At 36.7% G+C, this 116,516-nt stretch overlaps 7 protein-coding genes across 9 annotated transcripts; 6 read left to right on the top strand and 1 right to left on the bottom strand.

The window, feature by feature from the left end:
• Window positions 1–14,397: 14,397 nt before the first annotated feature.
• Window positions 14,398–17,097, top strand: LOC127182343 (tumor necrosis factor receptor superfamily member 11B-like). Its single transcript, XM_051137610.1, has 4 exons — window positions 14,398–14,554; window positions 14,696–15,089; window positions 16,163–16,348; window positions 16,462–17,097. Exons 1-4 carry the CDS (start codon window positions 14,552–14,554, stop codon window positions 16,746–16,748), a joined length of 870 nt encoding a protein of 289 aa, XP_050993567.1. The 5' UTR covers window positions 14,398–14,551; the 3' UTR covers window positions 16,749–17,097.
• Window positions 17,098–43,385: 26,288 nt separating this feature from the next.
• LOC127182334 (F-actin-uncapping protein LRRC16A) lies at window positions 43,386–67,767 on the top strand. The gene is made up of 37 exons (XM_051137597.1): window positions 43,386–43,601; window positions 45,361–45,458; window positions 49,113–49,163; window positions 49,605–49,664; window positions 51,350–51,471; window positions 51,594–51,691; window positions 51,779–51,849; window positions 51,935–52,008; window positions 52,089–52,164; window positions 52,254–52,342; window positions 52,443–52,537; window positions 54,038–54,124; window positions 54,261–54,349; window positions 54,494–54,571; window positions 54,665–54,741; window positions 54,859–54,963; window positions 55,180–55,249; window positions 55,341–55,422; window positions 55,504–55,603; window positions 55,719–55,773; window positions 55,857–56,029; window positions 56,113–56,181; window positions 56,266–56,359; window positions 58,136–58,234; window positions 58,403–58,531; window positions 58,688–58,834; window positions 59,332–59,507; window positions 61,487–61,574; window positions 61,671–61,793; window positions 62,558–62,624; window positions 62,695–62,945; window positions 63,703–63,812; window positions 63,883–64,216; window positions 65,999–66,047; window positions 66,139–66,345; window positions 66,442–66,588; window positions 67,038–67,767. Exons 1-37 carry the CDS (start codon window positions 43,562–43,564, stop codon window positions 67,208–67,210), a joined length of 4,053 nt encoding a protein of 1,350 aa, XP_050993554.1. The 5' UTR covers window positions 43,386–43,561; the 3' UTR covers window positions 67,211–67,767.
• Window positions 67,768–71,214: 3,447 nt separating this feature from the next.
• On the top strand, window positions 71,215–81,495 carry LOC127181457 (secretagogin). The gene is made up of 11 exons (XM_051136216.1): window positions 71,215–71,382; window positions 71,454–71,521; window positions 74,612–74,704; window positions 74,815–74,904; window positions 74,985–75,041; window positions 75,128–75,205; window positions 78,723–78,778; window positions 79,058–79,103; window positions 79,341–79,400; window positions 80,352–80,420; window positions 80,508–81,495. Exons 1-11 carry the CDS (start codon window positions 71,316–71,318, stop codon window positions 80,634–80,636), a joined length of 813 nt encoding a protein of 270 aa, XP_050992173.1. The 5' UTR covers window positions 71,215–71,315; the 3' UTR covers window positions 80,637–81,495.
• A 527-nt stretch (window positions 81,496–82,022) lies between these two features.
• On the top strand, window positions 82,023–87,198 carry tatdn1 (TatD DNase domain containing 1). Its single transcript, XM_051135999.1, has 12 exons — window positions 82,023–82,130; window positions 82,324–82,389; window positions 84,074–84,123; window positions 84,193–84,256; window positions 84,794–84,937; window positions 85,817–85,859; window positions 85,941–86,026; window positions 86,113–86,153; window positions 86,416–86,492; window positions 86,570–86,640; window positions 86,805–86,931; window positions 87,019–87,198. The coding sequence occupies exons 1-12, from the start codon at window positions 82,049–82,051 to the stop codon at window positions 87,122–87,124; spliced, it is 957 nt and encodes a 318-aa protein (XP_050991956.1). The 5' UTR covers window positions 82,023–82,048; the 3' UTR covers window positions 87,125–87,198.
• Window positions 87,199–88,500: 1,302 nt separating this feature from the next.
• Window positions 88,501–93,836, top strand: rnf139 (ring finger protein 139). The gene is made up of 2 exons (XM_051137576.1): window positions 88,501–88,767; window positions 91,341–93,836. Exons 1-2 carry the CDS (start codon window positions 88,605–88,607, stop codon window positions 93,182–93,184), a joined length of 2,007 nt encoding a protein of 668 aa, XP_050993533.1. The 5' UTR covers window positions 88,501–88,604; the 3' UTR covers window positions 93,185–93,836.
• Window positions 93,837–96,311: 2,475 nt separating this feature from the next.
• Window positions 96,312–107,050, top strand: tmem65 (transmembrane protein 65). The gene is made up of 7 exons (XM_051137444.1): window positions 96,312–96,868; window positions 99,219–99,263; window positions 99,339–99,406; window positions 99,660–99,714; window positions 100,608–100,650; window positions 100,725–100,830; window positions 103,281–107,050. Exons 1-7 carry the CDS (start codon window positions 96,619–96,621, stop codon window positions 103,395–103,397), a joined length of 684 nt encoding a protein of 227 aa, XP_050993401.1. The 5' UTR covers window positions 96,312–96,618; the 3' UTR covers window positions 103,398–107,050.
• Window positions 107,051–107,338: 288 nt separating this feature from the next.
• Window positions 107,339–115,610, bottom strand: zbtb22a (zinc finger and BTB domain containing 22a). Of its 3 annotated transcripts, XM_051137440.1 has the most exons (4): window positions 115,149–115,608; window positions 114,499–114,706; window positions 110,678–111,314; window positions 107,339–110,564 (listed from the first exon to the last, which is right to left on the bottom strand). In XM_051137440.1, the coding sequence occupies exons 2-4, from the start codon at window positions 114,703–114,705 to the stop codon at window positions 109,915–109,917; spliced, it is 1,494 nt and encodes a 497-aa protein (XP_050993397.1). In that variant the 5' UTR covers window position 114,706; window positions 115,149–115,608; the 3' UTR covers window positions 107,339–109,914. The 3 variants fall into 3 exon arrangements, with proteins under 3 accessions (XP_050993397.1, XP_050993398.1, XP_050993399.1); XM_051137441.1 differs by having other exon boundaries at window positions 114,499–115,610; XM_051137442.1 differs by lacking the exons at window positions 114,499–114,706; window positions 115,149–115,608 and adding an exon at window positions 113,869–114,467 and having other exon boundaries at window positions 110,678–112,165.
• Between the last annotated feature and the right edge of the window lie 906 nt (window positions 115,611–116,516).

The raw sequence follows: 116,516 nt of genomic DNA, 5'->3' as shown, positions 1-116,516 counted from the left end.
ACCAAATTGTTGTGGCAAAATAAAATCGACTCTCACCAAAGTAAGAGACAAACTCAGTCAAATGTCTTTTATAATTTATTCTTTGCAAAGAAGGTCAGACAGTCATACAGAAACACAGGTTACTGCAGAGTGCGACCAAGAAGGGAGGGCTCACTCCAATTTATATCTCTTCCCTAGCCTTCAAGGTTACATCTCCTAACTGGTAACTTTCCACATGTAATAAGAGTCAGACAAATACATTCTGCTACATCATACTCCCAAGATTCAAATCTTTATATTTAGGGCCCTAACACCCTTCTCTTATGTCATTCTTATAGCAGGTTTAAAAAAAAAAGCAGACCCTTACACAATATTCCATAAGCACATAGATGAGTAAAATGAATTTTTCTTTCTTCCAACCATACAAACACAGTCTTAGAGCCAATCGGCTGCTTCTTAATCACCGGAAAGTATCTTGACACCAAGGATATTAGATTATGGTCCGATTTCCCCAGTGGTGGAAGCGAATGTGCACTGTAGCTCTCCTTAGCGTTTGTATAAAGTAAGTCAATAATTTTACCCTCCTTCATAGGACAAGTCACCATTTGCTTAAAAGGGGGCAGGGTAGCAGAGAGTGAACTGTGATTAAAATCTCCATTAATTATAAACAACAAATCGGGAAAAGAGCATTGCATATCATGGGTTACCCTCAAAAATTGTTTCCGTGGCCAACTTTCCATTGCCGGATGGAGGAATATAAACCACTTGTACAATTACATGAGAAAATTCTCTCGGCAAATAATACAGTCGGCAACTCACCACAAGCAGTTCGATATTCTGGTCGCAAACAGTCTCTTTCACCGTAACATGGCCAGGATGGCACCACTATTCATTCACATAGAGGCACAAACAAACTCCAGCTGGTCCAAAATGCAGCAGCTAGAGTTCTTACTAAAACCGGAAAGTATGATCATATTAGCCAGTTCTGTCTACACTGCACTGGCTCCCTATTAAACATTGTATAGATTTTGAAATCTTGCTAATTACTTATAAAGCCCTGAATGGTTTAGCTCCTCAGTACCTGAGTGAGCTCTTATCACATTATAGTCCCTCACGTCCGCTGCGTTCTCAAAACTCTGGTAATTTGATAATACCTAGAATATCAAAATCAACCGCGGGCAGCAGATCATTTCCTTATCTAGCGCCCAAACTCTGGAACAATCTACCCAACGCTGTTCGGGACGCAGACACACTCTGTCAGTTTAAATCTAGATTAAAGACCCATCTCTTTAACCTTGCTTACACATAACACATCAACATATCTCTGTAATTCAAATCTGTTAAAGGATTGTTGGCTGCATTAATTAGGTCAACCAGAACCGGGAACACTTCCCATAACACCCGATGAACTCAGTGCATCGTCAGAAGAATCGCATCTACGCTAATATTAGTCTGTTTCTGTCTTATTCCGAGGTCACCTTAACCACCAGATCCAGTCCGTATCCAGATCAGATGGTCACTGCAGTCCCCCGGATCCAGTCCGTACCCAGCCCAGACGGTGGATCAGCACCTAGAGACGACCTCTACAGCCCTGAATGTCAGCGAAGACACATCGACTAGATGAGCCCCAGAGACGGATCCACAGTGAAGACCTCGTCACCTAGACGGCTGTCGGCACAGGACCACGGGACCTGGCGAGTCCTCTGTGTCTGGCCAGAGGAGAACTGGCCCCCCGACTGAGCCTGGTTTCTCCCAAGGTTTTTTTCTCCATTTGTCACCGATGGAGTTTTGGTTCCTTGCCGCTGTCGCCTCTGGCTTGCTTAGTTGGGGGCACTTTTTCTTCAAACAATATTGTATACTATTTGAACTGAACTGAGCTGGATGATGACATCACTGAATTCATTGATGAACTGCCTTTACCTGAAAATTGAGTGTTTACTGTTGCCCTTTTGCATTATTGATACACTATTTCCTATTTAATACTGTACAGCCACTTACAATTCTGTATTGTTAAAAGTGGTATATAAATAAAGGTGACTTGACTTGACAAACCAGCTCCTAATTTTTTGCCGTTCTGAATCTCTGTCCAGTCTGCATAGTGAGAATCCGTCCATTTTCACAAGAGAATCTGTTATCCTATCCGACAACCAAGTCTCTGTGAAACACAGTAGACTGCACTGCCGATAAAGGCGATTGTACTGCAAAAGAGCAGACAATTCATCCACTTTATTAACCAAGGAGCTTGGGTTTATACCTCCGCCGACTGTTCCTAATCCAAACTCCTCCTCTGCGACCTCTCTTCCTGATCTTGAACTTGATCTCTGCCAAATTAGCGTCGGGAACAAATCCATGCGAAGCTGAAGGCCGCAACTCCAGGAGCTCCTGTCGGCTGTAAGTAATGAAAAGCGGGCATGGTCTGGGTTCACTTTCAGCCTGCAGGCCCAGTGTTTGGGTAACCTTCCAAACAACTAATCCCCAGAGCCAAAATAGGCACATTAAAGTATGAATATTAAATGCCGCCATATCAATGTCATGGATCCGATCATTTAAAAAAAACAAAAATAAACCTAAAACATAAAACATGAAGCACACTCAAACACAGGTGGCCGAGTTGCCAGCAAAGGGACAGCGCCTCTTCACATGCACATACTTGGCAGCATCCATTTTCCCTTCAATTCTGACCAATCTCCCAGTCCCAGCTGTAGAGAAACACCCCCACAACACAGTGCTGCCACCAGCATGCTTCGGTATAGTGTGGTTTGGGTGCTGTGCTGTATTTGCTTTTCACCAAACATAGCGCTTGGAGTAATCAGACCATAGCACCTTTTGCCAGATTTGCCACTCTTCCAAATGTGTTTTTGCAAAGCGCAAACAATAAAGGCTTCTTTCGTGCCACTCTGCCATACAGGCCAGCTTTGTGTAAAGCTTGTGAGATAGTTGTCACATGAACCAGCCATAAAAACCTTGTAAGCCCTTCAAAGTTGCTATTGATGTCCTCATGGCTCTTTCATCCACTTTGGATGGACGGCCTGGTCTAGGCAATGTGCTGGTGGTGCCATACACATTCCACCTCTTAATGATGCTCTGAACGGTACTCCGAGGGTACCCGGAGGTCTTTTGAAAGCACTTTCCCAACCATAGTGAATTCTTTGCCGTACCATGCAATACTAACAGTCGAGTCTTCAAGAAATGGCTCATTTTATTCTGAAGTAATCAACACCACTACAATTGGCAATTAGTCTGGTGTTTAATCTGGAAGTTAATTGCTTGCAACTGAGCAAGTTTATAATGGTATCCTCCAAGGGGCTCATCACTTTACCAAACCAGGCATTTCACTAATTAACCCTCTGGTGCTCCTTATTTGGAAGTCACACTTGTGGTCTTCATGGTCCACAAGTGTCCGGACACCTAAAATTTAGCATATTTTTGTTTCATAATATTTTTTATTTTGTATTTTGAGAGAATTTCATGGTATTAATTCATATTTATGCAATAATTATGATCATTTTTCCCATCGAAAATAGTTGAAAAAAAAAAATGTTTTTCAAATATTTTCTAGTACTTTCCAATTATGACAGTATTTCATGTTAAAACAGAGACAATGCCTTTAAAATCCAATTTTTAAAGCCAGATTAGTACCATCTGGTTGGAGTAAAATAAGAAAAACATCTGTAATTCCATGATTTAACCCATTATTTTATTGTTTTTAGACATAAATACTTATTTTGATTGAGTTGTGGGTTTGGATACATATTTAGACATTTCCAAAGACAACTTTTTGTAAAGGTTCAGTCAAACCTGAACACAGAGAAAGCCTTTTTTTTTACTAAAAAGATTAAAATTCTATCAAAATGTAACAATAATGAACAGGAATGTTTTATCAGAGCTTAATCATTCTGGGTCTGATCTGATTTCAGCCTCTTCTTTCAGTTTTCGGACTCGTTATGACTATATGGTTATAACCATACCAATTCATTTGAATGTGTATGTGTATGTGTGGATGTGTCTGTTTTGCACTCTTGATGTTTTAGAGTGTAACCCCTTCATTGCTGTGTACTTTTTCTGCATTGTACACACAAAAATGTGCTGAATTTTTGTGCTTTTGTCAATTTCCCATTCATTTCCTATGGTTGGTCATTTCTGACCGAAATTTTTTTTTTACGACCACTTAGCCTGCTCAAATCAAGCCCTCACTTTTTTTGTGTGTTCATATTCCAAGTCTCCAAGTTTCGTACCATTCCAATGGTTAAAATTGAAATTGTTCGGTCAAAAGTGACTGAAGAGCACCAGAGGGTTAAATTATATTTTTAATGATATTTTAACTTTAATGATGAGGGTTATATTGTGCATGCAGCTCAAAAATGTAGACTTAATTTATTCTATTTTCCAGGGTGTAAAGTGGCAAAAGGTTAAGCTATTTTTCACAGGGTAGGATGATTTTCTGTAGGCACTGTGTATACTAATATATAGTGTTTTTTGTGTTTAGCGTCGTATATTTGATGCATCAGGCTTTTATGGCTCATATAGTCTGTGAATATGGTGGAAAAAACAGCTCAATTTAATTCTGAGACTAAATATGCTATTTTGTTTCTATAAAGAAAAACTGATGCTTGCAATGTAAATCAGTGAGCAGCTGGGCATATTTCTAGAAGAACTGGATATGCTGCTGTCCTCATTCCCAGACTTCAACTTGCTCTGAGCTCATTTGTTTTTCAACAGAACAGGTACCTATAAATGATCTAACTCACTTGATCACATCTTTCCACGCCATTGTATCACAGATAACATCTCGGTCGTACGTCTCAGGTCATTTCATTATCGCTTTTAACTACTTTCCGTCGCAGCACCAACCCCTCTGCTAGTTTCATTTAGACAAAACCTTGGATCTCTTTCTTCCTTTTGACTTTCTTTGGTGGTATTGTTTTTTTTTTCACCCACACCCACTCCTTTCTCAGATGTGAATTGTGCCACAGATATGCTATTTTCCACTCTATCTGTCTAGACAATGTTTATATTCACTCCAACCCCTTGTTAACAGATGTCCTTGGGAGCACCGGACTAAACTCAGGGCAGCGGAGAGAAAAAAGATTCATGGAGAAGTGAGTAAAGCCAAGCTGCTTCAGTACAATAAGTGTTTATCTGAAAATATTACTGCGGTTATTCAGACGTTTACTTGCATAAAAATCAGTCAAAATTTGACAAGGTTGACATTTGTACTCTCGGTAATTCAGTCGCTCCTGATGTTTGTTAGCATTTCTGTATTTCTGTCCAGCTGAATCATCTGAGTGGGTTAGTTTCATTAGTTTGTGTTTGACTGTGATGTAAACACTGCCGCCCACCCAAAGGATTCCCTCCTCCGCCCTTCTAGTTTCTCTTTTCTCCGTAGTAGCACGCTAAACTCAGGAGATTTTCCACGTGTAACGCCTCGAGATTTGTTTGTGTTTGAGGAATCCCCTCAAATGGGAAATGACCCATCTATGACTCACTGTTTTCATATAGCAGTTGTCTAACAGCTCTTGCTCTGTCACTGAGTTTGAATGTTGGGTGATTCAGTTCATCTGAATGCATGGCGATGAATCCGATAAAATAAGTTATGAATGTGTGAGACGCCGCTGGCTGACAGTCAACGACAGAAATAAGTGGAAATGTGTAGACGCTTCAGTGAAAGTATGAGCGTGTCATTCGATAAGCAAGTCGAATCATATACTCAGTATAGAAAAACAGGTCATCATTTACTGCCACTCATGCCTTTTTCCACTGTGGATTAAAAAAAAGGTCTGTCTCACAACTTGACCTTTGTTTTTGTGGGTCTGAGGAAGAAAATAGAACTGCGAGATATAAACTCAGAGCTCTGACATTTTTTTTCTGCTTACATTTTGTTGATCCACTTTAGACCCTCTGATGACTGTAAGTGACTTTGCAACTATTAGTACTAGAATGATAGCACTGTTGAGTGTTTCTCACGATTCTGACTCTTTCCTTTGAATTTTCAGTTTATATTTTGCAATTCTGTACAGGTTATGTGTCACATTTCAGAATTTTTCCTCATATTTCAGAGTTTAGATTTGACAATTATCTTCCTGCGACCTGGGGAAAAAACGTAGTAAAACATTTTTTTTTTTCACGTCATCACATTGTTTAGAGCAGGGGTGCCCAACCCTGTTCCTGGAGATCAACCTTGCTGCAGAGTTTAGTTCCAACCCTGATCAAACACACCTGTCTGTAAATATCCAGTGCTCCTTCAGATCCTAACTATTTGGTTCAGGTGTGTTTTTTCAGGGTTGGAGCTGAACTCTGCAGGAAGGTCGATCTCCAGGACCAGGGTTGAACACCCCAGGTTTAGAACATTAAAAAAAAAAAATTGTGTAAAAAATTAAATGATATTTAATTCATAAGTTATGCTATGTCCTTGGTAGAGGACATCAGAACTCAATTTAAAAAATAAATGAAAAAACATAAATGAACATGCATAGGCAAAAACAATTGATTCACCAATACATTTTTAGTTTTCAGGATTTTTTTTTTTTTACCAAATTTTGTATAAAGATGAGTCTCAACTATGTTATAACAGAATGATTTTATATACCATTTTTCCTTACGCAAAATGTGTGTAAAATGGCCATAAACAGGTTTTCTCATTTTCTATAAACAAAATCTGGGTCATTCTGTGTCAAATTAACCAGTGGTCCCCAGCTAAAAGTTTTGATTTTGGTAATATTTGTTCTGAAGAAAGATAGACATGCATAGTGATGAAAGCTAAAATATTAAATGTCATTGATGAATATTTACTGAGTAATCCACTATTTTGTAGAGGAAGGTCCAAACAGCATTTTTCACCTTTGATTCAGAGTAAAATTACAGGGGGGTAAAAATGACTTCGAAAGATGGCAGCATCATCATCTTATTTTTACACAAAGATTCTATTAGTTCTCTTAGTAAAATCTGTTGACTTTATCAGTCTTTGTTGCATTATGTGCCAATGGTGACTATTCAAAAATGAGGAAACAGCACTTTTCAAGTTTTTCTCCAAAGTTTGCATGTCTGTAACTCAAGAAATATTACAGATATCTTAATGTTGGGTCTTAACAAACTTTCCTTTTGGCATCTTTATTTGTAATGCCATGTGAGATTCGATTCCAGAGATAATGGAATTTCAATATGGCTCCAGGAGAAAATCAATAAACTGTACACATTTTGAGTGGTTAAAAAACAAATATGATACTTCCTTTCTATTAAAGAGGAATGTCTGAAGAACAAATAATGTTGAAACTAGAGATGTATCTTGTTTCTTTCTGTCAAGACAACTGCATTGAACACACCAGTCCGAGTGCCATAAATATTCCTTTTCCAAGGTTCGTGTGCCTATAACTCAAGAAGGAATAAAGATATTGCAATGTGATTTCAGATTCTAGTTGTTAAGAAACTTTGCTTTTGAACTCTTCATTTTCAAGGTCCTACATCATTCAGTCCCAGAGATATGAGGATCTCAATGAGGCTCCATGTCCAGATTGCTGAATGTTGCTCATTTTCAGTGGTCGAAAACTAAATGTTGGTCACTCTGTATACAGCTGATACTTATTTTATTTAAAGAAAAATGTCTGAAAATAATAAATAAGACTGAAATAAGAATTCTATCTTGTTCCCCTTTATTAAAACAATTGTATAGAACATAGCTGTCTGAACGCTAAAAGTGCACTTAATTGGTCAAGTTGAGGCACATTACCTTGCTCTCTGTAGTCTATTCATAAGATTCTATATTTGAATCAGTTTTAGGTGTATTTGGAAGAAGGGATTTTGTTCATTTTAACAGCTTCTGAAGCTACCAAGAGTTTTATCATGCAGTATTGTAACATGTTTGACCTCATAGGGAAGTGTGGTTGCTTTTGTCCAATGTTTGTCCAACGCAATGTTTCAAAATGCATTCATTTTATTGTTATAAAATATGAAGCATAGTCAGCATAGTCATAGATCAAGTAGTAGCTGCTGCTAAAGAGCACATTTGGCAGAATCACTGATAGTACCTCAAACATTTAATGTCTCTCACAATTGAAATAATTAACACTGGGTAATTCTGAACCCTATTCATCTATATATAGATGGGAACATTTCACACTGTTCATACTTTACCTAGAGTTAACAATTAATCCTGGTCATTCATAATCTGCTGAGTCACACTGTACAGTCCTAATCCCTGGGTTCCTGTAATTTTTTTGCATATTTGCATTGTAAACCGTAATGACTAACAAGTCAAGTCAAGTCACCTTTATTTATACACCGCCTTTAACAATACAGAATTGTGACAAGGCGGCTGTACAGTGTTTAATAGGAAATAGTACATCAACAATGCAAAAGGGCAACAATAAACATTCAATTTTTTATGTAAAGGTAGTTAATCAAATAAAATAAAATACAATATCGTGTGAAGAGAAAGTGTCCCCAACTAAGCAAGCCAGAGGCAACAGCGGCAAGGAACCAAAGCTCCATCTGTGACAAATGGAGAAAAAAAAACCTTGGGAGAAACCAGGCTCAGTCGGGGGGGCCAGTTCTCCTCTGGCCAGACGCAGAGGACTCACCAGGTCCCGTGGTCCTGTGCCGACAGCCGTCTAGGTGACGAGGTCTTCACTGGGGATCCGTCTCTGGGGCTCATCTAGTTGATGTGGTCTCCGCTGACATTCAGGGCTGTAGAGGTCGTCTCTAGGTGCTGATCCACCATCTGGGCTGGGTTTGGACTGGATCCGGGGGACTGCAGTGACCATCTGATCTGGATACGGACTGGATCTGGTGGTTAAGGTGACCTCGGAATAAGAAAGAAACAGACTAATATTAGCGTAGATGCCATTCTTCTGATGATGCACGGAGTACATCGGGTGTTATGGGAAGTGTTCCCAGTTCCGGTTGACCTAATTAGTGCAGCCTAACAATCCTTTAACGGATTTGAAAGAATATGTTGATGTGTTATGTGTAAGCAAGGTTAAAGAGATGGGTCTTTAATCTAGATTTAAACTGACAGAGTGTGTCTGTGTCCCAAACAGTGTTGGGTAGATTGTTCCAGAGTTTGGGCGCTAAATAAGAAAATGATCTGCCGCCCGTGGTTGATTTTGATATTCTAGGTATTATCAAATTGCCAGAGTTTTGAGAACGCAGCGGACGTGAGGGACTATAATGCGATAAGAGCTCACTCAGGTACTGAGGAGCTAAACCATTCAGGGCTTTATAAGTAATTAGCAAGATTTTAAAATCTATACAATGTTTAATAGGGAGCCAGTGCAGTGTAGACAGAACCGGGCTAATATGATCATACTTTTTGGTTCTAGTAAGAACTCTAGCTGCTGCATTTTGGACCAGCTGGAGTTTGTTTATTAAGTGAGCAGAACAACCACCCAATAAAGCATTACAGTAATCTAACCTTGAGGTCATAAACGCATGAATTAATGTTTCAACATTTGACATTGAGAGCATAGGTCGTAGTTTAGATATATTTTTGAGATGGAAAAATGCAGTTTTGCAAATACTAGAGATGTAGTTTTCAAAGGAAAGATTGCCATCAAATAGCACACCTAGGTTCCTAACTGATGACGAAGAATTGACAGAACAGCCATCAAGTATTAGACAGTGTTTTAGGTTATTACACGCTGAGGTTTTAGGTCCAATAATTAACACCTCCGTTTTTTTCAGAATTTAGCAGTAAGAAATTACTTGTCATCCAATTTTTTAACTCAACTACACAATCCGTTAGTTTTTCAAATTGGTATGTTTCGCATTGAGTTGAATTTACAGTTTTAGTCATCTGGAGAATACACGAGACTAGATAATGATCAGAGATATCATCACTTTGCTGCAGAATCTCAACGGCATTGACATCAATTCCATGTGACAGTATTAAGTCTAGAGTATGATTTCGACAATGAGTGGGACCTGACACGTGTTGTCTAACTCCAATAGAATTTAAAATGCCTGTAAATGCTGCTGCCAGTGCATCGTTTTCATTATCAACATGGATGTTAAAGTCACCTACTATTAAGATCTTATCTGTAGCCAACACCAGCTCAGATGTAAAATCAGCGAATTCTTTAAGAAAATCTGTATGGTGCCCTGGTGGCCTGTATACAGTAACAAGTACAAACGTCATGAGGGATTTATCATTAACACTTGTTACATGTTACATGAAGCACCATTACTTCAAACGAGTTATACTTGAAGCCCGCTCTCTGAGAAACACTGAAAATATTGCTATAAATTGTAGAAACACCTCCCCCTTTACCTTTTAGACGTGGCTCATGTTTATAACAGTAATCATGAGGAGTAGACTCGTTTAAGATAATGTAATCATCTGATTTTAGCCAGGTTTCTGTCAAACATAGCACATCTAGGTTATGATCAATGATCATATCATTTACAAAAAGCGCTTTTGTAGAGAGGGACCTGATATTCAATAGGCCAAGTTTTATCATTTGTTTCTCTGCATTATGTACATTTTTTTATTTGTTGAACGTTGATTAGACTGTTACTCTTAAATTGGTTTGGACGTCTTTTGTATTGTCTAGCTCGGGGAACAGACACAGTCTCTATAGCATGATATCTAGGTGAAAGGGTCTCTATGTGCTGAGAATTAACTGATTTTGGTGACGTGAGGCGGCTAGCAGACGGTCGGATTAGCCAGTCTGTCTGCTTCCTGACCTGGGCCCCAGTTAGTCAAGTGCAAACTCTAAGATTTTATGCCATATTACTAGAGAGAAGAGCAGCACCACCCCTGGAGGGATGAAGACCATCTCTTTTCAACAGGTCAGGTCTGCCCCAAAAACTTGTCCAATTGTCTATGAAACCTATGTTATTCTGCGGGCACCACTTAGACATCCAGCCATTTAGTGACGACAGTCTGCTATGTATCTCATCACCATGATACGCAGGGAGGGGGCCAGAGCAAATTACAGTGTCTGACATCATACTTGCAAGTTCACACACCTCTTTAACATTATTTTTAGTGATCTCCGACTGGCGAAGTCGAACATCATTTGTGCCGACGTGAATAACGATCTTACCTCTGTCGCTCCAGCTCCGCCTTGGCCCTCCGGATCCTCTGTGTCGCCCTGAATCTTCGGCTCTCTGTCTCCGCCTCGGACTCCACCTCCACCTGCTCTGCCGCTGTTGGTCAGCCCCCTGGAGTCGTCAGCCCTTCCTCCACCTTGTTAAGTTATTATTGGTTAATCACCCACACCTGTCTTTGTATGGTTAGCACTCCTTTATAAGTTGGATTCCGTTCATTGTTTGTTGTTGGACCTTAATGTTATGTTGGTGTGTGTGTTCCCCTGGCCTACCTGTCTGGATATACCATTTGTGGAGTTTATTAAAGACTTTTTGTTATATCTAGTCTTAGTTCGTCTCATTCCCACACAACCGTGACAGATGTAGGGCCTTGAAAATTAAGATTCTAAAAGAAAAGAATATTTATGGCACTCAGACTGGTTTGTTCAATGCAGTTGTCTTGACGGAAAGAAACAAGATACATTTCTATTTTCAACATTATGTTCTTCAGACATTCCTCTTTAAAAGAAAAGAAGTATCATATTTTTTTCAAGCTGACACACATTTGGTTTTTGACCACTAATAATGTGGAAATTGTAACAATTTACTCCTGGAGCCATATTGAAATTCCATTATTTCTGGAACTGAACCATACAGGGCCTTAAAAATGAAGATGCCAAAAGGAAAAGTTTGTTAAGACCCAATATCTAAGAGGGCATTAAAATATCTTTAACACTTCTTCAGTTACAGACATGCAAACTTTGGAGAAAAACTTGAAAAGTGCTGTTTCTCCATTTGTGAATGGTCACCATAGGCACATAATGCAACAAAGACTGATCAAGTCAACAGATTTTACTAATAGAACTGCTAGAAACGCTGCCATTTTGCTGAAGTCATTTTTACCCCCGTAACTTGACTCTGAAGCTAAGGTGAAGGCCATTTTGACCTCCCTCTACAAAATAGTGGATTACTCTAAAAATATTCATCCATGACATTTAATATTTTAGCTTTCATCACTATACGTCTATCTTTCTTAAGGAAAAAAAATAGCAAAATCAAAAATTTGAGCCGATTTGACACCAATGAACCATCTAATTTGCATATTAATGTGTTTTTGGGGCAACACGTAATAAAAAACATGTTAGTGGAATAATGGGAGTAATAATTGACAATATTTTCATAATAGTACATAATATTTCATAGGAATATTGAAATATAATTTCTTTGCCTATTCATTTGTTGTGTCTCCCAAAATGCGTAATAAACATACTTTCAGTCCCGGTGTCCTCATATGAGGACATGTATGAAATCAACATCCTGTTTCGTAATAGAAAGTCATATTTTGATGTACAAAATATCATATTTCCATGAGTGTCACTAAATTAATATTACACATTTTTGAAGACCAAGGAGAGGAAGTGTTCATGGTGAAACATCCAAAAAACATTTAGTAGAGTTTATGTCTTGCAATTCTGAATTGTTCCTCATAATTCAGAGTTTATATTTCACAGTCAAGTTTTTTTCTTCCTAATTCTGAGTTTGTATTGCAATTCAGATTTTTCTTAATTTATATCTCACAATGCAAAATTTCCCTTTAAATTCTGACTTTATATCTCACAACTGTTTTTTTTTTTTTTTTTTTTTTTTTTTGTCTTCTGAATTGTGAGTACAAATACGTCAGAACTGTGAGAGAAAAGGTTGATTGCCATTTGTTTTCTTTATTATGTAGTGGAAACTGGCTTCCAACCCTTATGACTTTCTGTTTTACCTTTTGAGATTTGGAAGACTGCGTAGTTCCCACTGACTTTCATTGTATGGAGGAAAAATACACACTGCAAGTCACTGTGGCTTTTGTGTTCCACTGAAGAAAGCAAATGACATAATTTGTGGATGAACTATGACTATTTAAGGTCAGGTGTGTTTCCATCAGCTGCTTTATCTCTGTATTAACATATCGGCCTGCAGGCGGCACTAGAGCTCTTAACTAGTAGTTACTACTATAGTCACAAATCTAGTGTGTTCTTACTGACAAAAATAGATAGAAATAAATCACAGTGAATGACCAGGGATCAAGTTCCTGCACAATATTCTAATAAATATTCTCTGTCCTATAAGTCAAACACACATTATTTATATCCATATTTTATTTTTATTGTAAGAGTGACCACTTATAACTAAGCTGTGCTGTTTTCTGCACTTTTTTTTCAGTTTAGTTAACAGTTGGCATTTTTGCTGTTTATGTTCACTACATATTTAGCAGAAACGATATGAAAACTGACTGAAGATAAAGAAATTTCAGTTGTAAGACTTTTGTAGTCATGCATCATGATGTCGTTTCCTATTATTTAAAACAATGGGGGCATAAAATACTCTTACATGTTAGTCATCTATTATTTAAAAAAAAGAAAAGCTGAAACCAGCTTGTGCTGGTCTTGCCTGGTTTAAGCTGGTGGTCAAAACCTCTCTAAAATCAGCTTGCTATACCATCCATAACTAGACAGAAGGCCAGCTAAAACCAGCTTAGTCTGCTCTGGCCAATGATAGTGTTTGTGACCCAAATCATGTGCTGAAAAAAAGAAAAACCAACTGAAACCAGACTGTGCGGAGTGATGGACTTTTTTAGATCTGATGGTTTTAGAGAGGTTTTGACCACTTCTTTCAGCTGACTAACCAACTAAAACCAGCTAAGACCAGTCAACCAGCACATTATTAAATACATGACACAGACATTAAGATAAAATTATGATTGTTTATTAATGGGAACAACACATATAGAAACAGCGTAACAATAAACACCATCTACAACAACAAACTGACATCAAACACAATAATAATAAACGCAACTAATGTAACTCTTGAGCGTTAAATCTGATGGCATTGATACAGTCAGACTATTTTTTTTCCTTGCGTAACGGTGTTTTTATTATATTATATATACACACTAATACGTGTGTGTTTTTAGCAGGGAATTATCTAAAGATTTAATCAAGTTAAACTAAAACACTTATTTATGCATCAAGAGTCACATGAAAAAACAACTCCACTAACAGAATCGTGTTTCTTCTATATTGTGAAATGATGTTGTTTTGTTTTGAGTTTGTAAAGATCTGGTGATGCGCTAATGATTGTGAAAAAACACCGTTACGCAAGAAAAAAAAAGTCTGACCATATCAATGGCATCAGATTTAACGCCCAAGAGTTAAATTAGTTGCGCTTATAAAAACTTGTGCTCTGATTTATCATCCTTCTTTTTATTATTATAATTATTATTATTGCGTTTGATGTCAGCTTGGTGTTGTAGATTGTGACGCTGTTACTATGTGTTGTGTTGTTACCGTCGGGAGTGAAAAGGGTCTCTCTCTAGTCTCGGTTCCTGTCTGTAGGGGTTTCATCTGTTTTCTGGTCCCGCAGGTGGAATGACTCATTTTTCCTGCTCTAGTTTTACTGTTAAATGACATTTGTCATGAGCTGGATTGATCCGTGGGCGGGTCTGTGAGGATATAAAAGCGCACACCACGAGCATCAATGAAGCCCGACAGCAGCGCCAAAGATGGTGAGTGACCAATCGCGTCATCATTCAGAGTGATGCTTGTTGAAATACTCCTAACTTTATTTTAATATCTTAATAGCTTAATGTCATGTATGTGTGTGTATATATATATATATAATCTTCATTGCGCTTTCGTTTCTCTAGTTTCTCTTATGCTCAGTATGCTTTTTGCTGGTGTCCGCTCTCTCTGGAGCCAATGGTGAGGAAGAGTACACTTACTGGCGCACGGATCCGGTCACCAGACAACAGCTGCTGTGTAATCGGTGTCCCCCGGGATCACGCCTGCGCGCGCACTGCACGCGCTCCAGCCAGACGGAATGCGCCCCGTGCGGTGCGGGTCTGTTCACGGAGTTCTGGAACTACATCCCGGACTGTCTGCGCTGCGACACCTGCTCCGACCATCAGACCATGAGAGTCGTTCGGCCGTGTAACGGATCCGTCAACACACTCTGCGAATGCAAGGCGGGATTCTACTGGGATGAGCACTTCTGCAGGAGACACAGCACCTGCAAACCGGGTCACGGAGTCAAAGCTTCCGGTAACCTGCCTATATAATAATAATACGTTTTATTTATATATACATATAATATATACAAGTGTACACAGATAGTATACAACTTATGAAAAGCCTAAAATAAGTTACAAAACAATCATAGATACGCGTGTCTTTTAATTAAAAGCTAATATCCTAATAATAATCTTACCTTAATCATCTTTCCTTCATCAATAACTCAGTTTTATCTTAATATCATATAAATGTAATTATTTAGATTACTTTTAAATTAGAATTCAACTAATAACTCACACATAATATCACACATTTAATGATTTAATACGAACTGTTAAAGATAAAGATATTATTTAGATAAGTTTAATACATTTAAAGTTGCATTACATTTCATAACTCACAGTGTCATCTTTATGAAACTTTTTTGAGCAAAGTTCTGATAAAAAAAAAAAAAAAAAAAAAAAAATAGTTCTGATATTAATAAATATGAGCCTGGAGTACAAACTAGTCTTTAGTATCATGGGTATGTTTGTGGCAATAGCCAAAAATACATAGTACAGGTCAAAATGATTTTTCTTTTATGCCAAAAATCATTTTCACCTTTTTGTAAATTTCCTACCATAAATATTTCAAAATGTAATTTGTGATTAGTAATATGCATTACTAAGTTCATTTGGACAACTTTAAAGGTGATTTTCTCAATATTTAGACTTTTTTGCACCAAATATTGTCCTATCCTAATAAACCATACATCAATGAAAAGCTTATTTATTCAGCTTTCAGATGATGTATAAATCTCAGTTTGAAAAAATATACCCTTATGACTGTTTTTTGTGGTCATGAGTCACAAATGTTCAGAACAAGTCATAGTATTAATATTCAGTCGAGCTATTCTTCTCCGTGTGAGTTCACAACGTCACTGTAGTTTGTTTACGGTTGCTAGGCAACAGCTGATACTCACACCTGTTATCAAGTATCATGTAAGTTCATCATTAAAAGCTTAGTGGTGTTTCGCCACACAGCTGGTGTTTTGTTGCCTCTTGCCTCCGCTGGCTTTATTCAGTGATTCATGTGATGACGGGTGATTGATTGTGTGTATGCAGGGACGCCGCACAAAGACACGGTGTGTGAGCTCTGCGCAGACGGACACTTCGCAGATGTTACTCAAGAAAACACAACGTGCGTTACTCACAGCGCCTGCGAGGACCATAAACTGCTGCTGCTGCCGGGATCCAGGTGGCATGACAGTGTGTGTGCAACATGTGACCATCACGATCACACACCGAAAGGTACACTGACACACACATTCACAATCAGACTTGCACTCCAGTCGTCTTTAATAAATGATTTTTACAGTGTGAAATGATGGAGAATTCATCCTCAGCCGCTGTTCTTCTTCCAGGTTGGGAGGATTTATTCAAGCCGGTTCTGTCTGGTCTGCACGTTCAGTTTGGGATTCCCATCGAGCGTATGCAGAAGTTAGTGAACCGGCGTCTGCGCAGGGGGAGCGGCAGGAGGAACGGCAAGCGAGCCGCGCCGCAGCATCTCCAGCGGAACGACGGGACGTCTGAGGAGGAACTGCTGAACCTGCCGTCCATCCTGGAGGAAACGCACCAGAGTCTCCTCGCAGACAGAATCGCACGCAAAATCCTGCGATTCCAGCAGCACTGCAGAAGCAGAGAGTTGTAACCGTGCGACAGACGAAGGTTGTTCACGCTGCACTGAAACACTCACTGCGATTTGATTTTGATACTGTCTCACCTGCTTTATAAAGTCTAGAAGTGCATCAGATTTTGTCCTGACCCTTAAAGCTTCCAGCGAAGGGTGCTGGATGTGTGACGCTCAGATTGTACTCATGCACTTTACAGTCTGTCCTGTCAATAAATTTCACATGCTGTGTTGCACTGGACTCCACTGTTTTGTAAATAATGCAGATGATTTTTGTGTTGTATTGGTTTTGCATTGAAAATGCTGTTCCCTATTTATTGACTAAACTGTGTGTCAGACTACAAAACAGCTCATTAAACGGTGAAACGAGCTTCTGACGGTCTCTAGGGTTTTTCTTTGATTAACCTGAAATGTGTCTGCTCGTGTGTTCTAGGCAAGATAAGAGTGATATAATATTATGCATGACAACTGTCTGCATAATCGACTTCTGTTTTAAGTTGATTGGTTATAGTGTTTACAGGCTAGTGTTTTAATCATTAACGTATGCCTCACCTTACATGACAACTACATTAAAATTCACCTAAAAAGGCTGAGAAAGCCTCGCCTGAAAGTGAAGCAGTTAGAAAAGCTTGAAGTATAAATGTTTACATAGATTAGATTAGACAGACGTTGCCTAATCTAGCACATTGCAAGAATGACTTAATGTGGTGTTACCCAGAAAGCAGAAGTACATCTGCAAGATGTCTGTTAAAGATCGCTTGATCTGGAAATCATGTGCTGTGTACAAACATCTAACAGACATCTTTCAGATGTCAGTCTTACGTACATTCTAAATCATAAACATCATAAAGACATTTTCGTAACACCTGTTTGACATCCTAAATGTCCTACAGACGTCTTGCAGATGTCAAATAGACGTCTCCGTGATGTATGTGTGCTTTCAGGGTAGCATGTTGGTAGCACTTTTTCAGCATGATTAACATGTTTTTATCATATTTTTGGCACAATTAGCATGTTGTTAACGTGTTACTAACACGGTTAGCATGTCGCTAGTATGCGTCTACCATAATTACCTGCTAGCACGTTTCTTTAATGTTTCTAGAATGATTAGCACATTGCTAATGTGTTTCTAACATAATTATCATGTTGTTAGTATCGTTTTAGCATGTTGCTAGCCTATTTCTAACATAATTAGCATGTTGCTAATTAAGATGTTAGCAATATTAACATGCTGCTAACATGTTTTTGGCATGATTAGCATGTTGTTAACATTATTAGCATGTTAGCATCTTTTTAACATGGTTAACATGTTGTTAGCATGTTGCTTGCATGTTTTTGGTGTAATTAACATGTTGTTGACATGTTTCGAACATGAATACCATGTTGCTAATATACTGTAAAATGATTAGCATCTTGCTAACATGTTTTAAACATAATCAGCGCATTGTTAGCATGTTGCTAACGTGATTAGCATGTTGTAATGTTGTTAGCATGTGTCTAACACGTTGTTAACATGATTTGTGTATAATTAGCATGTTGTTAGAATGTTTTAAACATGATTAGAATGTTTCTAACATGCCATGTTTTTAACATGTTTCTAGCATGATTAGCACTGGTAGCAGGTTTGGTAACACTTTAGAATACAGTTCCTTCATTAGTGAATAACTACACAGGAATAAATGACTAATGCACTATTAACATTCTAGTAACTACTATTAACTAACAAGAAACTCTGATTAATGAATCAGTAAGTAATAGTGCTCAGTTGAAAGTAGTAGTTCACTATTAGCTAATCAGTAACTACTAGTTTTTCATCGCTCCCAAAGAACTACTATATACAGATTAATAATTAATGTGAATGATGCAAAATGTATCATTAATTCTAAAGTAAAGATCATGGTAACCCACTAGTAATGACTCAAGTATCACCAAATACTTCAGAAGGAATTACTAATTATTTGGATCCGTCTTCTAAAGTGAAGATCATGACAAATTCTTAGTAATGACTTAGTAATAATATCACTGTAATATCATTACTTAGTAATGAAGCCACTGTAAACTATTGAGTTATATGTAAGGTTTTGAACAGTAATGACTCAGGTGTTACTACATACTTCTAAAGGAATTACTAATTATTTGGATCCGTATTCTAAAGCAAAGATCATGGTAACCCAGTAGTAACGACTCAAGTGTTACCAAAGCCATCGGAAGTATGACTGTCCAGAACCTTACAAAAACCTCAATAGTTTTTAATGACTTTAGTCATTACTAAGAAGTTGTCATGATCTTCACTTTAGAATATGGATCCAAATAATTAGTAATTCCTTCTGAAGTATTTGGTAATACCGTAGTCATTACTAGTGGGTTACCATGATCTTCTCTTTAGAATGAATTATACATTTTGCATTATTTACATTAATTATGAACATGTATATAGTAGTTCTTCGTAGTTCTCTGGGAGATATGAAAAAAATAGTAGTTAGAGATTAGCTAATAGTCAACTACCACGTTCAGCTGAGCTCTATTACTTACTGATTTGTTAATCTTTGTTTCTTGTTAGTTAATAGTAGTTACTAGAATGTAAATAGTGCATTAGTCATTTGTTCCTGTGTAGTTATTCATTAATGACGGAACCGTATTCGAAAGCGTTACCGCATGTTTCTATCATGATTAGCATGATGCTAGCAGGTTTTTAGCATGATTAGCATGTTCAGAGATTTGGTGCATCCCAAATGGCGTGCTTATACACTATTCTATAACGTTTTCTAGTATAAATAGCGTAAGTAGTGTGTTCACACTGAAAATTCCAAAAATAAGAAAGTGCACTTTAAATACCCAAATGATGCACTTAACAGACACTTAATTTACTCAACTGTCGCAGCTTTACTTACGTAGCAAAGGCGGAGGGGCTTTTAGACTCAGGCTGTTTATGAATGACAAAATAACCTTATATAATGCATACACTACATGGTTGAGTGCATAGTGCTTAAGTGCATAGTGTGACATTTGGGATGCAGTTATGTTTTTAGCATATTTTTGGCACAATTAGCATGTTGTTAATGTGTCACTAACATGATAAGCATGTTGCTATCATGATTCTAGCATAATTAACATGTTGCTAGCATATTTCTAACATAATTAGGCTGCGACATGGAGACCGGGGGTAGCGGTAAGCCAGGAAAAGCCTGCGGTTCATCTTCTCAACCTTCTTCTGGCTATGTTTCAGTGACAATGGCGTTGATCAATGTGACATCTCTTTCAAACAAGTCTTTTTGAATGTTTTTTTCTGATTTGGATTTTCTATACGGAGACTTGCCTCATCATTGGGGATATGGCTCCTTTTTCTGAACTTTCCTCTCCAGACTGTCGCTTTTTTAGCTCCCCAAAGTCAGTTGGACAGGGTGGGGACCTTGCTGTTATTTTTAAAAATAAGTTTGAATGCAAACTTCTAAATCAGGGGTGCTCAACCCTGGTCCTGGAGATCGACCTTCCTGCAGAGTTCGGCTCTAACCCTGACCAAACACACCTGAACCAGCTAATTAGGATCTGAAGGAGCACTTGATAATTACAGACAGGTGTATTTGATCAGGGCTGGAACTAAACTCTGCAGGAAGGTCGATCTCCAGGAACAGGGCTGGGCACCCCTGTTCTACATCTACTAAGGCTTACTCTACATTTGCTCTGATAATGTTTTAATTTTGGGAGACTTTAATATTCACGTGTGTTGTCCTTCCAGACCCTTGGTTAAAGAGTTTAATCATCTTTTAGAGTCATTTGGTCTGTCACAGTGTGTTGTAGGCCCTACACATGAATGTGGTCATACCCTCGATTTAGTGTTAACATTTGGATTTTCTGTCGGTAGTGTGCAAATTGTTATTTTCTGACCACAAGACTGTTTTGTTTAACCCTATTTTTCGTATAATGGTCAAGCTACTGATGGTTCTGTTGCTGTTGAATCTCTTCCTCGACTACTAGTAGTTTTTCAGCTGCTTTTGGTGTTCTTCCATTGGAGTCTCTTTTTTCTGATATGGGACCTGAGGAGTTGGCTATCCTATTTAACTCTTCATGTTCTGATATTCTGTATTCTGTTGCTCCTTTGAAAATTAGGAAGAAAAAAGTCAAGTCCCAACCCTGGTTGAACACCAATCTTAGGGCTCTTAGGCAAGAGTGTAGGAGGCTGAGCATAAATGGCTCCAAGATAAATGACAACTTTCGTATGAATTTTTCAGCGATTGTTTGACAAAGTTTTAAAGATCAGTTAAATTAGCTAGATCAAACTATTTCAAAGAACTGTCATAATTCAGAAATACTTCAACCTGTTGTGCCACCTTCAATTTCTTTTCCTGTGGATACATGTGAAACATTTTTGCAATTCTTTATTGGTAAGGCAGTTGGAATTTGCTCTCAGTTTCTATCTGTAACTAATGATCCTGCAATTTTTGTTGCCTCTTCTTAAGAAAATAAGCCTTGATGCCTCAGATATGAATAATTTTTATCCTATTGCGAAACTATCTCAAAGATAATAGAGAAGGTCGTATTTGTACAGCTGAATGCTTCTTTAGTTAGTAATAATATGTTTAATAGATTTCAGTCAGGCTTCACGGCTGGTTGCAGTACAGAATCTGCTTTGTTGAGGGTTTCAAATGATATTTGTTTAGATGTAGATTGGGGTAGTCTGGATGTTGTTCTTCTCTTGCTGGATCTCAGTGCTGCCTTCGATACGGTCGATCATGATATCCTCACTGATCGTCTCAAAGACCAAGTGGGTCTCCAGGGTTTAGCCCTGGATTGGTTTTCCATTTCAGTCAGTTTGGGAAACTGCTCTTCTTCCGTTGTGCCGTTCACATGTGGGGTTCCTCAGGGCTCGATTTTGGGACCTGTTTTGTTTTCCCTTTATTTGCTTCCATTAGGAAAGATTTTTGATAAGCACGGTATAAATTACCATCTGTATGCTGATGACTCTCAAATTTATTTTAAAATAAAATAGGGGGAACAATCTTCTCTTAAGTCTTTGTATAATTGCTTGGCTGATGTGAAGTGTTGGTTGCCAAATAAATGCTTTTGTTAAAAATAGTTTTATTTAATCTTAGACTTATAGTCAAGATGAAACCTATCCTCTCTTTCATTGATTTGGAGAAGGTTGTTCAATCCTTTGTCTCTTCCCGTTTGGATTATTGCAACGCTTCGTACCTGGGTGTGAGTCAGAACTCAGATGCTAGGCTTTTAACTGGCAGTGTTGGGCAAGATACTTGGAAAAGGTAGTGAGATAAGCTAACAGTTACTCTTCATTAAATGAAGCTTCACTACACTAAAGCTACAGCCCTGAGAAATGTAGCAAGCTAAGCTACAGCAACATGACAAACGTAGTTTACTACATCTAAGCTACTCTTAAAAAATATCAATTTTAGACGGGCATAATAGTTCACTTTAATAGTTCACCTTAGTTGTTTGTTCAACAACTGTTCCAAACCAATTTGGCAACAAAAATCAGTATCATGTACAGGGCTGGTTTTACCTCATATTGTAACATAGGCAAAATGTTTGCTGTCGGCCGGAAACCTCCTACTGGTAGTTGGTGCTGTGGCTTTATTGTATACAGATACATTTATATAAATGGTAACACTTCACAAGAAGGTTCGTTAGTTAACATTAGTTAACATAAACTAAGAATTCACAATAGTTCTGCAGCATTTATTAATGTTAATTTCAACACTTGCAAATACAAATGTGACCTTGACCGTTGTAACTATGGCAACATCCGCCCCGAGACTACGTCGCGAACACCGCCTCAACGGCACAAAACGCTTGCACTACCAGAGAAGGCGGCAGCCACGCGGCAATTTCACCGCTCTCCACGTCCCGTGTGAAAGGGCCTTAAGACACTCTTCTCCGCTCCTCAAATACAAAAATACATTAGCCTTTATAAATATAGTGTTTCCTGAGTAAAGAAAATGCTATACTTATTCAATCAACAGTTCTATATTTACCTTCAGACTGCAAACAAGCTGAGACGCTCCAAAATCCACGCCAGACTTAGGAGGAATAATGAGGTTTGACTGACAGTTTGAGGAGCCAATGGAGTTACGAGGTTTAGCGGCCGTGGCGTCACTTTTTCTGATCCAGGATCAGTGATACTTAGCAGTTATATTTCAGTTTAAAATGCTTTGGATAATGTAGCTTTTGTTGACACTACCGCGCTACTTGGTCAAAAACAGAGCTTCTCTACGGAAATCAGCGACCTTACTGAAAAATGTAGTTAAACTGGTAGTGTCACTACTTGTAGCAACGCTGCTGCCCATCACTGCTAACTGGTAGCAAAAAAAGAGACTATATTACTCCTGTGTTGATTTCATTACATTGGTTACCAGTTGGTTAGTGGAGCAAGACCATGTTTAATTTGTGGTTACTATGGTTTAACTATACCTACCATGTTTTTTTGTTGTTTTCTTTGTAGTTAAACCATGGTTAATTTTCGTAAGGGATAGCATGTTCAAAGATTGTCTTATTATTGGGAGATGAGAGGGTCTTATTACTTACTATTGGTGGAAGTGTAACAGTCAACTTAGATCACATGTGGCTTAATAACAATTGCATTACAGCCTTGACCAAAATTGTGCGACACTCAATCGCCATTTACGGATACCAGGAATGAATGAGAAGTGCCTTCCCACCTGTCACAAATTATCAGTCACTTCTCTTGTAAAACTGCATTTTTTCTGGTGTAAACTCTAAAAACACTTCAATCCAAAAGTATTGTTTAAAGTAAAACATGTTGAGGATCAGCCAATAGGCTGTTGATTCGTTAAATGATGAGCTGTTTCCTCTAAAAAGCTGTTTATACAGCGTAGTGGAGCGTGTCTTTCATTGGCATTAGCCGTTATGCTTTTTTGGCTAAAGGTTGGAAGCTTGCCTACTGGCTTTGGCATGTCTTAGTACACGTTTTAGTACATAATTCAGCATGTTGTCTTAGGATAGTCATTACAGCTTTTCTCAGTGGCTTTGGTTCTCAAAACTACTTGAACCTCCACACCATCTAGTCGCTTGAGCACAGCATAAAGCAATTTCGCATTCTAGTGAACAAAATGCCAATGATGCTTCTGTTGGTTGATGCATTTATGTACAGCTGTCCACTGTTTCCTACAATATCGGTTGCTTATATCATGTTGTTTACAGTATACGATACTGAACTGTAGTACTGTACACTTACTGTATTGCTTCACGTAACGTGGTCCACTTGCATTTTGCATTAAACAGTACACATACACAGACACAGATAGACAGATATGTACGTTGACGTCTCAGTTTCATGAATGCATTCAAATATTGTACTTCCCGTGTCTTCACATGCAAACCGCCTGTTACTCGTCTTTCATGTGAATGCGTCTCATTTGCTTGTGGTTGTGATTAACGTGCAGCTTCAATGTTTTGTGTCGAGTTCCTGATCAGGAAGCGTCTGGCGCATGTGGAAACTCTCGAGTGGCACGTGATGTTCTCCGGCATACGTAATGGGATTGTCTGTCAGCGATGTGACGTGCTGAAGCAGGTATGGCGCTTCCACATTCTATAAATCATACACACACTCTCGCAGGGTAGCGTGGAAACCCTCCAGCTAGAGGAAACTAAAGAAAGAAGCGTTGGAAGAGAAAGTTTCCCCTCGAATAGGGGAACAGAAACCAGGTCTTCTGTTTTTCGCATCGGCAGAAACACAAATCAAAAGTCATGCGTAATCCTGAAAGCGGCTCTTCGTTTTCACTCTTAGAAATCAACGCTCTTTACTGACATTGGTGATTTCATGAAGAACCTTTAACATTCATGGAAGCTGACTTTTTTTCTGTGAAGTCTGAATTTATGTCTCACAATTCTGATTTTTGTCCTCATTCTGAAGTTTACATCCCGTAATTCTGACTTTTTTTTCCCCATAACTGAGTTCATATCTCACAGTTCTTTTTTCTCATAATTACGAGTTTTTATCTTGGAATTCTGAATATCAGAATTCTGAGTTCATATCAGCGGTGGGATTTAGGTTTAGCCCACATCTAGTTAGTCTGGGGACATTTATGTCAGCTATATGATCTTTTTAATTTAGTTGTTCTCAGTCTTCATCATTTTGAAATCATAACACATTTTAATGAACACAGTCAAATCTGCACCTAAAACGAGGCTAAATTTGTCTTATGTATGTATTTTATAAGTTAGTACGTATTTGGTGTAAACAGCTTTCCTTACTTATTTTAGTTCAAACATGCTGGAGTAAAGCTCATAGAATGTGCCGTGTTTCTCAAAGGATTTTGTCATACTATCCTTGGTCCTTTAAAGGCAGTAGTTTGTTTTGGGGTTTTTTTTTAATTACTTTTTTAAGATTGATGCGACCCATATATAGGTATGGGACACTGTAAAAAAAAAAAAAAAACATTGTTGAGTCAACTTAAAATAATCTGTTACCCCACTGCCTTAAAATTTTAAGTTCAGTCAACTGAAAAAAAAAAAGTTTAGTCAACTTGAAATGTTAAGTTTTACTAAGTGACAACTTAGATAGTGGAGTTAATTCAACAATTTTAAGGCAGCCGGGTAACAAACAGCTTTTAATTTTAGTCCACTCAAATATCTAAGTTGTCACTTAGTACAACTTAACATTTTAAGTTGACTAAACTTATTTGAGATGACTGAATTTAAAATTTTAAAGGAGCCGGGTAACAAATTATTTTAAGTTGACTCAACAAACTGTGCTTTTTTGTTTTTTTACAGTGTATTGTTTACATTTTATCAATTACCAGTACCAATAATGCTTATCGATACCCAGAGCTGGGTAGATTACTTACGAATTGTAATCTGTTACTGATTCCAAATTACAAATGACAAAAATTGTAGTCAGTAATGTAATCCATTACATTACACATTTTAGGTAATATAATTAGACTACTTTTAGATTACTTTTGACCTAACTCATTTATCACATTGATTTAAATAGGATAATCTTGTACAATAATGATGTAAAAATACAAAGAGTGAGAAAATATATTCCTTTCAATCTAATTGATTACATCTAGGTTTTCCAAACTGGGGTTCGTAAAGGAACTGTAGGGGGTTTGTGAGTTTATTGAAAGGCTGTGGAGTAATTAAATCATAAAAATGTTAAAGTCATTTAAAAATAATCCAAATAATACCCTTACTAAAAAAGATGAAATATTTTATGTTAATCTGCAAGCCATATGAGTCAATTTAAAATAATTTGTTATCCTGCTGCCTTAAAATTAAAAAAAAAAAAAAAAAAAAAAAAAAAAAACGTTTAGTCAACTTGAAATGTTAAGTTTTACTAAGTGACAAATATTTGAGTTGATGCAACTTACAATTTTATAGCACAACACAGCTTTTAAGTTTAACAACCAATTTTTTTCACTTAGTACAACTTAACACTTCAAGTTGACTAAACTCAATTGAGTTGACTGAATTCAAAATTTTAAGGCAGCAGGGTAACAAACTATTTTAAGTTGACTCAACAAATTGTGTTTTTTGTTTTTTATGTTTTTTACAGTAAATGTCAGAGAAGTTACGATGCTCAAAGGTCAATGCAAAGATAGATATTAAAGGTTGACATTGTTGATATTGATTAATAATGTATTGCTTTTGTGTGAACAATATGTAATCATGTACTCAATAAAAAAAAGTAACTGTAGCACGAGTATTTTAAAATGTAACTTACTTTAATTACAAGTACTTCATTTTTGGAATCTGATTACGTAATCCAGATTACATTAGTCATTACCCAGCTCTGTCGATACCGATACTCTGTATCAATGCTGTTATCATTAATACTGCTCTCTATAATTTGGTGCAAAAAGACACAATGTGAAAAGATGTTGAAAATCTGAAAAGTACTAGTACTGCAGTTTACAAATGCCTCTAAGCAAACAGAAAACAAAGCACATTTTTACAATTAAAAAGTCCTTCCAAAAAAGAGAAAGAGAGATTTCCTTACTATGTCACAGCACAACATATCTGAACAGCATGTGCATAGGCGGCGTCATGCTCTTATTATTTTTGAGGAGGCATGAGGGAAGGGAGGAGGCCTCGTTTTGCTTGTCATGTTTCCTTTTCTTAAAATATGTTACGTATTTCATGAAATGTCTCAATTCTCAAATATGTGTAAGCAACTTCATTTTGCACCCTTATAGATCATGTTAGAGTATTTATTACCTATGCATAGACACTGTCTAAAAAATATTTAAAAAATATTATTCGGCTTTTGTAGGAACTGCATTCAAAATCCACTTGGCTTAAAAGCCTGCTTTGCATGCGCGTGACGCCCCCACGGGAAACGGAGGCGTCAATCTGGGAGGAGCAGTATTTTGGCTGCGCCCCCACCTGGTCTAGTGCCCACGTAGGCCTGTGAGTTAATCTGCCCCTTACTAGTACAGGCTAAAGATTTATTTTATAATGAATGTAACCTTCACTTAAAGCTGAGGCATGGGAGCTTCGGCTGGAGCTGGGAGGTATTGCTTGAGGCAGATGGCATGTTTAATTGGTAAATGTTTCATTTCAGTGGGTAGAAATCGCATTTGGACCATCTCTCCCTCATCGGGCCCTTGGAATGGTCCTAACCTTCTCCCTGTGTAGGATCCTAAATTTATATGCATCTTGCGATCTCAGTAAGTTCTGTTAAACTCGATGAATCTCTGTACACTGCAGAGTGAATCTCTTACTGACATTGTAAATATGCCTTGTTTGTTAAGGCCGTGTGAAAAAGCGAGGCACAAAATGATTGACTGCCTTCTGCCAATTCACGCCTGAATGCAGGGTGGTGCTGACCAACAACGCATTTTTCCTCATATAAGTATTACATATCTGGCTTACTTAATATACAGCATTAAATTATGACAAATCAAGTCTGGTTCTACACCACAGATATAAACTCAAGTTTATATCTCACAATTCTAATGTGTTTTTTTGATGATTTCTGAGTTTATATCTCACAATTCTGACTTTTTTTCCTCAGAAGTCTGAGTTTAAATCGTAATTCGGACAGGTTTTTTAAATGAATTCTGAGGTTATATCTTATTCTGACTTTCTAAAAATGATTTCTGAGTTTATATCTCACAATTCTGACTTTTTTTTTATGATTTCTGAGTTTATATCTTATTCTGACTTTTTAAAAATGATTTCTGAGTTTATATCTCACAATTCTGACCTTTTTTTCCTCAGAAGTCTGAGTTTATGTCTTGTAATTCTGACAGTTTTTTTTTAATGATTTTTGAGTTTGTATCTCATAATTCTGATGTTCTTTTATGATTTCTGAGTTTATATCTTATTCTGACTTTTTTAATGATTTCTGAGTTTCTATCTCGCAATTTTGGTGGGGTTTTATTTATTTTTTATTTTTTTTTGCGATTTCTGAGTTTATATCTCACAATTCTGACCTTTTTTTTTCCTCATAAGTCTGAGTTTATATTGTAATTCTAACAGGGTTTTTTTAATGCTTTTTGAGTTTATATCTCACAATCCAGATTTTTATTTATTTATGATTCCTGAGTTTATATGTCACAATTCAAATTTTTTTTCCTAAGAATTCTGACTTTTTTTCTTGCAATTCTGACTTTTCACATACCTTAATTCCAAGTTTATATCTCACTTTTGAAGCCTTTATTTTAAGAGTGAACATTTGACTGCATGTCCTGGGTGGTTTTACAGAGGGAAATGCTATTTTCAGACTCACTCAGGGGACTCGATAGGGGGCTTCCTGTAACACGGTGACCTGTTCATCATTAACTAATTGTGGTCAACAATTCTGTCTGCTTATTTGGTTAGAAAATGTTTTGCGTCAGCGACAGTCTATGTCTGCTTTTACTCAAATACGAAGAGCTGATATTTGTGTTCCTTTCTGTGAAAGAGCCGGCTGTGTGTTTGTTTGCATACGGTTATTTTTGGAGCTTTTTTCATTTACTCTTTGTTTGCAAAACAAACACGCTAATGTGCGCAAAGATGGAGTACACTGTGAACCGCTCGTACACAAACAGGGTATGAACGTGACACTGCAACATTATGAAAATAAAACAGTGACTCATCTGAAGTTCAGCCCAAAATGAAAATGAGCTCACCCTCAGACCATCCAAGATTAGTCGAGTTCGTTTCTTTATCACTTTGGAGAAATGCAGCATTGCGTCACATGCTCTGCTGTAAATGAATGCCGTCAGAACAGCTGATAAAAACATCACAGTAATTCACAAGGAATCCACACCACTCCAGTCTATCAGTTCACTTCCTCTACTGGAGTGAATTGCTTTCTCCAACTTGAAGTACATTTTTAGCAAGTTTTCTTTTGGGTGAACTGTTCCTTTGGAGAAAATAAATAAATAAATAAATCAGGATAAGATGAATAATAAACATTTGTAGACAATCGCCTTTGATCTGTGTTTAAGAAAGTGTTTCTTTTCCATCTAATTTAAATCCTAATTTGAAGAAATGCTATTTCTCTTTATTTCAGTGTGTAACTTGCTGTATTTGTAATTATTTCTCAATTTTACTAGCAATTTCTAAGTTATTTCTTTCAGTGTTGTTAAGGTTGTATAACTCATATAAGCATTTTGCACACTCTCAGAAAAGGCTGCAAAAGCTGTCGGTGGGGCGGTGTTTATATGCACCATTTAGATGCTAATATGTACTCTACTGGTATTATTATGTAAGTTTAAGGTACTAATATGCATCTTTTAGAAGTAAGTAGAGTTAAAAAAGAGCATCTTTTGGAAAGGTTCTGCCCCAGTGAGTATAAATGCATGATCATTTTCTTCTGTTGTTCTGTTTGTTTTTGTAGTTTGGTGCTGAACTCTGTGTGTTCACGACAGGTTCTGAGAGATTCACTCATGGATGTTTGTTATAGGTACGTGTTAATGCTCTGTGTTCATGCTGGTGCAGTGGTTTATAATTTAGTGATGATGGTGGTTACACAGAAAATAACACATGCGTTCGGACACGTGGGTGTCTGAGACTCCGGCTGAGCTGCAAATCCACATGTGTCCTGCTTCTGCAGCATCGATGAGGTGACTTCTGTAGAACACTGGGCTGTTCCTCAAGGTTTGACAGGATGAGATAAAGACTACATAAAAAAAGTTTGTCAAGACGAACAGTGAAGTTGTCTTGAGAAAGACTAACCAGATAGTTTAAAAAAGTTTTAAAAAGTTGTAAAAGATTTTAAAAGTAATTTTAAAACTTAAACCCTGGTGAAAAACCAGCATATGCTGGTAGCTATGTTTTGATGCTGGTTTAAGCTGGTCCTTGACCAGCAACATGACCAGCATGGACCAGCATAAACCAGCTAAAGACCAGCTTAAACCAGCATCAAAACATACCTAACCAGCATCCCAGTATGGAAACATAGCGACCAGCACATGCTGTTTTTTTCACCAGGGAACCTTGAGGGTTTTAAAGGCAATACAGTCCGTCTGTCAGATAGATAGATACTAGTCACTAGCATGTTGTTAGCATGATTAACAAATTATTAGCATGTTTCTAGCATAAATCTAGCACGATTGGCATGTCACTAGCATGTTTTAACATGATTAGCATGTTGTTAGCACGTTTCTAACTTGATTAGCAAGTTACTAACATGTTGTTAGGATGTCTCTAGCATAATTAGCATGTTTTAGTAGTTTTTATCATGTTGCTAACATGAATAGCATGTTGCTAGCATGGTTAACAAGTTATTAGCATGTTGTTAGCATGTTTTAGCAGTTTTTATCATGTTTTTAACATGATTAGCATGTTGTTAGCATGATTAACAAGTTATTAGCATGTTGTTAGCATGTTCTAGCATGATTAACATGTTGTTAGCACGTTTCTAACATGATTAGCAAGCTACTAACATGTTGTTAGGATGTCTCTAGCATAATTAGCATGTTGTTAGCATGTTTTAGTAGTTTTTATCATGTTGCTAACATGATTAGCATGTTGCTAGCATGATTAGCAAGTTATTAGCATGTTGTTAGCATGTTCTAGCATGATTAACATGTTGTTAGCACGTTTCTAACTTGATTAGCAAGTTACTAACATGTTGTTAGGATGTCTCTAGCATAATTAGCATGTTTTAGCATGTTTTAGTAGTTTTTATCATGTTGCTAACATGATTAGCATGTTGCTAGCATGGTTAACAAGTTATTAGCATGTTGTTAGCATGTTCTAGCATGATTAGTATGTTGTTAGCACGTTTCTAACTTGATTAGCAAGTTACTAATATGTTGTTAGGATGTCTCTAGCATAATTATCATGTTGTTAACATGTTTTAGCAGTTTTTATCATGTTGTTAACATGATTATCATGTTGCTAGCATGATTAGCAAGTTATTAGCATGTTGTTAGCATGTTCTAGCATGATTAACATGTTGTTAGCACGTATTCTAACTTGATTAGCAAGCTACTAACATGTTGTTAGGATGTTTCTAACATAATTAGCATGTTGTTAGCATGTTTTAGTAGTTTTTATCATGTTGCTAACATGATTAGCATGTTGCTAGCATGGTTAGCAAGTTATTAGCATGTTGTTAGCATGTTCTAGCATAATTAGCATGTTGTTAACATGTTTTAGCAGTTTTTATCATGTTGTTAACATGATTAGCATGTTGCTAGCATGATTAGCAAGTTATTAGCATGTTGTTAGCATGTTCTAGCATGATTAGCATGTTGTTAGTATGTTTCTAGCATGATTAGCAAGTTACTAACATGTTGTTGGCATGATTTGCATGTCGTCAGCATGTTTTAGCATGATTCGCATGTAGCTAGCATGTTTCTTGCAAGATTAGCATGTTACTAACGTGTTTTTAACATGACTAGCATGTTGCTAGCATGTGTTAATGTGATTGGCATGTTGTTAGCAAGATTGGTATATTGCTAACATGTTTTAGCATGTTTCTAGCATGATTAGCAGGTCGCTAGCATATTGTTAGCATGTTTTAGCATGATTAGCATGTTGCTAGCATGTTGTTAGCGTGTTTCTAGCATCATTGGCAAGCTACTAGCATGTTGCTAGTATGAATAGCATGTTGTTAGCATTTTTCTGTCATAAGCATGTCATCAGCATGTTTTGCACGTTGCTAGCCTGTTTTAAGCATGAAGTTACTCGCATGTTGTTACCATGTATCTAGCATGATTAGCATGTCGCTAGCATGTGTTAATGTGATTGGCATGTTAGCAAGATTGGCATTTTGCTAACATGTTTTAGCATGTTTCTAGCATGATTAGCGTGTCACTAGCATATTGTTAGAACGTTTTAGCATTGTTGGCATGTTGCTAGCATGTTTAGAAATATTAGATGAGTTTGAATGGATTAGAAATACAGTACAGAAGGGAAGGTGACTGAGTCTCAAAGGATTCTGGGAGTTTTTACAGTTGGAGTTTGAATAGTGTTGCTCATTTGAACATTCCATCAATGTAAGTCTATGGGATTTTTCCCAGTTTTAATAGTCATTTTTAGGAAAACAATGAGTCAGAACAGTTAGAAAAGATACAGCACACCCGGCCAGATCAGTCTGAAGAGTTAAAGCTCTAGGAGGAGTTAGAGTTGACCAGTTTAGTAAGAAGAAGAATAAGTTTAAATAGCATTTCAGTAAGTTAACAATAACTTAACAGTAACTTAATAATAGTATTTGTTGTTGTTGTTAATCATAACAATAATAACTGTAATAATAATAATAATAATATCATACTTTCAGCATCATTGTTCAAACTGTTTACATTTACATTTATTCATTTCTGAGACACTTTTGTTGAAAATGACTTCACCTTCATGAAAAATGATAAATACAAAGTTATTAAATTGATTAAATGCAATTTAATAACTGTTGATTAAAAAGCATGCATACATAAAACATACAGGCCTAGAAATGGTTTGAAAAACATATGTAGAGTTTGACAACAGCGTTCAGTCAAATGCTGGTGGAGATGATTGTTTTTCCATCTACACTGATCGTAGCATTTCTTCATGTAGCTGATGCTGTGCTCTGCAGTGACTTATGTGAGCTGATGTTCAGCGCTGCAGCGTCCTCTGCTGGACACGCTCGTGCACTTCAGTGTACAATCACACTTTGATAAGAGGAGTTTAACATTCAAACCCAGTCAAGTGTTTCTACACTTTTTTTCTGAATGAAATCCAAGCTTACAGTTACGAACAAGCCTCTCTGAGTAACACAAATGCAAAAATTTTCTCAAGAAATAAGTTCTAGGAACATTTGTAAGAAGTGCAATTCCTGAAAAATTCGTAAGAAGTTCTGGAATATTTTCTTAAGAACATCTTTTGTCTTTTCTTTTTTCAGAAGAAGGTGACAGTCTTGATCTGATTAAACAAAGTTGTGCAGGTACCCGCTAATACGCTATGTAACGGGTGGAAAATAATACCAGCAGCACAGCCGTCATTTCATGGTCTGGGTTAACTACAGTCCCGCTATGAGTCTAGGAATTTCCTTAAAAATTTCATTTAGGAACTTTAGCCTATCCCTGTTTTGTTTTTGTTTTTAAGTTGGTGGCCTGACTTTTCTCCTGCTTTGTAATTATAATATCTCAAAGATCTCTGTCAAACTTTTTAATTTCCATAAGCAGATGCTCTTGGCCTGGTCCCTCATGTACAAACACAACTTCTCTCCGCACAGATATTACTTAAGGAATAATAAGGATATTTTCTACAACAACAAATATCTTTTCTTTGACAAATGGTTCAAAAACAACCTTCTTTTAGTTGTACAGGACTTATAACTATTCATTTTTCTTAACAAAACATAATATTCCTGTATGTGCTGATGAATATGTGATTGTTTTCAATGTCATTCCCTCTGGTGTGTTTTTTCTATTGCAAGTTACTACATTTTCATGGTCATTTGTTTACACACTGAATTCAACTGACGCAGTGTTTGAAGGTGTTTGCTTTTCTGTAGATCAGCCAAAAAATACCTGTAAAATCAAAGCTCTCTTCCAGAGGGAGATAACAACCATTCCTTACGTAATACCACACTGAAATAATATTGTAGAGAGTGTTGCAATTGGGAGAAAGTATGGTCCTTCAGAAATTTCTGAATAACGCAAAAGAAATAACATTTAAATGAACTCACAAATGTTACCCTGCTAAAGCTTTTCTTAAGAAATACAAAACAGACATTGAAGTGAATTGCTATTTTTGTCATGTTTGACTGTTCGGGGGAGAATGTGGGAAAATATTATATACATTTTTTTTTCTGCTAGCTAAATTTTACATGCACAGACAAAAATTGACTGACTCTAAACCTCTCTTTTCTCGGTTCAAAGTTGATTTATATAGAAATTATCCAAGGTTCTGTTATTTTTAAAGCAATGAGGACTGTAGGCCTATCGCTGTATTCTTCGTTTGTGTCTTTGTAAGCTGTTCCTTTATTTCTTCCTTATTTTTAGTTCCTTTTTTTTGTTACCCTGACAACACCTTTGTATCTGTGATTACTTATGTTTGTACTGTATGTAGGTCTATAATTGTACAAACAACAAAAAGCGCTATGATTCGCGAACCTGCTTTAAACTTCGGATCTAAATCATTCAAATGATTCGCGAATCACGCTTTGGTTCCAGCTGAAGTGAACTGCAGTTTTGTGATTCTTCTGAAGAAGACTTCATTCATTTGTTTTGGCAATGTTCCCACACAGAGAAATTTTGGTCAGATTTTTTGGTGTTTATCCAATCTTATTTTGTAAGTGACTTCTCATTTTGTTTTAAATAAAAAAAATAAAAAAATAAAACTCATTATATCAGGAAATCAGGAATAATGAATCCAATAAATCAAGGGGGACTGGATTTTTTAGATTTTGCTACCTTAAACAACACTTTTAAAATTAACTGGCTTAAGAATTTTCTTAAAAATCCCTCTTCCCTTTGGAATATTATCCCCAATTATATTTTCTCTAAAGTTGGTGGCCTGAATTTTCTTTTACTCTGTAATTATAATGTCTCAAAAATCCCTATCAGACTTTCTAATTTCCATAAGCAGATGCTCTTGGCCTGGTCCCTCATATACAAACACAACTTCTCTCCGCACAAATATTACTTATGGAACAATAAGGATTTTCTTTACAAGAGTAAATCACTTTTCTTCAAGGATTGGTTTGAAAACAACCTTCTTTTAGTCGGACAGCTTTTTAACTCACAAGGCAGACTTTATAATTATTCAGATTTTTTACAGAAATATAATATTCCTGTATGTGCTGATGAATATGCGATTGTTTTCATTGCCGTTCCCTCTGGTGTGTCTTTTCTGTTGCAAGGTTCTACATTTCCATGGCCGTGTTCTTACTCTCTGAATTTAACTGACACAATGATTGGAAGTGTTTGCTTTTCTGCAGATCGTCGGAAAAATAACTATAAAATCAGAGCTCTCTTCCAGGCTGAGATAACAACAATTCCCTACGTAATACTGTATTGGTATAATATTATGGAGAATATACCTTGGGAGAAAGTATGGACCTTGCCTCATAAGTATCTGCTTACCAATAAAGTAAAAGAAATGACATTTAAGCTGATTCACAAATGTTACCCGACTGAAGTCTTTCTTTGGTCGGATTTATTGGTGTTTATTCAATCTTATTTTGTAAGTGACTTCTCATTTTGTTTTAAAGATGCTTTGTTTGGATTATTTGAATATTCTAAGGAGAATACAGGAAAATATTACATAATTAATTTATGTTTTCTGTTAGCTAAATTTCACATTCATAAACAAAAGTTTAATGGCTCTAAACCTCTTTTTTTTGTTCAAAGTGGACTTGGATAAGTATGTGGAAACTATCCAAAGTTCTGCTAATTTGAAAGCTATGAAAACTGTATCTCTGTATTCATCCTTTGTATCATCTTAAGATGTAATATTATTATTCTGTTTTTTTTTTTGTTGCAACAAGTCTGTATATTCTTGTTTTTTTTTTGTTTTTTGTTTTTTTTTTATTAATTTTATTTTGTCTGTAATTGTACTGTCTTGATGTTGTGGATATCTGTAATGTTTAATTTAAAAAAAATGGGTTCCAGCCTGAATCAAACAATTCGCAAACCCTGCCGCTTTAAAGTTCGGATCTAAATAAAATGATTCGCGATTCGCGCTTTTGTTCCTTTCTGAATAAAACGATTCGCGAATCCGCTTTAAAGTTCGGATCCAAATAAAATGATTCGCGATTCGCGCTTTTGTTCTTTTCTGAATAAAACGATTCGCGAATCTGCTTTAAAGTTCGGATCTAAATAAAATGATTCGCGATTCGCGCTTTTGTTCCTTTCTGAATAAAACGATTCGCGAATCCGCTTTAAAGTTCGGATCTAGATAAAATGATTCACGATCCGGGCTATGGTTCCGGTCTGAATGGAAAGATTCGCGAATCCGCTTTAAAGTTCGGATCTAAATAAAACGATTCGCGATTCGTGCTTTGGTTCCGGTCTGAATGGAAAGATTCGCGAATCCGCTTTAAAGTTCGGATCTAAATAAAACGATTCGCGATTCGTGCTTTGGTTCCGGTCTGAATCAAACGATTCGCGAACCCGCTTTAAAGTTCGGATCTGAATCAAAAGATTTGCGAACCCGCTTAAAAGTTCCCATCTCAAATGATTCGCGATTCGTGCTTTGGTTCCGGTCTGAATCAAACGATTCGCGAATCCGCTTTAAAGTTCGGATCTAAATAAAATGATTCGCGATTCGTGCTTTGGTTCCGGTCTGAATCAAACGATTCGCGAACCCGCTTTAAAGTTCGGATCTGAATCAAAAGATTTGCGAACCCGCTTAAAAGTTCCCATCTCAAATGATTCGCGATTCGTGCTTTGGTTCCGGTCTGAATCAAACGATTCGCGAACCCGCTTTAAAGTTCGGATCTGAATCAAAAGATTTGCGAACCCGCTTAAAAGTTCCCATCTCAAATGATTCGCGATTCGTGCTTTGGTTCCGGTCTGAATCAAACGATTCGCGAATCCGCTTTAAAGTTCGGATCTAGATAAAATGATTCACGATCCGCGCTCTGGTTCCGGTCTGAATGGAACGATTCGCGAATCCGCTTTAAAGTTCGGATCTGAATCAAAAGATTTGCGAACCCGCTTAAAAGTTCCCATCTCAAATGATTCGCGATTCGTGCTTTGGTTCCGGTCTGAATCAAACGATTCGCGAATCCGCTTTAAAGTTCGGATCTAAATAAAATGATTCGCGATTCGTGCTTTGGTTCCGGTCTGAATCAAACGATTCGCGAACCCGCTTTAAAGTTCGGATCTGAATCAAAAGATTTGCGAACCCGCTTAAAAGTTCCCATCTCAAATGATTCGCGATTCGTGCTTTGGTTCCGGTCTGAATCAAACGATTCGCGAACCCGCTTTAAAGTTCGGATCTGAATCAAAAGATTTGCGAACCCGCTTAAAAGTTCCCATCTCAAATGATTCGCGATTCGTGCTTTGGTTCCGGTCTGAATCAAACGATTCGCGAATCCGCTTTAAAGTTCGGATCTAAATAAAATGATTCGCGATTCGTGCTTTGGTTCCGGTCTGAATCAAACGATTCGCGAACCCGCTTTAAAGTTCGGATCTGAATCAAAAGATTTGCGAACCCGCTTAAAAGTTCCCATTTCAAATGATTCACGATTCACGCATTGGTTCCTATCTGAATGAAACGATTCGCGAATCCGCTTTAAAGTTCGGATCTGAATAAAATGATTCACGATTCGTGCTTTGGTTCCGGTCTGAATCAAACGATTCTCGAACCCGCTTTAAAGTTCGGATCTGAATCAAAAGATTTTGCGAACCCGCTTAAAAGTTCCCATCTCAAATGATTCGCGATTCGTGCTTTGGTTCCGGTCTGAATCAAACGATTCGCGAATCCGCTTTAAAGTTCGGATGTAAATAAAATGATTCGCGATTCGTGCTTTGGTTCCGGTCTGAATCAAACGATTCGCGAATCCGCTTTAAAGTTCGGATCTGAATCAAAAGATTTGCGAACCGGCTTTAAAGTTCCGATCTAAATCAAATTATTCGCGATTCACGCTTTGGTTAAACAGAACAAAGAGCTTTGACAAAGATTAATCTATATTAATTTATACAGTGCACACACATTCAGAAGAATTGGACAAATTGAGGAGGAGTTTCAACATCTGGAAAAGCGGTTGGAAATGGGCAGCAATGCTGTAAAAAATACAACAACATTTCTTTAGTAGAGCTCTCATCTTTGACAAAGTTAATCATTTATTTTAACTATTATATTGAATTTATGACTCAACTTGTTACAGAGAAAGCATGAGCTAATTGAACAGAGTATCTTTGTCATTGTACAAGTACAATAAGATTTAGTTTAAAACTTCCAAATAAATACTAACGCTCAAAAAGACAAATTATTTAAAATGGCAGTATAAAATTTGCAATTATAAAAAGTTTGCATCAGTATTAAAATAGTGCAAATAGCTCAGATGTGCAATGCAGCATTAAAACCTAACCGGTCCAATCAGAAAACATGGAGTAATAAAAACGAGGGATGAATTTATTATTCCATGTAAATTTAAGGTTAATGTGTGTACTGGGTTACATTTTAGTTACAGCAGCATCACTGTGTTGTTATGAAACCAGTTGTGCCAGACAATTTTGGACACTTTTACACTGACGCATATAATACTACCTGCCTGACATTGGCATGTGTTATTCAGGTGTGAAAGTTGTGCAGAACTGAAGGAAGAAACCTCAAAGACAGTGCCAGAAGGATGCTGGAAAGGTAAAATCAAACACTGTGGTGTCAATACTTAATAAGTTACAGCGCAAATCAGAAATGTAAAAAATACTTCCTTTACTGGTCATTTTGAAATGTCTGTATTATATTTTAGGGTTTTAAAAAATTCCCTCATGTCCAAATACAACATTAAGGGGGTGATCTGCTGTAGAAGGAGGCATTTGAAAAGACTGCACTGTTGTCATTAGAGGCATCAATATACAACACACAGCATTTACCAGAGAGCTTCTCTCTTTTTTTACACACTAAATGGTGATGCACAATATATACCGATCATATATATAATCAATATATACTCTCTGTCGCAATCAGTGAAATTAAAGTAAAAAATTGTGTCAAAAAAGATGCAGTGATGACCAACTTCCCGGCAGCAGCAGAGTTGTACTTGAGGAATGCAGTTGGGAAGCATTTTATACAAGAAAAAAAAAAACAATAATTAATAATTTTCTTTTGAGTTCACTGTTGGTTTTTTATTTGTTAAAATAAGTAAACCAACAAAATGATTAATCTTTTTTTTTTACGCTGTCATTTATCTGCAATGTTTTTGTTAACTGTGATAACATGCTCTTGATTCATATTATTTATTTCTTATTTATTTCTTTTAATTATCTCAAGGTATTTAAAATATTTGTTATTAAGTTGTTAAATTCCATATTTTTATCATAATATTTAAGTGTAATGTATTTATAATATTTTACTTTGTTATTAATTCTTTTGCATTTGTATCATTTTGTATTGTCTTAAGTTGTTAATGTTATTTTTCTTAATAAAAGCTGTATATGTAGTTTGTTTGGATGGATTGTCATTTTGTTGTGCTTTAGATCTATATATGTAGTTGTTCAGTAGTGGTCTAACTGATGTCTAGTCTATTCTTGGGCTATGGTTAGACGTCTATTAAATTTTCACTGACAGCCCAAATTTTGCTTTGCTTTAGCCTAGACATCAGGGCTGTGTTTGAAAGGCTAATAGATGTCCCAAAATTGCTTGCTGGGTCTTTTCGCATCTTTAGCCATGTTTACACGGCAGTCAGTACTACTACTGGTTTAGCTCGCTAGTTTGATGACATTAACTGAAATAAACGAAACAAGTATGATGTTTACAAATAAATAACAAAATACATGTTAGATGTAAACATTGTACATTATGATGGAGTTTGTAGCTTAATTCACTATATTTGAAATAGTTTGAGCTGCAGTTCAGTTGCTGACAGTTGAATAGGAAATCAGCTGAAAGCATCCAGTCATCTCGCACTATTCAAGACAATCTGACATTTATCAGTATATATCTGTGATAAATATTTGAAAAATGATTGTCTGATTATTGTCTATACAGTCAATGTAAAAACAGCAAATGGACAGCAGACAGGTGAAATGTGTTGAGTTGATGCATTAAGAATGATTCAGTTGTGTGATGTTTTGTTGATCTGGTGTTGGTCAGATGTTCAGTGCTGTCTGTTGATTCTCTCTTCTTCTCTGCAGGATCTGCGCATGGATTTTTAGACGCTGATTGGTGGGTTCAGGGCATCGACTGGGAAACAGTCGGGAGCTTCTTTAAAATAATACACTTCAAGGTAAAGCATAGATACATATTCTCGCTTTTCAGTGAAAATTCACCTTTTTGGGATTAAATAGGTCACCTACGATATCCGTGTAGATCTGATAAGAAAGTGTTTGGGGTTATTTTTTCCACACAGCAGACAGAGACGCAAACTTGAGCGAGTTTGATTGTGTACACACTTTCAGATGCTCCTGTGTGTTTCAAATTAAAGCAGAAATTCTTAAATTCATGAAGTCATTGCATTAATGTTGAAAAAAAAATATCTTGCTTTTCAAAATAAATGTCTAAACATTCCTAAAATTACTGGAGATGCAAAAAGGAGATATGAAGATCTGATTTCCTGAGAAACTGAACAAAATGAAGTGAGATTATGTTTAAAACAAGAACAAATATCTGTCAGAGAGGAATGAAAGCTTGTTTTCAATTTGAACTAAGTTGATTTTTCGGACTCCACTGGTTCTTGTTTTAATCATAAACTCATTTTGATAAGTTTCTCAGAAAATAAGACTTCATATCTTCTGTCATTTTGCTAGTTAAATGTACCTGCAGAGCGGCTGTGGTGTGAGTGTCCTGTGTACCTAGGGAGTGCCTGCTTATGATTTATGGAAATCAGGGTTAGAACAATTAAAGAAGAAGTTCACTTCCAGAACAACAATTCACAAATAATGTACTCACCCCTTGTCATCCAAGATGTTCATGTCTTTCTGTCTTCAGTCGTAAAGAAATTATGTTTTTTGAGAAACATTTCAGGATTTTTCTCCATATAATGGACTTCATTGGTGCCCCAATTTTGAACTTCCAAAATGTAGTTTAAATGCGGCTTCAAAGGCTCTAAACGATCCCAGGTGAGAAAGAAGGGTCTTATCTAGCGAAACAATCGGTCATTTTTTTCGGAAAATAAAAATGTGTCTACTTTTTAGGCACAAGCTGGTGTAGCTTGCGCGTCCATGATGCTACGAATTGAATCACGGATAGAAAGGTCATGCCGAACTACAGACCCAGTGTTTACAAAGTGAACGCGCAAAGACTAACGGCGAAGAAAGTGCAAGTAAGTCAAACAATGTTACAAACAAGAAGGTACAATGTGTCGGACGATTCTGAAGTTGTAGGAGAAAAATAAGATGGAGTTTTTCACCATACTCTACCTATTTTAGCCAGAGTACACAGACGATGAACCTAGACCTGATTCGTAGTAGTGATTCAGACCTTTGCGTCTCATTCAGCAAAATGAGAAAAAAATTTTTTCGAGTCATTTCTTTCATTTTAGCAAAATCAGCGTCACGTGACAGCCCCATAAGATGAATGAATGACTCAAAAACCCCGAAGAATAGAAACAGGTGAACTAATTCCAGTACAGAACCTAATAGGAACGAATCACTCCCTGAGATGACTCGTTTTTCGTAAGTCACATTAAAGATTCGTTCAAAATGAACGAATTGTTCAAGAACGACCCGTGGACGTGCATCCCAGAACCTGTGCTACACAAGCTTTTGAGCTTAAAAAGTATACAAATTTTTATTTTTTGAAAAAAATGATTGTTTCGCTAGATAAGACCCTTCTTCTTCGGCTGGGATCGTTTAGAGCCTTTGAAACTGCATTTAAACTACATTTTGGAAGTTCAAAATCAGGGCACCAATGAAGTCCATGCAGTGGTTTTTAATTAATCTGTAAAAATAATATCCCCTTTTTCAAATCGAGCCGTTCTCAGATGCCTTTCGTTGTGGTGTCACATGACAGAGGCCACACCCACCATAGTTGATTGACATGAGCGTTTCTTAACTCAGATCAGCTGTAACAGTCCGACCTCTTTTGTTTTGATGCCGGAGCAAGGATGTAAGTCAGACAAGAATATCTCCGATTGAGCAATTGAGGTGTTGTGTTGCTGGATGTAATAATGAACATAGTGGTCGTCATTTACTCCCGACATCTGAGCTGCTGAAGATGCAGTAGATTACATTTGTTTGTGAAGGTAATGCACCTCCCGATCTACATATATCCGTCTATGTTCACGCAAATCATTCGTGATCCAGCTTCACTTACAGCAGAAGTGAGTGTAAGGGTTTTTTAATGAATCTTTGCGATCGTCTTTCCTTATAACGTGCTAGATAGCAAGTTTAGCAGCTAAACGCGGCTAAAGTAAACAGGCTCGTCACTCCACAGAGAGAAGAGAGGGGCGGGGCGAGCAGAGCTCATTTGCATTTAAAGCAGCCTCAACCAGAATGAGATGATTTTTGCAGAGCTGATTTTGTCAAGGTAAAAAGGGTGTTATTTTACAAAACCATTGAGAATTTTTAATCAAAGTATATTAGAGACCCTTTTCATTAAGACCCTAAAGAATCATATCAACTTGTGGAAAATGGGCATCCAATGACCCCTTGAACTAAAACCTTTTAAAAAATGTTACTTTAAATAAAATTAAAAAAAAGTTTTTTGTTTTGTTTTTTTAGCTAGGCAAAGTTTCTCATTTTTATTTAGTTTAATTTACTAAAATAACTAAAACTGAAATAACATCAATACAAAAATGTAGACAAAACCCTAAAAACCGTATTAAGCCGCCACGGACCCTCAGGACACACATCTGCGACTGGTTCTGGGACTGAAGCTGTGAATGGGCAGCATGAAAGGCAGCACAACCACAGCGACGACCACAACAACGACTACGACAAGCGCACTTCCACCTACTACCACAGCAACATCACCCACAGACGCCGGCGTCTTGTGGTTTGAACTGGACAATGAGACCAGTCAGGATTATAACTTTGAGTCTAGAATACATAAAACAGATTCTGACTGAATCAGAAAGGATTGTACGGAAATGTGCTTTCTTTCTGTTTTAAATATGTTTTCCAGCTAGCTAAATTTCACATACATAAACAAAAATCTAAATCTAAAGCTCTAAGTCTCTTATGTTTATTCAAAGTTGATGTAGACAAGTATATGGGAACTATTCGAAGTTCTGTTCATCCTAATGCAGTGAAAACCTTTTGTTAATTGTGTTTAGTGCATCTTTTGTAATTTTGTGGTGGGTTAAGTTACTGTAAATAGCCTCTAACAAGGTGAACCTTAATAGGAACCTTATAGGAAAGCATTCTTAGAACATGTTTTGTTATCTGTGATGTTGATTAATGACAGGCAGCCTCTTTGTATCTTATTTCATTCATCAAGCTACTTAACACCTTGTTGTAATACAATTTTTTTATTATTTACTATTGTTATATACTATATTTTTTCGACTTATTTTGTATATAATGCGTTGGCAGCAGGCTTTATGTAAACAACACAAAGATGATGCATTAAAGTGTTTTAATGGAAATGTAATAGAAACCCAGACACAGGCACACAGAGGCCGGTAGAGGTGAGTAGGGTGGGATCTGCCGCTCTCGCGGGAGGGATCGACTCTCGTCTGTTCCGCTTCATTCCTCCCGCTGCACTGAGTGTCACGGATCTCTAACTAGTTGTGTGTTTGTGTGACCAGCGGAATGAAGCGCAGCTCATGAGGAATCCGCTCGCTTCACAAGTTCTTCTGGAGTTCTCCATCCGGTCCGACAGTGAAGATGAGCGGAGAAGATTCAGACGTTCCTCAGGATCTGCTGGGTAAGAAACTTCAGCCTCTGAACACACACACACACACACACACACACACACATCAGCACGATTACATGTGAGACGCTGTGAGTCGCTGAAACTTGTGTTTGTGATCACTTCCTCAGAAATCATAACAAGTTTTGTTTTCAACGCTCGAATGATTTCAATAAACAGACACTTTATTACCGTTAAAGTATGTTAGTTGTGGGCGGGGCCAGTTCAAACCCCGCCCACACCTGAGAGCGTCTTGTCTTCACCTGAAGCGAACAGCGCGACGCGACAAAATAGATAAAGTCTGTAATAAGTAATTTGCAGTGGATTCGGCGCGACGCGACGGTAAAAAGACGCCCTTCTGTTTCTCATATATAAGGCAACAAAATAAAGGCATATAAAATATTGTGAGGCAATAAAAAAGAAGTGAAAAAAAGAAGTGAAAGTTACAGAGAACAAATAACAAAGAGCCTATGAATATATGTGACCCTGGACCACCAAACCATCATTAGGGTCAATGTTCTGAAATCTGAAGGCTGGATAAATATGGAAACCATATGGTTTGTTAGGACGATATCTGGCTGAAATACAACAGTTTGAGAATCTGGAATCTGAGGGTGCAAAAAAGTCAAAATACGGAGAAAATCACCTTTAAAGTTGTTCAAATGAAGTTCTTAGCAATGCATATTACTAATCAGAAATTACGTTTTGATATATTTGCGGTAGGAAATTTACAAAAATATTTTCATAGAACATGATCTTTACTTAATATCCTAATGATTTTTGGCATAAAGGGAAAATCGATCATTTTGACCCATCCGATGTATTTTTGGCTATTGCTACAAATACACCCGTGATACTTAAGACTGGTTTTGTGCTCCAAGGTCACTTATGTGTATCAAATGGATAATATATATACATGCAAATATTATATATAATTTTGTACATTTTAAAATATATGTATTTAGCATTTGATGTATATATTCATAGGCTCTATATATACATATATAAACAACATAAATAAATAATTAAGAATCTGGTTTTAATCTCTAGTAAGCCATTCCATCCACATTTGGTTAAAGCTGAATATATTTTGAGTTTCAAAAATATATTTCATTGAGCGTTACTGTTTACTATATATTTATTTTACATTTAAAACACATTTTGGCAAATTCTTTAAATATACAGTATATATTTTTGCTGTGGATTCAGAAGTTTTGCTTTACCCATAGATGTGGTATGAGCTTCTCAAACAAACATCAGTTTCAGCCGAAAATAAACACAGTGAATGAACACCATCATGTTTTATGGTGACAGGCCTCATTAGAAGTTGTCATTTATTTATGAGGAGATGATTACTTAATCTCAGATGTTTCTTCCAAAGATTTTAATAAAACTAGACCAAAATGAGTCACTAGCTGTCATCCAGTAAGAGTTTAGAGCTACAAAATGAATCTGATCATCTGATGAGAACTGTTTGAGTACATATTTAGATCTCAGACTTGATTGGTGTGTTGAGATCTCTAAATGAGACGCGTGTCAGATTACTTGGGTTGTTTTCTCAGGAGAAACATCTGAGGAGAAGCATTTGCTGTTTAGGGGAAACAACTGAGATCTCGTTAATCAATGTTCCTTCATATGATCATCTGATTCATGTGATTTGATCAATTTTGCCTCCCTTTGAATGGAATCATGAGAAGATCCAGCACTTCTCTGAATTGATCATGTTGGAAAATAATATTTCAGAGAGATTCTGTGTGTGTGTGTGTGTGTGTAGAGAGCGTTCAGGATGCTGTCGGGCAGCAGGTGAAGCTGTGTTTCCTTAAGAAGGTGAACCTGGAGGTCAAAGGTGACAAAGTGGAGAGCAGAATCCTGGTGAGTTAAATGACACTCAACGTAATATTAAAAGGAATAGTTCAGCCAAAAATGAAAATGTGCTAAAAATGTGCTTACCTTTAGGCCATCCAAGATAAGGGTTTTGTAGAAATGTGTCATTCCATCACTGTCTCACCAATGGATCCTCTGCAGTGAATGGGTGCCATCAGAATGAGAGTCCAAACAGCTGATAAAAACATCACAGTAATCCACAAGTAATCCACACCACTCCAGTCCATCAGTTCACATCTTGAGAAGACAAAAGCTGAAACAAATCAATCATTAAGACATTTTTAACTAAAATACATTGAGTTCATAATCCATAATAACACTTCCTCCAGTGAAAAAGTGGTCTGGTGTGAATCAGGAAAGAAATCTGCACAGATTAATCAGTATTTTCAAGCCAAAACAGCTCTAAACAAATATGTGGCTGGATTTTGATGTGAGATGGACTTTTTCACTGGACGAAGTGTTATTATGGATTATTGACTCACTGGTATTTTAGTTAAAATGTCTTGATGGATTTGTTTCAGCTTTTATCTTCTCAAGATGTGAACTGAAGGACTGGAGTGGTGTGGATTACTTGTGGATTATTGTGATGTTTTTATCAGCTGTTTGGACTCTCATTCTGACGGCACCCATTCACTGCAGAGGATCCATTGGTGAGACACTGATGCGATGCTACACTTCTCCAAATCTGTTTTCATAAACAAATTTTCTTGTTTTTTTTACCTATTCTGATCAATACTAAAAGCAGACTTCATTTCTTTCATGCGAGGTATCATTTTGTTTTTGTTTCTTCTGTTTTTTGTGTGTTGGTCGTGTTTTAGTGTGTCAGACAGACAGATTGAGGAGGGTTTGCAGCTCATGTGTTTTTGTTGTGAGGTTTTGTCTTCATACAGTGAGTTGCAGGGAGTGTCTGAGAAGTTCCTCATTGTAAAGTTCAGCTGTGGTATTTACACATACTTACCCTCATTTTCCTGTCCTGACATGACAGAGTTCTGCTCCTCTAGGCATGAAAACACACACACACACACTATTTGCATTCCAGATAATTTCACAAGATTTTGCAAGAAACTCACATCTTTTAGTCATGAAGTTTGTGTCTTATTTCTTGAGCCCAACTCACTATAGCTCATTAGTTTCTAAATGAATGTGCAGCAGGACGGTTTACCTGGTTACAGTCAGGCTACACTAACTCTAGTTAATATTCAGCTGGAAAAAAAGAATCTGTGTGGGTTTTGTTGCTGATTACAGCGATACATAATTACAGCATTGATTCAGATTTGCATGCTGTTATAAAATGCTGAAGAAAGCACCCTAGTGAACACACATGACTTTTTAAAGCTTAACTGTTTTTTTTTCTTGAGCACATGTTCTGTGCAATAACAATACAGCATGCATAAACGTTTAGTAGGCAGAACAAAGAGAATAATAATAATATAATTTTATTATTATTATAAAACCCCAAAAATAGTTTTTTATTTATAAAATGATTAAGGTTATTATTTAAACACGGTGTCACACTGACATCATAATGTGTGTCTGAATACATCATAATGATTTTTTAAAAATACCTTGATTTAGTTATATGTTAATTACTTAATTATAGCTGTGATTTAAATGGTAAATATAACATTTTCATAAAAACATTAAACTTTTGATAAAGAAAAAAATAATCTTTTAAATACTAAACTAAAACCAGCCAGTAGGTGTCAGCAAATCTTAACAAGTGAGTCATTGAATCATTTACTCAGTCGATTCAAAGCGATTGATTCATTCAAACAAGTGACTCAGTCGAGGATTGTAAAACGTGACTTCTCCTCGACGTTGCTCTGATTGGCTGATAATCATGTTCATGTGACGCCTTTCAATCCCCGTGATTTTTAATGTTCATGAGCTCTTTGCAATTCGACCTAAATGAGTTGAGCTGTTAAAGATGAGAGGACTAATAACACAGCAAACAATTAATGCACTGAAATGTCAGCACATTCTGTCACATCTGAGAAAACAGACTTTATGTGAGACACCATGCTTGGCTTTAATTAGTTTGTTAATATTAAAAATCAAGTATTATAGTGTTAATGGCTTGTTGACAGTGTTTGATTCAAATTCTGTTTTTCTCATTATAAAATGTTGATCAAAATATTACAGTAATATAACATTTTAAACACTTTGCCTACTAGATTAACAACAATTTTACACAAAATTGGATTAAAATATAAAATAACTGTATTCCTGTGATCAGTGTTGGGGTAAGTTACTTTTAAAAGTAATGCATTACAATATTGAGTTACTCTCTTATGTTACTTAGTTACTTTTTATGGAAAGTAATGCGTTATTTCAATCAATAAATGGGGGGAAAAGTAACTGCCATTACTTATTTGAAAAAAGTAACTCAGATATTTTCCTGTCAGTTAAAAAGTAATGCGTTACTTTACTAGTTACTTGGAAAAAGTAATAATATTACGTAACTTGCATTACTTGTAATGCGTTACCCCCAACACTGCCCACAGTGATAAATGATTAACACTTTCTGAATTGAGCATGCAGTCTAATAAGGTCATGTGATAGCGTAGCATACTAATGTTTGAAGTGTGCATCGCTGGACAATTTATTCTGTTTTACCTACAGTACTTGTGAGATTTTGTTTCAGTTCTCTATTTTTTCTTGTTTATCTCACAATTAAGTTTTTTTTGCAATTCTGAAAAAAAAATGTCAGAATTGTGAGATGAAAAGGTTGCAAAAATATATATTTTTTAAATCCATGGCAGAAAAATATGTCAAAATAGTGTGTGGAAAAAAGTCAGATATGTGAGATGTAAATCTGTGATCATGGTTTTGTAATGTGAAATTGCAAGATATAAATATGCCATTCTGAAAAAAGTATAGTAACCTTTTTTGTTATTTATACTGTGACCAAGAAAAAACAAAAACACAAAATTGATAAATATTACTATTTTATTCTGTGGGAGAAATAAGCTATTATTTTAAAAATGTTTTACTAAAGGAGAAGTCCACTTCCAGAACAAATTTACAAATAATGTACTCACCCCCTTGTCATCCAAGATGTTCATGTCTTTCTGTCTTCAGTCGTGAAGAAATTATGGTTTTTGAGGAAAACATTTCAGGATTTTTCTCCATATAATGGACTGATATGGTGCCCCGAGTTCGAACTTCCAAAATGTAGTTTAAATGCAGCTTCGAACGATCCCAGCCGAGGAAGAAGGGTCTTACCTAGCGAAACAATCTGTCATTTTCTAAACAAATTAGAATTTGTATACTTTTTAACCTCAAATGTTCATCTTGTCTAGCTCTGCGTGAACTCTGTGTCATCCGGGTCAGTACAGTTAAGGTATGTTGACAAACTCCCGTCTTGTTTTCTCCTCTAACTTCAAAATCGTCCTACATCGCTGCAGAAGTACCGACCCAGTGTTTACGAAGTGAACATGCAAAGAAGATCAAACACCCTTTACACAAAAAAGGTATTTCAGCGATGTAGGATGATTTTGAAGAAAAAATATAAAAAATATAATTTCTTTATGACTGAAGAATAAAAGGCATGAACATCTTGGATGACAAGGAGGTGAGTACATTATATGTAATTTCTTGTTCAGGAAGAAATGCTCTAATTGTTCTCTGTTCTCTCCACAGGCTCTGGCTCCTCATCGAGTTTTTCTTCTGAGTACACGAGTCCCTGCTAAAGTGAGTTTGTGTGTGTGTGTGTGTGTGTGTGTGTGTGTACTAGTAATCCAGTAATACCAGTAAATTTTGTCCTTGTGGGGACATTTTTTGGTCCCCATGAGAAAGCAAGCTTATAAATCATACAGAATGAAGAAAATACAGTTTGTACAGTATAAAAACCATTACGCCTATGAAATGAACCCTTAATGATAGGAATACCTGTGTGTGTGTGTGTGTGTGTGTGTGTGTGTGTGTGTGTGTGTTTATCTTCTCTGTGGATCTGCACACGTTCAGGCCTGTAGATTCACTCAGTCTGTAGCAGTAATTTCTGTGTGTTTCTTCTGTATTTGAATGTTTGCATGTGTGATATTATGTTTTTTGTTTAGTGGTGCTGTTTGTTCAGGATCTGTAGTCTTTCAGTCTGTCATCTGTAGTTTCATCATATGTTTGTTTGTCCTTCAGGTGGATCAGTCCTTCAGCATCTTTGACATTCAGAGCATCAGCAGCGTCAGACAGAAACAGGTGAACATCAACTATCACAATCAGAACAGCCTTAATGACATGTTCACTTACATAACCAAAAACTAAACAACATGTGCACAATAATGAAAAAAAAACAGTACAAACTGTAAAGTTATGAAATATTATTACAGCTTCAAAGAGCTGTTTTCTGTGAATCTATTTTAAAATGTAATTGATTTCTGTAGATTTTCAGCATCATTACTCCAGTCTGTCACATGATCCTTCAGAAATCATTCTAATATACTCAACAAACATTTCTGATCATTAGCAATGTTAAAAACAGTTGTGCTGCACAATATTTTTGTGGATGTTAATTATTGTGTCTTTTAGCCCCAACAACGGGCGCTTTTTACCCCTAAAACCATACTTTTACATATTCTTTCGTAATTTAAAAACCGTTGCTTTAATTATCTTTAGCAAAACTGAAAATCATTAAGAAGACCTTTGTCTCAAGATATGTATTCAAGAATTTTAGCGATTCTCATTTGCTACTTAAATCTACAACATTTTTTAAAAAAAAACATTAAATATTAGATCAAGTAAGCACAGATTTGTCATGCATCAGCCAAACTTGCACGTGTATGTTGAAAAGCGGATGTTTTGGAAAGTGCTACACCATGTTTTTCTGCCATCTAGTGGTTTAGAGGAAAATAATATCAAAAGTGCTCTTAGCCCGTTGTACCCAGAGGTTGCGTTAACCGGAAATTGTCTGTCACTGAATTTTTTTTTATCAGTGACAGAAAAATCTGAAGGCCGTCCGTCATTTTGACAGATTACACTGAGGGTGATCAATTGTAAACCTGTAGCTGTAATTCCCACCCCTGTCCAGTTGGTGGCGAGTGCACTCCAGTCTGGCAGCAGAGCACGAGATCCAGAACAAAAACGAAACTGTCACAAATGTTTTCTTATGCGTTTTATTACACACAGGCGAGCACACAGAAGCTACAGTGATCTGCCACATTGAAGAGCCACAAAATAGTATTTATTGCTTGAATTTCCTAATGAAATGGACAGAATTAGAACTTTGTTTTATATCAAAAGTAACACAAAGTCTAACCTATTGCTATTTATTGGAAGGAAGACGCACTACAGTTCATTTATCAACTGACAGACCAACAGCATAGACCAAAAGATCAATTTTGATTTGATAATCAATACTGGTTAATATAATATATATATATATATATATATATATATATTTTTTTTTTTTAAATATATATAAAAAATATGTTTGTTTACCCAGCCCTAGCGTATTTTTTTTGTTTTTAAACATTGCGCTGTTGCCCTGTAGGTTCATGATTAAAAATGAAAATGTGAACAAAAATAAAAGCAATTAAATGTCTTATTCTAATTAAAATATGAAAATTAAAATGACGGGTAATAATAGAATATGATGGAATTTTTACGACCCAGTCTGTCAAAATGACGGACAATGTTAAAGTCTAGCGCAGCCTCTGATTCTACCCTACATTAAAGTGATCAAAAGTGACAGTAAAGACATTTATAATGTTACTGAATGTTTCCTATTCCATATAAATGCTGTTCTTCTGAACTTTCTGTTTCTCTGAACTAGTGTTATGTCATTCTGGATTCAGATGTAGTGCTTATAATGCTGTGATGGATGTCTGTCACCCTCTGCTGCTCATATTGTGCTATAACATATGTTTGTGTGTGTGTGTGTGTAGTTGCTGTTGGAATATGATAGAGGGCAGCTGTCTTTGAGACTCTCCTCTGATCAGGAAGCTGATGATTTTATTGCACAAATAGGAACAAACATTCAAGAGATTTGTCCAGGACTCGACCCGCTGTAAGACACACGTCCCCCCCTCTACACACACACACACACACACACACACACACACACACACAGTGACTCCATACATGCATATGTGTGTGTGTTTATTTCAAGTGTTTGTTTGTGTGTTTCAGGAGGGTGATAAAGAAGCTTGTATTAAAGCCAGTGGAGAGAGTCATAAGTTTACAGACACTCTGGGAAAATCACACTCCGGCAGAAGCAGGACCATGTGGTACACAAACACACACACGCACGCATGCACGCATACATGCATACACATAAACATACAAAAACACTCTCACATTCTACGTGTGTGCAGGTGGTTTCTCGCGTCTCTACTGGTGTGTGTGCGATCAGATGAACGTCCCGTACAGAGACGAGGTGCAGTGGGTCAGTACTATTCCGTTCTATTCTGTCCATCTCATCTTGTCTGTGTTTCAGTGTGTGTCTCACGGCTCTGTCTTTGTCTCTGAAGGACGTGGACACCATATATCTGTCCCAGGACACGCGGGAGCTTTGCCTGCAGGATTTCATACACCTGGACAACAGGTAACACACACACATCCTGTGACGCACCTGCTGTTACACATTGAGCAAACATTCACGGTGTGTTTGGTTGTTGTGTTCAGGGATCTGCTGGCCATCACTGCTGCTCTGGAGCTCAACCAGTGGTTCATCAAACTCTCCATCAAGGACTTTAAACTGGTGATTGTGTGTCTGTGAGAATATGAAATGCTGCTGGAGGATGTGCTCGTACACTCATGATGTGTGTGTGTGTGTGTGTGTGTGTTTAGACTGCAGATCTGTGCGATCAGATACTGAGAGTTGTGTCTCGATCCACCAAACTAGAGGAACTGGCGCTGGACAACACTGGACTCAAGAGGTTAACACACACACACACACACACACACACTGAGTATATTCACATGCATGTGTCCTGTTTTTCACAAATGTCTGTTTTACTCTGTATTTGACCATTTCAGTGATTTTGCTCAGAAGTTTGCTGCTGCGTTGAGTCAGAATCAAAACTCAGCGTTACACACTATCAGTCTGACTAACAACTGCCTCGAAGATAAAGGTACAACACACAAACACACAGACACACAAACATACACGTGACCCTGGAGCAGTCATAAGTGTTCGTTTTGTGAAACTGAGAGATTTATACATCATCTGAAAGCTGAATAAATAAGCTTCCCACTGATGTATGGTTTGTTAGGACAATATTTGGCTGAGATACAACTATTTGAAAATCTGGAATCTGAGGGTGCAAAAAAATCTAAAATTAAGAAAATCGCCTTCGAAGTTGTCTAAATGAAGTTCTTAGCAATGCATATTACTAATCAAAAATTAAGTTTTGATATATTTACGGTAGGAAATTTACAAAATATCTTCATGGAACATGGAACTTAATATCCTAATGATTTTTGGCAAAAAAACGAAAATTGATCATTTTGACCCATACAGTGTATTTTTGGCTATTGCTACAAATATACCTGTAATACATAAGGTCCAGGGTCACATTTACCAGGGCTGAGAGATGTGGGGAAAAATCTAGTTATAATTTTACTGACAATAAATGCAGAAAAAATGTGCTTGCACTTGAGATGTAATAGCCCACATTCACACTGAACTCATTCAATATAACTAAAAGTTATAATTATTAATTAAAAGTTAAAAGTACAATAAAAATATTAATAATTTTATTATACAGTACAGGTGTTGTATGTTAAACCCAGGGATAGCATAGTTAAAACCATAAATGCATTTTCATTACTTGAAATCACTGTTATTTTAGTGTTACTAAATACTTATCTTTACAGTTTTATTATTTTTTTTCTATATTACTATTTAGATATAATTTATATTTGTTTTCAGGTTAGTAATTTTAGTGCCTAAACAGAAGATTTAATTTCAATTAACAAAAATGTTTTAATAATTGCAAAGATGATGACTTAAAATACACTAAACTACACTACAACTGAAAGAGAAAATAAGATACTAAAAAGAACCAGCTCCCAAAGCAACATTTTTCATTTTATTTCATTTTTTATTTTCATTTTTATGACTTGATGTACTTAAATAACAAAAGCTAAAACTGAAATAAAAGTATAAAAAGCTATATTAAAAATAAGCAAATAATAATAATTAAAATGAATACTGAAAACATAAAAAAATAAAAACTAATTCAAAATATCTTTAAAACTGTAGTAGAATGATACTAAAATAACATCAGAAAACTTTTATTTTGGCAGAAAAAGCTTTTGGGTCAATCCATTTCAAATGGTCCAAAACTTTTAATGTTACTTTACAATCTTGAATGTTTCTGATGTTTTTGAGTGATTACATCAGTGTTTTACTTTTAGTATTACTTTTTGTTTGTTTGTTTTTTTTTCAAGTGGCCATCTGTGTCATGTCACAACAAAGATGGTTATATGGACATTTCTGGATCTCTAGAGCACATGACTGACACTGACCACAGAAATTCCATACACATGATTTATACAGATCTAGAGCTGTAAGAATTTAAGACCGCTCTGACTCTGTGTGTGTGTGTGTGTGTGTGTGTGATTGACAGGTGCTGTGGTTCTGAGCTCTGCGCTGTCTAAACTCACACCTGGACTGAAACAGCTGGATCTGTCCAAAAACTCACTGTCAGCTAAAGGTGATCAAACAATCCATGCACATGTGCATTAAGTGTGTTTTGAAGGATGCATCAAGTTAATATACATAATTTTAATGCAAAATATTAATTTATGATTTGTATTTTCATGAGATTATTAGTATTTGTGTGTTTTCAGGTGTGAATGTTCTGGCTCAGTGTTTCTGTTCCACATCACTCACACACCTGAACCTGTCTGGAAACACACTCAAAGGAGACGACATGCCTGTACGTACACACACACGCACACATTCGCTCCCTCCATTTCTGATAATCCTTTAATGAAACTGAGTAAACTGAACCTTTCCTGTAGTTCAGTGTGCTGTGTGAATTTGTGTGGGTTTGTGTTAAGTTTTGTTGATGTGTTTGTAGCACCTGTGGAATTTCCTGTCTCAGTCCAACCGACTGCACACACTTGACCTGTCCAACAGCGAATGTTCCCTCGACCTGGTTAGACACAGACACACACACAAACACACACACACACACACACAAAACATTTTGTGTATTATACTGCAAACTGCTGACAGACAGTGTCTTCAGGTGTGTTCATCACTGCTGCGCGGTTCCCTCAAACACCTGACCGTTCTCAACCTGTCCAGAAGTGTCTTCAATTACAAGTACAACCCACACACGCACACGCACACTGTCACTCTGTCACACACACATGCTCAAATACACAGATGTTGACTTTTCTGCTGGATCCAGCTGTCTCAATCTGATATTCTGTGCTGCAGGAAAGGGAAAGAGTTTCCATCCTCCTTCAAGCAGTTCTTCAGCAGCGCTTTGTCTCTCCAAAACATCTGTCTGTCTGGAACCAAACTACCTGCTGAAGCACTCAAGTGAGTCTCCATCTGTCCATCCAGACTCATGATCATGATCTTCTGATGTTCTGCTCCTTTTCTTCTGGTGTCCCGATGATGTTCTGCTTCTTCTGATATCCTGCTCCTGTTTTGTTGATGTTCTTCTCCCATTCTCTTGATGTTCTGTTCTATTTATGTTGTCCTGATGTTCTTCTGTTTTTCTCCTGATGTTCTTCTACTGTTTAATGTCTTCAGAGCTCTGCTTCTGGGTCTGGCCTGTAACACTAACCTGCGAGATGTTTCTCTGGACATCAGCAGCTGTGAGGTACCACACTGAACCTTCTGCTGTGTCAGGTTGCTCTGCTCAGGTTGGAGTCTGTTGTGTGTTCCTCACACGTTCTTGTTGTTGTTTTTAGTTGCGCTCAGCAGGCTCTCAGATTCTGGAAGGCTGTATTGCAGAGATCCCGAACATCACCAGCCTGGACATATCAGACAATGGTTAATACACACACATACACACGCACAGAGGTGACATCTGCTGTTGTGTCGGTTCAGGACGATTGTGTTTTTGTGTTTTAGGCCTGGACTCGGATCTGTCCACGCTGCTTGTGTGGCTCAGGAAGAACCGCTCCATCAAACACTTGTCCATTGGCAGGAACTTCAGCAACATCAAAACCAAGTGAGACTCTGCAGCTTTAATTCAGTTTGGAATCATTCTAATGTGCCGATTCGCTGCTCAAGAAACATTTCTGATGGAGGATACAGTCTGAATGTGTTTGTGTGTTTTTCTGCAGGAATCTTGGGCAGGTTCTGGTTTCTCTGGTCCACATGATTCAGGAAGAGGATTCTGTGAGTCTGTAGATCTGTCATTTTTGAGATGCTTTGCTCAAGTTTCAGTCGTTTAACTCGTGTGTGTGTGTGTGTGTGTGTAGCCACTGGCGTCTCTGTCTCTGGCGGACTCACGTATCAAGGCGGATCTATCATTGGTGCTGAATGCACTTGGAGGGAACAGCAGTCTGACCCATCTGGACATCAGCGGGAACAGCATGGGTGACTTTGGGGCGAAGATGCTGGCCAAAGCTCTGCAGATCAACACCAAACTCAGGTGCCGCACACACCGACCACAGGAATGTCTGATATGCAGTAATGTACACAAATATACAGCAATTCAGTATGTGTGTGTTTCAGGACATTGATCTGGGACCGTAACAGTGTCAGTGCTCAGGGCCTGCAGGACGTGGCTGCTGCTCTAGAGAAGTGTGTTTGAGCTCTTCTTTAGCTTCAGATTCTGTGTGTGTCTGATCATCAGATTCACTGATGTTTGTCGATCATTGTCTGCAGGAATTACACCATCAGATTCATGCCGGTTCCCATCATAGATGCAGCGCAGGCTCTGAAGAACAATCCGGAGAAAACTGAAGATGCCCTGATGAAGGTCACACAGCACAAACATATGAAGAGTTCAGATGCAAAACCAGCTAAAAGCCATCTCGGTCAAAAATGAGATAATGACACTGAGTGAATGCTCCCGACACATAGTATACGTCCATCAAATACTTTTACTTCAAACTCGCTAGATTCCAGCCTCAGCCCAATCAGAAGTACCGGTACTTACATAGAAACTTACACAAAGTAGCCAGAAAGAAATGCTAATTTTAAAAAAATACGTCAGATGGATTTAGAGGCTTTTGCATCTGAACTCTTCATACACGAACATGCTCTAAACCTACAACAACAGGCTCCAAACATACTCAAACAAACTCTAAACATACACAGACACTCTCAAAACATTCACACTCTAAACACACTCTAAACATGCTCAAACATATACAGACACACTACAAACATACTCCAGACAAACACACTCTAAACTTACGCAAACATGCTCCAAAATTACGCAAACATGCTTTAAACACACAAACAGCCTCTAAACATACTCAAACATACACAAACATGCTCCAAACATACTCAAACATGCTACAAAGTTACACAGACATGTTCCGAAATTGCACAAATACACTCTAAACACACTCAAACATATACAAACACTCAAACATGCTCAGACATACACAATCATGCTCCAACTTACTCAAACACACTCTAAACTTACACAGACATGCTCCGAAATTACACAAACATGCTTTAAACATACACAGACATGCTCAAAACATTTACACTCTGAACATACTCAAACACACTCTAAACATGCTCAAATGTGTAAAACACGCTCAAGACATACTCAAACATATTTAAAACATGCTCCAAACATACTCAAACACACCCTAAACATACACAAACATGCTCCGAACATACTCAAACACACTCTAAACTTACACAAACATGCTCAGACATACACAAACATGCTCCAAACATACTCAAACACGCTCCAAAGTTACTCAAATACCCTCTAAACACACTCAAACATATACAAACACTCAAACATGCTCAGACATACACAAACATGCTCCAAACATACTCAAACATGCTCTAAACTTACACAAACATCCACAAAACATTCACACTCTGAACATACTCAAACACACTCTAAACATGCTCAAACGTATAAAACACGCTCAAGACATACTCAAACACACTCTAAACATACACAGACATGCTCACTTTTACACAAACACACTCCAGACATACTCAAACACAGTCTAAACTTATGCAAACATGCTCCAAAATTACACAAATATGGTTTTAACTCAGTATGCTCTAAACATACACAGACATGCTCAAAACATTCACAATCTAAACATACTCATACATACTCTAAACATACTCAAACACGCTCAAACATATACAAACATGCTCCAAACATACTCAGACATGCTTTAAAAACGCTCCAAACATACCCAAACATGCTTCAAACATGCCCAGACATGCTTTAAACATGCTCCAAACATACTTAAATAAGGTCTTACAGATGCCACAATTATGTAATCGTTCAAAGGCACAATTACGAAAAAAAAAAATCCACTTAACATTATTCTGCTTGCTTAAGATGTGTGTGTGTGGGGGTGGGGGGGTATACTAAAACACACTCAAAACACACAAGCACACTCTAAGCACCCTCAAACATACTCAAACACTCTCTAATCTTGCACAGGCATGTTCAAACATGCTCTAACATGCTCCAAAAATACGCAAAGTCCCCAAAGCTCTTTTTTCCTGTAATGTGCCTCCCATGATGCTTTTTGTGTGTGTGCAGATGGAGCAATATCTGCTGCGTAACCATGAGAGCAGGCGATACCTGCAGGAGCAGGCGTTCAGACTGCAGCAGGGCCTCGTCACCAGCACAACACAACAGGTGACTGAACAAATCTGCAGATTAGGTGACTGATGGGATGTATGTCTGTTCAGTATTCACTGTAACTGAAAACACAGAGTGTTTTTGATTTGTTGCTCACACATTAGGAAAATGGATGCATCTGCCAGTGGTGTGTTCATCCATGTGTGTGTGTTTGTGTTTGTGTAGATGATGGGGCAGGTGTGTGTGCAGGTCCAGGATCAGCTGAACTCTCTGTGCTTCAGTACGAGTGGCAGAGTTCAGAAGGACATAAAAACAGCCGAGAGCCTGATGAGAGACGCCAAGAACTCAACAACAGTGAGACACACACAACTCATGCCATAAACCTCTACTGTGTTTATGTGACGCTGTTTGTTATGACAAACCCCTCAAAGAATAAAAGCATGATGTGCTTTATTGAAGCAGCCCTTCATGTTCATGTTTGTAAGCCAAGTTTTGTGTCTCTCTCTGTAGCTGCTGCGCAGTCTGTATCACCTGCGCTCAAGTGGGCGAGGGACAGGTGGCAGTGATGGATCTGCAGGTGTGTGTGTGCAGCAGGTGCAGGAGAAACTGTGTTCAGTGGCAGGCGAGATCAGTGAGCTCATAGACCAACAGCTGCAGGTACATGCATTACCATCATACTGACAGGCTGAGAAACATACTCAAACATATACAAACACGCTCCAAACGTCTTTAAACATGCTTCAAACATTCTCAAACATACAAAAACACACTCCAAACAAACTCAAACATGCTCAAATATACACAAACATGCTCCAAACATACTCAAACATGTTTTAAACATGTTTAGAGGTACTCAAACATGCTTCAAACATGCTCAAACATGCTCAAATATACACAAACATGCTCCAAACATACTTAAACATGCTTCAAAAATGCTCAGACATACTCAAACATGTTGAAACATGCTCAAACATACACAAACATGCTCCAAACATACTCGAACATGTTTCAGACATGTTCAAACATATACAAATGTGCTCAAACGCACTCTAAACTTACACAAACACACTCCAAAATTACTCAAACACACTCTAAAGTTACACACACACATATGCTTTAAACATACTCTAACACACTCTGATGTGTGTGTTCAGGGTTTGCTGGTGTCCATGTTGGATACGGCTCAGAGCGTGTGTCCTCATATCATGCAGCAGGCGCGTCTGCGTGAAGATCTTCTGCGGACCAGCGAGGGGAGGACGAGTGTGTCGAAGGCCTTCATCACCGCCACGCTGCTGGAGCAGTCGGCCATCGACATCATCAATAAAATCAGGTCAGCCACGTCTGAGCTGTGCTCGAGTTTACACCAGTATTATGGGTTAACTCAAGAATTTACAAATGTCAGATGAACCACCACTCAAATATTTACTGAGCTCATTATTTCGGCAATTTAACAACACATTCATGTGTTCATGGTTCTGTGATGTCTGTTAATGATCACATGACATGCAGGTAAACTAATGAAGAATTTCATCTTTTTTATTGTTATATCAGAATTATGATATAATTATGAATTATGTATTATTTGGTATTTTATCATTTTTTTACTTGAAGCATTTAATCTTGCATTTTATAATTTAATTAATTTTTATTTTTTATTTTAAAATCATTTATTTATTTGAATGAATTTATTTCAATTTTAGTATAATATTTCAGTATAACATTGCAAGCATGCTTCAAACATACACAGACATGCTCTTAATGTACTCAAACACGCTTTAATCATACACAAACATGCTCCAATGATACTTAAAAACACTCTAAATATACTCAAACACACTCTAAACATACTCAAACATACTCAAGCATACACAAACACACTCCAACCATACTCAAACATACACAAACACACTCAAGCATACTCATACATACTCAAACACACTCTAAACAAACTCAAACACACTCCAAGCATACTCAGACATACTCAAACACACTCTAAACATACTCAAACATACACAAACACACTCTAAACATACTCAGACATACACAAACACACTCCAAGCATACTCAAACACACTCTAAACATACTCAGACATACACAAACACACTCCAAGCATACTAAAACACTCTAAACATACTCAGACATACACAAAACCACTCCAAGCATACTCAAACATGCTATAAAACACTTTAAACATACTCAAACACACTCCAAGCATACTCAAACATACTCAAGCATACACACTCCAAGCATACTTAAACATGCTATAAAACACTCTAAACATATTCAAACACACTCCAAGCTTACTCAAACATACTCAAGCATACTCAAACACACTCTAAACATACTCAAACATACACAAACACACTCCAAGCATACTCAAACACACTCTAAACATACTCAAACATACACACACTCCAAGCATACTCAAACATGCTATAAAACACTTTAAACATACTCAAACGCACTCCAAGCATACTCAAACATACTCAAACACACTCTAAACATACTCAAACATACACACACTCCAAGCATACTCAAACATACTCAAGCATACACACTCCAAGCATACTTAAACATGCTATAAAACACTCTAAACATATTCAAACACACTCCAAGCATACTCAAACATACTCAAGCATACTCAAACACACTCTAAACATACTCAAACATACACACACTCGAAGTATACTCAAACATACTAAAACACTCTAAACATACACAAACACACTCCAAGCATACTCAAACATACTCAAGCATACTCAAACACACTCTAAACATACTCAAACATACACAAACATAAACACTCGAAGTATACTCAAACATACTAAAACACTCTAAACATACTCAAACATACACAAACACACTCCAAGCATACTCGAACATACTCAAGCATACTCAAACACACTCTAAACATACTCAGACATACACAAACAAAATCAAGCATACTTAAACACACTCTAAACATACTCAAACAAACACACTCTAAACACACTGAAACACACACAAACACACTTCAAGCATACTCAAACACACTTTAAACATACACAAACATGATCCAAGCATTTATTATTTAATTTTAGGTCATTTTAATTTCATTGTTCATTTTTATTTAGCATTTTTATGGTTTAATCCTTTTTTTTAAGTGTTTTGTTTTTATTTTAAAATATTTTAATTTGACCCCATTGGTCAGTCGTATAATACTTTGCATTTTTATTGCTTAATGTTGGAACTCACACTATCACTTTGAAGGGTTAACAAATGTGTGTGTGTGTGTGTGTGTGTGTGTGTTTGTGTGTGTTTGTTTTCAGTGAGGTGAAGCTTAGTATGGCGTCATGTCTCTCTGATTACATCACTGATGAGATCCTACAGTCTCTCTCTCGCTCTCAACAAACACTGGTGAGATTTACACTCTAATAACTACAAGATATCACAGTGTACATGTGTGTGTTTCATTTGTGTGTGTGTGTGTGTGTGTGTGTGTGTGTCTGTCAGGCGGGTCACCTGAGCAGAAAAGGACAGCAGCCACTGCTTCATCAAGACTCACAGGAGACAGAAGTTATAGATGAGAGAGAAATACAGACAGATAACATGATACAACCAGAACAGCAACCACAGGTACACACACACACAGTCTCACACACTTTGTTAATTTTTAAAGGTTTTATTTTTTAGTAGTATTTTATTATTTTTATTTTTTATTTAAGTTTTTATAGAATATTAGCGTTTTATGTTTATTGATTTTTATTTCAAAATCTTGTTCATTTGGCATTTTTATGATTTTAATCAATTTTAAAATAAGAACAATCAAAAATGATTTAAATCACAAAAAATGCAACATTCAAATACAGAATTTTAAAATGAAAACAGTAAAGTTTAATTATGCAATTTAATTTAGCAAGTATTTTGTTTTGATTCATTTATTTCTATCTATTGTTTAATTTAATATATTTTTTATTTTTAAAAAGTATATATTTTATGACTTAATGAATTATTTTATTTCCATTTTTTGTTTAACTTATTTATTGTATTTTTGTTTTTATTTTAAAAAGTGTAGATTTTATGATTTAAGTGTTTTATTTAAAAAAATTGTATTTTAAAATTAATTTGACATTTTAATAATTTAATTAATCATTAGCTAATAATTAAGTCAAGAACTTTTGACTATGTTTTATGTTAAAATTATGCATTTTAATTTAGCATTTTTATCATTTAATTTTAGTAAGTGTTTTACCGCTATGGAACTTGCTACACTTTTGCCTGCAATGAATAATACAGTGATGCTGGGCTCCAGAAACAACTCTGCTCATGCTGTATATGAGAATATTCATGAGTGTGAATGAGATCATATGAGATGCGTCTGTGTGTGTTTGGATCTCTAGCGGACGCAGAAAACCAAGAGGAAGAGCATTCACAGCCGGATGTTCAGACCCATGTCCGCTGCATTCGGTACGTGTTGAACACTTCATCAGTTATAACTAGTGTTTCTTAATTAATGATGATTAATTGTGTTTGTCAGAGCTGGGCTTTGATCTGTGTAAGGCCTTAGAGGACGTGTCCATCTGTGTGGACGATCTGCCACTGCCGCCACCCCTCTCGCCAACCCCGCCCTCTCCACCACCAGAGACCCCGCCCCCATCGGAGGCAGAGCAACAGCAGCCTCGGCCAATGAGCTTCAGCGACCTTCCCATGGGAGACACACCCACTCTACAGCACGTCACTAAATACAGGCCGCGGCGGACCAAGAAAGCCAAACCCAGCAGAGCCGCAGTAAGATAATAGAAAACACACATCTGTGTGTCAGCCACCACACATAGTGATCACTGAAATGAAGCTGAAGTAAAATAAGACGAAACTTTAAAAAAAGTTGCCTTGGCAACTAACTGAAATAAATTTATGCTGAAATGCTTACTAAAACGAAATCTGAAATAAAAATAAGTGAAAGCTAATTAGAAATAAATATAAAAAAGCTAATAAAAATGTCAAAAGCAAAATTACTAAAACCTAAAATTAACATAAAACCTTGAAAGCTAATTCAAAATATTAATAAACACTGTAATCATATGTAAATAACACTACAAAAATGCTCAAAATTTTGCATCTTACTGTATTATATGTCAGTTTTAACTGAGCAAAGAACAAAATAAATCAGACTGTTTTCATGTCTATAGGAATTATGGAATCAAAACACAATTAATATTCAGAAATATTCTTGATTTAGCTGCACTGACACTATCAGAACAAAACCTGAACTTAATGACTATTGTCTTCTGTAGAGCTGCTTTACAGCTGAATTCAATTTGTTTCAGAATTAATGAATTTTGTGACATTAACACCATTATGTTTATGTTTTATAAACGAGAAGCTGCTTTGAATCAATCTGCATTGTATAACGTGCTATAGAAACACACTGACTTGACTTGATGGGAATGAAATGTTTAAATTTAGTGGTGAAAGCTCACGAATCATCTCTATAGACCGACTAGTTCATTAAACGCCACGGTTTGGATGTTGTTCTCTGTGTCAGCCAATCAGCAAAGCCCCTGCGCAGGAAGTGGATGCGAGCAGCTCTGTAGATCAGCTGGACGAGGGCGTGCCGGAGTTCTTCTCCAAGAAGGTCACGAACATCAGCGTGAGGTGAGATGTGAGACGCGTGCCGCTGATCTGTGTACTGTGGCGTCTCTACTGACGTTCGCTGTGTCTGTAGGCTGAAAGAGTCTCGTCTGAGCGGCTTCTTCAGCAGCATCAAACAACGCGCTTCTGGTAAAGCCACGCCCACTAGCCCCACCCCCAGCACTACAGTCACCGTGACAACAGCCAAATCAGACGCCCCTCCCCCCGAGCAGGCCGTGACCTCGAGTGACCCCACACCGGCCTTGACCCCAGAGCCCGTAGCAGCACCTGTAGCTACAGAGGTCAAAGGTCACGCGCAGGAGGGCGCCAAACGCGGCGGTCCGCTGACGGGGCATCACATGGGCGTGAAGATGCTGGGCAACGACATGCTGGCCGAGATACGAGCCAAACAAGAGAAGCGCAAGAAGGTGAGTCTTGATGTCGTATTAACAGTTTAACAACACAATTAATTCTCATTTTAAGGGGTCTTAAATTTGAGGACAAAAAAAACAGTGATAATGTGATTATTAAAGATGATGATTGAATTAAATAACACTGCATGTTCAAAGTCAAAATGCACTGCTGTTGCACATTTCAGCATTTATGCCAAGCATTTGCTTATGAGTATGACAGTGTTTATGATTTTTATTGTAATATGTTGTAGATGATTTCATTCATGTCTGAATGATGGTTATTATTGTTAACTAAAACTAAAACCATAAAAAATTCATTTCATTACTTGGTGTAAAATAAACGAACTAAAATAATTTAAAAAATATTTATTTTATAAATTTGTTTAGCATTTTAATATAGTTTAAGTACTTAAATGACTAAAACTAAAAAAAATGACTATGAATGACTGTGAAATAAAAATTAATAAAGAAATACAGAAATGTGATGAAAACATGAAAATTAAACTTTGCTTTAAAATACAAAAATAAAAACTACAATAATGCAAAAATACAAAAAGCAATTAAAAATATTTTTTAAACAACACTGATGAGCAGCTGGTTGTAGTAAAGCATAGACATTTCAGAATAAAAGTCCCAGCGTATTTCAGGCTTTTTCTTTTAATTAAATGTCTTGCATTATGCATACTTTTTTTTCTGTATCTATGATTTAATTAATCTTAAACTCTGTCACAGAACATTACTTAACACATTTCAGCATCTATGAACACTACCAGTCAAACGATTTTTTTTGTTTTTTAAAGAAGTCTTTCAGCAAAAACAGTTCTGTGTTTTTCCTGTTTAAAATAATTGCTTTCTATTTAAATATGTTTTAAAATGTAGTTTATTCCTGTGATTTTAAAGCTAAATTTTGAGCATCATTACTCCAGTCACATGATCCTTCAGAAATCATTCTAATATTCTGATTTGCAACAGCTGAGTAGAATTTTTTCAGGTTTCTATGATAAATAGAAAGTTCAGAGGAACAACATTTATCTGCAATAGAAATCCGTTGTGGCATTATAAATGTCTTTGTCATTACTTTTGATCAGTTTAAAGCATCCTTGCTAATTAAAAGTAAAAATAAAAGTAAAAATAATAAAAAAAAATAAAAGATACTGACTCCAAGCTTTTGAATGGTGTAGTGTATAATGTTACAAAAGCTTTTTATTTCAGATAAATGCTGATCTTTGGATCTTTCTATTCATCAGAGAATCCTGAAAAAATGTACTCAACTGTTTTAAATATTGATAATAATAATAAGCAGCAAATCAGTATATTAGAATGATTTCTGAAGGATCATGTGACACTGAAGACTGGAGTAATGATGCTGAAAACTCAGCTTTGATCACAGAAATAAGTTACAGTTTAACAAATACTCGCATAGAAAACAGCTATTTGAAATCGTAAAAATATTTCACAATTTTACTGTTTTTGCTGTACTTTGAATCAAATAAATGCAGCCTTAGTGAGCAGAAAAGTCTTTAAAAAACATTAAAAATCTTACTGTACAAAAACGTTTGACAGGTGGTGTATATATTGAATAAAACATGTCTTTTTTGGTGTTTAGAGTATTTTAGCCTGTTTTGCAGTTGAATGTGAAACAACATTTAATTAATAAGTAAAAAAAATCTGAGATAATTCATTTCTGAGATTGTATGTGTCTTATATTGTTAAGTAAAAAGTATTGAATTTAATATAAAAAAACTGTCACTGACATGAGAAATCAGTGATGATGATGATGATGTGTGTCACTCACAGACAGGTGTTTCTCCAGCTGCAGCAGCTAAAACTGAAGCTCCTGATGAAGGTGCGTCTGTGTCTGTCACTCAGTGTCAGTTTCTGATGATGATGATGATGATGTGTGCATGTGAGAATCTGTGTAATCTGTGATTGAGCAGGACGAGATCATGGACACACAACGCCAGCGGTGAAGAAAGACGCTCGGGACGAACCTGCAGCCAACAAACTCAGACACACACCTGAACACAAGCTCACACCTGCAGCAACGCACACACCTCAACACACACCTCAACACACACCTCAACACACACCCACATCAGACTCCAGCCGTCCGTTCGTCTCGCTCAGCTCCTCTGACTCCATCAGTGAGTGAAACACACACACTCTCTCTCTCTCTCTCTCTCTCACACACACACACACACACATCTGACTCACTCATCATCATGTCTTCTGTTGTCCAGCTCCTCCTCCTCCTCCTCTGGCTCACGTCCCAGAATCCCCTGCTCTTCCGGCCCCGCCCCTGAGCCCGTGGGTGATGCTGTCAGTCACTGAGGGGGCGGAGCCGGGTCCTTTCACTCACAGCACAGAGGGAGGAGACTCACCTCCCCGTAAGTCCATCATTTCGTGTCAACTACCATGAAGCTCATTTCATATCAGAATGTTCCTAGTCACACTTACTGCGGGGTTTCTGGGGTTTTTTTAGACTGTGTATTTATGTAATCTGGTGTATGTGACCCTGGAGTCTTAAGTAGCCAACAATACACTGTATGGGTCAAAATGATTGATTTTCTTTTATGCCAAAAATCATTAGGATATTAAGATCATGTTCCATGAAGATATTTTGTAAATTTCCTACCGTAAATATATCGAAACTTAATTTTTTTTATAAGTAATGTGCATTGCTAAGTGCTTTATTTGGACAACTTTAAAGATGATGTTCTCAATATTTAGATTTTTTTGCACCCTCAGATATCTCGACCAAATATTGTCCTATTCTAACAAACCATACATCAATGGAAAGCTTATTTATTTATCTTTTACATGTTTTTGTGTGCAGCTCTGGAGTCTCCTGCAGACGTAAGTGTGTTCGACACACACACATCACACACGCTGACGGTCAATCGCTCCATTTCCTGCGTCCACCCCAGGACTGACCCGGAGGACGCCGACGCCGACCGCCAGCGCTCACGGTCCGTCCCCTCAGCCGCTCCGGCCAATCACGTCTCCTGATCACTCTGATTGACAGATGTCTCTCGTACTACAGCTTGTGAGCTAGATCAGTGCTCTCAGCCAGGGGGCCTCAAAAACTTAAAATTGTTTTTAAAGTTATGTTAGAAAAATTACATGCTTAAAGCACACTAAAAATATAATATGTAAACTGAAATCAAATTGTTTATTTTACCCTTAATCAGCTTGTAGTATCATTTTTGACCATTTGAATTTATTTTTGTATTTTGCTTTTTTAAATTAGTTTTTATCTTTTATTATTTTTAGTTCAGTTTTAGACTTCAAGTTACACTGTTGCCTTGGCAGAAATAAAATAAGTTTAAGATTTTTTAAAAATATGTATTTTTAGCTCATTTGATGTTTATTTCATTTCAAGTAACTTTTTTTAAATTATGACTCAGTATTAGTAATACCAAACTGAATCAGTATCTTCTGAAATGACTAAGTGAACTGTACCTACTTACCTATAATTAGTTTCTGTTAATAAAAAAAGTTTGAAACCAGTCAGCATTGTCAAAGTTAAAGCAGAAAGGCTGGAGAGAAATAAACAGTAAAACAGCTGAATGTGTTGTTGTTTTAAACATAATTCAACGTCTGTTTCTATGTGTATAAATAAGGTTAGTAAGCTCTGATCTGATGTTTCAAATGAATATACAATAAAAGAAAATGCTTTGATTACTAGAAACAGTATGTGGTCATAATCTTTCAGTATCTAACAAACAGCAGTGTTGGGGAAAGTTACTTGTAAAAATAATGCAATACAACACTGCGTTACTTAGTTACTTTTTATGAAAAGTAATGAGTTACATTACTTTTACGTTACTTTTGTGTTACATTTAAAATCTGTACATGGCTTGCATGTTTGATTTTAATATAAAAAGTTCTATTTTTAGCAAATGAATCAGCCTCAGGCTGAAGGAAAAGTAAATTCAAGTCTGTACAGAACGCAGGAGAATAAAGTTCAAACTTCAGCAATACAAACAATGAAGCACAAATGTTAGTTTATCTAAAGTCATTTTTCTTATTAGTATTATTGAACTGGATCATCAAAGGTCAGCAGCAAAATAAAATAAAATATAATGGGATTAAATACATTTAATTATTGCAGGTTTTTGTCATATTCTGTGTTTGCATTTCACTGTTTTAATTCTTTTTGACGAATTAGCTTGAATCTGTTTCCTTGGAAGAGAGATGAGTAAATGCATGTTCACATTTAGTCTACAACTACAGTAACATCATCAGTGTTTGGCATATTACTTTAAAAAAGTAATTAGTTATAGTTACTAGTTACTTCTCACAAATAGTAACTGAGTTTTCTGCCTTCACTAAAGTTGTGTTTATGTGCCTTCACACTAGAGTTTATGGTTTGTCCAATACTGGTATGCTGCACATCCATTTACATAAACTAAAAAAATATATTATATAATATATATAGTTATATATTATATATATAGTTATTATAAATAATTGTAACACTGCATTTCGTTGTCAGTAACGGTAACGGCTTTGTGATGGGGGAAACAGTAATTTGTTTGATTACTCATTACTGAAAAAAATAACGCCATTAGTAACGCTGTTCATTTATAACACCGTTATTCTCATCACTGATCATCATGTTCACACAGCGCACAGAACACCTCTGTACTTCTGATTTCTCTCAACAGGAGAAACAAAGTAACTGGCGTTACTTATTTAAAAAAGTAACTTGGATATTGTCTTGTAAATTAAAATGTAATGCACTGTAAAAAAAAAAAAAAAAACGGCAGCTGTGGTTGGCACAATTTTACTGTAAAATATGGTAGCAATGTTTTTGGTTTTACATTTTTTTCTTAAATTTACATTTAAATACTGTAATTTCATTAACTGACATAATGTTAATATTCCAACCTACTGAAGTACTGAAATCTGTTTTGTACCTGTCAATTTACGGTTATTCACTGTAAACTTTACGTTCTTTTTCCACCTCCGAAAACTGAATACTACCATAAAATTACATGCAATGTCCAATACAGTTTTTCACTGCATGTAGTAGAGGAACTTACTGTTAACTATTTAAAGGGGTCATCGGATGCCCATTTTCCACAAGTTGATATGATTCTTTAGGGTCTTAATGAAAAGTCTATAATATACTTTGGTTAAAAATTCTCAATGGTTTTGTAAAACAGCACCCTTTTTACCTTGTCAAAATCAGCTCTGCAAAAATCATCTCATTCTGAGGGGTTGTTCCTTTAAATGCAAATGAGCTCTGCTCGCCCCGCCCCTCTCTTCTCTCTGTGGAGTGACGAGCCTGTTTACTTTAGCCACGTTTAGCTGCTAAACTTCCTAACTACCACATTATAAGGAAAGGCGATTGCAGAGATTCATAAAAAAACCCTTATACTCACTTCTGCTGTAAGTGAAGCTGGATCACGAATGATTCGCGTGAACATAGACGGATATATGTAGATCGGGAGGCGCATTCCCTTCACAAACAAACGTAATCCACTGCATCTTCAGCGGCTCAGATGTCGGGAGTAAATGACGACCACTATGTTCATTATTACATCCAGCAGCACAGCACCTCAATCGCTCAATCAGAGATATTCTTGTCTAACTTACATCCCTGCTCCAGCATCGAAACATAGAAAGTTACTGGACTGTGACAGCTGGTCTGAGGTAAAACGTTCATGTCAATCAACTATTGTGGGAGTGGCCTCTGTGGGTGTGACGCCACAACGACAGGCATCTGAGAATGGCTCGATTTGAAAAAGGGGATATTATTTTTACAGATTAATTAAAAACCACTGCATGGATTTTTATCATTATAGGGTAGATTTGTACATACACTGACAACACACATTAATGTTCAAACAACATGAAAAAGTGAACTTAGCATGACCCCTTTAACAGGTTTTTACTGTAGCATTTTACTGTTAAATTCACTGTAATTTTTTACAGTGTGCGTTACTTTAGTTACTTGAAAAAAGTAATCTGATTACATAACTCGTGTTACTTGTAATGCGTTACCCCCAACACTGACAAACACTGTAAAGATTATTTTGTTTACAAAACATTATTGGATTAGTTTTACTAGAAAATACAATTTCAGTTTTTCTACAGAATTTCATATTTAAAAGGTAAATAGGGTAAAAAAAATATTAACTAATAGTTATCACCTTACTTACCCAGTTGATTAATTATTACATTGATAATTGCAAACATTTTTTGTATTAGAAGTTTTCTAAAATGTTTAAATATGCAAATTAGGCACAATTTAATAAAATATGTGTTAATTTGCATAAATCTTCAGTACAAAAATCTAAACACTGGATGAAGTCAGTTTCAAAATTCTTGTTTATTTATTTATTTATTTTTTGACATACTAGAGTCAAATGTTTTTTCAGAGGGAATTTTGGGTATCTCATTTTCTCACAGAAAACATTTTTTTTTTTTAACAATTCTTTGGGGACTAAAATGTTGTATAAAATCAAGCAAATTATATATGAACAAATCCTTCAGGATATAGACAAGGATTAAAATGTTTTGTGTGTAAGTGCTGCTAAAGTGTAGATTTATGTCTCAGTGTAGGAGAAAAGACTCATTTCGAGAAAACAGCCTTTAAAATATAGATTGTAATTGAAGTCTATTGACACAAATAGATAAAGTGTGTTTTGAATGATTTCTTTGAACTAGTCTAAAAAAAACACTTGACAGGTGCGTGAAAAAACAGCATTTTTGCCTGCAGTGTCTCCATTTAATTTAGCGCTACTGATTATTTGTAATTATTTGTGAAATTTACTAGCAGTTTCTTGTGTGTTTGGACCTGTACGTGATGTCCAGTTGAGTTTTTGATGATTATGGGGAGGGTTTAAGTTGTTAACAATGGTTTGTTGTCTCTAGATGGAAATGCGTGGTTGAATCTGATTAATAATGCATATCTGATCTGACATGCGGTGAATAAATATAGTTGTGTGTATGTGAGTGCAGCTGTGGAGCTCTGCTGCTGCTGTGTGTGATTGTGTGTTGTCTCCAGTGACGGCTCATTACGGGGGGTTTGGCTGATGGAGCTGATGGAGAGGAGGAGCCGTGGAGCTGCTGGACGCCTGCAGCTGCTGATCCGACCGCAGTCATGGAGAACGTCTTCAGAGGACTGAGCGCCGCCGCCTTCCTCAACACCTGGACGCAGTTCAGCCACGGTGAGTGTAGAGACGAGCGTGCATGAGATACGACACTGTGAGCCGCTGCTGATCTGCTGCTTCATCCACAGATGACGGATTCATCGAGCGCAGGAAACTCGACGACTTTCTACTCCGCTTGATGAAGACGCTGAAGATTGTGAGTAAAGAGTTTCTGAATGTCCTGCAGGATGTTTTCTCTTCACTAACTTCACTTTTCAGATTTTTAGTGCATCAAGTTCACACGGGTAACTAGCAGAAGCATCCACTAACTACCTACAAACATCTGTTATCAAATGCAGTCAACAAACTTGACTGTGAAATGTGTTCATGCATCAGTGATGCTTTATTTGATCATTGTAACTGCAGTTCTGCTGTTCATCTGTGTTTGTGTGTGTTTGGTTAATTATTCAACATATAAACACCACTGTTCAAAAGCTTCTTTGTTTTGTTTTCATTGTTTTTAACAGAAGTCCCTTCTGCTCACCATTTATTTGATCAACAATACAGTAAAAACAAATATTATAGAATTTAAAACAGCTGTTTTCTATGTGAATATCTGTTAAAAGTTTGGGATCAGTAAGATTTTTAATGCTTTTAATGCCTCTTATGCAATTATAGGCTGTATTTATTTGATCAGAAATACAGAAAAAAACAGTAATATTGTGAAATATTATTACAACTTCTAACACTGGTTTCCTATTTTAATATGCTATAAACTGTCATTGATTTCTGTGATGTGCAGCTGAATTTTCAGCATCATTACTCCAGTCTTCAGTGTCACATGATCGTTCAGGAATCATTCTAATATGCTGATTTGCTGCTCAACAAACATTTATGATTATTAGCAATGATGAAAACAGTTGTGCTGCACAATATTTTTGTGGAAACTTTCATACATTTTATTTTTCAGGATTAACAGATGAATATAAAGTTCAAAATAACAGCATTTATTTGCAATAGAAATCTTTTGCAACATTGTAAATGTCTTTACTGACTTTTTTGATTGATTCAGTGCATCCAAAGTATTAATTTCTGTAACAAAAAAGGTTCAAGTCTAAAAAATGGAATAAAATCTATTTAAAAAATCAAATAAAAACATTACTTGAAATAAAATAAACAAACTGAAATCAGATAAAATAGTAAAAACCTTATTTTATTCTAAAGCAGCATTTCGCATTTTTATTTAGTTTAACTTGATATGCTAAAATAATTAAAACTGGAGAAAAAAAATTTAAAATACATTTTTAAAAAACATTTTCATGGTTTTTAATGAAATGTTTCTTATTCTCATCAAGGTTGCGTTTATTTGATCAAAAATACAGAAAAAAAATATAGTGAAATATTATTGCAATTCAAAATAACAGTTTTCTATTTTAATGTACTTTAAAATGCAATTTATTTCTGTAATCAAAGCTGAATTTTTAGCATCATTACTCCAGTCTTCAGAGTCACATGATCCACAAGGTAAATGTGCTAAAATAATTAAAACTGAAAAGGAAAAAAAAAAACAAAAAACATACACTGATGTTCAAAGGTTTGGGTTCAAGTTTCTTATTCTCATCAAACCTGCATCACAAAATACAGAAAAAAGTGTAATTTTGTGAAATATTATTGCACTTTAAAACAACTGTTTTCTATGTGAATATGTGTTAAAATGTAATTTATTTCTGTGATGCGCAGCTGAATTTTCAGCATCATTACTCCAGTCTTCAGTGTCACATGATCCTTCAGAAATCATTCTAATATACTGACTTATAATCATATGTTGAAAACAGTTGTGCTGCTTAATATTTTTTGGAACCTGTGATACTTTTTTCAGGATTCTTTGAGAAATAAAAAGTTTAAAAAGAACAGCATTTAGTAAAATAGAAATTTTGTGTTACAATACACTACTATTCAAAAGTTTGGGGTCTTTTTTTTTTAAGAATCAATACTTTTGTTCAGCACGGATGTGTTTAATGGGTAAAAAGTGATAGTAAAGACTTACATTGTTAGAAAAGATGGCTATTTTGAATAAATACTCTTCTTTTTTAAGTTTTATTCATCAGAGAATCAAAGAAAAAAGTATTTTGGGTTCCAAAAAATATTGTTTCCAACACTGATAATAAATGAACGATTTCTGAAGGATCATGTGACACTGAAGAGTAATGATGCTGAAAATTCAGCTCTGATCACAGGAATAAATTGCATTTGAAAGTATATTAAAATAGAAAACTGTTATTTTAAATTGCAATAATATTTGACTTTTTTTCTGTATTTTTGATCAAATAAATACAGCCTTGATGAGAATAAGAAATTTCTTTAAAAGACGTTAAAATGGTCCCTAAGTTTTGAACGGCAGTGTATAATCTTTATTTATTTATTCATTTTTTTTTCAGTTTTAATTATTTTAGCACATCAAGTTAAACTAAAAAATGTGAAATGCTGCTTTGGAATAAAATAAGTTTTTTACTATTTCATCTTATTTAATTTAATTTTATTTCATTTTAAGTAATGGTTTTTAATTGATGTTAACCTTGTGTTACTGTTTTGTGTTACAGAAATTAATTATTTGGATGCATTAAATTGATCAAAAGTGACAGTAAAGACATTTATAATGTCACATTTTAAATAAATGCTTTTCTTTTGAACTTTCTATTCATCTGTGAATCCTGAAAAATAAAATTTTGTGCAGCACAACTGTTTTCAACATTGCTAATAATCATAAATGTTTGTTGAGCAGCAAAACAGCAAATTATAATGATTTCTGTTGATGGCTGTTTTGAATAAATACTCTTCTTTTTAACATTTTATTAATCAGAGAATCAAAGAAAAAAGTATTTTGGGTTCCAAAAAATATCGTTTCCAAGACTGATAATAAATGAACGATTTCTGAAGGATCATGTGACATTGAAGACTGGAGTAATGATGCTGAAAATTCAGCTGTGCATCACAGAAATAAATGATATTTTACAGCATAGTAAAATAGCAAGTTACATGTTAGAAATTGTAATAATATTTCACAATATTAGTTTTTTTCTGTATTTTTGATCAAATAAGTACAGCCTATATGAGCATAAGAGACTCTTAAAAAAAAAAAAAATCTTACTGATCACAAACTTTTGAATGGCAGTATATATATATATATATAAAAAGACAAAAGTGAAAACAGAAAATACACAAATGAAAAAAGTAAATATTAACAAAAAGTAGAGTAGTATCTCAGTGATGCTGATGTAATGTGATGTTGTTGTTGTTGTTGTTGTAGCGTGACGTGTCGGCGCAGCAGCTGCAGGCGCTCAGAGAGACGCTCGTGTCCCGCTGTGACGTCACAGGAGACGGACGCCTGCTGATGGAGCAGGTACAGCGTCTCCATCCACACGCCGCTCCTGAGAGACGTTCATCGGGCGGAGCGGAGGTCGTGGTGTTGTGGTGTTTGTTAGCTGATGTTGTGCTGTGTCTCTGCTGCAGGTGGCAGCTGCGCTTCTGCCGGATCAGGAGAACTTCCTGCTTCTGTTCCGCCGGGAGACGCCGCTGGACAACAGCGTGGAGTTCATGAGGGTCAGAGCCTCACCTTGTCATGTAGTTTCTCCATCTGACGATCACTGAATTTAAGTTTGACTTTATCTGTCTCGTCTCAGATCTGGCGCTGCTACGACACCGACAGCAGTGGATACATCTCTGCTGTGGAGCTGAAGGTGATGTCACTTCCTGTGAATGTGTGTGTGTGTGTGTGTGTGTGTGTGTTTGTACTCACACTGTCATCTTTGTCTGATGATGTCAGAGTTTCCTGCGGGATCTTTTCCATCAGCACAACAAGCAGATCACTACAGCCAGACTGGAGGAGTACACCGACACCATGGTATTATTACCTTTTTTTATTATTAAATACATTTTAATTTAAATTTAAATTTAATCTTAATTTTAATTACATTTTAATTTTATTACATACAAATATAAATATTTTGTATCTAAATATAACATTTTTATTTTAAAAAATGTATTTATATGCATGTGTGTGTTTGCATAATAATGTACACACATATATTATATAAGCACAAACTCTTATTTGCATGCAATTAATTGTGATAAATCCTTTGACAGCCCTGGTCACCATAGCATCACAAACCTGACAAATGAAACAATAGTCAGAAAAGTCAGAACAGTTTGCTGATAAAATATTAAAAACAAATCCAAAAAAAAAGTTTGCATATGTTTCACGTATCATATATGATACAGTAGGATTTATAGTGTTAACAGGGTTAAAGTGCTAACGTGTTTCACTAGTTAACAGTAAACCCTTTACCTCACCTCAATAGTAGATTTGTGTTGGATGTTATATTTGGAATGGAAATATGGATATTTTATTTGTAAAAATCACACTTTTTTCGCTTATTTCAGTTAATGTCATAAAACTAGCGAGTTAAGCCAGTAGTAGAACTGACAGTGTCGTGTAAACATGACTGAAGACGCGAAAAGCGGAGGAACAGACAAACTGATTCAATTGAGTGAGTCATTTACGCTGGAACCGCTCTGAGTGATTCAAACTCGTGACTTCGATCATTAAGTTCAAGCGATTCACTAGCAAAAACAAAAAACAGACGAGCCATTCGTTTTCGAATTCTCTTGTAATGATTTTAAAAAGCACGTATAGTTTTACGGGGCTTTTCGAAACTCTGAATCAGTTAAACCATTGAATCGCAAAATGATTCACAGTTTCAAAACGCTCCAATCGGATCGCATATTGCAAATCATTTGATTCAGACAAGGACTTTAAATCGCGAATCGTGAATCATTTGATTTAGGGAGTTCGGAGCGGGCTTGCGAATCATCTGGTTCATATCGATACTTCAGATCGCGAATCGTTTGATTTAGATCGGAACATCAGACTCGGTTCGCGCTCCGCGCTCCGATTCCTTATCTGAAATGATGGTTCGCAAATCATTATTCAGATAGGGCTCGCGAATCGTTTGATTCAGATCGGAACTTTGAAGCGCGGATCGCGAATCATTTGATTTAGATCGAAACCTCGGATCGCGAATCATTTGATTTAGATCGAAACTTCGGATCGCGAATCATTTGATTTAGACTGTTACCTAGGTGCGGGCTCGCGAATCGTTTGATTCAGATCGGAACTTTAAAGCGCGGATCGCGAATCATTTGATTTAGATCGAAACCTCGGATCGCGAATCATTTGATTTAGATCGAAACCTCGGATCGCGAATCGTTTGATTCAGATCGGAACTTTGGAGCGCGGATCGTGAATCAGTTGATTTAGATCGAAACTTCGGATCGCGAATCATTTGATTTAGACTGTTACCTAGGTCCGGACTCGCGAATCGTTTGATTCAGATCGGAACTTTGAAGCGCGGATCGCGAATCATTTGATTTAGATCGAAACCTCGGATCGCGAATCGTTTGATTTAGACTGTTACCTAGGTCCGGACTCGCGAATCGTTTGATTCAGATCGGAACTTTGAAGCGCGGATCGTGAATCAGCTGATTTAGATCGAAACTTCGGATCTCGAATCATTTGATTTAGACTGTTACCTAGGTGCGGGCTCGCGAATCGTTTGATTCAGATCGGAACTTTGAAGCGCGGATCGCGAATCATTTGATTTAGATCGAAACTTCGGATCGCGAATCATTTGATTTAGACTGTTACCTAGGTGCGGGCTCGCGAATCGTTTGATTCAGATCGGAACTTTGAAGCGCGGATCGTGAATCAGTTGATTTAGATCGAAACTTCGGATCGCGAATCATTTGATTTAGACTGTTACCTAGGTGCGGGCTCGCGAATCGTTTGATTCAGATCGGAACTTTGAAGCGCGGATCGCGAATCATTTGATTTAGATCGAAACTTCGGATCGCGAATCATTTGATTTAGACTGTTACCTAGGTGCGGGCTCGCGAATCGTTTGATTCAGATCGGAACTTTGAAGCGCGGATCGCGAATCATTTGATTTAGATCGAAACCTCGGATCGCGAATCATTTGATTTAGATCGAAACTTCGGATCGCGAATCACTTGATTTAGACTGTTACCTAGATGCGGGCTCGCGAATCGTTTGATTCAGATCGGAACTTTGAAGCGCGGATCGCGAATCATTTGATTTAGATCGAAACTTCGGATCGCGAATCATTTGATTTAGATCGAAACCTCGGATCGCGAATCATTTGATTTAGATCGAAACTTCGGATCGCGAATCATTTGATTTAGACTGTTACCTAGGTGCGGGCTCGCGAATCGTTTGATTCAGATCGGAACTTTGGAGCGCGGATCGTGAATCAGTTGATTTAGATCGAAACTTCGGATCGCGAATCATTTGATTTAGACTGTTACCTAGGTCCGGACTCGCGAATCGTTTGATTCAGATCGGAACTTTGAAGCGCGGATCGCGAATCATTTGATTTAGATCGAAACCTCGGATCGTGAATCAGTTGATTTAGATCGAAACTTCGGATCGCGAATCATTTGATTTAGACTGTTACCTAGGTCCGGGCTCGCGAATCGTTTGATTCAGATCGGAACTTTGAAGCGCGGATCGCGAATCATTTGATTTAGATCAGAACTTCGGAGTGTGAATCATTTGATTTAGATAGGATCATTTCGCGATTTGAATGATTCACGCTCCGAGCTTCGATTCCTTATCTGAAGTGATGCTTCGCGAATCATCGGGATCACGGATTGCGAATATTATATTATTAAGCAGTAGAAAGGATCAAGCCATTATGGAAGTACAGATATAAAAAGAAAACAAAGAAAAAAGAAAGAAAGTATACACAAATAAAAATCCCTTAAGAAATGTTGGGAAAGAAATTTGAAAGAAGACATTGTTTTATAAGTAAGATCTCTTTTTGAAACGCTTGAAATGCAAAAAATAGTCCTTGAAAGTCCTGGAATTTCGTTTTACAGTATCTGTATGAACCCTGATTTTTTTCAGTTAGTCGCCAATGGAACATTTTTAATTTTTGTTTACGTTTTTCAACTAATGTTTATATTTTATTTTACATCAGCTTAATGTAACAATTCATGAAAAGTATTGTTTATAGTTTTAGTAATTTTGTTATGTCTTTTATATGTTTTATATTTCTATGTAGGTTTAATTTTTTATTTAAGTTTTAGTCATTTTTAGTCATTTTTTAGTTTTTTTTAAAATAGTTTTACTTATTTTGTGAGATTTTCTATTAGATTTTATAACTGTAATTTTTCATTTTTTTTAGTACTTCATATCAGTAATTTTCCATAATTTCTAATTTCTGTTTTTTAAGGTTAAGTGTTTCATCTAATATTTGTGTTTTATTTGATTTCAATTAACATTCTACTATACTAACTAACATTCTGTATCAGCTGATGTGATTCTGTCTCATGACTTTCAGATGAAGATGTTTGACAAAAACCAGGACGGGCGTTTGGATCTGAATGATTTGGCGAGGTGACGCTCATCTCATCGGTCACATGACTCTCTGGAGCAGTGATTGTGATTGGTCAATCAGATGTTTGTGTGGTTATCACAGCCTGCATCCCAATGTGCATACTATCCATCCTAAATCCTAAGCGATGGTAGTAATTTTCAATACTATTTAGGGCAGATAGGGTGGATAGTACGCACACTGAAATGCAAGGACGGTCAGGTTTGGTTCATGTCTTTGTCTGTGTGTTATTGACTATTCGGTGATGATCTGATGCTCTGCTCTCGTGTTTCTGCTCACAGGATCCTGGCGCTGAAGGAGAACTTCCTGCTGAAGTTTGAGATGGAGGCAAGTGAGCTGTCAAATATAAACTAGTTTCAGCTGGTTTCATACAGCGTGTCGCTGGGCATTGTGGGTGGTGTGACGGTATAATGACGGTTCGTGTGGAGCGTGTCCATCAGATCAGAGGAGTCTAAGAATAACCCGTAATCAGGCCCCTGTAGTTCATGCACTAGTGCTGCTGTTTAACTAGCAGTGCTGGTTAACCGCTGACTGACGCTCGCTGTTAATGGTGTGTTTGTTCAGGCCTGTAGTCATGATGACCGACGGAGAGACTTTGAGAAGATCTTCGCTCACTATGACGTGGTAAGAGACTGTGAGAATGTCACTGAGATACTAATACAGTTTTATTAATATTTATTAATACTTAATACTTATATTAGATGTGTTTTGGTTTCATCTTAATGTTAGTTACATTTTTAGTAATTTTGTCATTTTTATAACTTTTTTCCTATGTGGTTTTTATTTTTTTCTGTATATTTTTTATTTCAGTTTTAGTTGTATTTTAGTATATAAAGTTACACCAAATGATAAATGTTGTTTCGGCTTTGGGTTTTTTAAATATTTTATTTTATTTTAGTTACTTTTTATTTCAAGTAATGAGACCGTTTCATGGTTTTAGTTTTAGTTTTACATTTATTTCAGTTGGTTATTTTAATATTTTTACTAAAATTTTAGTATCATAGAGATACTGTTATAGTATTTATTTGTATTCGTTTTTATATTAGTGTTTTCTTTTTAGTTATATAAAATAATTTTGTTGTATTTTTTTTTGTAATTTCTATTTTTTTAATTATTTTTTATTTCAGTTTCAGTTACTTTAGTACATCAAGTTAAACTAAATGAAAATAAGTTATTGTTTACTTGGAAAAATGTATTTAGGTTAATTTTTTTCTTGACAGTTTTCTTTTATATTTTCTGTTTTCATTTACATTTTTGTTAACGTTTTAGTAATTGTGTAAAATGTCATTTTTTTTCTTTTCAGTTTTTTTTTTTATTTTAAAAAATTAAAAACTTTTCAGTTTTAGTTTTGATGATATTTTAATTGCAGTTTTAGTTATTTTAGTATATCAACTTCAGACCCGTGTTACCTGTGTTTTTGACATTTATATTAGTTTTTCATGCCTTGGTCTCTAGCTGAAACACAATATAAAAATATGTTTTATTTCAATTAATGTTAGTAACAAAAATGCTATTTTTTTAACTTACTTTTAGTTTTGTTTTACTATAATAACCGTGTGTGTGTGTGTGTGTCAGAGTAACACGGGTGCTCTGGAGGGTGCGGAGGTCGATGGTTTTGTCAAAGACATGATGGAGTTGGTGAAGGTAAAAACATGATTATTTCACAGCTGTCCTGTTAATAACCCCAGGCGGGACTGGTTAGTTAGTTAGACGTTTGTTTGTGTTTTTCAGCCCAATCTCAGCGGCTCGGACCTGGACAAGTTCAAGCAGGTCCTGCTGGGTCATTGTGACATCAACAGAGACGGAAAGATCCAGAAGAACGAGCTAGCGCTGTGTCTGGGGCTCAAACTCAATCCCTGAACGAGCGACTGTGTGTGTGTGTGTGTGTGTGTGTGTGTGTGTGTGTGCTGACAGTAATTAGTGGTCAGTCGTGTGTGTCTTTCATTAGTGTGTCACTCCACTACATCACTGTGTGTGTGTGTCGGGTGATCATTAATCAGGCAGATCAGTGATTACTACTCATTAAAGGTCAAACTCAATCTCCTCCATCAGCTCATGATCTCACACCGATGGATTACGGATCAAATCAAGACTTCTATTTAAGGACCGCTCTGCAGTGAATGGGTGCCATCAGAATGAGAGTCCAAACAGCTGATAAAAACATCACCAGTAATCCACACCACTCCAGTCCATCAGTTCACATCTTGAGAAGACAAAAGATGAAGCAAATCTATCATTAAGACATCCATAATCCATAACAACACTTCCTCCAGTGAATCATCTAGTGCATTTTTATTTCTAATATATACGTGTATGAGGCATTAAACTTACTTTTTGGTCATAAACGTTGTTTATTTGTAATCAATTTTATGGATAAATCCATTTTGATGTGAATGAATAGTGGACAAACATAGACCCTCCCTTCATTTCATCTGGTTATTTTTGTTCTCAGTTTATTATCTTGAAGTACATAAATTAATTTTAATTGAACTTCGTTTCTGTTATTAGCTATGGTAATATTTGTATTATAAGAATGTTTTGCATGATCTGAATTGCTATTGTACATGTGCAAGATTAGTGCTCAATAATAATAAGAAAAGGATGATAATAATAATCAGAAACACTGAGATCTTTTAAATACTGAGCTGTTCAATAGTTTTAACACATTTAAAGGCCAGAAAATATGAATATTACTGTTATTTTTATGTTCTCATCTGTCTTGGATAACATTATGAATTTGAATAGCAATAAATTGTATTTTAATGTGCTTTTCTCTACGACTGGAGTTAATTTATGTGTTTGTGATATATAAAACATTTCTATACATTTTCTACGAGGCACATGGTTGTTCTTCCTCCAGGTGGCGCTCGGAGCCTCATAAAGCAGTATTGAGCCGCATTAAAATCTCAGAGGTTTTTTTTTTTTTTACATTAGAAAGTACAATGTATTCGTTTCAGGCGGACAAACACATATAAATCTGTCCTAGAATTCTCCATAAATATACATTTCCGCTCCAGTGATAATCACAGATGATTCTGATTGGTCCGTCCTGAGCAGCGCTGAGGAAAGTAACAGGCGCACGTGACCGCCGTCTAAACGCAATAGGCAGCTAAATGACTTTACTATCGCACACTGCCTCTCTGTGTATTCTATTTATAGTATCATGCTAGTATGATTATTTCAAATTCTGCCTAGAATTATTTTTTAGACTAATAATTTACAGCTTCCGGACCGCGAAGCTCCGCCCACTCCACCACGTGTTCACTCTGTTTATGGACGCGTTGAGAAACGCCTGCAGGTTATACTTTTCTGCCGCCACCGCAAAAATCACAATGACCAACTTTAAATTCATAGGTGAGAGACACTGCCATAATGTCATAATGTCATAATGTCGTAATGTCATGTTTTCAGAAAGAAACGCGCGATTTATGGTCGAGCAGAATGTACTGGTGTGTACCACAGTATTCATTGAGCAGCAGATCTTACTATGGTACAGACAGTAATTGTCACAAAAGCACATTTACAGATGTATATGATGTTTATGCAGATATTGGCATTAATCTGACAGACCCGATGTTCAGAGGAGTTTACAGAGGGACTCAGAAACATGAAGGTAATGCCATGACAGCTCATTACAATTCATAACTAGATGAGTAAAGTTTGAGAACAAACTTTCAGTTGTCTTGAGAAAGTCTAGCCTGAAAGTTTGAAGCAGTTGTAAAAGTATGAAAGCAGCTACCATGATTTAACACATTGCTTAGATGATTTAACATGTTGTTAGCATAATTTGCAAGTTTCTAGCATGTTTGATTAGCATGTTGATAGCATGTTTCTAGCATGATTAGCATTTTACTAGCATATTTCTAACATGTTACTAGCATGTTGCTAGCACGATTAACATGTTACTAGCATGTTACTAGCATGTTTCTAACATGAATAGCATGCTGTTAGCATGATTAGCAAATTACTAGCATGTTGCTAGTATGATTAGCAAGTTATTAGCATGTTCTTAGCATGATTGTAACATGATTAGCATGTTGTTAGCATGATTAGCAAGTTACTAGCATGTTGCTAGTATGATTAGCAAGTTATTAGCATGTTCTTAGCATGATTGTAACATGATTAGCATGTTGTTAGCATGATTAGCAAGTTACTAGCATGTTGCTAGCATGTTGCTAGCATGATTAGCAAGTTATTTGCATGTTGTTAGCATGATTAACCTGTTGTTAGCATAATTTGCAAGTTTCTAGCATGTTTGATTAGCATGTTGATAGCATGTTTCTAGCATGATTAGCATTGTACTAGCATATTTCTAACATGATTAGCATGTTACTAGCATGTTGTTAGCATGTTTCTAACATGAATAGCATGTTGTTAGCATGATTAGCATGTTATTAGCAAGTTGTTTGCATGTTTCTATCATGATTAGCAAGATACTAGCATGTTGTTACCATGATTAACAAGTTACTAGCATGTTATTAGCATGTTATTAGCATGTTTCTAACATGATTAGCATGCTGTTAACATGATTAGCAAGTTACTAGCATGTTGCTAGCATGATTAGCAAGTTACTAGTATGTTTGTAACATGATTAGCATGTTACTAGGACATTGCTAGCATGTTTCTGTCATGATTAACAAGTTATTAGCATGTTGTTAGCATGATTACCATGTTACTAGCACGTTGCTAGCATGTTGTTAGCATGATTAGCATGTTACTAGCAATTTGCTAGCATGTTTCTATCATGATTAGCAAGATACTAGCATGTTGTTAGCATGGTTATCATGTTACTAGCACATTGCTAACATGTTGTTAGCATGATTAGCATGTTACTAGCATGTTGCTAGCATGTTTCTATCATGATTAGCAAGATACTAGCATGTTGCTAGCATGATTAACATGTTACTAGCATGTTGCTAGCATGTTTCCAACATGATTAGCATGTTACTAGCATGTTGTTAGCATGATTTAGATAGATTAGAAATATTAGAGTGGAAGCTTAAATGAGTCTAAATAGATTAGAATTAAATGCATAAATATAATTTTCAAATGCAGTTCAATATTGTGATGCTATATGTAAGTTAAAAGTATATTTTGAATTGTTTTACTATCTTTTAAGTATTGATTTGGATGCCATCTTGGAATATTTTTGTTTTTCTTAATTTAAAAGAATTCTTCCCTAATGTGATGTATTTCCAAGTGCATCAGGATAGTGGAGGGGTGTGGGGTGTGTTTTGATTGATGGGACGGAGTAAACAGATCTGACGTGTCCGCTCATCTGGTGTGTTGTGTGTCAGATGATTTTCCTCAGGTCGTCGAGAGAGCGCTGCAGGTCGGCGTGCAGAAGGTCAGCAAAGCTCGTGATTCATAAATCATATGTGATCAGAATGAGATTGATCCTGATGTTTCCTCACAGTTCATCATCACTGGAGGAAACCTGGAGGACAGCAGAGACGCGCTCAAACTCGCACAGACTCGAGGTGCTGACGCTAAATCACTGCACATCCATCAACATTCACTCTTACATTTTTTAGCGTTTTTCCATGATCCAGAATTGTCCAGACTTGGTCCTGGAGGGCCGGTGTCATGCACAGTTTAGCTCCAACCCCAATCAGACACACCTGAACCAGCTAATCAAGCTCTTACTAGGCATAGTAAGAGTACACTACACACTTCCTGGCAGGTGTGTTGAGGCAAGTTGGAGCTAAACTCTGCAGGACACCGGCCCTCCAGGACTGAGTTTGGACTCCCCTCCCTGCCATAATCAGATGTAGGTTTTTTAAATATTAGATCCACTGATGAATGGAATGATTATAAATAAATCAATACCAGTCGATCTCTAAAAATAACCACATTTATTTCAGAGAAAATAAACGGATGCGACTTAACTTAAACATGCGACACAGCTGTAACAGCCTGTTTCCTGTGAACGAGTGTGTTTTTGTATCATGTTGTTTAACTGAATCATTTGAATATATATTTGTATTTATACATGAGAATACTCTGTTGTATATCAGAGGAGTTCTTCAGTACGGTGGGCTGTCACCCGACACGCTGCGCTGAGTTCGATCAGCAGGGCGCAGATCAGTACCTGTCGTCTCTCATGGATCTGAGCCTCAGTAACAGACAGAAAGTGATCGCTGTGGGAGAGTGTGGCCTCGGTAATCACATCATCATATCATCATCACCATCATATCATCATGACATCATAACATCATGAAATCAGCTCATCATTACATCATGACACTGTCATCACATCACAATCACGTCATTACATCACTCTCATCACATCATGACACTATCACATAATCATCACATGGTCATCATCATCATCACATTACGACATCACCATCATCTCATCTCACTTCATAACATTATCATCACATCATCATCACATTATGACATCATCACATCTCCATCACGTCATCACAATCATGTCATAATCACATTGACATCATCACATCACCATCATATCATGACACTATCATCACATCACAATCACGTCATAATCACATCGACATCATCATATCACGACACTATCATCACCATCACATCCACATTATCATAATCACATCATGACCCCACCATCACATCATAATCACATCGACATCATCACATCATGACACTATCATCACCATCACATCACAATCACGTCACAATCACATCAACATCACATCACGACACTATCACATCCACATTATCATCATCACATCATGACACTATCATTACCTCATCACATCACCATCATATCTTCATCATATCATGAAACTATCATCACATCACAATCACGTCATATTCACATCAATATCATCACATGATCACATCATCATCACATCACCATCACCATCACATCGTCATCATCATGATCATCATCATCATGACACCACCATCACATCATCATCACATCCTCGTTACATCGTGACGTTACCGTCATCTCATCATCAGATCACGTCATAACATTATCATCACAACAACATCATCATCCTGGTCCTCACACTGGTCTGTGTTGAGCTGTGCTCTGACTGTCTGACTCTTCACAGATTTCGACAGGCTGGAGTTTTGTCCCAAGGAAACTCAGCTCAAGTGAGTGTTTGACACGTTCAGCTGGTGATTCTGCTCCTGTTGTGTGTGTCGTCATGTTCATCACGTTTGTTTCTCTCACAGGTACTTCGAGCGGCAATTTGATCTGGCAGAAGAGACTCGGTTACCCATGTTCCTCCACTGCAGGAACGCACACGCAGAGTTCCTCGGTGAGTCTCGTCTGGAGGAGTGTGTGTGTGTGTGTGTGACAGGTGATCTGACATAAACACTCTATGTGTGTGTGTGTGTGTCACAGACATCATGAAGAGGAACAGAGAGCGGTGTGTTGGTGGAGTGGTGAGTGTTTGATGTCAAGTTTATTTCAGTAATGCTTTATATAGTACAGATCGATTCAGAGCAGCTTCACAGTGATGAACAGGAAAATAATTGTGTGAGTGTAATTGTTACCAAATTCATCAGATATGAAACTAATTCAAAAGCAGCTCTAGAGAAGACAGTAGTGTCATTATTCTTTTTTTGGCATAATCTTCCAGTGTTTTCTCATGTTTTTTTTATCTGTTTCTGAGTGTTTCTCAGTATTTTCTGGCGTGTTTCTCAGGTTCACTCGTTTGACGGCTCTCAGCAGGACGCGGCGGCTCTGGTTGATCTGGATCTGTATATCGGTATCAACGGCTGGTGCGTTTCAGTGTGTCTGAATGCTGTTTGTCTCTGGATTTATTCATCACTGACTCTTATCTGTTTCTGTATTTCAGCTCATTGAAAACAGCAGAGAATCTAGAGGTGATGAAGTCCATCCCGACCGACAGACTCATGATCGAAACAGGTTCACATTAACACTCGCATTACAGTCACATGATCCTTCAGGAATCATTCTAATATGCTGATTTGATGCTCAACAAACATTTCTGATTATTAGCAGTGTTGAAAACAGTTGTGCTGCTGCTGTGTGAGTAACTGTTCCGTGTCATACGGTTGTTGTTTCTGCAGACGCTCCATGGTGCAGCATTAAAAACACTCACGCCGGAGCTAAACTGATCAAAACCACCTTCCCCACGAAGAAGAAGTGGGAGGCGGGACACTGTGTGAAGGACAGGAACGAGCCGTGCCACATCATGTATGTCCGACAGTCTGCTGAACGCGTGTTTTACACGTGTGTGTGTTCAGAGGGTTTGATAGCGCTTGTGTGTGTGTTTGATATCAGACAGGTGCTGGAGGTGATGGCGGCCGTCAGGGGCGAAGATCCACTGGACTTTGCTGAAACCATTTACAACAACACTGTGAGACTGTTCTTCAAAAACACATTATGAGGACGACTTCTATTTTCATATACTTGTGTATAATACAGCAGCGTGTATAAACAATAAACGTGACAAGAAACATGTGCACTGTACTGCCTTATTATTGGTTAATACAACTATTATAAACATTTGTGTTAACTGAAATGAAGTTAAACTACAATATATTATAAACATTTGATAAAAATCTATAACACTAAAATGTCATGAACCAAACCTCTAAAAATGAAAAAAAAAAAAGTATGTATGTTTATATGTATGTAATAATATGAAAAATAAATAAATTACTTAGTAAAACAAATACATAATAATTCACAATGTTCAAAAAATATTTTAATTAAGTTTAATTAATCTTTACATTTTTTTCTCTTTATTATTTTCTGTTTTCAACTTAATTTATTTATAAATAAAACATTTACTTATTATTTATGCATTTATTATATTAATTTATTTATACTGAAAATAAAACTAAAACTAAATTAAAACTGTATTAAATACAGTAAGATTACAAAATATATATACCAAAATGCGCATAAAGGCACATAATAACATTTCCAAAAATTAAACTAAAATGAAAGTTTAAAATCTAAAAATTATCTTCGTAAATTGAAAATAAATAAATGTACGTATGTATGTAATAATAAGAAAATAAATTAATGACTTAATAAAACAAATACATAATTCACATTATATTCAACATATTCATTTTAAATAAATTTAATCCTAAATTTATTCTTACATTTTTTCTCCTTATTATTTTCTGTATTTAATTTTTTAACTTTATTACTTCATTTAGTTTTTTTTTTTTTCATTTTTGTACATTATTTATTTATTAAAAATAAATAAAATATTTAATTATTATTTATGCATTCATTATATTAGTTGATTTATACTAGAAATCTATTTATACTAAAATCTAAGCAGTAATATTTTTTAAACATTACAAAAATGAAATTTAAAAATCTAAAAATTAAAATAAATTCAAAATATGAATAAAAACTACAATAGTATATAAATAATACTGATACTACACTAGTAATGTACTGACTTTTTGTGCTTTTTATCTTAAAAGTCATTACTAGCTTGTAGCAATAATAATACACTCACATTTCGATGCATTTTAATTTGTATTAATATTTTTAAATATTGCTTAGTCATTATTAAACATAGATATGAATCTATACATGTAAAATATTACATTTTTAATGATACTATTTTTTAAATATTGTTTGATATTTAAAAAATACATATAAATCATTAATAAATAGAAGTCAATATATTAAAATATAAAAATATATTGTGTATTAATAATAAACCCGAGTCAGTTCTGTGGTGTAGTATTCTGTGCTGTGCGCATGCTCACTGTCACTTCCGCGTTCCTCACATAGCAACAGCGGCAGAGCCAAAATGGCGGCCGGCGGAGATCCTGCGTGACACCGAACCTGATCACAACACCGAAACCTGCGGTTCCCCGGACACCGGCATCAGCGCCATGGCGTCCGCTCACGGGCGGCTGGGTCAGCACTTCCTGGCCGTGCTGGATGTGGTTTTGCGGGTCCCGAGCATCTTTATAATCGACACCATATTCAACTCGTACTCCGATCCCGGTACCGGATGGAGCGGAACCGCCGGAAGAGCGTTAATCCGCGCGCTGGGTGAGTCTAGGCTCTTCGCCGTGATTCGGGGTCGCCTCGGGCGGTTAATACCGGTGTACTAATGCTACTGTTTTCACGTCAAGAGATAAGGAGCTTATGTCGGTGAACCGGGCCTGAAAACGGAACCGAATCACGACAGTTTAATCACGCTTTGATCTCGGTGTGTTTCTGAGGGAAACTCGGCGGCTGTCAAAGCGTCACACCGACCGAGCGCTCATTCACATGATGCAAGAGTCTCCGATCACATCCGACACAAACACAAACACAAACAAACAAACACCTCAGCTCGACTCACACTAGTCAGGCTGCTTCACTACTGAGGGTGAACATGTGAACTAACATAACACTAATCACAGCCCGGTTCATTAGTCACAACCTTTAGTGACAGTTCGTCTCCTGAAACTTTAAACTGAACTTTAGAGGCGTGATCAAATTAAATATGCGCTAATTTGCATACATTTCTGGAGTAGAAATCTTGTAAATGAGTAACAGTAAAATCCACAGATGCAAACAGATCAAAGAACCTAAATTCATAGTTTGGACGTTTTCTGTGCACTAGTCTGAAAGATATGGACTGATGATTCTGCCGGAGAATAAAAATTAAAAATGTAATCTCGCATTTCTGAGTTTGTATCTTACAGTTCTGACTTTTCTTTCAATTCTGAGTTTGCATCTGGGAATTGTTTTATTGTTTCTGCTCCAGAAACAAAAATTAAAAAATTGTGACTTTGTCTCACAATTTGCGTTTTTTTGCCCTCAATTCTGAGTTTACATCTCGCAATTCAGACTTTTTTTCTCTGAATTTTAAGTTTGCGTCTCACAATTTTGTTTTAGTGTTTCCACCGCAGAAACAAAAAATTAAAAATTGACTTTTTATCTCACAATTTACAGTTTTTCTTGCAATTCCAATTTTACATCTTGCAACTCTGACTCTTTTTTTATTTCTCTGAATTTTGATTTTGTATCTAGGAATTGTTTGTTGCAAAAACTTTTTATCTCACAATTCGAAGTTTGCATCTTGCAATTGTATTTTTCCTTCCACCACAAAGTGAAAAAAATAATGTTTTTTTTAATTTTTTAAAGTAACTTTTTATTCCACAATTCAGACTTTTTTTTTCTTGTAATTCTTTTTTTTTCTCTGAGTTCTAAATTACAACATGCGGTTCTGTTTTTTTTTTTCTGCATAAAAAAAAGTAAAAAGTAATTGCAACTTTTTTTATCTCTTTATTCTGACCCTTTTTTTCACAATTGCCAGTTGATATCTCTCAATCAAACTAAAATTAAAATGAACTGAAAATGTATGGATAAAAGTTAATATTAGCCCATTTAATCCACAATTTTTCCCAGACATAAAAATATCCAAATTATGTGTCATTAGTAACCCTTTGAAATAAACAATAATTATTAAAAAAAAATAATAATAATTTGGAAAAATTGTGTGTGAAAAATTGTTTTATGATCAGTCACAATTGAGCGGTGGGATTGTGCAGGGTTGCCAGGTTTTCACAACAAGACCCACCCAATTGCTACTCAAAACTAGTCCAAAATCAGCCCAGTTGCGTTTAGAGGGGGAGTACCCTGGTAAAATCATAAAAGTCATGTTTTTGGCAGGGTTCCCCTGGTAAAATTCGCATTCCATGAGATAAATATGACATTTTTGAGGTCGCTTCAACCCGCAGACATGAAAATCAACCTGTGGCAACAGTGTTAAAATAGCCCAATTCCACGGGAAAACCACAGACGATACCATGATAATGTGTGCACACTGTGAACTGCTCTGGTCATGTGACAATTTGCACCAACTATGTGACTCATATTTAATTAAGACATTAAATATGATAATTAAGACCAAGACTATTGTGACCTGTGGGATTTAATGAGTTAATATAAACTACAATAGTACATAAACAATGCTAAAATAACACTGCAGTATATGCATGATCACATTAGCAAGGTTTTACAGGCAAAGTAGGACCTTTGTAAGTTATCAGTAGTTTAACAATTCTATTGGTCCAAATATCGGTCAGTGTGGTGAATTTGCATGTTCAAAGTTTGACAAACCTGAATCTGATGCAAAAACTGCAACTGAAGCAACTGCATTTCACCTGCAGAATTTTGCCTTTCAAGAAGTAACTGTGACCCTGGAGCACAAAACCAGTCTTAAGTATCACGTGTATATTTGTATCAATAGCTATATCAATACACTGTATGGGTAAAAATGATCGATTTTACTTTTATGCCACAAATCATTATGATATTAAGTAAAGATCATGTTACATGAAGGTATTTTGTACATTTCCTATCATAAATATATCAAGACTTAGTTTCTGATGAGTAATATGCATTGCTAAGAACTTCATTTGCACAACTTTAAAGGTGATTTTCTCAATATTTCGATTTTGTTGCAGCCTCAGATTCCAGATTTTCAATGGAAAGCTTATTTATTCAGCTGATGCATAAATCTCAATTTCAAAAAATTGACCCTAATGATTGGTTTTGTGGTCCAGGGTGACAAATGTCAAACCTTATTTCCTGATGCATGTGTGCATTGATTTCCATCCTCTCATTTGCAGGTATTCTGGTTTCCAGCGTGGTTCTGGTGCTTTCCCAGAAGTCCCTGTTCAAGTTCTACACCCTGTTTGTGGCCGTCCTGCTGGGCGCGGCGTCTGTCCTCGTCAACTACTACAGCACGTCTCACATCGACTTCTACAGCGCGTATAACAAAGCGGCGCTGGGCTTCGGCCTGCTGCCTCGGAGCGGACCCACGCTGTGGCTGGGCCTGGCGCTGCTGCAGCTGCTGCTGGGATTGGGCTACGTGGCGCTGCTGAACGTCCAGTCGTTCTGCGCCGCTCTGGTGGTGCTGGACATCATGGTCCCTCTGTGGGGGCTGATGGTGGAGCTCCCGGCGCACGTGCGGCAGGCGTTGGCCCTGGCGTCGGGGGCGATTCTCGCGATGCACGCGGCCGCTAATCTCCTGTGGAAGCTGAAGTGGTTCTACTACTCGTGCCGCTACGTCTACCTGCTCCTGCGCCACATGTACCGCATCTACGGCCTGCAGCTGCTGCTGGAGGACACTTGGAAGCGCATACGCTTCCCCGACATCCTGCGCGTCTTCTGGCTGACGCGCATGACGGCGCAAGCCGTGATTCTAGTGTACGTCGTTCGCGTGGTTCGCTCAGAAAGCGGCCTGCAGCTCGGCTGGGACTTGTTCTGGGACTTGTCCAGCAACTTAATCATCAGCGGCTGCGATTCGACGCTCACCGTGCTCGGAATGAGCGCCGTCATTTCGTCGCTGGCGCATTATTTGGGTCTGAGCATCCTGGCGTTCATCGGCTCCACCGAGGAGGAGGATAAGCGACTGGGGTTTGTCGCGCCAGTGCTGTTCTTCATCCTCGCCTTGCAGACGGGGCTAAGTGGACTGAGTCCCGAAGATCGACTGGTCCGGCTCAGCCGGAACATGTGCCTTCTGCTGACCGCGATCTTGCATTTCATCCACGGGATGACGGATCCGGTGCTCATGTCGTTGAGCGCGTCGCACGTTTCGTCGGTGCGAAGGCACGTTCCTGTCCTACTAGTTTCGTTCATCCTGTTCGCTCTTCCCATCCTGCTCAGTTACGTCCTGTGGCACCACAACGTGCTGAACACGTGGCTCTTCGCCGTCACCGCGTTCTGCGTGGAGCTCTGCCTCAAAGTCCTCGTCTCGCTCACCGTCTACGCTCTCTTCATGATCGACGGATTCTACAACGTGCTTTGGGAGAAGCTGGACGATTACGTCTACTACGTGCGCTCCACCGGCAACGTCATCGAGTTCGTCTTCGGCGTGATCATGTTCGGAAACGGCGCGTACACGATGATGTTCGAGGTGGGCAGCAAGATCCGCGCGTGCATGATGTGCCTGCACGCGTATTTCAACATCTACCTGCAGGCGAAGAACGGCTGGAAGACGTTTATCAACCGCCGCACGGCGGTCAAAAAGATCAACTCGCTCCCGGAGGTCAAAGGCGCGCAGCTGCGCGAAATCGAGGACGTTTGCGCCATCTGCTACCAGGAGTTTGCGACTTCCGCGCGCATTACTCCGTGCCACCATTATTTCCACGCGCTCTGCTTGCGCAAGTGGCTGTACATTCAAGACACGTGTCCCATGTGCCACCAGCGCGTTTACATCGAGGACGACGGCCACGAGCGCGCCACGTTCTCCAATAACAACGGCTACGCCGCGCCGGGCCAGGAGAGGGCGGAGTTTGAGGGAGAAGAGGGCGGGGCTAACGCGGGCGCGGCCGCCGGAGGGGCGGAGCCCGAAAACGAGCTCCTGGAGGACAACGACAGCATCGAATACGACGAGGAGGAGTGGGGAACGCAGCCGGGCGTGACGCTCGTGGAGGAAGAGTACATTAACGACGACACGGACTCCAACTGAAGCGGATATATTTAAATTAAAAAACGATTGCGAGATCAGGGACGTTGTGCTTTTTTTGTTTGTTTGTTTTTGTGTTCGTATAAAAGGGCTGATCTTGTGTTTTTCCTGGAATGCTCTTGAGCACGTTTGGCTGAAGGACGACGAGTGGCGTGCTACTGTAATCGCAGTATACCTCGATATGATCACTACTGGTCTCTTGTGTGACCTCTCTTATAATTGTGTACATTATTGTACATGTAATTAAAGAATGATACACTGACGTTTGACAGTTGTCCACTGGAGAAAGCTGAATCAGCTGTTAATCTCAGTCCGACTGCGATATGTTACGCTCTCCGGCAGCATTTTTCAACCCTCCTCAGTATGTGATAGTATCATACGGTGTTGCTTTTTGACCCGCCAGGCGCATTTTACAATGCCGTTAACCCGTTTTACCGAAACGCAGCGTTTGGGTTTTCTGATTTCTGGTGTTGTTGTTGAACGCAGTAACTCTGTGATTTGATGTGTGTTTGATTTCAGGTTGAACTGTTGATTTTGCCAAGAGAACTGATGTACATAAATCATCCGCTTTAGTTCTTTTGTAAATAAAGTAATTAAGCTAAAGTTCTATGTTCGAAGTGATCTGGAACTTTGCACTTGATTATATTTTTTTGAACTCCATTGTTGTGGTTTGTTTTCTCACAAGTGTTTCTTTTCATCCACTTACGATGTTTAATTTAGATGATGCAGTTTTAAAATTAATGAAGGATAAAGTGCCTTTAAAAGACGTGACTAATGCTCATGTGCGGACAGAATACATATTCTGTGGCTTGTTGATATTCAGCTGCTGGTGTTAAAATGAAACAACAAGAAAACAAGATATTTCTGCACATTTCTTGACAGTTGTAAATTATATTTTTGCATGAACAGTAATGTCATCGTGATTCACACTCTACAGAAAGTGAGTTGTGATCTTGAAGATATCACACACACGCACAAAACACAAAACAGTCAGGTCTTTCATAACTCTGTTCACTAATCAGTTTCCTGTGGAAGCCACTTCTGCAATGTTAGAAAGAAAAAAATCACGCTTTGGTAAGTCATAATTACAAGATGAAAGGTTAAAAAATACAGAAAATTACAATTATGAGAATAAAGTCAAAATGTTGAAATATTAGCATTATTCTCCAAAATGTTGAACTTTAGGAAATTTTACAACTTTAATCTTATAAAAGACTTTATTCCAGTCATTTAGATTTTATTATCAAAATAAAACTTAATCTCACAATGCTGTGAGTTTATTCTTGTAATTTTGACTCAAAATATAATTTTATTCTTGTTATATTAGTTTTAATTATTTTAATTTTTATTTATTTAATTTGAACTTGGTATATTATAATTGCTTTTCAATTGTAGTGATTTTGTTTTTTTATTTCAAAATTATGACTTATGTCATACTTTGAACTTTAAGTCATATTCTGAATTTTAACTGATAATTTTGAATTATGTGAAAATTTTGACTTGGTGTGCCCCAGTTTCAACTTTTATTCTCATAATTTTGACTATTTTCAAAGTAATACAAGTTGAATTTCATTTAGCTTTATTCTCCTAATTTTATTCTCATAATTTTGACTCAAAATATTATTTAATTCTTGTTATATTAAGTTTTTAGTCAGGTTTTACTTGGTATGTCATAATTTCATTTTAATTTTAGTGATTTTTTTTTAATTTCACAATTATGACTTTTTATGTCATAATTTCGACATTTAAAGTCATATTCTGACTAATAGTCACGAATTATGTCATAATTTCGACTTGAGTGTGCCCCAGTTTTGACTTTTATTCTCTTAATTTTGACTTTATTTTCAAAATATCACAAGTTGAATCTCATGTAGCCTGAGACTTTATTCTCCTTTTGTGACAAGTTTATTTTTGTCATTTTGGCTCCATATCATTTCATTCTTGTTATTTTTATTTATGTATTATTTATTTAAATGTCTTAATTTTGACTTGGTATGTCATAATTTCATTTCAGTTTTACTTATGTAATCATATTCATTTCCATTAAGTCATAATTTTAACTTGGTATGCTCCAGTTTAGACTTTTGTTCTCATAATTTTTTTTTTTTAATATTACAAGTTAAATCTCATATAGCTGAAGACTTTAGATATTGCTTTAGGTTTTTTTTTTTTTTTTTTTTTTTTTCAGTTTTAGTCATTTTGGGTTTTTTTTTTCTTCAGAATTATGACTTTTTATATCATAATTTCTACTTTTAAAGTCATACTTTGACTTTTAGCTAATAATTATGAATTATATCATAATTTCGACTTGGTATGGCCCAGTTTAGACTTTTATTGTCATAATGTTGACTTTATTTTTAAAATGTAGACTTTATTCTCCTATTGTGACAAGTTTATTCTCTTAATTTTGACTCAAAATATCTGTTTTATTCTCGTTATATATATATTTGTTATATATATATTTGTTATATATATATTTTCGGTATATATTTATATAATATAGCTTTTTAAGTCAAATTTTACTTTTAGTGTTTTTGATTTTTTTTTAAATGTCAGAATTATGATTTTTTTGTGTGTCATAATTTTGACTTTTTAAACTAATAATTATGAATTATATCATAATTTCGACTTGGTATGCCCCAGTTTATACTTTTATTGTCATAATGTTGACTTTATTATCAAAATATTACAAGTTGAATCTAACATAGACTTTATTCTCCTATTGTGACAAGTTTATTCTCTTAATATATATATATATACACATCTATCTTAAGTCAAATTTTACTTTTAGTGTTTTTGATTTTTTTAAATGTCAGAATTATGACTTTTTGTGTCATAATTTTGACTTTTTAAACTAATAATTATGAATTATGTCATAATTGTGGCTTGGTATGCCCCCGTTTATACTTTCAAACTCATACTTTCGACTTTTATCTTATAATTATGCTTTATTTATGCATCATTTTATGACATCTCATAATTGTGCCTTACTGGAGCCTGATTATTTGTATGACGTGGCGGAAATGGTCTTCCGTAGTTTTCCGAATCCAGCCTCGTCATCGATGAGCGAAGGCCTTTTTGGACTACATTTCCCATGGCGCGTCTGCCGCGCGAGACTACATTTCCCATCATGCAACGTCTCCGCTTTGCGCGTCAGATCGTGTGGAAAGTCTCACGCGTTTTTGAACTCTTGAGTAATTACACAGCGATGAATCATAACGCCGAAATAATCGCATAATCAGGGATTCCAGGCGGTTCTTTCAGTACTGGGAATGAAACAGCAGAGGGACGCGGACTGTTAGGACGTGTCGGGGCGGAATCGGATGTTGTTTAGGTTCGCTGAGGCCGGTGGTCAGTGTGTTTGACAGAATGACAGGCGCGGTTCTTGTTTTCTCAGTGCAAACGCTGTAGAGTCGCGGGTGTGTTCGCCTTCCTTCATGTTTATTAGGGCTCCAGTGTGTTTCAGTGCCGCGATGATCCGGCAGGCTTTGGTGCGCTCGCTTGCGACCCGTCACGCGTCCGGAGCGGGTCACCTGCACCGGCGGTTCCTCGGTACACACCGACGCAAAATCAAACCCGAGCAGCTGGAGCTCCCGAACCAGGCGCGGGAGTTCGTGTACAGCCTGAGCCCGGCGAACCGGAGCTGCTTACTCAAGGAGCTGCAGAACTTCGAGTCCCAGACTCAAGGTAACACATGTACTGCACTTGTACTATAGTATACCACGGTACTGCTGGAAGCACCTTGACTTGACTGTTCTCATCATTCAGTAGTGACCTGCTGACAGAAGCAGTCTGAGGTGGTTTGCAGGTCTGCTTTTCCCACACAAACCAGCTTAACCAGGGTGGGAGACCAGATAACCACCATTTTCACCTCTTTTGACCTTTTTTGTCCTGATTCCAGCACTGTAGCATGATAATACCACACATGTGGGTGTGTGAGCGTGTGTCACTGTATTTCTAACACACACACACACACAAGGGTAACGTTTTATATTATAGGATACTATTTATATATCACATCACATGATCACCTTTCACACACACACACACACACATATATATATATATATACATGTATGTATGTATGTATGTATGTATGCACGATTTTTTGAACAGTAAGAATCTTAATGTTTTTAAAAGAAGTCTCTTCTGCTCACCAAGCCTGCATTTTTTTGATCCAAAGTACAGCGCAAGCAGTAAAAATGTAAAATATTTTTACTATTTAAAGTAACTGTTTTCCATTTGAATGTTTTAAAATGTAACTTATTACTGTGATTTCAAAGCTGAATTTTTTAGCATCATTACTCCAGTCACATGATCCTTCAGAAATCATTCTAATATGCTGATTTGCTGCTCAAAAAACAGTTATTATTATTATTATTATTATTATTATGTTGAAAACAGATGAGTAGAATTTTTTTTTCAGGTTTCTTTGGTAAATATTAAGTTTAGAAGAACAGCATTTATCTGAAATAGAAATATTTTTTTAACAATGTAAATGTCTTTTTCATCACTTTTGCTTAATTTAAAGCATCTTTGCTAAATAAACATATTAATTTCTATAATTTCTTTACAAAAAAATGTAAAATAAAACATTTTACTGATTCCAAGCTTTTAAACGGTATAGTGTATAGTGTTACAAAAGCTTTTTATTTCAAATAAATGCTGATCTTTGGATATTTCTATTAACAAAAACAAAAAAAAACAAACAAACAAACAAACAAAAAAAAAAAAAAAAAATATATATATATATATATATAATATCAAACTATTTTATATTTTTTATATTTTAAATATTGATAATATTGTACTATTAATAAAAATGTTTCTTGATGAGAAAATCAGAATATTTAAATGATTTCTGAAGGATCATGTGACTGGAGTAATGCTGCTAAAAATTCAGCTTTGAAATCACAGGAATAAATTACTTTTCAATATATATTAAAATAGAAAACAGTTATTTTAAACAGTAAAAATATTTCACAATATTACTGTTTTTGTTGTATTTTGGATCAAATAAATGCAGGCTTGGTGAGCAGAAGAGACTTCTTCAAAAAACATTAAAAATCTTACAGCCCAAAGCTTTTGAATGGTAGTGTACATAAATATAATATACATTATTTTTGTGTAGTTCAGGTACTATTTAATTTTTTTTAATATATCTTCTGCTTTCACTTTCATTTGAGTGAAAGTTTTAATCATTTTGTTTTGTGTTTTTGTCATTTGTATTCTTTTTATATCTATATAGCGTATTTAAGTTTTACTTAAACTAAATGAAAGTGAGATGTTGCCTTTTTATTTCACCTAAAGTTTTTTTTTTTATGGTTTTATTTCGTTATAAAATCCCTTTTTCAGCGCTTCTTCAGTCAGTCTCACAGACGCTGAAACCAAACACTCTCTGTTGTTGTATGTAATAAAGCGGTTCATAATGGCAGTGTTTATTTGGTCATGTTCAGGAAGCTGCTGTTGCTATGGTGACGTGAGTCATGTGACTCGTCTGTCTGACCATCCCTCATCCACTCTTTTTTCCACTCACTGTGTGATTCTGATCCTGTTCCTCTGTCTCTGTTCACACTCGAACCGGATTTTCAGCCTGTGTTTGTGTTCAGTATAAACACCTCCATCATCTCTCGCATCACGTCTCATCAGTGTATTGATCTGCTGTTTGCTTACGCTACACTGGGGAAGTGTGTATATTTAGACACAGGCGAGAACGGAATGCCTGTAAGATTGTGAGATCGGAGGTCAGCGTGTGACCTTTGACCTCTGTGACCTCTTTCAGATCTGTTTGAGCTCATCTGGATCAATTTAGATTTATTTAGTCTGTTTTATTATATATATATATATATATATATATATATATTTTTTTTGTGTGTGTGTGTGTGTGTGTGTGTGTTTAGAATAGAACCAGTTTTAGTTTTGTTTCAGTTTTACTTTTCATTCCGTTCTAATAGTATGACGACACTCACAGCACTTTATCACTTAGAACATGTAAATATTTTCTCACTGCCCGTTTGTGTTTTTTATATTTGTTCAGATTCGGGGGAATCGTCTCCACCGACGGCGGCGCAGCTCAGATACAGTGAGTTCATGTTTTTGTTAGTTGGTTTCAGCTCATTGTGTTGTTTCTCTCAGCTCTGGATCTTGTGTTTTCTAGTTCTCCTGCACAACGCCATTCCCTTCATCGGCTTCGGCTTCCTGGATAATGCCATCATGATCGCAGCTGTGAGTCAGACTCGCATTACATCAATTGATGCAGCTCTCAGCACTCTAATATATAGATCTGCAGTCCAGGAACTCAAGGCTTTAAAACACTGCAGCAGATTTGAGAGCTTGAAGATTTATATTTGTGTCTGTTAATTATTAATATGCATCAAACAGTAAAAACATGATGTTTATATTCTTGCATTTAAATTTTGTTTTATTCTGAGGCTGTTTGTGTTTGTTTCTGATGACGTGTATGGTGTTGTATTTTAAGGGCACCCAGATTGAACTGTCCATTGGATTGACGCTGGGAATATCCACCATGGCAGGTATTGACACACACACACACACGTATATATACACATTATACACACACACACTAGTCAGAACAGGTTTTTGGTTTTTGTTGTCTTGTCTCTCTTGTCAGCAGTGACTATCATGTGGGTGAATCTCATGAAACCAGTTTAAAGCGTGTTTAGTTCACATTTCACGCCATATCAGAATACAGAAAAAAAAAAATCTTAAAAGACCCTGAGTTTTCAAATGAATATTTGAATAAATTGAGGACACTTTCACTTGTGCATGGTTCCCTGATGTCAGTGAATGTTTGCGTGACATGCAGATTAAAAAATAAAACAATATATGTATTTTTGTTTGTTTAGTTTATTTAGTTTTATTTATTTAAGTTATTTATATTATTTATTGTAAACATTTTGAATACACACAAAATATTGTTTTTAGTAAGCGGTTATTTCAATTTTGTTTTAAATTATTTTATTTCTCTTTTTCACATGAAATTTCATATACTTTTAGTAATGGTTTATTTTAGATTTGTATTTCAAAGTTGTTTTTTTATTTATTAAAAAAACGTTTTTAAAAAGTATTTTATTTTAATTGTATTTTCATTTAATTTATTTAATTAGTACATTTTCATAAACTCAATCTAATGCAATGTGTAGTGATCTAAATTTAGCATAAATCTAAGTAATATGTCAGTACATGTTATATTACTGGTGATTTTAGGGCTTCAAATAAGTTATTGGTGTTTTAATTGCCTTGAAATTGAAAAGTCACAATGCAACAAATGTAAATGTTCCTCTAAACCATTATTGTAATATTTCATGCTAAATTTAATTTCCTTTATTATGGTTCTTGTGAGATTGATTCCTGTAGTTTGTTATGCAGAAGCTTCTTTGATCATCACTGATTGTCTGTGTTTCAGCGGCGGCTCTGGGGAATCTGGTGTCTGATCTGGCTGGACTCGGGTAAACAGCTTCACTAACCGTGTGAACTAGTGTGTGGATGAACTAGTTGCGTGTATTAGTAATGCTGTGTGTAGTTTAGCAGGTTACGTGGAGGCTCTGGCTGCGCGCTTCGGGATGCAGATTCCTGATCTGACGCCGAAACAAGTCGATATGTGGCAGACCAGAGTCACTTCACACATGGTGAGACACACGTGTGTTTGTGTGCGTGTGCACGCACGTGTGAATGAGTGTGCCCACTTGCAAGTGTGTGCATGAGTTTACTTGTGAGTTTGTGTGTGCAAGCGTGTGCGCACACATGATTTTACTTGAGAATTTGTGTAGGCGCGCGTGTGTGTGCTTGAGTTTGCGAGCATGCAAGTGTGCACATAAGTATACTTGTAAGTATGCTAGGGATGTGACGAGATCTTGTGGCACGGGTTAGGGTTAGGGTTATGTGACGATATCCTCGCTAAATATTTTTCAGTGTTTACATTAGAGTTGCACAATTGCTTCTTAAAATATCCAGATCTGGATTCAAACACCCACGAGATCTTATTCCTGAATGACAACGATTTAGCTGTGTCTATTAGGACTGATTCACATTGTGAGTGTCAGTGGAGCGTGAGAAGCAGGTTCTAAATGTGAATGTGAACGCAGTAAGAGCAGCACAAACGGTCTTTTTAACCACATTATAATCATTATTTCAATGTCACAGACATTTAAATAATATACTTGGATAAAAGTTTATAGTTTGGGTATAAACACTTATTGTCTACAGTAGCGATCAAAACGAAAGTATCTTAACACTTGTATGTATAGTAACGCTGATCCTCTTCCGCCAGGAGGTGGCGACAACTGCCCGTTTAAAAAGAGTATGTCATTGAATCATTCATTCAGATTTCAATAGTTAAACAAGTCTTAATGATGTGAGACACTGTCTCCTTTATTGAATGTTTTTTTTAATTATTGTTATTTTGTTTAAATGCATATGTTTTTAAAAGATGTAAGCAATGGACAGTTTGTCAGAACCACTAGTAAATTACGTTATTTTATTTATTTTTCTAATCTTTTTTTCTCCAGAATCGTGAGAGAATTATGGTCTCCAATTTATTAAAAACAACTGGGATTCTCAATTTAATCCAGAATCGTGAAGCTCTTGTTTAAATGTTGTTTATTTCTGCATATAATTCATTAAAATGGAAGTTTAATTTCATAAGTTCAAAATGCACCTACATTTTTTTTGCATTTTGTCTTTTTCAGTTGAATAAAAGACTATTTTCCCTAGATATTTCATCATTGAGGATTTCTTAAGAAAAGTTTAAAAATCTCGTCTCGTCTCGTGAACCCAGTCTTGTGTCTCGTCTCGTCTTGTGGCATAAGTGTCTCGTCACACCCCAGAGAGTGCACGTGTGAGTGTGTGCATGAGTTTATTTGTGAGTTTGTATGTGTGTGAGTGCAAGCATGTGTGTGTGTGTGTGTATGAGTTTACTTGTGAGTTTGTGTGTGCTTGGGTTTGTAAGCGTCTAAGTGTGCACATAAGTTTACTTGTGACTTTGTGCACGTATGTGTGAGCGTGTGCATGATTTTACTTGAGAATTTGTGTACACGTGTGTGTGTGCGTGCAAGCGTGCACATAAGTTTACTTGTGAGTTTGTGTGTGCATGTTTGAGTATGTGCATGTATTTTGTGAGTTTGTGCGTGTACATGTGTGTGAGTGTGCACAAGTTTACTTGTGAGTTTGTGTGTGCACATGCTGGAGTGTGCATGTGTGTGTGTGTGTGCACGTTAGTTTAATTGTGAGTTTGTATGTGCATGTGCATGTGCTGGAGTGTGAATGTGTGTGAGCGTGTGTGTGCACAAACTCACAAGTACACAAACTCACTTGCTTGCATGCACACTCAGGCACATACATGCATACACACAAACTCACAAGTAAACTCATGCAGACACTCACACGCTTGCACTCGTGAGTGTGCTCGCTTGTGTGTGTGAGATAGTGTCCGATAGCGACGCGTGTGTGCATGTGAACGTTTGAGTATGTGCATGTATTTTGTGAGTTTGTGCGTGTGCTGGAGTGTGCATGTGTGTGAATGTATACGTGCACATTAGTTTACTTGTGAGTTTGTGTGTGTAAGCGTGTGTGTGTGTGTGTGTGCACAAGCTCACAAGTAAACTCATGCACACTTGCTTGCACGCACACTCAAACACTTTAGTGAACGCATTAGTTTACTTGTGAGTTTGTGCATGCGTGTGTGTGCATGATTTTATTAGTGAGTTTGTGTGTGTGTGCATATGTGAGTGTGTGCACATGAGTTTGCTTGTAAATACGAGTGTGCATGTGAATGTGCATGTGAGTTTGCGTGTGTGAGTGTACATGCAAGTGTGCAATGAGTTTGTTTTTGAGTTTGCGTGTGTGCACGCATGTGTGAATCAGCATTTGCTTGTGCGTGTGAGTTTGTGTGTGTGTGTGTGAGTGTGTATGTGTTAATGCAAAATTGTGTGTACAAGCAGGTGCTTGATAGTGCATGCAAGTGCATGTGTGTGAGTATTTCCGTGTGAAATTGTGCAAGTGCATGAGTTTGCTTCTGTGTTTGGTTGTTCATGGAGGCTTCAGCAGTTTCTTAATCTCTTCTGCGTGCGTTCGTTCTCAGGGTAAAGCCATCGGCGTCGCTATCGGATGCATTCTGGGAATGTTTCCGTTGCTCTTCTTCAGCGATGATGAAGATAAGGAGGAGGAGAAGAAGAAGAATCATCCGAAGTCAAAATGACAGGCTTTTCTATCAGCATGACAACAACGATATTTATATTGGCAAAGTGAAGAAAATCAAGCGAAAGAACAAAAGTTCATACGGTAAACGCCATCAAAGTAATAAAAAAAAATCATTAAACAGTAGAAAGTAGCTATTACAAGTAGTAGGTAGTTAAAAGTTTAATCTAGAGATGAAGACTAGATGTTATAATGAGCATGAATTGAGTTTCTCTCTTTATCACAAACACTATTTTAAAGACCCGTTCACAACAAGAGCAATAACTATAACGATAGTTTAATTCGTTTTAATAATCACTACACACTACAATGATAGTGATAACGACAGAGGAATTATAGAAATCAATTTGAACAATTTTTACAAAACAATCAGCCAATCAGAATCAATCTTGTTTTAAAGTCACATGTATTTCTGCAGCGCTTTATACAGTACAGACTGATTCACAGCAGCTTCACGGACATGAACAAGATATTTCATCTATTATAAATCTAATCCAAAAGTTCTGCTCTCACTAAAGATGAATTGTCTTAACCTGAATATTGTTGCAGTTATGATTCTCGGTGTGAACGGGCCTCTCTTTACCTTTTTATTGTTTGTTTTCACTGATATTTTGACTGGTTTGCTTTAGATTTTAGCAGCATGCGGAAATGTTTAGTGAAGAATGAAGTTTATGTTAGTTGTGTTATGTTAGAAGTGACCGGCGTCCGAGATTAACTTCCGTCTGAACGTGGGTGAAATAAGAGCACTTACTGGAGATGAATATTTTTAAACTGTGTTCTGTATTATATCTTTGCAACATTGTGAAACAAAAACCCCGTTTTACTTTGTTAATCTTGGACGCTGGCAGTGGCTACTAACTGTTATAGTCACATATCAATATGATTTCAACTGGAACTCGTTTTATTCTGGACAGCACAAGTCTTTTTACTCTCATAAACGAGTATGTGATGTTTTGCACTCCCATCATGCATCTGAGACATAAACTAAACCTCGCTGAGCTGCTGGGTCGTGACGTCAGATGAACCCGGAGCTCTCGTGCATCGTGGGTTTCCTCAGCAACGTGTCAAAAATGAACGAACCGCTTGTGTTTTACTCAGTTCAGGTCACGGTTTCTGCAGCTCTTATTTTGCGCTTTCATAAATTAAGGCTTAAAGTCTTAAACCACAGCAGAAAGTCATGGCATGAAATGCATGCACTGCAAAAAATGAATATCCTGCTTTCCAGTACAAATATGTAAACTGAAATCCTGAAATCAAGATGCATTTATTGAAGATGCAAAAATAGCTCATGAAGTCTTGTTTTCTATGGAGTGACTTTGATTAAAATAAGAACAAATTTCCGTCAGTGGGGGATGAAAATGTTTTCCTTTTGAATTAAGCTGATTTTTCTGACCCCATTGTTTTTGTTTTAATCATCAGCTCATTTTCAATTTCTCATTAAACAAGAGTCATATCTTCATTTTGTTCTTCTCCAGTAAATCCGGTCGTCTTGATTTAACAATGTTTAAATATTTGTTTAGATACTGGACCACAAAACCAGTCATAAGGGTCCATTTTTTTATTTTAGGATTAGATTTATACATCATCTGAAATAAATAAGCTTAAATAATATGAATAAATAAGATGAATAAACAAGCTTTTCACTGATGTGTGGTTTGGACAATATCTGTAAAATAAAAATCTGGAATCTGAGGGTGCAAAAAAATCTAAATATTGAGAAACACGCATTTAAAGTTGTTCAAATGAAATTCTTAGCAATGCATATTACTCATCAAAAACTAGGTTTTGATATATTTACTAAGGCAATTTACAAAGTATCTTCATGCAACATGATCTTTACGTAATATCTTAATGATTTTTGGCATAAATGAAAAATCATTTTGACGCATACAATGGATTTTTGGCTATTGCTACAAATATACCCGTGCGAGTTAAGACTGGTTTTGTGCTCCGGGGTCACATTTGTACTGGAAAACAAGACAAAAATACTAAGAACATCAGGTTTTGCTGTGTAATCTGAAGGATTTTATTGTTTGGGAGGAGAGGCATTTTTGCAAAATGAATATAATGGAGATCTGTTGGAAGTTGTAGTTATTTAACGTTAAAAGTGTTGCTCATGTGAGACATTTACATTCAGAGAGTGATATATTGTGCTCTTGTCAATGAATTGCTTACATTTTCTTGACTTGGTCTTAGAAAGTCTTAAATTTACCTTCAACAAACCTGCAGAAACCCTGCAAATATGCATCACTCAGATATGATTAAATACTTTTTTGTTTTGTTTTTTAATTTCTTTTGGTTTTGCCAAATCATAATCACTCCAGTCCTAGTAATTGAGCGTGACTGAACGATTAAAAGGGTCATAAATGAATGTGCCAGAATGAAGGAGTGCAATTGTGCACAAAAAAAAAAAAAATAAATAATATAAATAAAGTATAAATAAATATAATAAGTATACTATTAAAGTATAAATAATAAATTAATAAAAACATAAAAAATCATTACTTAAAAAAAGTTCTAAGCACTAAATCTATATACTAGATGTATTTTTTAAAAATTAAAAAATTACTAAAACGCACAAACTGAAATAAAATGTAATTATTATTTCAGCTATTTTAACATTTCTCATTTCATTTAAGTGCTATAATTAAAACTAAAAAAAATTATAAAAGCGCACAAAAAATACTAAAACTTGAACTGAAATTTTAAAACAAAATAACTATAGCTTTAAGATAACACAGATTGAAGAAGATGTGCGTATGAATGTTTGCAATGTTCTCAGTCTGATCCTTCCTGATGGAAACCCATGATTCCTCCGGGTTCAGAAGCTGAACGTCTCGATCTCGACTCAAGAGTGCCTCCATGTAGTTCCTGTAGCAGATGATTTCCGATGTGCTGAAATGACATTCGTGTAAAGATGTCGACCTCTCATGCGGATTAGCTGTTATTGGCCGTTCGGACGCGGAAACGCCGTTCGAGCAGAAATACCTCTGCGGTGATGTTTTAGTAGTTTGATGATCAAATGACTAACGGGTCATATATCACGAATATGCCCAAAACACGTGTTACTAACTTTAGTGCATACTTATTATTGGACACTATGCATTCTAATAAATATTCATGTATATATAATTATTGCACAGCTGTCTCTGGGTAGTGGGCATGGAGTCTATTTTACAGTATTTTGCAAATTCTACGATTATTTTTGTGAGACTACACGGAATATTTGTACTTTTTATAAATTCATTTGCCACTCCACAGAACTGGTGAAGTGAACCGTACAAGTTCAAGCACATAGAATAGACGTTTTTGTTCAACAATATTGATTGATGTTATTTGTGAATGTGCTTTTGTGAACACTGAGCTCTTAATGTTGTATTGCTTTCATCATATTTGCTGAATTGGCTTCCGTTATTAGATCCAGATTCTCTTTATATTGGGTGTTTTACAGAGAATTGTCAAATGAATTATAGGTAACGCTTTACAATAACATTAACATGCACTAACAAGGATTTCATAATCAACTTGAATTCAATAATTGATGCCGAAATTAACATTATTTAGCTGATATGAACTTAAAAAGCAATGCATTCATGCATTAACTATTTGGACCTTATTGTAAAGTGTTACTGAATTAAAAATGAAATCAACATCCCCTGAAGTTTTCACACTGCAACTGATTTTAATAAAATGCCTTTATTGACAATATAAAAATCACACTGCATTATTATTATCATCATTATGTACAGTCTAGATGTGTTCGGTATCTAACACACACACACTTCAGCTGCGCTGATAAACAATAAACCAGGGTGATTTAAGGAGGGTTGACTAGCCTCTTCACATCCGTGTGGGCAAATAAACACGCTAAACAGCTAAACACCTCTGGAACACACACCGAACGACTCGATTTTAATTTTTAAACAGTGCTTCTAGAATATATTCAGATCTGCTACATATGTGGAACATTAACAAACACTGATCTCCGTTCACAGCAACGTCCGTCTACACTCTTAAAAATAAACGTTCTGCCATTGATGGTTCCATGAAGAACTTCAAGATACACTGAAGCACTAAGGTTCTTCAAATAAATGGTTATTTTACAAACGGACCATTGGAAGGTTCTTTGAGATGATGATTCTTGGCATCACTGGAAGAGTCCTGTTTTAAAACCCTTAATATGTAAGTGTGTGGAACCACTAAAGGTTTTAATAATGGAAAAGGTATTTAGATGATTCAAGTGTTCTTCACTCCAGTTCCCTGAAAGGTTCTTTGCTGAACCAAAAATGGTTCTTCAATGGAATTCAATGCAAAAACCCTCTCATTTTGGAAGTGTGTATTTGCTCGTCCTGTAATCAATTACTAGATAAACACTGAACTCCAATCATTTCCTCTCTGTTCACAACAAACTCTTAAAAATAAAGGTTCTTATTGGGCCCAAATGTCCAAACTTAATCATCCATTGAACCCACTACAGGTTCCATGTATTGGAAAAAGGTCTATTACACTCTTAGAAATAAAGGTTTTATTGGCATTGATTGTCCCATCGGACAAGACATTAAAATGTTGTCAAAATATGGTTCACTGAAACATTCTTTGGGAAACCAATAATGGTTCTTGAATGGAATTCAGTGCAAAAACATTCTTTTGGAACTTGTACTTGAATTTAAAGAGTGCATTTCCTCTTCCCACAATGAATTAGTAGATGAACAAACACTGATCTCCACTGTTTCCACAAACAAAGTCTTAAAATAAAGGTTCTGTATTGGCGCCATTGGCTCCATTGAGAACCTTCAACATCCATGAAACCATTAAAAGTTCTTTATAATGGAAAAGCTCTTTATTAGAATGTTCTTCACACTAAGAAAAGATGGTTGTCCAATGGTTCTTCAATGGCATTCAATGTAAAACCTTCTTTTGGAGTGTATTAGGTAAACACTGAACTCCAATAATTTCCTCTTAAAAATAAAGGTTGTTTATTGAGCCAGAATGTTCCATGAAGAACTTAATCATCCATTGAACCACTACAGGCTCTTTATATTGGAAAAATGTCTATTACACTCTTAAAAATAAAGGTTTTTATTGGCATTGATGGTCCCAGGAAGAACCTTTAACATCCATGGAATCTTTCCATTGGACAAGGCAACCAATAATGAAACCAATAATGGTTCTTGAATGGAATTCAGTGCAAAAACATTCTTTTGGAACTTGTACATTTAAAGAGTGTATTTCCTCTTCCTGCAGTGAATTAGTAGGTAAACACTGATCTCCACTGTTTCCACAGACATAAAGTCTTAAAATAAAGGTTCTGTATTGGCGCCAATGGCTCCATTGAGAACCTTCAACATCCATGGAACCATTAAAGGCTCTTTATTAGAATGTTCTTCACACTAAGAAAAGAGTGTATTAGTTTGTCCTGTAATCAATTATTAGATAAACACTGAAAGCCAATAATTTTCTCTCTTAAAAATAAAGGTTCTTTATTGGGCCCAAATGTTCCATGAAGAACTTAATCATCCATTGAACCACTACAGGTTCTTTATATTGGAAAATTGTCTATTACACTCTTAGAAATAAAGGTTTTTATTGGCATTGATCCCAAGAAGAACCTTTAACATCCATGGAATCTTTCCACCGGACAAGACATTAAAATGTTGTCAAAAAGGTTTCACTGAAACATTCTTTGGGAAACCAATAATGGTTCTTGAATGGAATTCAGTGCAAAGACGTTCTTTTGGAACTTGTACATTTAAAGAGTATATTTCCTCCTCCTGCAATGAATTAGTAGGTAAATTAACACTGATCTCCACTGTTTCAAACATAAAGTCTTAAAATAAAGGTTCTGTACTGATGCCAGGTGCTCCATTAAGAACCTTCATCATCCATGGCACCATTAAAGGTTCTTTATAATGGAAAAGGCTCTTTATTAGAATGTTCTTCACACTAAGAAAAGATGGTTCTCTAATGGTTCTTCAACGGCATTCAATGCAAAAACCTTCTTTTGGAGTGTATTAGGTAAACACTGAACTCCAATAATTTCCTCTCTTAAAAATAAAGGTTCTTATTGGGCCTAAATGTTCCATGAAGAACTTAATCATCCATTGAACCACTACAGGTTCTTTATATTGGAAAAATGTCTATTACACTCTTAGAAATAAAGGTTTTATTGGCACCAGTGGTCCCAAGAAGAACCTTTAACATCCATGGAACCATTAAAGGTTCCTTATAAAGAAAACGATTCTTTATCAAAAATGTCTTCACACTAAGAAAAGATGCTTCACTAATGGCATTTAATGCTAAAAGAACTGATCACTGAAAGGTTCTTCTGGGAACCCTCTTTTGGAACCCTTACTTTTAAGAGAGTGCAAACTTTTTATTGGCATTGATGGTTCCATAAAGGACCTTTGACATCCATGGAACCTCTCAATTGCACAAATGGTTCGTCATAGTGGAAAAGGGAATTGAAAAGGAATGTCTTTTGGCATTCAATGCAAAAACCTCTTTTGGAACTTTTACTTTTAAGAGTGTATTGCCTCTTCTTGCAATGAATAATCATCCTGTTCCACCTTCACTTGTCCAGGTGCATCCGCGTCTTCATTTTGACAGCCGGACGTCGCTGTTGTTCGCTGGCAGCGAGCCTGATGCTTGAGGAAACTGTCTCTCCAGACGATCTTCTTGCCGCAGAGCGTGCATTCGTACGGACGCAGGCCTCCGTGCGTCTTGACGTGTTTGGTCAGGTGGTGCTTCATCTTGAAGCTCTTGGAGCAGACGGGGCAGGCGAACGGACGCAGGTTCAGGTGTTGCATTTTGACGTGGCGGTCGCGCATGCTCTTCAGCGTGTACGCTTTGCCGCAGTGACAGAAGTGGACTTTGGGCGTCGCCGAGAGAGGAGAGCACGGGGAGGACGAGGACGACTGCGAGACCCAGGAGAGCTCGGACGGTCCCGGCGTCAACTGGTCGGACGGCGGAGGCAAGGGACGCTGGGAGATCTGCCCCGTGGCCTTCTCGATCTCGTCGTAGGTCTCGAACGGGACGTCCGCTTCGTCGTCCTCGTCTTCGTCGGGCAGCTTGGCGTCGGACAAAGTCCATTGGTTCCACAGTCCGTCGGCGTCCTGCTCCGTCTCGCCGCTCTCGCTCTCTCTGAGACGTCCGTCCGACTCGACGCCTCCTGAGAGAAGACAAGAGCAGACAACAAGTCAAAAACACGTCGGTTCTGCGCCGACGACATGTTCCCCCTGGTGGACGGACGCTAAACTGCAGTGATGAAGAAGCTCCACTCACCGGCCTGGTGCTCCTCACACTTCACCCTCACTTTGTCCTCATCCAGCGGCTCTCCGACTCCTTCGTCCGCCTCCATTCTCCTCTGCTCCTCGTCTTCCTTCGCTCCTCGGAGGCGAGCGCGGATCCGGTGCCTCGCGAAGTCCGTTTCGATGGACGGCAGAGGCGCCACGTGGAACGCGTGGAAACCTTCGTCTCCCGTGTTTGGCCCGCATTCGGGCTCTGTTCGGACGGGGAACGTCAGGCTGCTTCTGCTCCACCTGCTTTGAGTCGGACGCCTCCATGTGGCCAGAGGCGGAAGCGCGCTTTGCGGTCGTTTTTCCAGAGCTTGTTCGCCCGCCGCTCGCTCCCCGTCCTCCGGGTCGGCGAAGCAACAGTCGGAGCTGCTGGGCGACTGGTGACTGGAGGACGTGGCCCCGCCGGGGCTGACCTGAACCAAAGGTCGCGACCTCTTCAGGATGTCTGTGCACTTGTCTACGATGTGCCACATCTGGAGGAAGCTGGCCACCGTGACGTAGTTGATGATGTCGTCGCGCACGATGCTGAGCTGACCCGTGTAGGCCGAGTTTAACACGCTCTCGAAGGCCAGAGGGTCCATGACGGAGGGAAGAGACACCGTGGTGACGTTCTTCAGCAGGACCTGGCAACAGAACCGCAGTGTTCAGAGCTGCTACGGCGTTGTCCATGCAAGACAGTCATGTGTGCTGAAACATACTGTGCTAAATAATCGGGGGCCCGATTCATGAAACACTGCAGATGAACAGACATTAGTAAACATTTCAACTAGCAGATCGCACCATAGTTTCCCCAGTTGATTAATCACAGTACATTAAGATGTACCACAATGTACCTGGACCACAAAACCAGTCTTAAGTAGCACGGGTGTATTTGTAGCAATAGGCAAAAAATATATTGTATGGTTCAAAATGATGGATTTTTCTTTTATGCCAAAAATCATTAGGATATTAAGTTAAGATCATGTTCCATGAAGATATTTTGTAAATTTTCTACCATAAATATGCCAAAACTTAATTATTGATTAGTAATATGCATTGCTAAGAACTTCATTTGCACAACTTTAAAGGTGATTTTCTCAGTATTTAATTTTTTTTTTGCACATTTTCAAATAGTTGTATCTTGACCATATATTGTGCTATCCAAACCATACATTAATGGAAAGCTTATTTATTCAGCTTAATTTACATTAAATTTAGCCTTAAGACTGGTTTTGTGGTCCAGGGTCACAAATGCATTATGTAATTAAATATGCATTAATTTACATGCAATTACAGAACTAAAAGGTTCATAATTCTAATTTGCTTTTGTTGTCATATTAGAGTTTGAAAATTTTTTCCAAATGGAATTTTGGATTTCTTTTTACATCACTCCATTAATCAGAAAATACTGTCAACAGACAGAAAACAAACACATTTTCAGCATGCTTACAGGAGTAAAATGTTGTATAAATCAATGTGAACAATATGAACAAACCTTGGTGTTTGCAGGAGAATAAAAACTCTTTAAAGATATGGGTTGGAATTAAAATCTACAAACGCAAATCGACAAAGTGCAATGAAATAAAAACACAAATGTGTATTTGGAATGTTTTCTTCCCACTAGTCTGAAAGAAGACATGACATATGGCAAAATCACAAAAGAAAGGTTTTGCCTTTAGTGTCCCATCTTAAGAATAAAGTTAAGAAAACATTTCTTGAGAATGTTTTTTTTTTTCTTGAGACTGTTATAAAGACAAAGCTAAAGAATTCAAATTCTTGCAAATATTATTATAATTATTGTAAATATTGTAAAAACTCCAACTTGTCTTAAATCACCAATAGTAAGATGTTTAATGAATTTATTGGGTTGTTTCACATTTTAAGCATTACAACACTAGCGACATGGAAGTACACAACTTTTCTGAAGTGACACCAAAAACGATGATTGTTTGTGATTACGTGTGACTTTAAATATAGGAACAACTCTACAAAAACCAGTCAGATTGCGGCCACATTTAATTTTAGGCAGCATTCAGCACACATTAATAGCATGCACATGTTAAGAGCGCGAAAAAATGGCGCGCAAATGAACACAACACGCTCCATCTTGATACAGCTAAAATAACGCGGTGACGCCCGTCAAGCCAGCCGCGACGAAAACGGTGTGCGCTTTTATCGTAATAATTAAGGTAACGCAAAAACACGGTATTTGTGGTGTTTTTCATCGAGTTCTTCAGCGGGAACCGCCAAACAATCAGATAAACTGTTTTTTGCTTAAGGAAATATTTGAGAGTGTATTGGGATTTTCACAGAATTGCACTTAGAATTTAACTTAAAAATGTTTTTGTGAAATTCGTTACTTGTTTACGTCAAATGTCGAATTCGTACGATCTCACTCGTGCGTTTTTGTACCGCTTATGCCTCACCGCCGGTTAGATTTAGGCGCGGTAATGTATATTTTCCTTAGAATCTTGAATCAAATTGTATGTATTCAAACTAAATCACCAACTTTTTAAACAGTTCTTACGAGATGAGATTGTAAATAACCCTTACTATACTAACTAGTAGCATTCTAGTGCCACATTCACACTGTTTACATTTAGCACTGCAACTCATTCACAACATTCACGTAGCCTACAGTACATACTGCTCAATTAGTACAATATGTGACCCTGGAGCACAAAACCAGCCTTAAGCATCACGGATATATTTGTAGCAATAGCCAACAATACTTTGTATGGGTCAAAACTATCGTTTTTTCTTTTATGCCAAAAATCATTATATTAAGTAAAGATCATGTTCCATGCAGATATTTTGTAAATTTCCTACTGTAAATATATCAAAACTTAATTTTTGATTAGAAATATGCAATGCTAAGAACTTTATGATGATAAATCTCCATTTAAAAAAAAAAACTATTGACCCATATGACTGCTTTTGTGGTCCAGGGTCACAAATTCATTATGTAATTAAATATGCATTAATTTACATGCAATTACAGAACTAAAAGATTCATAATTCTAGTTTGCTTTTGTTGTCATATTAGAGTTTGAAGATTTTTTCCAAAGGGAATTCTGGATTTCTTTTTATATCACTCCATTAATCAGAAAATACTGTCAACAGACAGAAAACAAACATTTTCAGCATGCTTACAGGAGTAAAATGTTGTATAAATCAGTGTGAACAATATGAACAAACCTTGGTGTTTGTAGGAGAAAAAAAAAACTCTTTAAAGATATGGATTGGAATTAAAATCTACAAGTATGTGACCCTGGAGCACAAAACCAGCCTTAAGTATCACAGGTATATTTGTAGCAATAGCCAAAAATACTTTGTATGGGTCAAAACTATCGTTTTTTCTTTTTCTTTTATGCCAAAAATCATTATATTAAGTAAAGATCATGTTCCATTAAGATATTTTGTAAATTTCCTACTGTAAATATATCAAAACTTAATTTTTGATTAGAAATATGCAATGCTAAGAACTTTATGATGATAAATCTCCATTAAAAAAAAAAAAAAAAAACTTGACCCTTATGACTGCTTTTGTGGTCCAGTCGCAGAAGCTTAAACATTTATTATACATCTGCCTTTTTTAACTTTTGTCATGAAAATACAGTAGTTTTCAGCACTAGTGGCGGGCGGAATCGCCTCAGTATAGCGATGAAGTGGCGAGCTGTCAGTCAAATTCAAAATCAAACCGTCGAAATCAAACCGCCAAAATGAAACCGTCATAGTTTAAACTGAAATGCTAAATGAGGGGATTTGTTTACTCAGGCTTTAGGTATGTGCAGCGCGAAATCAGTATGAAATTGGCTCCATACTCACCTGGTCGTGGAAATACGGAGACGAGGCGGCCAGCACACACCGGTGCGCGCGGAACACCTGACCCTGCACTTGAATGGACAGGTCACACAGCTGACCCTCCTCGCGCTGCCGGTTCAGATTCTCCAGAACCGACGCGCGGGCGCTGGGGAAACACACCTGCAGGACCGGGCCGGGCGGAGCGCTGGGGCGGCCGACGATCTGCTCCATCCTGCCGGGGACAAAAACACCCGCGACCGCGGATGAGACGAGAGCCGAACGCGGATCTGATATCACGGGTATATAATCACAGAAGAACCGCTCCGGTCAATCCGTCATCAGATATTCGCACAAAACGCGCTTCCTCCGCCGCTATTCAGGTTCAGGCCCGCAGATCAGATCCGCTCGACCGGATCAAACTAGCATATCAAAACAGGCTATAATAACACACATGACGAGCTTATGAGCGCTTATGAACGCACGTATGACAGGAGACGATCATGTGTGTTTACATCAACATGCGGCAAAGATCCGATCCAGCACGACTCCAGTATCCGCACATAAACCGCTAGATTTAATGACCGGATGTGTATTAATCGATCCGCCGTGTAGATTATGATCCACTGATCTCATCAGCTTTACGAAATAAAATATAAATGTATTTTTAATCTCACCTGCGTTCACTGTGATGGAGCTCTGCGGAACCGAAAGAGAGACACGCCCCCTTCCTGAAGACCCGCCCCTCATATCTAATATACTCTATAGTCTACGTACTTTGTAAAGTTGTAATGCTAGTGTTTCCCTAAATGAAATCGAAATGGTGCGGCACACGCGTCTGATTATTATAGAATAGAACAGAACAGAACAGAATAGAATAGAACAGAATAGAATAGAATAGGTGCATCAATGCAGCATCGGTGTGACAGTGTCACCGCTACCGCTGGGAGCCGATCCTACTATAACGAAGGTCGCGCTCATGAATATTAAGAAGGAAACGCCGCTGGAACCAGGAACTGCGTGCGTCATTAATGTTAATGAGCTGACGCGCGCAGAACTGCGGTCCGCGTGCGCCGCTTGCTGTCTGACTGGAATTCACAAACATCCCGCATTATTAGAAGGTTATTAAACAAATATTTTATTGTCTTCCCCCACTTGTTCTTGTTCGCTGTGATGTTGTATGAAAAATAATTTTAACAAGACATTAAAATATTATAAATTATGAATTGTTATATATAATAATATTAATAATAATAAAATGAATATTATATATAATTATTATTATATTATTAAATATTTCTAATTATTAAAGTATTATTCCGGCCTTGCAAAAAATAAAATAATTGTAAACATTTTTATTAAAATATTATTAATTATTTAATTATTATATATAATAATAGTATTATTAATTATTAAATACCACTGTATTATTTAGGTCTTTAAAATAATAAAAATAAATATAACAAGATATTGAAATATTATTTTTTAAATGATTTTTATTTCATAATAGAATTATTATTATTATTATTATTATTAAATTATTATATTATTTAAATAATTCATTACTGTTCATTACTAAATACTACTGGACTTTTTAAAATTTAATAATAATAATAATAATAAAATTATTAATATTTAATTATATTGTTTAACATTATTCATTATTATTCATTAAATACCGCCGTATTATTTAGGTCTTGAAAAACTAAAATAATTTTTATTAAGAAGAGATTGAAATATAATTATTTTAAAATGATTTTTATTTAATAATAATAATAATAATAATAATAATAATACAATTAGTATTATTTATTTTTTTATATTATTTAACATGATTCATTTTTAATAATTATTAAATACTGCTGTATTACTTAGGTCCAGTGTTGGGAAGTAACTAGTTACATGTAACGGAATTACGTAATTTAATTACAAAATAAATGTAACTGTAATTAGTTACAGTTACTGGAAAAAAATATGTAATTAAATTACAGTTACTTTTGAAAAATGTTAGTGATTACAAAGGGGGTTACATCTGAATTTTTTCA

This window comes from Labeo rohita, chromosome 19 (genome assembly GCF_022985175.1).
Source record: "Labeo rohita strain BAU-BD-2019 chromosome 19, IGBB_LRoh.1.0, whole genome shotgun sequence".
Lineage (NCBI taxonomy): Eukaryota > Metazoa > Chordata > Actinopteri > Cypriniformes > Cyprinidae > Labeo > Labeo rohita.
The sequence above is the reverse complement of the archived record's forward strand: the minus strand, read 5'-3'. Positions and strand labels throughout refer to the sequence as shown.

Excerpts from the sequence above, each read along its gene's own strand:
- LOC127182343 (XM_051137610.1), top strand. Across the intron at positions 15,090-16,162 it reads TCACGGAGTCAAAGCTTCCG|GGACGCCGCACAAAGACACG; the intron begins GTAACCTGCCTA and ends GTGTGTATGCAG. Across the intron at positions 16,349-16,461 it reads TCACGATCACACACCGAAAG|GTTGGGAGGATTTATTCAAG; the intron begins GTACACTGACAC and ends TTCTTCTTCCAG.
- LOC127182334 (XM_051137597.1), top strand. The coding sequence starts at position 43,562 with ATGAGCGGAGAAGATTCAGACGTTCCTCAGGATCTGCTGG. Across the intron at positions 52,165-52,253 it reads CCATCAAGGACTTTAAACTG|ACTGCAGATCTGTGCGATCA; the intron begins GTGATTGTGTGT and ends GTGTGTGTTTAG. Across the intron at positions 54,964-55,179 it reads CTACCTGCTGAAGCACTCAA|AGCTCTGCTTCTGGGTCTGG; the intron begins GTGAGTCTCCAT and ends TAATGTCTTCAG.
- LOC127181457 (XM_051136216.1), top strand. The coding sequence starts at position 71,316 with ATGGAGAACGTCTTCAGAGGACTGAGCGCCGCCGCCTTCCTCAACACC. Across the intron at positions 79,104-79,340 it reads TGCTGAAGTTTGAGATGGAG|GCCTGTAGTCATGATGACCG; the intron begins GCAAGTGAGCTG and ends GTGTTTGTTCAG. Across the intron at positions 79,401-80,351 it reads TCTTCGCTCACTATGACGTG|AGTAACACGGGTGCTCTGGA; the intron begins GTAAGAGACTGT and ends TGTGTGTGTCAG.
- tatdn1 (XM_051135999.1), top strand. The coding sequence starts at position 82,049 with ATGGACGCGTTGAGAAACGCCTGCAGGTTATACTTTTCTGCCGCCACC. Across the intron at positions 84,938-85,816 it reads TGTGGGAGAGTGTGGCCTCG|ATTTCGACAGGCTGGAGTTT; the intron begins GTAATCACATCA and ends GACTCTTCACAG. Across the intron at positions 86,493-86,569 it reads TATATCGGTATCAACGGCTG|CTCATTGAAAACAGCAGAGA; the intron begins GTGCGTTTCAGT and ends TCTGTATTTCAG.
- rnf139 (XM_051137576.1), top strand. The coding sequence starts at position 88,605 with ATGGCGTCCGCTCACGGGCGGCTGGGTCAGCACTTCCTGGCCGTGCTG. Across the intron at positions 88,768-91,340 it reads AGCGTTAATCCGCGCGCTGG|GTATTCTGGTTTCCAGCGTG; the intron begins GTGAGTCTAGGC and ends TCTCATTTGCAG.
- tmem65 (XM_051137444.1), top strand. The coding sequence starts at position 96,619 with ATGTTTATTAGGGCTCCAGTGTGTTTCAGTGCCGCGATGATCCGGCAG. Across the intron at positions 99,264-99,338 it reads GGCGGCGCAGCTCAGATACA|TTCTCCTGCACAACGCCATT; the intron begins GTGAGTTCATGT and ends TGTGTTTTCTAG. Across the intron at positions 99,715-100,607 it reads GGGAATATCCACCATGGCAG|CGGCGGCTCTGGGGAATCTG; the intron begins GTATTGACACAC and ends TCTGTGTTTCAG.
- zbtb22a (XM_051137441.1), bottom strand. The coding sequence starts at position 114,705 with ATGGAGCAGATCGTCGGCCGCCCCAGCGCTCCGCCCGGCCCGGTCCTG. Across the intron at positions 111,315-114,498 it reads CTCCGTATTTCCACGACCAG|GTCCTGCTGAAGAACGTCAC; the intron begins GTGAGTATGGAG and ends TTCTGTTGCCAG. Across the intron at positions 110,565-110,677 it reads GTGTGAGGAGCACCAGGCCG|GAGGCGTCGAGTCGGACGGA; the intron begins GTGAGTGGAGCT and ends GTCTTCTCTCAG.